The sequence below is a fragment of the Gossypium arboreum genome, chromosome 1, assembly GCF_025698485.1.
Source record: "Gossypium arboreum isolate Shixiya-1 chromosome 1, ASM2569848v2, whole genome shotgun sequence".
In the NCBI taxonomy this organism is placed as follows: Eukaryota; Viridiplantae; Streptophyta; class Magnoliopsida; order Malvales; family Malvaceae; genus Gossypium; species Gossypium arboreum.
The window spans coordinates 115214486-115323229 of NC_069070.1; the positions used below are offsets into that span (position 1 = coordinate 115214486).

The 108744-nt window shown below is 33.0% G+C and overlaps 7 protein-coding genes, 1 long non-coding RNA gene and 1 pseudogene across 13 annotated transcripts; 5 read left to right on the forward strand and 4 right to left on the reverse strand.

Moving 5' to 3' along the window:
- The first annotated feature begins 38713 nt into the window (after positions 1-38713).
- Positions 38714-43786, forward strand: LOC108481037 (uncharacterized). 5 transcript variants are annotated; one of them, XM_053030851.1, is made up of 9 exons: positions 38717-38968; positions 39392-39429; positions 40380-40442; positions 40560-40643; positions 40732-40766; positions 41778-41863; positions 42792-42857; positions 43055-43116; positions 43434-43786. In XM_053030851.1, exons 1-8 carry the CDS (start codon positions 38902-38904, stop codon positions 43087-43089), a joined length of 474 nt encoding a protein of 157 aa, XP_052886811.1. In that variant the 5' UTR covers positions 38717-38901; the 3' UTR covers positions 43090-43116; positions 43434-43786. The 5 variants fall into 5 exon arrangements, with proteins under 5 accessions (XP_017639695.1, XP_052886811.1, XP_017639692.1 ...); XM_017784203.2 differs by having other exon boundaries at positions 38718-38968; positions 43498-43786; XM_017784205.2 differs by having other exon boundaries at positions 38718-38968; positions 43501-43786.
- Positions 43787-48707: 4921 nt separating this feature from the next.
- On the forward strand, positions 48708-54297 carry LOC108483400 (probable E3 ubiquitin-protein ligase ZFP1). 2 transcript variants are annotated; one of them, XM_017786774.2, is made up of 7 exons: positions 48708-48887; positions 49044-49091; positions 49968-50802; positions 50921-51282; positions 51402-51503; positions 51592-51759; positions 51890-54297. In XM_017786774.2, exons 3-7 carry the CDS (start codon positions 50004-50006, stop codon positions 52019-52021), a joined length of 1563 nt encoding a protein of 520 aa, XP_017642263.1. In that variant the 5' UTR covers positions 48708-48887; positions 49044-49091; positions 49968-50003; the 3' UTR covers positions 52022-54297. The 2 variants fall into 2 exon arrangements, with proteins under 2 accessions (XP_017642263.1, XP_052886812.1); XM_053030852.1 differs by lacking the exon at positions 49044-49091 and having other exon boundaries at positions 51890-52250.
- LOC108483401 (UDP-glycosyltransferase 79B2-like) lies at positions 51936-53890 on the reverse strand. Its single transcript, XM_017786775.2, has one exon. The coding sequence runs from the start codon at positions 53888-53890 to the stop codon at positions 52472-52474; it is 1419 nt and encodes a 472-aa protein (XP_017642264.1). The 3' UTR covers positions 51936-52471.
- Positions 54298-69264: 14967 nt separating the features above from the next.
- LOC108481831 (UDP-glycosyltransferase 79B6-like) lies at positions 69265-70628 on the reverse strand. The gene is made up of 2 exons (XM_017784909.1): positions 69863-70628; positions 69265-69719 (listed from the first exon to the last, which is right to left on the reverse strand). Exons 1-2 carry the CDS (start codon positions 70626-70628, stop codon positions 69265-69267), a joined length of 1221 nt encoding a protein of 406 aa, XP_017640398.1.
- A 2229-nt stretch (positions 70629-72857) lies between these two features.
- Positions 72858-74114, reverse strand: LOC108482133 (UDP-glycosyltransferase 79B8-like; annotated as a pseudogene).
- Positions 74115-82382: 8268 nt separating this feature from the next.
- Positions 82383-84212, forward strand: LOC108480993 (uncharacterized). Its single transcript, XR_001870735.2, has 4 exons — positions 82383-82698; positions 83287-83345; positions 83479-83569; positions 83679-84212. It is a non-coding gene; the product is annotated as an uncharacterized LOC108480993 (long non-coding RNA).
- Positions 84213-85870: 1658 nt separating this feature from the next.
- On the reverse strand, positions 85871-88362 carry LOC108483152 (ras-related protein Rab11B). Its single transcript, XM_017786381.2, has 2 exons — positions 87927-88362; positions 85871-86609 (listed from the first exon to the last, which is right to left on the reverse strand). The coding sequence occupies exons 1-2, from the start codon at positions 88145-88147 to the stop codon at positions 86180-86182; spliced, it is 651 nt and encodes a 216-aa protein (XP_017641870.1). The 5' UTR covers positions 88148-88362; the 3' UTR covers positions 85871-86179.
- A 537-nt stretch (positions 88363-88899) lies between these two features.
- LOC108483151 (homogentisate 1,2-dioxygenase) lies at positions 88900-92402 on the forward strand. The gene is made up of 9 exons (XM_017786380.2): positions 88900-89385; positions 89593-89823; positions 90183-90262; positions 90532-90699; positions 90840-91015; positions 91116-91185; positions 91291-91445; positions 91626-91709; positions 91941-92402. Exons 1-9 carry the CDS (start codon positions 89165-89167, stop codon positions 92175-92177), a joined length of 1422 nt encoding a protein of 473 aa, XP_017641869.1. The 5' UTR covers positions 88900-89164; the 3' UTR covers positions 92178-92402.
- A 9090-nt stretch (positions 92403-101492) lies between these two features.
- Positions 101493-104443, forward strand: LOC108480530 (basic leucine zipper 61-like). Its single transcript, XM_017783561.2, has 4 exons — positions 101493-102505; positions 102588-102678; positions 102778-102904; positions 103424-104443. The coding sequence occupies exons 1-4, from the start codon at positions 101925-101927 to the stop codon at positions 103585-103587; spliced, it is 963 nt and encodes a 320-aa protein (XP_017639050.1). The 5' UTR covers positions 101493-101924; the 3' UTR covers positions 103588-104443.
- Positions 104444-108744: the final 4301 nt, after the last annotated feature.

Sequence of the window (108744 nt, forward strand, 5' to 3'; positions counted from 1 at the left end):
TATATTACATAATTATGTACCAATCATAACTATGCATGTAAAATATCATGTATATAATAAACTAGAATTTGGCTTTATAAAAATTAATCCATTAATAAACTATTGATTTAGAAGAATGAAGCAAAAGTATTGTTTCGGTCCATTAATATTTCCTTTTGCAACCATGCATTTTCATTTCATCCATCTTTTTCTTTTTTTCTTGTATGATATATAACATATATTATATAATTTTTATACAAATCATGCAAATGGTAAACCAGAATTTGGTTTCTATCGAATAAATAATAATCCAGTAGACAATCATACTTTTCATAATATAATTAATATCGGTATAATTTAACTATTAAAATTTAACTGTTGCTTTGGGTAAAATAATAAATTTAACATATATACATTTTCTCCTGATAAAGAATTCTTTTATTAACCAAAATTTAATAAGATCACCAACATCAATGTGGCTTTATTGTTGATAATCTTTCTCATGGTACCATGATAGTATTGGCATGTGAATGCACAATGAACATACACACCTTTAATTTCTCATGAATTGTGAAATAGAACATTAAAATTATTGGTATGCAAAGATAAAAATGAACTAACGAGAAATTAACAAAAGTATTAGTGAGTATATAAATGTCAATTTTTTTTTGGTTTTATTCTCTTCCATTTATATTTCGCTGTGCAAAACAAAAGTTTTTATGTTTTGGTGTACTAAACAAATGGATTTTAACTCTTATTTATAAGAGTTCCCACCTCTCTTTATAGAGACATAACTATTCAAATGGATAATCATATATTTTATTAATAGACGTAATAATTCAATAATAATTATGATATTTTATTATTAATTAAATAATATAACCTTTAATAACAAAATAAGGTAACACATCACCACAAATACTGATAACTCTTAATTAATAATAAAATGAGTACAAAATCTAAAAGAAGCTTTCATTATAACTTGGAAGAAATATTAAGATTGGGACTTTCACAAAATAGAACCTTTCAAAGTAAATGACATGTTAATTCTAATTTAATAAGTATTTCATTTTGATAAATTTACTACCAAATTAATATCAATTAACCAAATTATAAATGCAGTAAAGGTGATGCACCAATAGCTTATTTTAATATTGAAGAAAGTATTGACAAAAAGAAAACAGGAGACTTGTAATATCCTAAATTAGGGCTTAATCGGAATAGTGGTTTCGTGACCACAAATCCGAGATAGAAATAATTATTTTACAATGATTTTGATGTTTATGATATGATTGCATGATTGTGTGAAAATTTCGTGATGAAATTCTATGCCTAAAGTGCTTAAATTGAAAGTAGGGACTAAATCGAATAAGTTGCAAAACTTGCATTCTAGAAGTTTTTAGTATGAAATTGTTTTGGAATATTAATGAGGAGGTCTTAAATAGCAATTTTACCAATTTTAAGTTCATGGACAAAATTAGGACATGAAGGAATTTTTGAAAAGTTTAGTAGTAAGGGTATTTTGGTCATTTAGTTATTAAAATGAATTAAAACAAAATTAAAAGCCAATTTTGTCCATCTTCTTCATTAGGCCGAAATTTCAAGGGTTCTCCATAGCTAGGGTTTGTTTCAAGCTTCCAAGCTCCATAGTAAGTGATTCCAAGCCCGCTTTTAATGTTTTTACGTTTTGGAATCCGGTAGCTCGATTAAGCTTATGTTAGCAATAATTCAACCTAGGGTTTATATTTGGAAAAATACCCATAGGTGAAATTTGTGTATTTGATGTTAAGGAAAATTATTAAGATACTTAGTGCATAAAAACTCATAAAAGGGATGAAATTTGCCATAAACAGAATACTGCAGCAACACTGACGCGAGTTTAAAAATTTACTAAAAATCATAGAAATTGAACTTGGTGATGGACTACATATCAAATTGAAGCTTATTATGTCTAGTTTCACATGAAACAAATGAAACAGGTAAAGGAATTATATGTTACAAGATATTTGAATTTTAGTGAAACAGGGTCATAGCAGTTTCTGAATCCCCTGTTCCAACTTTAGAAATTCACCATAAATTTTAAAGATATAATTAGGTAGTGTATTTTATATTCTAAGAATCCTTATTGAGTCTAGTTTCAGTAGAAATAAACCTCATAGTCATATGGATTTTTTACAGAGAGAAATGTGGTTCGTAGTAAACAGAGGTCAGACCAGTCAAGCCCTGAAACAGGGGTAACTTTAACTAATAAACTGTACTAATTGGCCCAACCAAAAATTCTATAAAAAAATTAGTAGATAGGTATATGAGTCTAGATTTAGGGAAAATTTACGGATCTTGATTTCGAGTTTCGTAACTTGAGATATGATTTTTCTTGTGACTGTGATGCAAGTAGCTTAAAAGCTGTGAATGTAGAAATAAATAATCCAAAGTTCTAAATATGTTAAATTAAGCTTAGTAACACCTCATACTCGACTCCGGCGACGGTCTCGGGCGTGGGGGCGTTACATTTAGTGGTATCAGAGCAGGTTTAGTCGGTTCTCGGACTACGTGTTGTATGTACAGATTTTGCTATACATGCCATATGTATGAATTGTGATAGTGTGACGACTTCTGACCTTTTTAAATGAATTTTTTTTATATAGTAAATGGATCCCGATCCAGCTGTGGCAGATGAAGTAGAGAGTAATGCGCCAGCTCCGGCTGAAGGAGCAGCGCCGACTGAAAACCCACCCCCTACTGTTGGTCAGGGAGGAGGAGAAAGGGATCGGGAAGCCTTTCTCCAAATGATGAGTGCATGGTACACTGAGTTCGTTAAATGCGAACCCAAATGTACGACCTCCCCCACCTCCCCCAATTCCTCAACCTATGCCTCCAATGCCTCAAGGAGTGGATATGATAAAATTTCACAGAACCCCCGTTGATAGAATTCGTAAACAAGGGGCTGAAGAATTTAGAGCAAATATTGATGATGATGCAGAGAAAGCAGAGTTCTGGCTTGAAAATTCTATCCGGGTATTTGATGAATTATCTTGTACACCTGAAGAATGTTTGAAATGTGCTACATCTTTGTTGAGAGATTCAGCCTATAATTGGTGGAAGACTTTGATTTGATGGTACCAAAAAAGAGGGTAACACAGGAATTCTTTCAAGAAGAGTTTGGAAGAAATATATTAGTGAAAGATTTATTGATCGAAATGTAAAGAGTTTCTTAAGTGAAGCAAGGTAATATGACAGTCTCGAATATGAAAGAGAGTTTGTTCGATTAAGTAAGTATGCGGGGAATATGTTCCTCTGAAGCCAAGATGTGCCGACGATTTGAAGACGGGCTTAACGAAGACATTAAGGTATTTGTTGGGATCCTTGAACTAAAAGAAATGGTGGTACTTGTCGATCGAGCTTGCAAGGTGAAGAATTCTTGAAGGAAAAGAAAAAGGTAGAATCAAACACGAAATTGGAAGAAAAGACCAATGAGTAATGCACCCTCACAAAGAAACCGGAAAGTCAAGAAATATGAATCCTCGTTCCCAAGTTTCAATTTGGGCAATCATATGGAAATTTTAAGAAGCGAAATGTGGGTCCTAAATCTCGGACTACTTCACGGCTAGTGTGGAAATCGAGATTTGTTAAACCCGAGTGCCGTGATGTGGTAGAAATCATTTTGGTCCGTGCAGAGCAAATGAATGTTTTCGATGTGGTTCTCCGGATCATTTTATTAGAGACCCTTGAGAGAGTGAGAAAGAAAAATTTGAATGTAAAAGCTAGTGGTGCGGACTCGGGGAAGGTATCCGAGAAAAGTTGGAAGCGAAACAAGCAGTAAGAATGTAGCCAGGGATGCACCGGTTAGACCTGAAGGAAGGGCTCCGGCTAGAACTTATGCTATTAAAGCGCGTGAAGATGCTTCCTCACCTGATGTGATTACCGGTACATTTTCTCTCTATAATGTTAATGTTATTGCTTTGATTGATCCCGGTTCTACTCATTCATATGTGTGCATGAAATTGGTGTCTAGTATGAATATACCTGTTGAGAATACAGAATTTATGATTAGAGTGTCGAATTCGTTAGGCAAATGCGTGATAGTTGATAAAGTAAGAAAGAAATGCCCTTTAATGATTCGGGGTCATTACTTTCCGGCCGACTTGATGTTGTTACCGTTTGATGAATTTGATGTTATTTTGGGTATGGATTGGTTGACATTGCATGATGCTATAGTAAATTGCAAAGAAAAGGCTATAGAATTAAAGTGTGGAAATGGTGAAACTCTGCGGGTTGAATCAGATAAATCAGAGGCATTGCCTAGTGTGATTTCTTCAATGTCGGCTCAAAGATATCGAGAAAGGGTTATGAAGCTTATTTGGCGTATGTAATTAATACAAAAGAAGTTGAAAAGAAAGTTGAATCGATCTGGGTTGTGTGTGAATTTGCGGACGTATTTCGGAAGAATTGCGGGTTTGCCTCGATCGGGGAAGTAGAATTTGGTATTGATTTGATCACCGGAACACTCTCGATTTCGATTGCTCGTATAGAATGGCACCAGCAGAGTTGAAGGAATTAAAGTCGCAGATTGCAAGAGTTGGTGATAAAGGTTTTGTGAGACCGAGTTTTTCACCTTGGGGTGCTCCCGTGTTATTTGTGAAAAAGAAGGATGGTTCTATGATATTATGTGTTGATTATCGGCAGTTAAACAAGGTGACAATCAAAAACAAGTATCCGTTGCCGAGAATTGATGATTTGTTTGATCAGCTAAAAGGAGCGACATGGTTTTCAAAGATTGACTTGAGATCTGGGTATTACCAACTGCGGATAAAGGAGTCGGATGTACCTAAAACTAGGGGTGAGCAAAACTCGATTCGACTCGAAAAAATTGAAAAAAAATTCTAATTTCGAGTTAAACGAATCGAGTTATTCGAGTTAATTGAGTTATTCGAGTCAACTCAAATTTTTTTTTCGAATTTCGAGTTCGAATCGAGTTGAGTTTTCGAATTCGAATAACTCGAATAATTCGAATAATTCGAATATCAAACTATAATATTTTACATTTTTACCCCAAACTCCCAAACCTTTTTACTTTTCCCTTAAAACTTTTACTCCTTCCCACTTTCCCCCTAAAACTTTTACTCCCCTTCAATCCCAACCCCCCAATCTACCCAAAATCCATTTACCACTAAAATTTTACTCTCCCATTTACTTTTTCTCAAAATTTTATTCCCAAAAACACTCAAAACTTTTTATTTTCCCCATAATTTTACTCCTCCCATTTTCTCTTAAAATTTTTACTTCCTTTTAATCCCACCTCCCATCTACCCCAAATCCACCCCCAATTTTTTTTTAATATTTTCCTCCAAAATTTTACTCTCCCTATTTACTTTCCTTCAAAACTTTTATCTCCCAAAACTTTTTATTTGCCCCTAAATTTTTACTTCTCACCCTATACTCTCAAATAAAAATTAAAATTATCTAAAAAATCACTAAACATAAATAGTAATAATTTTATTTATATCTACTATTTATATTATTAAATTAAATTTCACATTTTATATTATTTATATTATTAGATTGTTTAGTCATATTGAATATTTATATTAAAATTAAATTATTAATTATGCTATTAAATATTCATGTTAAAATTTTATATTGGTATCAATTTCACATTTTATCTTTAAAATAATTTTTATTAAAAATCACATTTTACATCTAATATATTTTTAATTGAAAATACATAGTGACAAGAATCTGAGGATAATTGAAGCAACTAAGCAAACAAAGAAGCTAACCCGTATATAAAAGATTAATAAATAAATTATGAGGTGATGAAAGTTAATAAAAATTTAATTAAGGTGGATAAATTTTATTACGATAGGTGACAGTAGTTATAAGGACCCAAAATTATTTTTTAAAATTTAACTCGAACAAATATATTCGATTCGATTCGATTCGAATTCCATCTCACTCGACTCGATTCGAGAAAATTTCAAATAAAGTTAGGATGATAAAATAAAATTCGAAAACTCGATTAACTCGAAAATTTTCGATTCGATTCGATTCGATTCGATCGAATGCTCACCCCTACCTAAAACTGCTTTTAGAACAAGGTATGGTCATTATGAATTTTTAGTTATACCATTCGGATTGACAAATGCTCCTGCTGTGTTTATGGATTTAATGAATCGCATATTTCGCCATACTTGGACAAATTTGTTGTGGTGTTTATAGATGATATTTTAATTTATTCAAAAGATGAGACGAGCATCTTGAGCATTTGAGGATAGTTATGCAAACTTTGAGAAATAAGCATTTGTATGCTAAGTTTAGTAAAAGTGAATTTTGGCTCAGAAGTTGGATTTTTGGGTCATATTGTTTGGTGATGGTATACGGGTTGATCCTAGTAAAATTTCAGCCATTGTTGATTGGAAACCACCAAAAATGTAACGAAGTTAGAAGTTTCTTGGGGCTAGCTGGGTATTATCGGCGGTTTGTAAATGGATTTTCTATAATTGCTGCTCCTATAACTAGATTACTCGAAAGGATGTTAAATTTGAATGGACGGAAGAATGTCAACAGAGTTTTGAAGAATTGAAAAAGTTATTAACAGAGGCACCAGTGTTAGTACAGCCCGAATCAGGTAAAGAATTTGTGGTGTATAGTGATGCTTCTCTAAATGGTTTGGGGTGTGTGCTCATGCAAGAAGGAAAATGTGACAGCCCAAAATTGACCCTAGTCGGGATGTGGTTTCGGGACCACAAAACCGAGGCATAAAAATAATTTAAAATTTATTTTGATGCCTATGATATGTGTTAATTTGTGTGTGACATTTTTGATGTTTCGATTTAATTTTATAAATGCGAATTTCACTAGAAAGGACCTAGTAGTGAACTTTGAAAGTATGATGGGGAAATGTGTGATGACTAGTTGCTCATGCATGCAAAAATAAGGGATTTGCATGTCAAATTTCCCCCCCCAACATGAAGTGGCCGGCCATGGCAAGAGAGGATGGGCAAAACATGTCATGAAACATGTTTTGTTGGTGCATTAGGGAGAAATAATAAACAAAGGTGTATGGGTAAGAAAAGAATGAAAAAAAAATGTGTGTGAGTGAGGTATTCCCCCCATTGCCGTGAGTTGTAGAGAAGGAAAGAAAAATTTTGTTCATCCTTTCTTTGAGCCAAAACTAAGGAAGAAGGAGGATTTTTGCTTCATGCTTGGTTTAGAAGAGATCTAGAAGGAGATTTGGCTAAGTTTGCATCAAGATTAAGGTATGTATGAGGTTGTGTTAGGAGTTTCATGCATGTTTTGGTTGCTAACTTGATGTGCATGTTAGCCATGGCTCAAATCTTTGTTAAGCCATGGAAATGGTATTTGGCCAAAGTTGTTATGGTGATAAAGCCATTGCATGCTAAGTGTGAAGCTTGATGATGATGCATGCAATGATGGATTGTCTACTCTTGAGTAAGATTTTGAGCTTTCTTTTTGTTTTATCATGATTGAAGTTGAAAAGGAGCATGATTGTCATATTCGGCCATGATGCATTCATGAGCATGGTTCATGCTTCTTGCATGTTAGTTAAAATTTGTGTTTTGGATGGCTATGGACACCTTGAAATTTGGCCATGCTCATATATGTATATATATGTTTACACATGATGTTTTGGTTATGAAGGAAGTGATGAATAAGTTTGTTTAAAGAAGAAGATGCTGAAGAATAATTGTGAAATTTGCAAGCACAATTCGGCCTAGCACACATATAAGTGCTTGATGCTATATTATAAGTTTTGAGCCACAATATGCAAAGCATTAACTAGTAAAATGCATGCTGTTTTTGTGAGGTATTAAGTGCATAATTGGCCTCAACATGTACATGAATATTCGCCTTGGGTAGCCTATTGAAGGCCTTAGCATTTCCTTGATGCTCGAATAAATTGTATTGAATTGCTTGATGTAGTATAAAATGTGCATGACCATTGTGTATTCAAGCTAAAGGGTGGCCATATGACCATTTAAACTCCTTGTCATATTCGCCATAAGCTAGCACAATGAGGTTTTAATAAATTGAATTTGTTTGAATTAGCTCAAGAGCTTAGAGGGCCACAATTGGACAAGGGGAAGGAGAAAGTGATCGAATAGCCGAAAAAGCCGTTCGACAACATCCGAGGTAAGTCCTCAAGAAGTGACCCTACTTGAATTATGTGAAATAAAGTATGGATGTGTATTGATTATTGATTATGTGTGCATGAGTATTTGAATTCTACCCGGGCTAAGTCCCGAAGGCGAATATGCTTGTGACTATAATTGCGTTTGAGCCTTAGTAACGAAAATGAAATATGTATGTCCAATGATAATTGATGTATGTGTTCATGGGAAATTGAATGATATCCGGGCTAAATCTCGAAGACAATTATGCTGGAAATTATATCCGGGTTAAGACCCGAAGGCAATTGTGCTAGTGGCTACATCCGGGCTAAGACCCAAAGGCATTCGTGCGAGACATTCTATCCGGGCTAAGACCCGAAGGCATTTGTGCACATGGTTATATCCGGTTATATTCCGAAGAATCTTGGGCTGGAGGTGAGTGTTGGTTGCTGTAATAAATTCAATGAGTACACTCAAAAGCCCAAAGAATGAGGTGCGTTTATATGTGCATTGGAAAGTCGACATGTTTGAGCAACATTCGCTCAATCGACTAATGAATTTCAGTTATTGAATTGATTGACACTTTGTGAAATTATATAATGATGAAGTGTGAAGTAAGAATGTGTATTAATGAAATGATGCATTTGGCTATGTGAATGTATTGCTGTAATTAGAGTTGATTATATTCCTTGAGACTTACTAAGCATAAAAATGCTTACCCGTTGCTTTGGCTCTCGGTTTTCTAGATTTAGCTCAAGCAATCGGATTTGGGATCGTTGAAGTCGAAGTCATCCACACTATCAAGCCTCCATTTTGGTATAAATTTTTGGTTGAACTTGAGATGGCATGTATAGGACTACCCTTGTTGGTTAAATATGTTGTGATGTATATATGTACAGCCATGCGAAAATGGCTCGAAAAGGAAGCATGAACTTAGACTATTTGTGGTTTGTATGTATATATTTGGTGTCATGATGTGGCTATGGATTGGAAATGGGAATGTTGGTCACATGATCAGCCATTGGCATGGTTAAAATGATCATATATGAACCTATGTATGGCAAGACTAGTTGGTTCATGGAGACTACCAAATAGGTAAGACCTACCTTAAAAACAGATGCTGCCAGCCGCAGTGACGTGAATGTGAAAAATCACCAAAATTTTTAGGAATGGTATTAAATAGTGAATAAGCTATGTAAATGAACCTTGATGAGTCTATTTTCATATGGAAGAAACGAAATGGTCATAGGAGTTACATGTTAAGAGATATTAAGGCTATTGTGAGACAGGGCCAGAACGGTTTCTGGGTCTCCTGTCGCAACTTTAAAAATTTACTATAAATTATCCAGAAATAATTAGGAGTCATGCCTTATATGTACAGATTCCATTTTGAGTCTAGTTTCATTAGGAACAAACGACACCAGTGTTAAAGCCCTGTACAGAGAGATATTCAAGTTATAACGCGCGAAGGTCAGAGCAGTCGATCCCTGTAACATGGGTGACTTTAACTAATAAACTGTACCAATTGGCCCGACCAAAATTCTAGAAATAAATCCATGGATGGATATATGAGTCTAAATTCAGGAAAATTTATGAAACCAGTTTCCGAGTTTTGAAACTCGAGATATGATTTTTAAGGCGACAGTGATGCAGTTTTCCAGCCTGACTGGAAATGTCAAATTAGTGGGCAAAACATGTGAACTTGGCTTGTTAACCCCTCGTGTCCGACACCGGCGATGGTCTCGGGTTCGGGGTGTTACAATTTTATTGGTATCAGAGCCACGGTTTAGTCGATTCTAGGACCACCGTGATGTGTTTGGGGTCTAGCTATACATGCTATTAAATGATGAATCGATAGTGTGGTGATTTACGACAATTTGACTTTGTGTTTGTTTATAGCAATGGATCCGATCCCAACCGGCGATAGCTGATGATGTGGAGAGTGTGGCGCTGCTCCGCACAAGGGACAGCGCCGGGACTCTCAACCTATGGCCAGCAATCCGAATGACGAGGCTAGGCAAGCCTTTTATAGTGTGATGAGCGAATGGTTTAATCAATACATTCGAATTAACACGGCATTCCACAACCTCCATTCCCGACAAATGCAACCCCGCACCTACAATACCTCCGGTGACTGACCAAATAAGGTCAAGTAAGCCCCGGTCGATAGGATTCGAAAACATGAGGCCACTGAATTTAAGGCTACGGATGATGATGATGCGAAGCGAGCTGAATTTTGGTTGGATAACACTATCCGGTGCTCGATGAGCTATCCTGTACACCGATGAGTGCTTAAAGTGTACCATCTCCTTGCTACGTGAGTCCGCCTACTATTGGTGGAGTACTCGACTTCTGTGGTGCCTAGAGAGCAAGTGACTTGGGAATTCTTTCAAACCAAGTTCGAAAAAGTATATCGATCGAGATTCATCGACCAAAAGCGGAGGAATTTCTTGATCTTAAGCAAGGTTCTATGTCCGTTACCGACTCTGAACGAAAGTTTGTGAGGCTTAGCCGATGCTGCGAGAATGCATTTCGTCCGAAGCTATTATGTAAACGCAGCGAGGATGGGCTGAATGATGATATAAGGATGTTTGTTGGCATTCTCGAGATCGAGTTCGTAGTACTTGTTGAGCGAGCTTGTAAAGCCAAGAGCTTAGAAAGGAGAAACAAAAAGCTGATGTGGGAACTGGAGAATTCGAAAGAGGTCCTCGGAAAGTCTCTTCAACAAGCATCGAGAGATTTCGAGATGATGCGAGCCAGTCTAGAGGCGTTTGGGCTTTTCTAGACGAGGACGCGATCGACCCCTGTGACCACACGAGTCACTTGATCGCCCGATGGTGGAAGTGATCGCCTAGAGAGGCGGAGTGTCCACATTGTGGCAAATGGCATTCGGGAGCTGTTGGTTTCGTGATCGCTCTGCTATAAGTGTGGATCGGCCGACCACTTTATGAAGGATTGCCCGAGGATGCTTGAGCAGAATGTGAGTCGAGTGGAAACCGGGTGCTACCATTGCTCGAGGTAGGCCACCTAGAAATATGGGCAATGTCGATGGCGGTCGGAGAGGATCTAGAGATGCTACCATCGATCTGAGGCTCGTGCTCCTGCAAGGACTTATGCCATCTGGCCGTGAGGATCTTGCCTCTCCGGATGTCATTACGGTACTTTCACTCTTTTCAATACAAATGTGATTGCTTTGATTGACCTGGTTCTACTCATTCATATATATGTGAAACCTTAGCATCCATAAGACTTTGCCTATTGAGTCTCTGAGTTTGTAATTCGGTGTCAAACCCCTTGGGTCATTACGTGCTTGTCAACAAAGTGTGTAAGAAAAGTCCCCTAGTGTTAGAGGTTCTTGTTTTCGGCGGACTTGATGCTTTTGCCATTCGATGAGTTCGACGTTATTCTTGGTTTAGATTGGTTGACCATGCACGATCGGTTGTAAATTGCAAGAGCAAGACTATCGATTTGAGGTGCGAATAATGAAATAATTCGGGTTGAGTCTACGGACTTAAAGGGTTGCCACCGTAATATCGGCGATGTTGGCCCGAAATATGTAAGAAAAGGGTGTGAAGCGTACCTTGCGTATGTGCTCGATGACAAGGAATCGAAAAGAAACCGAATCTGTGCGTGGTTTGTGAATACCGGATGTTTTCCAAGAATTGCGGGTTTACCACTGTTCGGAAATAGAATTTGGCATCGAATTGGTACCGGTACCACTCAATTTCGATAGCTCCGTATCGTATGGCACTAACGAATTAAAGGAGTTGAAAGCTCGGTTGCAAGAATTGGTGGATAGAGGTTTTGCTCACCGAGTTTTTCGCCTTGGGTGCGCCGGTGTTGTTCGTGAAGAAGAAGGATGGAACCATGCGGTGTGCATCGACTATCGTCGACTTAATAAGCGACGATAAAGAACAAGTATCCGTTGCCACGTATTGATGACTTGTTCGATCAACTGAAGAACCTCGGTGTTCTCGAAAATAGATTTGAGATCGGGCTATTATCAATTGCGAATCCGAGATTGGACGTGCCCAAGACGCCTTGAGCGAGATATGGTCACTATGAGTTCCTAGTTATGCCGTTTGGGCTCACTAATGCCCTGCGGTATTTATGGATTTGATGAATCGGATCTTTAGACTATATTTGGATCGATTAAGTAGTCGTGTTTATTGATGACATCTTGGTCTATTCAAGAAATGAGACCGAACATCTTGAACACTGCGGTTAGTCTTTGCAAATTTTACGGGATAAGCAATTATATGCTAAGTTCAGCAAGTGTGAGTTACGGTTAGAGAGGTTAGCTTCTTGGGTCATGTGGTATCTGCGTCGGTATTCGAGTCGACGAATAAAATTTCAGCCATACTTAATTGGAAGCCTCAGAAATATTCTTGAGGTTCGAGCTTTTGGGGCTTCTTAGTTATTACAAACGATTTGTAAAAGGATTCTCAACGATAGCCACGCCGATGACGAAGCTACTCCAAAAGGATGTTAAGTTCGAATGGACGGAGAAATGTCAAAAAGTTTGATCAATGAAAACTTATCATTGAAGCCCCAATTCTAGTGCAACCCGAGTCCGAGCAAAGAGTTTGTCATCTATAGCGACGCCTCCTACTTGGATTAGGTTGTGTATTGATGCAAGAGGGTCGAGTTGTGGCCTATCGTCGAGGCAATTAAAGCCACATGATAAAATTATCCGACTCATGATCTCGAATTGGCGCCATCGTGTTCGCCTTAAAGATATGGCGACATTACTTATTTGGTGAAAGGTGCCATGTGTACTCGGATCACAAGAGTCTCAAATATCGATGACCCAAAGAGACTTAAATCTGCGACAAAGACGTTGGCTCGGTGTTAAAGGATTATGAGCTGATCATTGACTATCACCGGGAAAGGCGAATGTGGTTGCGGATGCCTTGAGTCGTAAATCATTATTAAGCTTCTGACGATGAGCGTGCACTTGTCATCCAATCCGATAGTGTGTTAGTAGCTGAATTGAAAGCCAAACCACTATTGATACATCAAATTCGAGAAGCTCGAGAAAGTCGACGACGAGTTGGTCGCAAAAGCGGGTTTGAGTGTGTTCGAACAAGGACTCGAATTTCAAATCGACGATGACGATTGTTTGAGGTTCAAAAGTCGTCGTGTGTTCCAAAGAATTGAACTCATTTCGATAATTCGAATGAAGCCCATTGTAGCGAATGGCAATCCACCCGGGGAGTACGAAGATGTACAATGATTTGAAACGTCGGTTTTGGTGGCATGGTATGAAGCGAGACATCTCCGACTTTGTTTGAGATGTTTAATATGTCAACAAGTGAAAGCGGAACATCGGTGCCTTGAGATTACTTGACCAATCACGATACCCGAGTGGAAATGGGATCGAGTCACAATGGACTTTGTATCCGGACCGCCATTGTCGATGAAGTAAGAAGGATGCGGTTTGGGTCGTGGTTGATAGATTGACTAAGTCGGCTCACTTTGTCCCGTCGTCGGATTTTTCAATGGACAAATTAGCCGAATTGTACGTTCTCAGTTGTGAGATTACACGGGTGCCTATTTCCATCGTGTCGGATAGAGATCCGAGATTTACCTCACGATTTTGGAAAAAGTTGCAAGAAGCTTTGGGTACCAAGTTGCATTTCAGCACCGCCTTTCACCCCCAAACCGATGGTCAATCCGGCGGATAATTCAGATACTTGAGGATATGTTAAGATGTTGCATCCTCGAGTTTAGTGGTTCATGGGAGCGGTATTTGCCGTTGATTGAATTCGCTTATAACAACGACTTTCAATCAAGTATTAAGATGGCACCTACGAGGCTTTGTACGGTCGTAAATGCCGTACACCATTGTTTTGGATGAGCTTGGTGAAAACAAGATTTTCGGTGGATTTGATTAGAGATCTTTGAGCGAGAAAGTGAAAGTAATCCGTGAAAGTCGAAGATAGCCTCCGATCGTCGAGAAGTCGACGCGAATCTGAAGCGTAAGGATATCGAGTATCGTGGGTGATAAAGTGTTTCTCAAGGTATCGCCTTGGAAAAAGATACTCGATTCGGTAGTAAGGGCAAGGCGAGCCGAGGTTCATTGGGCCATATGAGATATCCGAAGCGAGTCGGTCCGATGGCATATCGTTTGATTTTGCCCCCGAACTCAAAAGGTTCACGATGTCTTTCACGTTTCGATGCTTGACGCTATAGATCCGATCCATCGCACGTGATTAGTCCATCGAAATTGAAATTCAAGCTAATATGAGTTATGAGGAAGAACCGATTCGTATCCTATCACGAGAAGTGAAAGAGTTGCGAAACAAGCGGGTTCCATTGGTGAAAGTGTTATGGCTCAAGCACGGGATAGAAGAAGCTACTTGGGAGACCGAGAACTCTATGAAAGAGCGATATCCAAACCTATTTACGGTAAGATTTTCGGGACGAAAATTTCTTAAGTGGGGAGAGTTGTGACACCCAAAATTGACCCTAGTCGGGATATGGTTTGGGACCACAAAACCGAGGCATAAAAATAATTTAAAATTTATTTTGATGCCTATGATATGTGTTAATTTGTGTGTGACATTTTTGATGTTTCGATTTAATGTTATAAATGCGAATTTCACTAGAAAGGACCTAGTAGTGAACTTTGAAAGTATGATGGGGAAATGTGTGATGACTAGTTGCTCATGCATGCAAAAATAAGGATTTGCATGTCAAATTTCCCCCAACATGAAGTGGCCGGCCATGGCAAGAGAGGATGGGCAAAACATGTCATGAAACATGTTTTGTTGGTGCATTAGGGAGAAATAATAAACAAAGGTGTATGGGTAAGAAAAGAATGAAAAAAAAATGTGTGTGAGTGAGGTATTCCCCCCCCCCATTGCCGTAAGTTGTAGAGAAGGAAAGAAAAAAATTTTGTTCATCCTTTCTTTGAGCCAAAACTAAGGAAGAAGGAGGATTTTTGCTTCATGCTTGGTTTGGAAGAGATCTAGAAGGAGATTTGGCTAAGTTTGCATCAAGATTAAGGTATGTATGAGGTTGTGTTAGGAGTTTCATGCATGTTTTGGTTGCTAACTTGATGTGCATGTTAGCCATGGCTCAAATCTTTGTTAAGCCATGGAAATAGTATTTGGCCAAAGTTGTTATGGTGATAAAGCCATTGCATGCTAAGTGTGAAGCTTGATGATGATGCATGCAATGATGGATTGTCTACTCTTGAGTAAGATTTTGAGCTTTCTTTTGTTTTATCATGATTGAAGTTGAAAAGGAGCATGATTGTCATATTCGCCATGATGCATTCATGAGCATGGTTCATGCTTCTTGCATGTTAGTTAAAATTTGTGTTTTGGATGGCTATGGACACCTTGAAATTGACCATGCTCATATATGTATATATATGTTTGCACATGATGTTTTGGTTATGAAGGAAGTGATGAATAAGTTTGTTTAAAGAAGAAGATGTTGAAGAATAATTGTGAAATTTGCAAGCACAATTGACCTAGCACACATATAAGTGCTTGATGCTATATTATAAGTTTTGAGCCACAATATGCAAAGCATTAACTAGTAAAATGCATGCTATTTTTGTGAGGTATTAAGTGCATAATTGGCCTCAACATGTACATGAATATTCGGCCTTGGGTAGCCTATTGAAGGCCTTAGCATTTCCTTGATGCTCGAATAAATTGTATTGAATTGCTTGATGTAGTATAAAATGTGCATGACCATTGTGTATTCAAGCTAAAGGGTGGCCATATGACCATTTAAACTCCTTGTCATATTCGCCATAAGCTAGCACAATGAGGTTTTAATAAATTGAATTTGTTTGAATTAGCTCAAGAGCTTAGAGGGCCACAATTGGACAAGGGAAGGAGAAAGTGATCGAATAGCCGAAAAAGCCGTTCGACAACATCCGAGGTAAGTCCTCAAGAAGTGACCCTACTTGAATTATGTGAAATAAAGTATGGATGTGTATTGATTATTGATTATGTGTGCATGAGTATTTGAATTCTACCCGGGCTAAGTCCCAAGGCGAATATGCTTGTGACTATAATTGCGTTTGAGCCTTAGTAACGAAAATGAAATATGTATGTCCAATGATAATTGATGTATGTGTTCATGGAAATTGAATGATATCCGGGCTAAATCTAAAGACAATTATGCTGGAAATTATATCCGGTTAAGACCAAGGCAATTGTGCTAGTGGCTACATCCGGGCTAAGACCAAGGCATTCGTGCGAGACATTCTATCCGGCTAAGACCAAGGCATTTGTGCACATGGTTATATCCGGTTATATTCAAGAATCTTGGGCTGGAGGTGAGTGTTGGTTGCTGTAATAAATTCAATGAGTACACTCAAAAAGCCCAAAGAATGAGGTACGTTTATATGTGCATTGGAAAGTCGACATGTTTGAGCAACATCCGCTCAATCGACTAATGAATTTCAGTTATTGAATTGATTGATGCTTTGTGAAATTATATAATGATGAAGTGTGAAGTAAGAATGTGTATTAATGAAATGATGCATTTGGCTATGTGAATGTATTGCTGTAATTAGAGTTGATTATATTCCTTGAGACTTACTAAGCATAAAATGCTTACCCCGTTGCTTTGGCTCTCAGTTTTCTAGATTTCGCTCGAAGCAATCGGATTTGGGATCGTTGAAGTCGAAGTCATCCACACTATCAAGCCTCCATTTTGGTATAAATTTTTGGTTGAACTTGAGATGGCATGTATAGGACTACCCTTGTTGGTTAAATATGTTGTGATGTATATATGTACGGCCATGCGAAAATGGCTCGAAAAAGGAAGCATGAACTTAGACTATTTGTGGTTTGTATGTATATATTTGGTGTCATGATGTGGCTATGGATTGGAAATGGGAATGTTGGTCACATGATCAGCCATTGGCATGGTTAAAATGATCATATATGAACCTATGTATGGCAAGACTAGTTGGTTCATGGAGACTACCAAATAGGTAAGACCTACCTTAAAAGCAGATCTTGCCATCCGCATTGGCGTGAATGTGAAAAATCACCAAAATTTGTAGGAATGGTATTAAATAGTGAATAAGCTATGTAAATGAACCTTGATGAGTCTATTTTCATATGGAAGAAACGAAATGGTCATAGGAGTTACATGTTAAGAGATATTAAGGCTATTGTGAGACAGGGCGAGCGGTTTCGGGTCTCTGTCATAACTTTAAAATTTACTATAAATTATCCGAAATAATTAGGAGTCATGCCTTATATGTACAGATTCCATTTTGAGTCTAGTAGGAACAAACGACACCAGTGTTAAAGCCTGCAGAGAGATATTCAAGTTATAACGCGAAGTTCGAAGCGATCGATCCTGTAACATGGGTGACTTTAACTAATAAACTGTACCAATTGGCCCGACCAAAAATTCTAGAAATAAATCCATGGATGGATATATGAGTCTAAATTCAGGAAAATTTATGAAACCAGTTTCGAGTTTTGAAACTCGAGATATGATTTTAAGGCGACAGTGATGCGAGTTTTCCGCACCGACCGAATGTCAAATTAGTGGGCAAAACATGTGAACTTGGCTTGTTAACCCTCGTGTCCGACACGGCGATGGTCTCGGGTTGGGTGTTACTGAAAAGTGGTGGCATATGCTTGAGGCGTTAAAACCTCATGAGAGGAATTATCCTACTCACGATTTGGAATTGGTGCGGTGGTGTTTGCTTTGAAAATTTGGCGACATTATTTGTATGGTGAAAAATGTCGGGTATATACCGACCACAAAAGTCTTAAGTACTTGATGTCACAAAAAGACTTGAATTTGAGACAACGAAGATGGTTGGAGTTGTTGAAAGATTACGAGCTTGTTATTGATTATCATCCGGAAAAGCGAATGTGGTTCTTGATGCTTTGAGCGAAAGTTGTTGTTTGCTTTGAGAGTTATGAACACTCAGTTGAACGTGTCAGATGATAGCTCGATTCTAGCAGAGTTAAGAGCAAAACCAATGTTTTTACAAGAGATTTCTAAAACTCAGAAAGATGATCAAGATTTGCAAGCCAAGAGAAAGCGATTGTGAAGTAGAATCTGAGTCGATTTCAAAATTGGTTCGATGGGTGCTTAATGTTTAAAGATCGGTTGTGTACCAAAGAATGAGGAATTGATTCAAAAGATCCTCTGAGGAAGCACATAGTGGTTATTTCTCGATTCATCCGGGTAGTACAAAATGTATAATGACTTGAAGAAAATGTATTGGTGGAATGGAATGAAAAGAGATATATCGAGTTTGTGTCCAAATGCTTAATTTGTCAACGGTGAAAGTTGAACACCAAGTACCTTGAGGATTACTCCACCTATTATGGTTCTGAATGGAAATGGGATCGGATTACTATGGATTTTGTTTCAGGATTGCCATTGACTCAGGAAAGAAAGATGCCATCTGGGTAATAGTTGATGATTAACTAAGTCGGCTCATTTTATCCCGATGCGTCTGAATTATTCTCTTAACAAGTTGGCTGAATCTGTATATTAAAGAAATTGTTAGATTACGGAATACCATTATCGATTATTTGAGATAGAGATCCAAGGTTTACCTCGCGGTTTTGGCAAAAGTTGCAAGACGCGTTAGGTGCAGTTAAATTTCGATCTTGCTTTTCATCCACAAACCGATGGACAATCGGAGAGTAATTGATTCTTGAAGACATGCTCGGATGTTGTGTATTGGAATTTCAAGGAAGTTGGGAAAGATATTTGCCGTTGGTAGAATTTGCTTACAACAATAGCTATCAGACGAGCTTGAAAATGGCACCTTATGAAGCATTGTATGGTCGCAAGTGTCGAACGCCTTTGTATTGGACTGAACTCAAGGAAAATCAGATTTATGGAGTTGATTTAATAAAAGAAATTGAAGAAAAAGTGAAGATAATTCGAGATTGTTTGAAAGCTGCTTCAGATAGACAGAAATCTTATGCAGACCTAAAGCGAAAAGACATTGAGTTTCAAGTTGGTGATAAGGTATTTTTGAAAGTGTCTGCATGGAAGAAAGTCCTTAGATTTGGACGAAAGGGCAAGTTAAGTCCGCGTTTTATTGGACCGTATGAAATAATTGAAAAAGTTGGACCGGTAGCATATCGGCTAGCTTTACCACCCGAATTAGAAAAGATTCATGATGTGTTTCACGTATCTATGTTACGTCGGTATCGTTCAGATCCTTCACATATAATTTCACCGACAGAAATTGAACTGCGACCTGATATGACTTATGAAGAAGAACCGATTAAGATTTTAGCTCGAGAAGTCAAACAACTAAGAAATAAAAGTGTTGCACTTGTGAAAGTGTTGTGGCAAAAGCATGGGGTAGAAGAGACTACATGGGAAACTGAAGAAACTATGAGAAACCAATACCCACACACATTTACGGTAAGATTTTCGAGGACGAAAATCTTTAAAAGGGGAGAGTTGTAATATCCTAAATTAGGGCTTAATCGGAATAGTGGTTTCGTGACCACAAATCCGAGATAGAAATAATTATTTTACAATGATTTTGATGTTTATGATATGATTGCATGATTGTGTGAAAATTTCGTGATGAAATTCTATGCCTAAAGTGCTTAAATTGAAAGTAGGGACTAAATCGAATAAGTTGCAAAACTTGCATTCTAGAAGTTTTAGTATGAAATTGTTTTGGAATATTAATGAGGAGGTCTTAAATAGCAATTTTACCAATTTTAAGTTCATGGACAAAATTAGGACATGGAAGGAATTTTTGGAAAGTTTAGTAGTAAGGGTATTTTGGTCATTTAGTTATTAAAATGAATTAAAAACAAAATTAAAAGCCAATTTTTGTCCATCTTCTTCATTAGGCCGAAATTTCAAGGGTTCTCCATAGCTAGGGTTTGTTTCAAGCTTCCAAGCTCCATAGTAAGTGATTCCAAGCCCCGTTTTTAATGTTCTTTACGTTTTTGGAATCCCGATAGCTCGATTAAGCTTATGTTAGCAATAATTCAACCTAGGGTTTATATTTGGAAAAATACCCATAGGTGAAATTTGTGTATTTGATGTTAAGGAAAATTATTAAGATACTTAGTGCATAAAAACTCATAAAAGGGATGAAATTTGCCATAAATAGAATACTGCAGCAACACTGACGCGAATTTAAAAATTTACTAAAAATCATAGAAATTGAACTTGGTGATGGACTACATATCAAATTGAAGCTTATTATGTCTAGTTTCACATGAAACAAATGAAACAGGTAAAGGAATTATATGTTACAAGATATTTGAATTTTAGTGAAACAGGGTCATAGCAGTTTCTGAATCCCCTGTTCCAACTTTAGAAATTCACCATAAATTTTAAAGATATAATTAGGTAGTGTATTTTATATTCTCAGAATCCTTATTGAGTCTAGTTTCAGTAGAAATAAACCTCATAGTCATATGGATTTTTTACAGAGAGAAATGTGGTTCGTAGTAAACAGAGGTCAGACCAGTCAAGCCCTGAAACAGGGGTAACTTTAACTAATAAACTGTACTAATTGGCCCAACCAAAAATTCTATAAAAAAATTAGTAGATAGGTATATGAGTCTAGATTTAGGGAAAATTTACGGATCCTGATTTCGAGTTTCGTAACTTGAGATATGATTTTTCTTGTGACTGTGATGCAAGTAGCTTAAAAGCTGTGAATGTAGAAATAAATAATCCAAAGTTCTAAATATGTTAAATTAAGCTTAGTAACACCTCATACTCGACTCCGGCGACGGTCTCGGGCGTGGGGGCGTTACAAGACTTTTCTCAAACTTGGAAGTTGATAGGGAGCATTTGAAACAGAGTGAGATTCTGAAAGCTGAGAATTCCAATTGGCATTTTCTAGGAATTGGAATATTTATGGCCAAAGGAGTCCTTTCCTTTCAAATCATATCTCTATATTATTCCTCCACTGCTATTTCATTATATTATTCTTTCATATATGCTATTTAGATTTTCAAAGATTATGAATTTAAAGTGGGTTTTTAAAACCAAATAACTAATTTATATTTCATATAGTTAATTCACATTAATAATCTCCCATTTAAACAAAAATTATAATTTATATTGAAATAAAATGTTAATATAATTTTTTCCCAAAGAAGACATTATTTAAAAACAAAAACAAATTTTTCCTTAAAAATTTAGTAACATGATTAAAGGATAAATATAATTACATATTTATTAAGAACTAAAACTAATTAAAATGTAACCCCATGCCTCTTTTAGAAGATATTATGTTGCCATTCGAACTTAAAACGAGATGCTCTAGCGTTGCTTTCTAAGAGCAGCGTGTCAACCGTTTTCACCATAACGGCTTGATCGAAATCATAATAACCAATATTTTAGTCAATCGTTGAGATTGAAGGTGAAGGGGTCAATTCAATGTAAAATGTCAAATTTGTTAGGAAGCATTTACTGATTAGGGTGTTCACTGCCTTAAGTGTGGTCTAGGTTTGATTCACGTTATCACAAAAAAAAAATTAAAATGAACTACAATTTGGTCATAACAACCACAAATAAGGTACATAGACTACAATAATAATCTAACAAAAATATTAATATAAAAATGTGGTCTAAATTTGATTCACGTTATCACAAAAAAACAATTAAAATGAACTACAATTTAATCATAACAATCACAAATAAGATACTTCGACTACAACAGTAATCTAACTAAAATATTGATATAAAGATGTGGTCCAGGTTTGATTCACGTTATCACAAAAAATTATCAAAATGAACTATAATTTAATTATAACAACCACAAATAAAGTACTTAGACTACAATAATGGCCATTTTACCCAAAAAGGCCCATTTCCAAAATTATTTATAGAAATGGGCCAATTTTCAGATTGTTTACCAAAAAGGGCCGAATTCTGCGAAAACGTGCCTACGTCAATGCGTTCTCAGGTGATGTGTCATCAAAACGCGTCACTGGGGGAGCGTTTTATCCACGTCAGCACAAAACGCTTCCTTGAAGGAGTGCTTTGTTGACATGGACAAAACGCTCCCTTAGGGACACGTTTTGCCCCTTTTTTTAGGGTTAGGTTTTTTGCTTGGTTTAAGGTTTTAGTACTAAGGTTTAATGTTTAGGGTTTTAAAGGTTTAGTATTTTAAGATTTTTAAGGAAAAATTAATTAAATTAGGGTTTATGGTTTAGGGTTAATTAATTAAATTAACTATTAATTAAAAAAATTAATTAAGTTAGGGTTTAAGGTTTCAGGGTTAATTAATTAAATTATGTTTTAGTTTTTTAAAATAATTTTGTGTTTAGAGTTTTGGAAAAAATATATTAGCAATATAAAAACTTTTTATTTTTTTTCTATAGTAGTATATGAAAAAATAATTTTAAGAAGACGTTTCTGAACAAATAGTGTCAAAATGCTTCAAGTAAGATGCATTGTCAGCAAAATTACTGAAAAAATCTCCCACATGGACGCTTTTTTTCTACAATAGTTCCTATTTGGCCTTAGACTATAAATGAGCTAAATTTCATTCTCAGGTTGCATAAAATACAGCAAGAGAAATTGAGGCTAAAGTAGAATAGAAACTGAAGATGAGTGAACGTATTAGTGATGTTATTTACTATGATGGTGATGTCCGTTACGCCGAGAACGACGTTATTTTTTCATCAGAGAACACAGCGCGATTGGTTTTTAACCAGAACATGGATTTGACAGAACTTCGTAAAAGAATTAGGCGTAAAATCTTAGGAACGACGCCAATGAAAGTTTTGTCTATTAAGTATCGATTTTGTACTTCGGTTGATCCCGTGAGATATGACTCATTCGACATCAAATGTCCTCGTAGCTTGGAGGCAATGGTGCAGACTCATCTTACTAGTGGATCACCCTATCTTGAGTTATATGTACAATTTTCATCGCCAAATGATGCATTTGCGAATTCAACATCTACTGCTGTTCGAGAGGAATACACGACCTCTGCCCGACACTCCATTAGTAGGTGGCAAAACACAGAAGTGCCCATATTTGGTAGAAGTATGGAATACACAACCCCTGCATGACACTCCGTTAGTGGATTGGACATGCACCTTGGTGGGTCGATGTTTGATACTGGAAATACGTACTGGGGAATGACATCAACTTCTAATGGTTGGCAATCCACATCTGATTAGGGACGTTATGAAACATCCACAAGAAGGGATGATGTACTCCCTACGACGTCCACCGGTGAGAGGACCTCGTTCGTTGGAGATGATAGTGGGTTGGATAATGAGTCCGATATGGATCCATCTTGAAAGCCTGGCCCTGATGGTGCAGAAGTTACACTATTTTTCTGAACTGAAGCCTATTTCAACCATACCTGAAGATGTTGAAGGGGGTTCAGATGAAGAAGAAAAAGATCCGCGATTCAGGGCGTACTCGCCTCCAACCCACATGCATAATTAGGGGTGAGCAAAATCCGACTCGATTCAAAAAATTTGATAAAAAATTTAAATTTTGAATTAAATAGTTTGAGTTATTCGAGTTATTCGGATCGACTCAAAAAAATTCAAATTTTTCTGTTTAACTCAGATATGAATTTCACAATTCGAGTTATTCGAATATCCGAATAAGAAATAACAAAACTACGTCGTTTTGATAATTTTTATTTTTTAAATTAATTTTTTTTCAATAGCTTTACAAGCTACAGTTTATTTTCTTTCTGTCGTTCCACATTCCCACCCCCACATTTTTCCTTTCTTCTTTACTCAAAGATTTATTTCCTTCCCCACACCTGACAACCCTCTTCCAATTGTTTACTCTTTTTTGATTTCTTGTTTTGTGCCACGAGGCCACAACCACCGTTCCACAGGCCACAACCACCATCAATTGTTTACTGTGAGACTGTATTTTTTTTTTTTTGCTTTGTGCGAGTGAGTGAGTGAGTGTTTTCAGTTTTTATCTTTACATTCTAAAAACAATTACTGTGCTCTTTTTGAATCTTCTTCTAGAATTAAAATGGAAGGACACCATTTCTAGAGTTATTAGTTTGTTTTTTGCTTTGTTTTGAGTGCTGGTTTTTTTCCCCGGGAAAATTGTGATTTCTTTCTTTTTGGTTTAAAGATTGATATTTATGTTTCAATAAAAATATTCAGAAATGAAAATCCCTTTCTCTTTAACTGTATCACTTTTTGGCATGGTATTAGACATTCAATTTATTGTTCCTGGAGATTGATAGTGGTGGAAAGGCTTAAAGCCAATAGATGCTTCACTTTGATGGAATGCTGTCAAAAAGGCGTTAACAAGCCATGATGGTGGAGACCTCTAAGTATGATCCACGTATACCATAACTTAGTCGCTTTTTTTTCCATTAACGCCACTTTCGTTTCAACATCATTGCTGTGGTCCATTATCTGTTAACACTATCAAGTTTTCTAGAATGCCTAGTTAACAGCTACTAGCAATGTTTGATTTGAAAGTCTGCAATATGTGTAAAGATTTCCACCATTACAATGCAATGTTCCAGTAGCTGTTTTGCGACATATGGTCTTTTTATCATTGATGTTTCACTATAATTGTCCATGTTTAACACATAAGAGCATGTGGATGGTTTTTATTTAATAGTACAATCGCAAGTCTAAAAGTAATCATAATTCTTCAAATAGTGTGTTTGAAAAATAGACAAAGACACAGTGTATCAAGTGTGCCAACATGAAAGAAAAAAATGTTTTACGCTAACTTGTCACTCAGGTCTTAAACTTAATCCAATTTGTTATATTGTAACAAAGTATATATTGGCCAAAACTAGAAATTACAGACCTTTAACTTGTTGATGCCTAATATTGTTATGTTTATTACATTTATTTAAATAGTTTGTGACAAACTTGATGGAATTTTAGTTCGTTCAAATTCTATTCCTAAACATGTGGATGAGAATGATTTGCAGGCTAAAATAATTTTTTAATCTCTATCCATTATAATTTATAAATATTAGTTGAAATGATTGGAAATCTCACTATCCAATCTCCCAAAATAAGTGTTCTGGACTTATTGCTTCTTTCATCTATGACTATTGATTTATTTTATATTATTTATTGTAAATTTATTTCTTTTATTATTATTTATGTGGACCACAACTCTTTAAATAAGAGTTTTAAAATTTTGACTTTTTATTCTCATTTTTAAAAACTTTTGTTACGTTTACTCAATTATAAGTTTAGTTAATATATTCAATAAGCTAAATTAGTATATTTTATAAGTAAGTTACTTCATTGTTTTTGTTTTAAGTTAATTTTGAAGGCTTTAATTTGAATTGTTGATGGATACTTTTGTAGAACATACCTATTAGTATAAAACTTTGATAAAATTATGGCCCTTGACCATTTTGTAATTTTAATTGATTATATTTATTTTTGTAGATGAATGACTCAATATCATCCCAAAAGTCCCAAAGTAAAAAATCATTATAAGAAGCTACACCTACTTCTCCTACTAAAGTTGTTCACATAATAAATAAGGGAAATACTCAAAGAAAGACCAAACCAAGGGCACCTTGTTGGTAACATTTCAGCAAATACTCAACAGAAGATGGAGAGAATAGGGCAAAGTGTAATTATTGCGATGTCACTTACACAATGAAAACCAGGTTTAACACCCTAAAATTTATAAAATTATTTCCGTAAATTTTTAACATAAATCTGTATTTGCTTTAGTGGCTGTGTGTTTTGAGAGTGTTTGAGAAGTCCTGAGTTCAAGACTTAGATTGGATAAAATTTTGGTTTTTATTTGAATAAAGTCTTATCTTAGGATAATATGCTTATAGGAATTAATTTGTAAAAGGCTTATCAGAATGGGTCTGCTGGTCTAGTGGTTAAGCAAAGTGTCAATCTACCAGAGGTTCTGGGTTTGAATCTCTGCATAAGCATATAAATATATTTTTTTTGTAACACCCCAAACCCGGCCCAGACGTTATGGCCGGATCCGACATGCCACATCGAAGCGTTCAAAACATTTTATATTGTTGATCCAGAAAAAACCTACTTAGTGTTTTAAAAGATAATTTCATTATAGGTTAAAGTGAATGGAAGCTGTGCACCAGGTAGGAAACCGGAAAAGAGGAGGTGAGTCTATCGGACTACTTAAGTACCAAGCTTCCTTCAGATCCAATTCTAGACATGCACACCGCCATTGCCACACCTTAACGTCATGTATATTTCTAAGAAATCGATTTGATTAAGTCATTTTTAGGAAAAGTGATTAATTTTGGAAAATACTTTCATTGCGGAAGCTTTGCTTGTTGTCGTGTTATTTTGAAATCAATTGTTGTTTTTTTTTTGAAAGCGCGCCCTAAAGCTATCCAATTTCAACAGTTAAAATAAGTAATACCTATCTTAGTAATACATATTAAAACCATCAAAAATAATTAAGCGGCCTTATTACATTTAAAAACCCAAAACTTCAAACGTAAATAAAAGGATGTCCAGTTCACCAGAAGAAAATCAAACTTTCAGAACTGATGGCCACTCCGAATTCCCTCACAGCTCCAAGCCCACTATGGTTGGGGATTACCTGCGTGGATGAAAATAAAAATGGTGAGTTTGGGGAAACTCAGTGTGTAAGGAAAACCCATTCAAAGCCCAAGTCAGCTCAAGCCTATTGGGCCTAAGCCCATTCAGGTAACAGTGGTACTGGACCAGAGCCCTTTTTAGATTACAATAAAATGGGCCTTAGCCCTTTATTCAGATAACAGTATGGCTCATAGGCCCATTTCAAAATACATGCAACATCAATAACATATGCAAGCCCATTTGGGGAGACTACTCAACCCACCAACCACTACACTCCACCCTACCAGCCCTACACTCCATGTGGGGAATAGCTCAACCCACCCAGCCCAACACTCCACGATTGCAACCTTGTGCTTTCGATTAACGATAAATTGAGGCAAAGCCTCCAAGACATGGACAAGCCACTTTCAAGTACTTCCTCCGTCAATATCCCAATCCCATGCATCGATAATAACAACATGGCATGCAGATAAATAACAACGATCAAACATGCATTTAGGTCAATTTAACCCTAGGGGTATTTGGTAATTTATCTACTAGGGGTAAAGCGTAAATTTTCCACTTTTAAAGGTATTTCAGTAATTTATCTATTTTAGGGTTTTTCATGCATATTCCTACTTTTCACGTACTAACGAATCACGTCATCGAGAGTTCTTACGAATTGGGCAGTTGGCCCATCATTCCAATTTTGGCCCATTAAGCCCAAAAATATCGAGGGCACAGAAATCATGCATTTTGCAGTCCAAATTTTGCAGCTTACCAAAAACATTAATCGATTTACCTCACGAGCATTTGCACACTCGCAAATCTACAAAATCTTGGTTTTCGGCATTTGACTTTTCGACTTTTGCCGATCCGGACTAAGAAAGAGGTGTTAGTTACACACTTGTTTGCGACGATATGCTGACAAGATCCACACACGAACCGCCTACAATTGGATTACTAACACGTTAATCTAACTATTCAAATACAAACTACGTATTAACCCCTTACAATATTCGGCCAACCACACCTACAGATCATAGTAAGCTTATAAGAAATCAATAAGCAACTCTTTAACAATTTTTTGTCAATGTTTACCACATAATCATAATTTCACCGCAAGCTGTCTTTCTGAGCAACAGTCACTAAATCATTTATAACTGGAGCTACGAAACTCCAAATCAAGTGCCGTTAATTTTCCCTGAAAATAGACTCATATATCTTATATCCTTAAAATTTTTAGAATTTTTGGTTTGGCCAATCAATACCAGATTTTTCTCAAAGTTTCGCATGTTTCACTGTTTGACTAATCTAACCACTCTTCATTATGAATCAAATTTCTCATTGTACAGAATTCAAAATATGTTCTAGTTTATTTCATTTGAAACTAGACTCAACAAGATTTAATTACATAATTTATTCAGCTTCTAATTCATCTCCCACAATTTATGGTGATTTTCCAAAGTCACATTACTGCTGCTGTCCCAAGCAGATTTATTACCAAATTCACTCTTTCACACATAACTTGCATGCATGTTATTTAAACATGTATATCACCAATCAATCATCACATATCTATGATTTTACTTAAGTATAATCTCCATTTTATCATTTTAAAGCACAACATGTTAGCCAATTTTTCCCCTTAGCATCTAAGGCACATGCATGCTCATTTGTTTGGCTCAACTTCACCTATCTTCCATTTTTCATCAAAAGAACATGAAACAACAACCATTTCCTTCATTTTAATTTATGACTAAATGCTCACAACACAACTAAAAACCAAAATATGCTTCAAGAGTTAAGGTAGAATCAAGAAGAACTCATGAACCTCAAAATAAAAGCAAACTACCATGAACTTACCTTCAATTTTTCTTCCCTAAGTGACCGAACATTCAAGAGCTTTCTCCTCTCCTTTCTCTTCTCTAACTTTAGGCTATGATGAACAAAGATGGACAAAACTTTATTCTTTTCACCCCTTTTTTTTAATAAAATTTCATATTTCATTCATTTAATTCTTTAATACAAAAGACATGAAATTCCCATTATGGAACATTTACCTAACCCATTATCATGGAACATTCATGAAACATTTACCTAACCATTATCATGGAACATTTACCTAACCTATTATCAATTTGTATCAATTTGTACCATAAATTATGGATATCAAGTGCACATTTTGTCTACAACAACATGATGACCAGCCACTACATGTAAAATGGGAGGTTTGTCATGCAAATCCTCCTATTTTGCACTCCTATTTATTTGGCCACTTCAATTTAGCCTATAGCACTTTCAAACATTTTCACATAGGTCCTATTTCATAATTTCACCCCCTTTTTCTTATGGAACAAAAATTAACTAAAATTGTCGGGTTCTATCTTAAGCTTGGGCCTTCTAAAGGCCCACTAACATAATTAAACCTATACCAACATTCACAGAATTCCTGAAAATTGGGGCGTTACATTTTTGCTCGGTGAGGTGGCTTAGGGTTTGAGTTGTACTGGAAATCTGAGTAGTGGGTGGTTGAGATAGAGTAGGTAGTGGGATTTAGGTGATTAGTTTTCCAAATTCCCTCTGCAGAGAAAACTGTTCATATGCCCTCCATTTTTCCCGTACTTTTCTTTTACTCTTCTGCTTAAAATCCATTGCTCCTTCCCTATTGTTTCGTTTTCGATCTAGTTTTCCTGTTGTTTCGTAACGTGGTGTGTACATGTGCGGGTTGGTAAGTGCCTCTCTTCTTTTTGTCATGGTATTATAACGAATGATTGGTAACTTGTTTTTTTTTCTGTATCTGATGACGTTTAGAAGAAGGTTGAAAGGCTGGGGATCACTTGTTGTCGATTTAATTCGATGTTGCATTCATTTTGGGTAGCGGTAAGCCGACTCTACATTTTGAGAATTAATCGATTTAGATCGTTTTAGTTCTAAAGAAATGAGGTATTCTGATTTTAGGTCTTGGGAAGCTCGAGAGGGGTTTCGCATCGAATAGATATCAGGTGTGTACTCCGAACGCACTGAAAACGAGATTCGACGAAAGTTAAAAAGCATTTTTTCGATGCCATATAACAGTACACGGGCGTGTGGTCGACGACGAACTAGGCTTGCGCACGCGACATTGGGGCGACAGACACGGCCGTGTGATAGCTGGTAGGCCATGTGCGAGACACGGGCTCAGTCAATTGGGCCATGTGAGCCACACAGGTGAATCACACGGGTGTGTAGAAATTTAGGCCAAGCTATGTGATCCACACGGCCAAGGCCAATTTGGGCTGTGTGGGCCACATGAGCGTGTGAGCTCATTTTTCTAAAATGTACTGTAAGGTTGCACGGGTCACCCAAGACGACTGTGACCTGTCATAGGGTCAGTAGGTATTACTTAGACCCTTATTCTATGATAAGATATTGTGATGTGTGAGATAACATGTTATACTTGGTATTTATATGTATGTTCTGTTATGATTATCAGTATATGTCTATTAATTTGCATTATAGCATGTCATTCTTGTATGATGCATTGCATTGGGGTGAGTTTGATGAAGTAAAGAAAGAACTGAAGGGCTTCATAAGCCCGTTATTTAGCAGCTAAGTTGCGTATTTATGATATGTACCGTATTACGGTACTCTATAGTGTGTAGGGTTGGATGGGTTGATTTTATCCCCATATTTGGTGTATAGGGATGGGTGGGTCGATTTTATCCCCACATGGTGTGTTGTGTTGGACGGAGTGGGTGCGCAAGGTTGGTGGGCATGTTTCTGTTATTCTGATCTGATATGTATGCTACGTCTGAGATGGGCTAAGGCCCTAAGTTGTAACTATTTCTGTTTCTGAGTGGGCTAAGGCCCACACTGATTCTGTAAAGGGCTCATGCCCGAATTATGACTGTATTCTGTGATCTGATTATATGCATGCTGAACTGTGGAGATGTACACACTGAGTTTGAGAAAACTCACCCTTTATTTGTTTAATCTGTTCAGGTAATCCCCAGCAGTAGGCGGATCGGTGCAGCGAGGGACTCGACGGAGGCCATGGCTATCTACTCATGAGTTTTATCTTTATAACGTTTTACCACGCTATTTTAATTTTTTTGGGATAATTGTTGATTATGGACTTGGACTTTTGGTTTTAATTTGAGTTTTTGAACTGTGTTTTTGGAATATGAACTGCAACTCCAAAGCATGTTTTTAAACTTAACTAAGGTTTTCGTAAGTAAAATGGTAATAAGAGTTATGTGGATTTTAAAGCTTCTGCGTGTTAAGAAATGTATTCAAGCAAATTAATAAGCTTACGATTTCTTTCGAACTAAGTATCAGATAATATTAGGAATGATTTTTTATGTGTTGAAAGGTTTGCCAAAACACTCTCATCTGACATTGCTGGATTCGGCCATAACGTCTAAGTCGGGTTTGGGGTATTACACTGGTGCTTCTACCACCAATCTAAATAACCATTTGAAGACTTGCTCAAGAAAACCCCGAGGTAATACCTCTGATCTTAAGCAAGCAGAACTTGCATTTACAAAATCTAGCCAAGAAAATGTAGATTTGTTAACTTGAGTGTTTAATCAAGATGATATTAGAAATGCATTGATTCACATGATCATTGTGGATGAATTACCTTTTAAATTTGTGGAAGGAGAGGGTTTTAAGTTCTTTATTTCTATAGCATGCCCAAGGTTTCATCTTCTATCTCGTTGGGCAATTAGAAAAGGTTGTCTTGATTTGTTTAATTCCATGAAGAATACATTAAAGCAATCTTTTCAAAAAGAGACAAGTAGAATTTGTTTGACGACAGACACTTGGGCGTCATTGCAAAAGGATATCCTACATGGTTCTAACAGCTCATTGGATAGATGATGAGTGGAAGTTAAAAAAGAGAATTATAAACTTTTGCCCAATTTCTACTCATAGAGGTGAGTGCATTGGTCAAGCCCTTGAGAAATGTCTTCGAAATTGGAGGATTGAGAAAGTCTTTGCAATTACTGTTGATAACGCATCTTCTAACAATGTTGCTATTGATTATTTAAGAAATAAGTTGGTTCATCGAAAAGCTTGTGTTGTGAATGGTAAATATATACATATGAGATAGGTAGTACACAATATTAATCTCATTGTTCAAGAAGAGGTTAAAGACGCTTCTATATCTGTGGATCGAGTTAGAGGAGCTATAAGATATATTAGAGCATCACCATTAAGGTTATCAAAATTCAACCATCGGGCAGAAGAAGAAATGGTAGGTACTAAGGCTCATTTATGTCTAGATGTGCCTATTAGATGGAATTCAACTTATAGGATGTTAAATGTGGCTGAAAAATATGAATGTGTGTTTGAAGCTTATGTTCATGATAATCATAACTTTTTTCTAGACCTTAGTGCTGGATTTGGAGTCCCGACATGTGATGATTGGAAAAATGTTCGAAGAGTTACGAAAGTACTTGAGCTTTTTCATGAACTTACATTGAAGGTGTCTGAATCATTACATGTCACCTCTAATACTTTTTTTGAAGTAGTCACAGTATGTGAATTGTCTTCTCGATGGGTGGAAACATTGTGGGGATTTAGACATAGTGTCTATGGCTTCAAAAATGAATGAAAAGTACAATAAGTACTTGGGTGATTCAAATGTGATGAACTTGCTTATTTATTTAGCAGTTATCTTTGACCCACAGCGCAAATTTGATTTTCTTGCATTTGGAGTCAACTTGTTTTTTCCTACTACTGTAGATGACATTAAAAGGATGGTCAATAGAGAATTGCATTATTTGTTTGATGAATATTCTATAATTTTTTAGGGAAATCATCACATGAACGTTGAAGTTGAATGTAATTTTCCTAATAGAGCTCCAAGTTCAAGTGAAAATGAAATCGATTACGTAAAACCGAAGATAGGCTTAGTCATGCAATAATATATGAAGAAAAAGCAACGTGTTGGCTTGGAAAGTAAATCTGAGTTGGATAGATATTTAGGAGAAGATTGTGAAAATAATTCCGATTCATTTGATTTGTTATTGTGGTGAAAAGTTAATAGTCCAAAATTCTCAATTGTTACGTAAATGGCTCGAGATGTGTTATCCGTTCCTATCTCAACCGTTGCATCCGAAAGTGCTTTTAGCACGAGTGGATGTGTTCTAGATAATTTTAGAAGTTCTTTGACTCCTTCTATGGTTAAGGCTTTGGTTTGCACACAATATTGCTTCGAAAGTCAAAAGATCCTATCAACTTGAGGAGTATGTGGAGGAACTTCAAAATATATATGATGGTAAGGGACTAAATTTAATCCAAAAGGTTAATTGCTTATTTTAGTTATTTTTATAAATATCCTGACAATTTAACTAACATTTTTCTCTTTTGATATTTATTAGAATTGTCAAAGTTATCGGAACATGAAGATGGTAACATACTTAACTACAACTTACAAAATTGAATGTTTATTTTTAATAGTTCTAGTGAAGATTTTCATAATTTAAGAATACATTTTTATTTTTATTACAGAATTGATGATACTATCTACAGTGTTCGAAAAAGATGAAGCTTGAAGATAGTTTGATTTTAACTTTTTGGAATAGATATTTTGTTAATCCTTATGAAAACTTCAACCTTGCATTAGCTTTGATTTGGTCAAAACAATTGATTAAACTTTGGATTTTGTTGTGTAGGAAGTTTGAATTATTTTGTTGAATTCGAGTCTTGGAGCGTCACACCATGACCATCTATATCATACTTTTGGTGTATCATTTTGTTATATCATATTTTGTGTAGTAGTGACATGTATCCCTATATCATGCTTTTGGAATATCATTTTGTTACCTAGTATATAAGATAGTTTTTTACGCATAATTATGCACTATGTAAATATAATTAAGGGTGTGGTGTAATAGCTTATGTAGTTGACTCAAATTATGGCCACAATGATCATCTTGCAACGTTATATATAGTTATTTTGCATGCCTAAAATAATTCTTTACATATAATTATTTAGTAAATTAAATTGTTTATGTAGTTAAATAATATTATTCTTCATTTATTAGTTAAATAATCATCCATGTAAACACAATATTGAGTATATATAATAGGATTCGTTAACTCGACTCGACTCAAAATTTTTTGACTCGATTCGACTCGATTTGAAAAATTTCAAATTGAGTTCGGTTGCTAAAATAGGATTTGTCAACTCGGCTAACTCAAAATTTTTTGACTCGATTCGGCTAGACTCAATCGAATACTCACCCATTTGCATATTGTCGATCTATTTCAAGATGTGGGTTGGAGTTTCCAGATCTACCACACAGAAGGCGTGATCGTACAATTTCATCATTGGATTCGAGTGAATTGAAAGTTGGTAAGGAGTTTTCCAATAAGGACAATTTTCTTGGCACATTGAAACAACATAACATCATTAACAGAGTTAACTACAATGTGGTTAAATCCAAATCTGATAAGTTTGAGGCCAAGTATGCAGTGCAAGATGGTACATGTTCATAGAAAATCAGGGCCTGGTTGAGGAAAAGGACAGGCTTGTAGGAGATAAAAAAGTACAAAGGTCCACATACATGTGCTGGGGGTACAATATCACTAGGTGTTTACGGTTTTTGAATAATACTATTATTACATAATGTTGCATTATTTAACGTACTTCATTGACAGGTGTTTCACAAGATCATCCCAAGATAGATTCAGATATGTTAGCTAGCTTAATACTACCGATAGTGAAGGCAGATCCCAGGGCTTCAATGTCGGTCTTAATTGCCAATATTCGAAGCCAATTAAGGTACACGCCCACTTACCACAAGGCTTGGATAGCTAAGCAGAAGGCGTTGGAAAAGATGCATGGTGGGTGGGATGTTTCATATAATGAAGTGTGGCAGTAATGTCAGGTGCTGGAAAGATATTTCCCAGGTTGCATAACAGACCTTGAAACGGCACCTACATACTACAATGACCGATTGCTCCGTGGATGCCAAGTGTTCAAGCGTTTGCTCTGGAGCTTTAAGCAATGCCGAGACGTATTTCTATACTGTAAGCTATTGGTATAAATTGATAGTACCTTTATGTATGGTAGATATAACCATCGGCTATTGCTAGCTGTGGCATAGGATGACAGTGGGAGAATCCTTCCAATTGCGTTTGCAATAACACTGGTGGAGTCAGCGGATGACTGAGATTTCTTTCTTTCTAGGTTAAGGAGGCATGTCTGCCCCCAACCTGATATCTGCATTATATCAGATCGGGGCACTGGAATACTAGCCGCAATTGAGCGACAGGGAAGCCTATGGCATCGCACACACTGTCGGTATTACCTAAGGCACGTTGCGTCCAACTACTATGGGCAATATCGATCTACAACTGAACGACGACAAGTGAACAACATCGGTATTTAATCTCTATTAATATAATTTCGTTTGTAATATTCAATTTATTCTGAATGGAAGAGTGGTATGTAATTTTCGCTATCAACTTATATTGGCAGGATATGAGATAAGTAAGGACCATTTTCATGAGATGTTGGCGGTTTTGCGTTCAGTTAACGAAGAAGGCGCAGACTGCCTCTGTAACAAACCTTTCGAACAGTGGACACAAGCATACGATGGCGGCCTACGATATGGTCATATGACCTCAAACCTGGTTGAATGCATAAATTCTGTTTTAAAAGGAACGGGTCATTTGCTGATAATATCGGTTGTGTAAGAGACATATTTTTGTTTAATGCTACTATTTCCAAAGTGAGCAACGAGTTATAAAGGCCAAATGCAGGGAGGCCATGTATGGTGCGCAAAGGTGTTGCAAGAAATTAACAAGACGAAGGCACGGGCCAACACCATGCACACAGTGTGTCACGATCGCGACAACCTATGGTTTCATGTAACGGAGTTTGACAGACCAAACTAAGGTATTATTGGCGGGCAATATCGTGTACACTTGAGAAATAGGACCTGCGACTGTGGGAGGTTTGACGCACTTCGTTATTCGTGCGCTCATGTAATTGCAGCTTGTCAGAATCTCTATCTAGATCCCATGAGCTATGTCGACGAAGTGTACAAAATAGAATACATGTACAACCTGTGAAGACACATATTCCAACCAGTCCCAAATGAACGTAAGTGGCCGTCTATATCGCTTGCTTCGTTTAAGCTGTTACCGGATAGAGAATTGCATCGCAAACCAAAGGGTCGACCTTGCTCGACTAGAATACGTAATAATATGGATATTCGAGAAATAACCAACCAACAGAAGATGTGCAGATGGTGTAAAAACCCAGGCCATACAACTCGATCATGTCCAAATCGGAATAGTTGATAGTTGTTATAATAAAATTATGTTGCATTATTTATATTTTATTAAAAATATAAAAATATTAAAAATACTGCCTTATTCAAAAGAAATTTTATTTTATTAAAAATATAAAAAGTAAATTACAATTAAAATATTAAAAACAACTTTTATTTTATTAAATGAAACAATATAAAAAAGTTTATACAAATATATTAAAAAAATCAATGTTGGTACCGGTCGGAATCAATGCCACATGGGGGTCGTCGACGATTACGCGTTGGATTCCTCCTTGGTTCAGCTTCCGGTGGGGGGTTGTGGTTACTTCGGCGAGGATTGTGGTTCCTCCAACAGGGGATCTGGTTGTGGGTATTGGGAGGATGACCTACCTTGATAGAATAATGACTGCGGAGGTGTTTGCATCACTCATGACGAAGGTGTTTGAATCTCATAAGGCGATGGGGATTAGTAAAAAGAATAGCTCCTCGACAGCGCCTCGTGCGATCCCTCATGCAACAGTGGCCTATAGATCGGCGGTTGACTCGGAGTAATCGGGAATGGAGATGAACTAGGCCAAGCATTCCAACCTGCCATAGGACTGAGAAAAGGAAACATGTAAGGGTTAGGATACATATAAGGGCTAGGATACACACTTAGCATAATCTGAAAAGGCTATGATATGGGTATCGTCGGTTGAAGTGTTGGGCCCGTGACTGTGTGAGTGCTGTTGATGGGCCCGGTGATTGTGTGGGCACTATTGATGGGCCTGCATCATCATCCCTTCTTCTTGGATTTAAAGGGCACCGTTGTTCCCTTTGGACACGAATTTACCGTCGCCTCTCATCTTCCAACAGTAAATATGGCTTGCCATGGATCCTAAACCATGGCATGTATTCCGACACGCACGCTAACTCAGGAACGATGATCGATTCCCGAATAGGTATATAATCATACCAATTTTCGCACATTTCGATATATTCTGAACAGTATCTCGGCCAATCCGTATTTAATTACCGTAAGTCAACTCTGTGCTCATCATTGAGCACCTCAAGTGTAACGGAAATCGGTTGCAGAATCCAAATTGCCACAATACTCTATCTGACTAGTGAATCTCGACGGTAGCATAGTTGACCAGTGAGACCTTCACATGCCAAATGTTCGGATTTTGAAAGAATTCATCCAGAATTACTGCCCGAATTGCCGGATCCTCGAATGGTGTCCATTGAAACTAAATGAACATGATAAAAATATTAGTTATATACATAATACTAAATACTAAATACTAAATACTAAATACTAAATACGAAACGACAATTTTATTATGTATATATTTTATTTAATACTTACTTATGCTTTGCCAAATGGTTTCACCTAATTAAATAAATTTTTAGCATACAATTATATTTTAAATCTAAGTAATAATTGTAAAATCTAATATAAAATTTACTTCGTTATGAGTGGGAATATATATGGGTGGTCCACTCGAAGACGTAAAAATGAAAAGCAAAATTGTACCCATGATTGCAGTAGTAATAGGCAACCTCCGATTTTGGCTTTATTTGGTCGCGTTGCCCCGCACATCTCCTTGTACAATGTTGCTAACACGGCAGATCCCCAACTAAATTCACCAGCTGATCTAAAATCAACGAGTTTCAGCAGCCATCTCAAATGTACGAGGTTTTGTGAAAAGTCCGACATCAGATAACTTTAAATCATCTCAAGAATGTATGCCCGAGCATATTGTGTTCTTTCTAGTTCAGTCGAATCATTATCCGGCTCCGGAAATGTGTCTCGTAACCAGTCCATCTCAATTCGACCTCTGTTAATATTATCTAGAATAGCACCCAAAAGCTCGTAGCATACGGCTTCCTAATCAGCAGATTGAGCGAACCCAGTGACTGCGTACCCATCCACCGTCAATCTCAATTGCAACTGCATGTCTTCTAGAGTGATAGTACACTCTCCGCATAGAAGATGAAAAGTGTGCGTCTCGGGTCTTCACCTCTCTATCAACGCACTGATTAGTTTTGGGTCCAACTTGCACCCCCGACCTATCGTGGCCACATGCCAAAAACCCGTTTCCTGCAAGTAATTCTTTATCAACGGCGATGGAGGACCAGACATATTACGGATATAACATTGCAACACCCAATCTACAAATTGTTATAAAAAATATAAAATAAAAATTAATTAAAATTGCATAAATGAAAAAAATATTAAATAGTATTGAAAAATTAATTAAAATTGCGTAAATGAAAAAAATATTAAATAGTATTGAAAAATTAAAATTACCACTTACCATTGTCATTTGATCGATGGAGATGTGTTTATTATTGTGATGAATTAATTCTTCGGCTATTGCTAACAAGATCGAATATTTTTTAACTTAAAAAAATTAATTCAAAAAAAATTTAAACAGAGCTTTTTTGCAAAAATTAAAAAGAACTTTAAGAAAATTTGAGAGAAATTTAAGAGAATTATGAGAGGACTTTTGTGTGAAAAAAATGAAAAGAGGCCTTTTATATATATATTTTGGATTGTTGGAGATAAAAAAAAGTAGTTATTGGTTTGGGGCAAAAAGTGTTTTTGAAAGAGCGTTTTGCTGACACATCACTTGAGAACATGCTAACGTAAATACATTTTCTCGAAATTCAGCCATTTTTAATAAATAATCAAAAACCAATTTTCATAAATACTTTTAAAAATAAACTTTTTTGAGTAAAATAGCCTGCAATAATAATCTAAGTAAAATATTGATATAACATTAAATTATTGTCATAATAGGAATACAATAGTTTCCTACTCTTAAGCTAAGGTATCGGCTTTCTCGAAGTGTGCAAAGGCTTGTTTGACAAAAAGGGAAAAAGTTTATATGGGTATAGATACAAAAATTGACAGTGGAAAAACAGATTCTGAAGAATCTAATTCAAAAGGCATAAACTTTTATAATAATAATAAAAATGAAATCCTCACTCTCACTTTTAGCTTCTACTTCTTCTTCCTCGTTTTCTCTGTGATCAAAAAACGACAAAATGGGAAGAGGGAAATTCAAGGGCAAGCCAACCGGGCACCGCCATTTCTCTACTCCCGAAGAGCTCCGTACGCCACTATCTCTTTTGTTCTTTTCCTTTTCTTCCTATTTATTTACTTTTTTGAAGTCCTTTGCATGATATACTTGTACGTATTTTCTATGCGGTTTCCTGGCATCGGATCTAACCAAGCTTTCAGTTGCTGGATTATTAGCTCTACCGTATTGATTTTGATTTTATTTATTTATATTGTGTGTGTGATCTTTTAGGTGCTACGTAGAGAAAAGAAAAGGGAGAAATTTATACTTTTAAATTTTAAGTTTTAGCTTCGTATAAACTTGGGAATGATTCTGCCTTTAATGCATGAATAACTTGGGAACTTTGAGTCAAATTCTTAGACAAAAATAAGAAACTATATTTTTTTCTTTTATAACTTTTATTAATTTCATCTGTTTTGTCTTTTTGTTTTCCTTAAATGTTCTAATGGTTGCAGTTGCTGGTAGCTCTGCTCGTCCCCGTACTTTTAAGAAGGTAAGATTTTTATGCTAATTTTAACAAGTTGATTCACACATGAATTTTGTTGATTCTTCTTGTAATTTGTTTGTTGTTATCATGTATTATGTATCCTTGCTGTATATTGCCTGAAAAGAAGTGTATATGTATATGTATATGTATATGTATATGTATATGTATCTCAATCTTAATAGTGATATCTGTGAAGGAGAAAATACTTAAAACTTTACTTTGACAAACCAAAATTGATGATTTGCTTGATTTTTTGTGCCAATTATGTTGGTTGTCTTTTCATGTAGGGTGGATGCAGGGGTGAAGCCAGAAAAATTGTTTAGAGCAGGCCGAAATTAAATTGTAATTTGTACGATAGTAAAAATATAATTTTTAAAAGATTAAATCAAAATTTTTTCTTTTTTAGGGGGTCAAAGTGCAATTTGCCTTCACTAATTTAAAATTTTAAAAATTTTCAAGGGCCAAAATGGAAAATTTTCCATTTGGGGGGGGGGGCGGGGCCCCTGCCACCCCCCTAGATTCGCCCCTGGGTGGATGACAGGTTTGACTGTTGTAATTTCATGAGTTTTGGCTGTTTAGGCTATTTTAAGTCACGTAATTTCATCTCTTTTGGAATGTATTCTTAAAGAGAGATTGATATGGAATTGGAATTTTTATGTGTGAAAACTTATGTTTTGGTTGTCACATTTAAATGGCTGTAATTGTCAGTAAATCTAAATTTGACATATATAGTGACAATAAATTAATATTGAATGATTGCAATAAATTTATCACCTAAGTTGATGATGTTTGTTTTGTTATCTTTTTGATGCTTCACAGTCGGTTATGTCGAGTGTTTAATTGGAAATTTTAATTTTCTTTTTGATGCTTTTCTTTCTTCCCTTTTAGGGATGGGTATCCGTTGTAGTACTTCATTTAAACTTGGTAAATGAGATAATATTTATCTTTCATTCTAGGAACAGGCTGAAGTGGAGGAAGAAGAAGAACGGTCTGAAGAGGAAGTAGAAGAAGAGCCTGAGGTCATTACATTTTGTACCTTTTTAGTATAATATAATGGGCACTGTTTCCATTTGCTATGAGTTCTTGTGTTATTTAACTTTTATACTTCCTGTTTGATGTTGGTGATATTATGGCAGAAACGAAAAGGGACCCAAGGGCTTATTGAGATTGAGAATCCAAATTTGGCCAAACCAAAGAATGTCAAAGCTAAAGATCTTGTTGTAAGTTTGACAAATGCTACTCTGCACAAAATCTGGATTTATATATGAATTTATAACTGTACTGAGTAATTGAAATTATATGTTCCAGATGGGCAGAACAACTGAACTATCAAGGCGTGAAAGGTTTGTAATTCTAGTTCTCTCTCTTTATCAAATTTGACTGATCGTTGCTTTATCGTGGGCATCTGAGTCAACTTTTGATTGCTTGAATACTTTTACTAGTTTATAATAATTGGGATTTTGCTTTAGTAATAGTTATCTGTCGTATCACAGAAAGGAAAAAAGAAATTATTATCATTGTTGATTCATATATAGTTCAATAATTCACTTTGTTGGACCAGTTTTATTTTGATGAAGCAGTGTTAACTCTTTCTGCTTTTGTTGAATCTAGAATTGATATAACATAGTAGTTCTTTTGTTGTGCTAAGTTGCATTTGTGGGATAACTTTGAGGCTGAAAAGGTAATAGACTTTTGGACATTAAATTTTAGTCTCTTTTGGTAGGGGAAAGATTTCCCACAACTAACAAATATATGATGTAGATTTGCTACACGTCTAAATCCTTCTAAGTAACTCTACCAACTGCGGGGTTTAAAATTTGTTACCTCAAAGTTGAAAACATGTCCCATATGCCTATAACTTCCTGGTGTTTACAGACTATATCTTTTATATTAGCATCATGTTGAATTATAACATCAATACTTTAAAAGATTCCTTATGTCTTTAATTAGAGACCATAGTCAACATTAGTTCTAGATTTTCCTTAAGAGTTTTTTATGCTTGTTACCTCATTGTTGTGCTTTCCTAGATAGTTTATTCTAATGATTATGTTTTTACAAATCTTAACTTCTGTTGAGATTGAATATTTTGTAAACTGGGTTACCACTTCCCAGTTGGAATGGGCTGAAGTAATGAGCAGAAGCCTTTTCATTACTTTGATTGAAACTGCTGTGGACTATTTGCTTCAAAGTTCAAAGTATGGTGGTTGATATGTTAAAGCATGTAATGACTGCAGAGGGAAATTTTGTTTGCAATGGGGGTTGATATGTTAAAGCATGTAATTATATATTTCAAATTGGTTATTTCCTTTGAGACCAGCTTGGTTGTGCTCTTATTTTAATGTCTATGACTGCAGAGAGGAAATAGAAAAGCAAAAGGCACATGAACGATATATGAAGCTGCAGGAACAAGGGAAAACTGAACAAGCAAGAAAGGATTTAGGTAACTTAAATTGAGTGGTTGTACAGTATTGTAACCTAAATTTAGTGTTTGGCAGCCCTTGCAAATATTATGATACTTTGACATGGCTTTTTCTGTGTCCTCTGTGGGACTGATTTGATTCTTTTTGGTTAACTGAATTCAGACTTGTAGCTGAGGTTGAAATTATGTTCATTGACTATAGTTCATTTGGATCTCTGGTCAAGACACCGTAGTTTTTAAACGGCGCCTCATTGCGTAGACAATGGCAATTGTCCACGGACTTAAGTGGTCAGAAATGTTATATGGAGCATTGAGGTGTTGATAAAATACTCATATTTGATTGCTGAGGTGAGTATGTAAAGGTAACATGATTTTAGTACCAGTCTTAAAGGTTGCAGGAATCTAAGGAAAGGTGTGTAAGAAGGATAAGATCTTTTCCTTGGGATTTTTTTAAAAAATAAACTGGTTTCTTCCTGCCATAAGTGCTTAAATTCTGAGGTAGTAAAGTGTGTAAAACTATTATGATCTGCTAATGGTGATGGAAAGCTGCACCAAACAAAAGCCGAGGATGGAAAGTCTCTTGTATGTTAGGTTTTCAAAACAGCTATTTTCTTTAGCAATCTAAACCGTCTCTAAGGATGCATTGGGAAGGAAGAGGTTTAAGAGATAAATATTGCTGGTTTTCATGTATAGTACAACTGAGTTGGTTTCTCCTATTTGGTAAGGGCAAACTTCCCTGCAACTGAGTATATAGTATAATATCACAGTATCACCTTGATGTCTCATAAGCGCTGTTGTGCTTTCGGCTAACAAGCTTAACTCCTTTGTTTTTTCCTTTTCCGATGACTGCAGTGATATTTTTTTCTGTTTTGAAATTTAACTAAATACACACCTCTTGTACAAATTTTGTTCTATTGTTTTACTGATTTTTACTTAATTACTATTGCAGAGCGCTTAGCCCTGATAAGGAAACAACGGGCAGAGGCTGCTAAGAAGAGAGAGGAAGAGAAGGCTGGTATGGTTCTTGCCAATTGTTGTCTCATCTTTATATTATAATACGAACTTTTGATTCCTCTTTGTTATGCTTCGTTCTGGTTAGTTATTTACTCCCCAAGTTTTCTGATATAAAAAATTGGCATCAGAATAGGCCTGCACTACATCTGTATTTGCAATATCAGTCGAAGCTGATACTATTTCTATTTGCCCTTACAGTGAGAGAACAGAAGAAAGTTGAAGCTCGCAAATAACCAAGCTGAGGAATCAATTATGACAAGGTTACCGTCAGTTTTTCTCTGTGGCTTATATATAATATTTACATTTGTATACTGAAGCATTTATCCCATAAAAAATTGTTTTGAAGCTTATACATACAATCAATCTTCTAAACTTAATTCTACCTTATTTAGTTTTGGATCATCTCAATACCTGCTTGTCGTTCATGTTTCATGTCGATAATGATCTGTTTGTGCTCAAACATTGAAACATGCTAAAACATATAAGCAAAGAGCATAGATTTGGCTTATGCTTGGTAGGAGGGTACAAAGAAAGTAGAGAAGTTCTTGATCACCTTGTTTGAATTTTGAACATCTAGATTATCACATCGGTACTGACAACTATTAGTACTTGAACAAAAAATGGTTCATCTATCCATGCAGCAGTGATTGCATTTGGTGGCTTGTAGTTGGTTACTTGGTTGCCAAGAAGGGTTTCTGGGAGAACTTTTACTTGCCCATGGGCTAGTTCAGCCAGGGCCCAGACGTGTAGTTGATTGCTGAAGACCTGATTTATTGAACTTAGGTTGTAAAAGTATCATGGAAGTCCCTGTATTAAAAGTTAGATTAAATTTTATCTTTTTACTTAAAATGAATAATTAGTTATGTACACTAGATCAAAGAATAATTTGGTCTTATTTGTTAAAAATTTATCCATCTAAACTATTAAAAATGACGTGATTGATAGAATAATTAAATAATAACATATGATTACGTGTATCTCATGTTTGCATACAATGATAAGTTTTAACTATAGAAATAAATGGAATTTTTAATAAAACGATTAGTTTATTATTTGATTTAACTTACAAAGTTTAATTTACTCATCTTTTGAGTAGAATGAATAAAATATAATATTCAACTCCTAATATAGATCTTCATGATACTTTTACTAGAATTAATTCTTTTGTTTTTGAAAATAATTGAAAAATAGAATTACTTTTTAATATATTTTATTTATTAAAATAAATTGAGATGAAATTGGACCCAAAGACTAGGTTGAAAGCAGCCCGAGGAATAATCATAACCCTTCTACGTAAGTCACCTAAACTCATTACAGCACTCGAACTGATGCCCAAGGTCATTGATCCTTACTGAATAAAGGAATACTAAAATAAATACCATAACAATGTATACATACATAAGATAAAATAAAGGATAGATGAAGGAAAGAGGAAGTTGAAGATGGGGGGTGTAGGTAGCCTTGGGAAATGGACAAAATCCAGCACAATAAATCCAGCCTTGGGGTTTTTTTATTAGGCCTTAATAAAGTGAAAGAATCTGGTCTCAACTTTAATTAGTACGAGAAGGTGGAGAAGGAAGAAAGATACCTTGCTAACTACACTTTCTAGTATTTCATTTCTTCCACTTGTATCCTCTTCTATCTCCTTTTCTTTAGCCATCTGCTTAAATGTAAAATTGTATTTTTAGCTATTTTTCAATTTAAGCCATTTTAACATAAAAATTTTAATTTTGACCTTTCAATTTTTAAAATAACAGGTTTTCATGAGTTCTTTATATCTATTAACACATGTATATATATTATATTTAATTTTTTTATTAAGGTGGTGAGTTAATTAAAACTCTTCTATTTAAAGAATAATAAATATTATTATAAATAAAATCTATAAAAATCAATTTAAACCCGAATAAATTTATAGTAATATAACTTAACACAGAACATAAAAACCTCAAATTTGTCATTTTTAACTAAAATTTCTTTTATAAAATAATATCCATAAATTTTTTCTTAATGCGTATAATTTAGATCCAACATTTGTACTGGATAAGGTTGAAATTGATGTAGGATAAAGTTGTGCAACAATAGAGATGAAATTTAATAGACTTTTTAAAAAGGTTGAATGATTATTATGAATATATATATAAATCTTTCTTGTCTTGTAGGGTTTATAATTATAAAATATATATATATAAAGAACCCATGGCCACTTCACCTTTGCTCAAAATGGCTTAGCTTTCAATCTTAAAATAATAATTAAGCAATTAATCTAGGAGTTGAAATTAATTTTATCAAATTAGTTTCTGACTGGTGGTCCAATCAGTTCCCACTCTAATTAACAAATGCATAATCCCCCATAGTTTATTTGATGTTCCCATCATTACTTCATACAAATATTAAGACCCCCCTTTCCCACCTCCTTTTTCTTTTTTTTTCCTTTAGCATGTTTTTAAATACAGTATAATCATTAAACAAAATATATCATGTTCAAACTATGAAATATATGATGATTGTTTACTTTTTTTTTTTGTTGTTGTTTTTAAACGAATTTGATAAGTATACTCTGAAAATAGGATAAATGGAAAAATTCTTCATTTGGTCTCTTCATAAAATTTAATTTAAATCTTTTTAGTCCTTCTCTCTACTAGGAATAAGGGGAAGAGTTGTCCATGTTTTGAGCTTAAGACTTGACATCACAAGGACTGAAGTAACATAAGTTTTTTTTGTCACTACATTGATGGTAGATTTGATTATGGGGTGAGACATGGCGGGTCGAGTTGAGCTAATGTAAAATTTTAAGTCTATTTTCTAAGTTCGAATTTAGTTCGGTCAGGAAAATGGGTCTAAGATTTTACTCGAGTCTAACCTAGATTAAAAATATTAAACTTGAGTTTGATCCTACACCCCAGTATTAAATTTTTTAGATTATTATTTTATATAAAAATAAATTTAAAAATATAATATATTAAACACACTAAAAACATTAAAATAAATATTTCTCAACAAACTAAAAATACATTAAAAAGTCTTTATACTAAAATAACACTAAAATAGTTATAACTTAGTAAACAAATACCTCTAAAATAACAATAAAATTAATAATAAAACAATGGTTATACAATATTCAAATAATAATAATAAAATAATAAAATGACAACAGAACAACAATGAAACAACTTATTCGGGCTTGGACCAAAAAGTCATACCTGAGGCTTAGCTCATTTGGCTTTAATTTTTTTGTCCAAACTTATAATTTTATCTAGACTCGTGACCCTCTCACTTTTCAAACGAGTCTAGACAAATGACCCGGGAGATCCTGTTTGTTTTGGTTTCTTCATAAAATTTAATTTAGATCTTTTTAGTCATTTTCTTTAGTAGGAATAGTGGAAAGATTTCTGTATATTTTGAGCGACTTCACAGCCACAAGGACTTATTTGTCATTACACTGATGGACTTTTTTAGTGATTTAATTAAATAAAAGAAAACTTGCATTTTTATCTTTTAATTAAAGTTTATTATCCCTTAGCTTAACGAAATAAAATTATTTTTAATTCCTATCGAAAATTAATAATTCAATTTAAATCTTTCTAACATAAAATATCAATTTCAAATTTTAAAATTTACAATTTTATCTCTATTTCAACTCCAAATTCTTGATTTTGTCCTTGAATAATGGGGAATAATTATTAGCATGTATAATTAATGGTATATAATTTAGTTTTTGTTTTGTGGTTTTAAAAAAGGGATAAGTAAACAAGTGAGGTTGGATTATATCTATTTTATAGGCCAAGGAGTGCCTACAAAAGTGGGATCTCCTTTCAATCTTTTCCTTTTTTTTTTTTTTTAAAGTTTATAACTAGGTATTCAATTTAATATATATATGCTCTCGGTTTAGCATTTTTCTTAAAAATATTTTTGGATTAACAAGTATTTTTGAATTCTTATTTTTGCTAAAATTTACTTTGTAAAAACATTGTTTATCTCAAAAATATTTTAAAGAAACAATACTAAATTGATCCAAAATATAATAGAATTTAGAAGAAAAAATTGAATATCTTAAGATTTAAATTAAACTAAAATAAGAAATAATTCACATAATAAATTACTTAAAATAAGAAATAAAAGTTTTAAAAATGGCAGCAAAACCTGGGTATTATTGATTCCAATTCAATTAGGCGTTAGTTGAGGGTGGACCCACATCCCAAAAGATGTGCTGAAAATTGAAAGCATAATTGCATGGGGGAATTCAAGAATATGCCTTCTAAATATGCAGCCTTTTGATAGGGGTCCCTTTTCCTCCACTCTACGCCATTTCTCCCTCCCAAAAACCCTGTCCTTTTGCCGCCATTTCTATCCCCTTTTTGTCCACTATAATTATTTCCCTATTTTTATATTTACTTCACCAACCTATTTATTTTAAATACCGCCAAAAAGTTTGATGATTTGTTTTCATTTTTAAGGTTTCAAATATCAAATAATTATAATCATAAAATAAAAATGCAATAAATTTTAAAAATTCACACGATTTTTTGGATAAAATTTAATCCTATTTTTTTATACAATACAAATTTCTAGTTATAACTTTTGACACGAACCCATAAACAAAAAAAATATTTAAATATGATTAATTCATGTTCTCTTAATTATTGTAATAACAATTATATTAATTGAGTTAATGTCAGAAGCAAAACTTAGGTGTTGACAGTGAGCCAAACTAAGCCTAAAATGAAAATATTTTTATTTAAATCTTTTAAAATTTTAAATTAATAAAAATACAATTATATTTTCCCTAAAATTATAAAAAAATTAATACTTTAAAATTTATGAAAACATATACTATTAAAATAATAAATTTATATTTCAACCCAAAATAATTTTTTGATTTTATTCCTAGTTAAAACTAAACACCCATTCAAATAAATATTTACTTCAAATGCGACACGTTTTAACTTTCTTTTATTTTACGCTACACCATTTAATCTCATGAATATCTCTATTTAAACACAGAGCCCAAAAGGAGGCTAAATCAATTAATCGGGTGACTTCACCTCAACCATAAGAGGACAAAAGTTGATGAATAATTAAATAAAATAGTAAAAAGGAAAATAAGGAGGCTTTTTAAATTTGGTCAACAACAATGCACTTGACTTATGAGTTAGACCAACTGCAATTTGGACTTGGTCATTCGGTGATTCACGAGCTCCTTTTCTTTTTCTATTACCAAAGCTTTCATGTTTAAAATCCATTGGTTCAAGTTTTTTAAAGGGAAAAAAGTTTTTATTATTTAAATAGTTTTAAAAATATTAATAATTTTTTATATCAAAATTCATAAATATTTATGAATTGTGTGCTTCTCGAAATTAGGACAAATACAATTAATTTGATGAGTTTTATTATTGTTTTGAATTAATATGAAAAATTACAAAGCCACCAACATCCCTTAACCTATTTTTATTTTTAAAATTAATATAAATAATTTAAATTATTTTAAATAATTTAATGTTTTCTAAATAAATAATATTTAATTTATTATCCAATTAAATACAATATCAATTTGCACCATAGATTTTTGTTTTTGGTTTAATATCACCTGAATTGCATTTTCTTAATAACAGAATTACCAAATAAATACGAATTTAAAGTTTTAAAAACGTTTAAAGCGTTTAAGAATATTTCTATTTGAAAAATAAATAAATTTATTATTTAATTTAAATTTCTCAGGTGATAAATTGTAATTAAAAAAACTAAATTCTGTAAATAGAAAAACACCCTAATTTAAACATGGTTATTATCATTATTACATATGTGTAATAAAAAAAGGAATTATTACACATGGTATTTTACTATGGCGGTTAAAAATAACCTTAAAAAATTTGTTTATAAAAGTGGAAAATACGTCTTTGTTCATTTCTCTCTCGCTTTTCCTCTCAAATTTCTCTCTCTTTTTTTTCTCTTTATTTTTTGTTCTCAATTATATTAAGTCTCTCAGTTCTCTCGATCTCCCGTTGTTTTTCCCAAATTTTGCTTCGATTCGGTTAGTCTCTCTGTTTTTTGTTTTTATTTTTTTTATTTTGAAGATTGTACGGAAATCATTGAATTCCTAGGGTTCTGCATTGTCTAAATTTTGATTAGTGCGGTTTTAATTAACTAAAAGGTTAACATTATTTTTCTTCCTTTGGATTATTTCAAGGTTGCTTTACTCATTCTGGGCTGTGATTTTTTGGTTCATGATTATAAGGTACGGCAAAGTAAAAAAACCCATCCTTCTTTGATTTTATTTTTTTCATTTTTTTTAAAAATTTTGCATGCTGTTAAAGAATTTGGGTTGGTAATTGTTTTCTAAATATTGGGTATTAAAAAATTTGACGAATTTGTTGAAATTAATGTGTGTGTATATGTATATATTTCTTTTGATTCGTTAGAAGTACTAATCAAAGGAGGAGCTTGGTAGGATGATTTGTGAGGTTCTCCTTAGGATTGGGATAATTGTGAACAAAAACTTGAAAATATTTTTGTTTTTGCTTTTAAATTTAATCAATAATTAGGAATTTTTATGAACAACTTCAATGTATTTGTACAGGAGGGTAAATGTTTGAAATTTCCCCATTCTCATAGCTTGATATATACGATATTACTGGTGGTAGAAAGTTTTTGATGATTGGTAATTATTTTGAGCCTATTTTGATATTGTAGATTTTCTTTTTCCAAGTTATCATTCAGGGAAAATTAAGGTTAGATCATGGTGATGATTTTTTTTTTCTTTTTTCTTTTATTATTTTTGATGATTTGAGGAAAGAGATTTATGATACCTTTAGAAGTTTGAGAGCTGGGGAGTTGTCAAAACACACACTTGTTTTAAGGGAATGCTTGTTGACATGGAATTTAATATTTTTGAGTCTCTTGGCAGTGGTGGAAAAATAGTTTTTAGATCATATTAAACTAGTGGATTTGTAATAGCTAAGAGAACAATCTAGGCTAGTTTGATTTTCTCGTCTTCCTTTTCATTATTCGAATTTTATGGATTTACTAGCATTTTCATGTCATGTACAATTACATGGTTTATCATTTTGAACCGAGCTGAGTTTTCTTTTTCTTAATTATTTTCACTCTGAAGCTGCAACAAATTACAACAACAATTTATTGAAGCAGCATGGGCCAAAGGAATATGCGAAGCCCTATTGATTTAGAAATCGATCAACAAGCCCAGGAATACCTCCAGCATGAACCTTGCATCTATTTGGGTGGGACGACGAACTACCCATCACCTGATATCCCAATGACCATCACAGCTCCAGGGAACACAACTAACCTTGATGCGCATCCCTTACCTGAGCATTATGACAACAGTATGTTTTATGGGATCCCTATGTACCCTGGTGTTCAGCATCATCATCATTCCCCAAATCTTGATCTTGGTATCGGGAGTGCCTCGAACTTTTATGTTCCCTATGTGCCTACCCCTTCATCCAGTGTTCCTATAAATCATGGAATCCCAGACCAGATGCCATCATCCAGCAACTATCGTATCCATGGAGTTTCTGCAGATGAATATGCAAGGAATTGCCACTTCATGGATAACGTTAGAGGCTTGTATAAGAGAAAGACTTCTGAAGGGATCCCAGGAAATTTTCAGCAGTTTAATGCCTCATCAAGCTCTAGCTCCTCTGTTACACCATTAAATACTAGGAACCCTGATGGGGTTGGCACGGTGGATACTGCATCCTTTACTAGGTCTCAATATAGGGGAAATGGCCTTCCACCAATTAGAGAAGCAGGACCTCAAAGAAGTGCGAGGAACAGATTAGGGGCAAATGCAGTGGATCCTGTTTTGATGCAAAGTGGCAACCCTTATTTTCAAGGAAATTACTTGGGTCAACCTTTTCAGCCAACAATAACAGATGGAGGTGCCTCAGCTTGGACTCAGGCTCCTGGTGTTCCTTATATGCATGGTAGTTTCTCCATCTAAATATGTACTTTTTATTTAAAGCAGCATTCATGTAAATGAGCTTGTGTAGGAATATGTTTTCACCTCGAAACTGATTGCCTTGGACTTGTGGTTTTGGACAGGTAGCAATATTGGTGGACCTATGGAGACTAGGCACAGAAGTTCCTCAAATTTCTCACATTCTCCCCTTGACTTTCTGAACCCAAACTTTCATCATCATGTGCCTCCTATCGAAGGAGCAAGAGGCCATGGCATTAATGTCCATCCGCAAGTAGCACCAGTTCCTTATTGCTTTCCAGCAAGTTATGCTTCACGGAGCACCATGAATCCCTCACAGGATGGTTTGGATGTGGGGCGTAGGCATTTTGGACCAGTTCCACCTACTGGTTTTAGGATATATCATTCTCGCCGGGAAAGTGGTGCTTTACCTGAGACATCTCTGAGACCCCGCAATCTTCCTCACCTGAGAGTTCTCCCACCTGATGTATGTACTGATTTGTTTTCTTTTCTGAGATAGGAGAAAGGAAATCATATGTATCCGGCTTTTTTTGGCTATTTTTACAGTTTATAAGTATGCTAATATGTTTTAATTGACTTGGGCAGGGAGTTGCCGTACTTGAGTTCCCAGAATTTTATGAAGAAGTTGGCAATCTTATTGATCATCACAGAGATATGCGCTTGGATATAGAGGATATGTCTTACGAGGTACGATGAAGTCCATCCAATTTTCTTCTGCATTAAATTTTGTCTTAATTTTTACCGACCATTTCCTCGAACTTCAAAATGACCACAGGAGTTGCTTGCTCTGGGAGAGCGGATTGGCAATGTGAACACCGGTTTATCAGAAGAAATGATTAGACGTAAATTGAAAACAAGATCATATTCGACATTTGCTACAAATATTAATCTGGAAGAGGCGGCACCCGTTGAACAGGAACCTGATTTTTGTACAATTTGCCAGGTAATTAAGAAATCTTACAGCTTAGCTCACGTTATAGCCCTTGTTCAAGTTTGAAGCAAAACTGTTGGTTCATGGCGTCAACATTCACTCCTAACATATGTTATTTTCTATTTCTCTTGTGATTTTGCAGGAGGATTATAAGAACCAAGAGAAAATCGGAACCCTTGATTGTGGACACGAGTACCATGCAAGTTGCTTAAGAAAGTGGCTGCTCCTGAAGAACGTATGCCCCATATGCAAATCAGAGGCATTAGCCACATAATCCAAGGATGTATAAAGCATGGGGTTGACTTAAATCCAACAAAAGTAATAAACTACATAAAACGGTTGATGGTCTGTTTTAAATATAAATCGATATTTGTCGAGTATTTTGTACATGAACTTGCAGATATCTAACAGACAATCATTTATTTGTTGGCTCTGTAATTATCAACAATTGTACAGACTCCCATTATGAAGTCTCATGTTATTATATTCAACTTTCAACTATATTGCCTTCACCATTATTTTTCTTTTTCATGTCGAATTTGTCGTATATATTGAATATGTGCTTGAGTATTTGCAGGTCCAGACTGCTGTGTTTCTTGATCTGTGTGTTAGTTTGGAAATTAAATTTGCTCTTAGAAAGAAGCGGCAATCTTAACATGTTTAGAATAACGGTGATGTCAGTTTTCATGGCAGAACATTACATGCAAGAACACCTCAAAACTATTTACCAAACATCATCGGGTTTAATCATTTTGTTTTGCAACTTGGACTTCATATTTGACAAATCTTGCAGAGCTTGAATGAAATTGTTGATATATCCTTCTTGAAGATCACTGTTAGATAGCATTTGCTTCAGCTTAGCATGGTTTCTCTTCATCAGATTAGCTGTTTCATTGTCCTTGTCCATCACAAACTTGATGGCTTCACTCAATGACTCCTTTGGAACCTCCCTGTTTTTACCTCTCTCCACTTCCACCCCAATCTTGAGCTCATTCGCCATCAACCTGGTGTTCAAAATTTGATCCCCAATTTCAGGTATCAACACCACTTGGCAGTCACTAAGCAAAAATTCCCACATCGTTCCATACCCACAGTGGTTAACGAAACACCCGATGTTAGGGTGGTGCAATAGCTGCTCTTGTGGAACCCAACCTCCATACACCAACCCTCTTCCTCCAACCCTATCTTGAAATCCCTCGGGCAGTGCTTCTTCAACAGTTGAGCATCCTTGGGGTGGCTTTAAAGCTACCAAAAATGGTAGCCCACATAGCTCAAACCCAAGCACCAACTCCTGGAACTCGTCCTTCTGTAACACACTCTGGCTTCCTAAAGAGCAAAACACAACAGAACCTGGCTCGAACTGGCTTAACCAACTAACCCATTTCTCATCAAGCTGTTGGGTCTTTGTTTCAGGCAAGCAAGGCCCTGACAACAAAACAGGCTTCCCATATCCTCGAGCAACATAGTCGCAAAATGGTCCCTCGGTTTCACGGCAAGTCCTGAAGGCAATGGCATCACTTCCACTCACAGCAGTCCTTATCCGTTCCCCAAACGACAGTCCACTCCCGAAATCCTCAGCCTCAAACAACAAAGCAGCAGCCTCTTCAGCTTTGAATTTCACAGTGGAAGAAGGGTAATCGGGAGGCAATTTCGTCACCTCTTCTACAGTCATTTCTTTGGTTAGCGTCCTGATGTTTGATCCTAACGACATGATCATCGAGGAAACCACTACATAGCATATGGGGTGGATCCCAAGTTGGCGAGCCAAGTCTGGGATCCAAAACCAGAAATCATAAAAAACCATATCAGGTTTTAAAGCCTCTAGGATGCCTTCAACTTGGTCCCTGGTTTGATCTACAGCAAAAGCAAGGTACTTTTGTTGGTTCAGAGTAACAACAGATGTAGTCTCAGCTCCTGGAGGGAGGCCATCGACATGGGGTATAACTAGAGGGACGAATTGAATCAAGTTGGGGTATTGGTTCCTGTTTTCCAGCTTTGGTTGCACTCCTTTAGGCAAAATGAAGGAAATTTTATGGCCTTTATGAGCCAACTTATTTGAGAGATGAAGGAAGGGGATGAAATGACCATATGCAACCCAGGGAAACATGGCGATGTGAAGCTTTGAGTAGCCTGATTTTCCCATCTTTTTTTCTTTTGCTTGCACAATGTGATCCGAGAGACTAAAGATTACAGAGATTCTTAGACTACATATGGAATGTGGATTAGTGCATGCTCCCAACGTGGCAAGTCACAGAAAACAATCCAATGGCTTTTACATGATGGCGAACTGCGCTGCATGCTGACCACGTGGTTAAAAGAAAAAGGGAAAAAGGAGAAAATTTACTCTGTAAAAACAAACTTGGAGTTCTTTATTTTGTTTCCACCATGATAGTTCAAGTCAAGCTTGAAGACGGGGATGGCTAGAGTAATTATATGATCATTTTCTCTTCTTTTCCATTGAATTTTATATCATGTCGTGTTGATTATATGCTTTACTTTGGAATAATGAGATATTTGGTCTTTTAATATGTTACTTAAATTTTTAAATAATCGAATTTTTAGTATTTGAATTTAACACCATTTATCCTATGACAACTCTAGCTAATGGTTCTAAAGTTTGACTTGTAGACATGTGAGTTCATTATAAGTAGTGATTTTGGCCCCCAACATAATAATTCTTTTTAACCTCTTTAAAATTTATAAAATTAAAAATAAGTATAATAATAAAATTATATATTTTTTCTTCTCCAAATTAATTATTCAATTTTGATCCTTTTAAATAATAATCTAAACTTTTTTCGCCTTTGTTTCACGTGGCACAATTTGCCATCACATTTGCATAGTCTACCAATTCTAAAGGACTAAAAAATAATTAGCTGAATACCTTTTATTAGCCAAAATAAAAATAATAATTAAACCATTAAAAACCCCCAAAATACTGAACGTTTTGAGTCCAAAAATTTTCTAGAAAAATTCCGTTATTATTATTATTTTTTATATTACGTTCTATCTTCTTCATCTAAACTTTTAACTTAGAATTTGCGCGCGTATACAAAATTTATTTAATAATAGATTAAAATCAAATATTATATTTTCAATACTCAATATTAGGGTGCTCAATCAGTTAATTAATCTAAATTAGTATTAATCAATTAATCGAACTTTTAAATCTTTAACCGTTAACCAAATTAAAAATTTTTAAAAAGAAATTAATCGAACCGAACTTTTTCGATTAATTCGGTCGATTAACTGAATTAACTGAAATTTATATTTTTTTTTGTTTAAACAAGTATAAAACATATCAAAACTTAACCGAATTTAATATATGTAAAATGTATATAAAAATATAAATTTTCGGTTAATTCGGTTAATTAACCGATTTCGAATCGAATTAACCGTAAATCAAACTTTCAAAAAATTATTAATTGACTCCCGACCGAATTAATTCGATTAACTGACCGATTAACCGAATTAATTTTGTTTAGTCGGTTAAATTAATTTTACCCGAAATTTGCACACCCTACTCAACATGAGTATAAGAATATTTCTAAGACTTTTACTTTTCTTTTTAAATTATTTTCTCCAAGTCAAACTATTTACAGTAGTATTTATTTTATGATTTTCATATTTTAACCTACTTTTACTTTTTTATTTATATCTCATTCATCAGAATTGATAATCAAGTTCCATTGAAAAATTTTGTAACTAGACATCTCGTCCTTAATATAAAAATTATGACAAAAAATTTAAATCAAACCAATTAATACAATTTTTTTTTCAAATCTTCCACTTTTCTCGCTATTAGGTAGCTCGATCCTTTTCCATTGAAAATTATTTATTTTTCAATACAAAATTTGTATAATGTTTTGGTTTGTTACTATTAAAATTAGACTCATTAAGATTTTTATACATATAAATTTCATCTTCTAATTATTTTTGTATAATTTTTAATGATTTTTCAAATTCGAGTAGGAGAACCTGAAATCAATTTGATCTTGTCTCACTTAAATTTACTTATCTCATAATCTACAATTCCATTGCTTACACCATTTTTTCTATAAAAAAAAACAAACTCAATAGTCTTGAGTTTCATGTTTGGATTAACCTCTAGCTAAATTTCTATAAATTTTGGTAAATTTTCAAAGTTGGAACTGGTTATTATCCAAAAAAACTGTTTAGTAAAACCTTTAACATTTACTCTCTTTTATGACTTCCATTACATACCTCTACTTATAAATTCTTTTCGTAAGAAGGATGTAGAAACATACATTTACATGTACTTATCAATTTCATGTAATTATCCTGAATAAACTTAGCATTCTTTACAATCTAATCCTTAGGTAACAAATAGAATTCAAGGGTATTTAGTTTTTTCTTACTAAATCTCACTTCTCGATCTTGCTTCTTTTTTCTTTCTTTCACATCTTTATCACTTTCTCTTTCTTTTTCCCTTCATGAACATGTTAACAACATAATACTTTATATAAGAAAACTCTACTTCAACGTCATTTTCATGCTTTTCAAACAAGATTAAGCCAAAAAAAAAAAATTTTGATGAAACCTTAAGGCTCTTATCTTGTTTTCTTGATTTTAGATCATAACTTAATTTTCTCTATCCTCCAACTTCTGTTTTCTTGAGTCCAAGATGATATTTATATTCACCATAGTCTTCTTATTACTTTTTGTTCTTGGTGGCTATGAAAATTTATTTGATTTTTGGGTCAACATGGTGAATTTTGATGGAAAGAACTAAATTGAATAACTTTCAAAACTTCTCTCTTTCATGGTGGTGGTGTGAATGATGGAGAAGATGATGATAATGTATTTTCATCTTTTCCTTTTTACTTAACCATTAATTAATAACAAAATTCTTATAATAAAATAATATTTCAACCAATAAAATCTCAACAACAAATATTCACTAAATATTATCATGATAATACATGATAATTATCTTAATTGAGAAATAACCATTTTGACTCTCTAATTCTCTACAATTCCACTATTGACCAATTTTCACTTTTGGCAAAATTATAACTTAGTCTCTTTCATTTCTCCACTTATTCCATTTAGTCCTCATATACCAATTTATTCCACATTTTGGACTTTCCACCTCTAAGGTATTTGTACTTCTGGTCCCTGAACTTTTCTATATTTATTTTTTGACCCCATAAATTTTAAATATTTATATTAGATCCACAATACTTTTCACATTTTTGTGATTTAGTCCCTAATTTAAATTAATACATCATAGTATAATTCTTTGATTCAACTAACTTTGGGATCCATCGGCTTTTTCTACTGATAAATTCTATTTCTATTTCTTTCGAAAATTCTACTATTTATGATTAAGGGAGTTTTAAAATGTTACATTAACTACTAATTTTTAATGTCAAAATTTTTCATAACTACAATTAACCAATTCCATTAATTAAAATTTAGTTCCTCAATTTAACAAAAGCACACATACTCTAAGTAAATAAAATTCAAAAAGTACTTACAACTCTAGCACTTGAATATCACACTTTCTTTTACTCTATTGCTTTCTCCTTTCATTTTTCACTTGATCCAACATCCAAGTTCCTCCTTTTTTGTCTTCACACACATATATGAATAGATTCCATAATTAATTTTGACCTTCTTTCCTTAATTTTAACATAAAGTAATTGAATGAGAATGTAATTATTGAAGGGTAGTAATTACACTCTTTTGTACCTTAGATGCGTTTAACTGACAGAGTGTAATTATATTATAATTCCCTGTGTCATATTTGGTAGTACAAATTGTAATTATCTGATTACATAATTTATATTTTTAAAAATTATAAGTATCATAAAAATAATTTCTAATCAAATAAAAAAATTAAAATCAAACCATCATATGAATTATGTTAGTCTAAAAAGTAGTTAATAATACGATTACTAACAAAAATAGCAAGAAAAATAATTATCATATGCAAATCTATCTTATTGTTCTAGTGCGTATTTGTTGAGTTATTCCTCTTTAATATTTAACATATGCTTTTTACTTTGTTGGTCCTTGACCGAGTTCATTATCATTCGAATCAGAATCTGCATAATTAAGATTTTCACGATCTCTTTTTTCCATATACTTTTCGAATTATGGATCATCTCAATTCCACTTATGATTGAAGTTATGAAATATGCAACCTGTTAGTATGATCCGATATTATTTTTTATGCTATACTAAGGTGATGTTGTTAATATGAGAAAATTATTTTTGAGAACAATAAATGTCTTCTCAACCATATTTGAAGCTTTGAATGTTTCAAATTAAAGAGTTTGAGAGTTGCCTAAGGTACTTGCGTTTAGCATCATTCTCTCAAATAGTATCATACCTCATGATATGGTGCAAGAAAATATTTTCTATTTGCATAATTAGCATTGACCTTATTGTAACACCCCTAACCCATATTCGACTCCAGATTGGAGTTACGAGGCATTATAGACCAAAACACGTCTCGGAACAAATTTTTTTCAATTTAAAATCATGTACAAACTTATAATACATAAGCAAATCATGCTTTAAATTTAAACATGCCAATATTAACTATTTAACCACATATTCGAATTAACTACTGTGCAACAAAGCCATGTTACATGTACTTAATACATATTGTAACAGCCTAAATTTTAGTGGTGTCGGAACAGTGATTCGAGATCACTAAATCCGACAAATGAGTAGAAAATATTATTAATTTAGTGAGTATAAGTTAAATGTGAAGTTAGGAAAAATTTTGAAATAGTGAATAGTGTAGTAAAAATATATATATTAAAATAATTAGAATCGAAAACGAGGTATCGAGACCTCAAAAATTTTAAATTGAGCCATAAATATTTTTATAAATATTTATGGAGTGTTAATAAGTTAGTATTAAAGTTTCGTCAAGAAATTTTAAAGTACTGATAGCTAATTGAACAAAAAGGACTAAAGAGGATTTAAAAGGCAAATATACCCAAGGTCTATTTGGGCTGGACGGCAAGGGCATGAAATAAGCAAGAAAATAAGAGGAATTAAGGGCAAAATTGGAAAATTACAAAATTTACTTAATAAAGCTAGGGCTAAAGTTGAATTATCTAGATTTCTCTTTATTTTTCTGCATTCTCATCAGCAAAAACACCATGGAAGAGTTCCTTTAAGCTGTTTTTTTTATATTTTTACTACAAGTAAGTTCAATTCTTGATTATTTCTTGAAATTTTTGTGTTTTTGTAACTTTTACAACTAGGTCCACTTGTTGAATTCATTAGTTCTTGATTCTATGAAAGAAATTGAAAGTTTCTATGAATATGTGCTGGAAGTATATGATGATTTGGCATGGAATTAGAGCTTTAAATTGTTTATATGCTGATTTTATTGAAAGAATTGAATAGAAAGTGAATGTTTGGGACTTAAATTGTAAAAGAGTTTGAAGTTAGAGTTTTATGTGGAAATTCTGAATTTCAATAGTTATGAAATAACTTATAATTTCTAGGAAAAGTATTAATTGATAAAATTAGCTTAATTGAGGGGTTAATTAAGTAAGGACTGAATTGTATGAACTGTGAAATTTGGGGCAAAATGAAAATCAACATTTTGCACTAAAACAGTTTTGGACAGCAGCAATAGTCTAAATTTGAAAAATCACCAAAAATTGTAGAAATCAAATTAGAGGATGAATAAAATATGAAATTAAATCTTATTGAGTCTAGTTTCTTATAGAAGAAACGGTGTAAGCAATGAAATTGTAAATCATGAGATATAATAAGTTTTGTGAGACAATGTCAGAATGATTTTGGGTTCCCCTGTTCTGACTTTGGAAAATCATCAAAAATTGGATAAAAATAATTAAGGGATTAAATTAATATGTTTAAAATATTTGAAGAGTATATTTTCAATAGAAATAAGCGGGAACATCATCCGAATCTCGTACGATGAGATAATTAATTCTTAGTAAAGAAGGGTCAGAACTGTCATGCAGCAGAACAGGGGTAAATTTAAAGAATAAACTGTATTTATTGGCTAAACCAAAAATTATGAAAATTTTATGGTAATAAGATATGTAAGTCTAGTTTCAAGGAAAATTAGCAGATCTTAATTTCGGTTCTGTATCTTAAGATATAAATAATTTAGTGACTATGACGCAAATGGACAGTTTTGAATATACATATAAGTAAATAGTGAAATTATTGATAATGTTACTTGTTGCATGTTATATAAATTAAGGATGTGGAATGGAGAGGAGGAGGAGGAAAATATGTATGAATATTCAGCTAGCATGGCTAATTTGCATGTTTTAGGCTCATGGATTAAATTGAATAAAAGTAAAATTTTATGGGCAATTTTGTAAAAAAAATGTTAAAAATGACCAATTTGCATGAAATGGATTATTTTATTATTTAAAATTACAAAATTGAATGAAATTATTAATTTAGCTCAAGATCAGGGAAAAACATGTTTTAAGGATTAAATTGAAAAGTGTTGAAATTATGGAAAATTCTGATATTTTATAGAATTCATGGGTTGTTATCAATTTGTTTGAGAATAACGGCTGGAAATAAGGATTAAATTGCAAGAATTTTATTTTATTTTAACCTAAGGATGAAATCGTCATTAATTAAAAGTTTAGGGGTAAAATGGTAATTTTGTTTAGAGCATTAGTTGAATGTATTATAACATGAAATAAATGAAAATGACGTTCAAATTTATTTATAAAGATCCGGATGACTCGAATACGAGACTTGAACGTGGAAAAGAAAAGATATCGGATTAATAAAATATCTGATAAATGAATCGGTAACTCCGGTAATGCTCTGTAACTCTATTCCGGTGACATATTTAGGTTAGGGGTGTTACACATATCCAAACATATATCTTTACATTTCATGCATCGAATATATGCCAATACATTTATTTCGTTAACTAAATGTTAATCATATCATTTTTATAAATTTCTGTACATGCACATATTAAAAACAAAATTACAACCATATTACATGGCCTAATTTTTCATTCACATATACGACATTAATTAATTTATAACATGATCAAATATACTTTTCATACCATCCATATATATATATGCGTATAGTCACCTTATTATCAATAGCTATTTCCTAGCTCAATTGTTGAACCAACATAAAAGACCTATGTACCAATCAATATGTTAATATTACACACACATAACCAAATCATTTCTTATCAAATAGGCTAGCTAGATTAATAACACGGCACATGATAAAATAACATTATGACAACAAAACATGATCATTATTAGCCATTACCTAAGTATCCAAAATGACCAACCAATTAACAAGTAAATCACATTCATTATTTATCATCACAAATCTTACCCAAATAGCCAAACCACAAATGATCATATCATAGGCATATACATTTATTTTACTTAAGATTAGTCGAATATAAACAAGCATTATATAACCTAAATTTTATCTCACAAAACAACCAAAGTAATTACATACGCTTATGAAATTAACATCTAACTAAATAATCATCTTCATGTCTATACCAAATTTTTCGAAATACAAGATTGAATGTAAACATCACTTCCATTTATCAATTCACAGAATAAGCTCATTTGCATAGCCAACTTACGTAATAAAACCACACCCAAATACACATCTATCAACCACATTAGTATCATTCAAAGCGATTTTATAAAACCAAACATCACACAAGATATACCATGAAACATACTTCACAAAATGAGCTTATACCATGATTGAAAATACACAAACATAAACATCATTAGCAAGCCATTTTTGCATGGCTACATATATACAAATCAAAATGAACATTATCGAAACTAATCTATACATGCCATAAATCATAAATACAAGTTTTCAAAGTATCGAAATAGCGATCGATAGTGTGACGAAGTTCCTTGACGATCCCCTAACTCGAGCTAGCTTTATAAATCTATAAAACAACGAATAAACACACAAAGTAAGTTTGGAAAGCTTAGTAACCCATAAGCAAATAAATCATCACAAGAACATTCATAATTCAATTCGAAATAGTTGAATCTAGTTAGTTCCATACACATATATAATCACATTTCTCATGTAGTTCATATGATCACATTAAGTACTTTACTTACCTTAACTTTCATAAACATAAAAACTTCACACGTACCTGATCCATTTAGCTCAAATTTCACATTTGGTCCCGACTTGACATTGCCCGTTGAACCATTTGGGATTGTTAAGGATACACGGAAATCATATAAGCTCATACAATGCCATATCCCAAATATGGTCTTACATGTTATCACATATCGATGCCACTGTCCCAGACAGGGTCTTACATGAATTATATACGATATCAATGTCCCAGACAGGGTCTTACACAAATTATATAAGATGTCAATGTCCCAGACATGGTCTTACACATTTTCTCACTTCGATGCCAATGTCCCAGACATGGTCTTACACGAATCACACATCGGAAATCCTAATGTCATGACATCAGTATCCTACACATTTCCTAAGGTTCATACGGGGCTTTCTATTTTGTAATTCGATCAATTCATGCTTATAACAAGTCAGCCAATACTCCATTTAATTTCGGCAACATGTGTATATATATACAATTCAATTCGGAAAGCTATTTAATATATACATTTGAATTCAAGAACACTTATTATTTATGAACTTACCTCGTACGGACCAGAACGACTATTCGATAGCTTTTGATTTCCCTCGATCCAAATCTGATTTCCTCTTTTCTTTATTTAAATAAATTCAAATTTAACTTAGTTAATTACAAATTCATTCAATTTCATCCAAAAACACATAAATGGGTAATTTTCACTTTATCCCCTAACATTTCACATTATCACAATTTAATCCCTAATTTAAAACAACACAAAATACTCAAAATTTCAATAAACCATGTTAGGCCAAATTCTCATTAGGTCCCTAGCAACCCATTTATTTCATTTATACCATATTTTGACCCCTTCAATTTGCAAATTCCACAATTTAATCCTTAATAAACATTTTTATTAAAAGTCACTTAATTAAACATAATAATCTATCAACAAATATTTATTTTTCATCATCAAACAACAAAAACATCAGGCTATCATCAATTGCAAATCATGAATACATCAAAAATTTTGAAAATTCAAGCATGGGCTAGCTAGTATTCAAAGCAACGATCTCAAAAACGTAAAAATTATCAAAAACCGAACAAAATCCATACCTTAATTGAGCAAAATGAGTACCGAACCTAAAACCACATTCAAAGCTTTCTTTTCTTCTCAACTTTCATCAATTAGAAAGATGAACATGCTAAAATTTTACTTATGTTTTATTATATTAACTTATATTACTAATTTACAAAACTAACCTTTATAATTTAATAAGAAAACCATATATTATAAACCCAAAATCATCCACTCAATTAACTAAGGGTCAAATAACCACTTAAGGGCTTCATAGTTAATTAATCATAGCAAATAAATACTTACACAATTAGTATGCCACTTTTACAATTTACGCGATTAAGTCCTTTTTATCAAATTAAGCATACAAACGGTAAAATTAATTTATGAAATTTTCACACATATCAATTAACATGCTGTAAACACCAAAAATAATATTAAAATAATTCTACGACTTTGGATTTGTGGTTCTGAAATCACTGTTCTGATTTAACTAAAACCGGGCTGTTACACTTATAATATTTGAGATCATGGTCCAAATAGTCTATAGCTTTAATTATATGAACATATATAAACTTAATTTGGAGAAAGACTTATGCTAAGTTATATATATATTTTTATAATACGTAAATTAAATAAAAATAATATATAATCTTTATAAAAAAATTTATAAATTGTCCAAAACTTTTATAACATTTCTTATAAATAATATAATTTTTGACATAACTTTAGAAAGTTATTTTTTATATAAATAAGTTACATAATAACCCAATTTTCAGTGGTTTCAAAAAGGCAATTACGAAACCTTATTTTCAGTAAATCGAGTCCATAAATATTAAATATAAATATTTACGGAGATGATACAAGAATATATTAAAGTTTGGTCTAGTAATTTTTTCAAATTAATAGTTAATTAAGACTCAAGAATTAAATTGTAAAAGTTCAATCGCTAAGAAATTTTAATTGACAAAAGGCTTGAGAACCTAAATAGCAATTAACCAAAGGCCTAATAGCCCATAAATAAATACGAGTTAGTGGATGTTCATGCCATATCCCATTAAGAATTAATAATAAGTAATTTTTAAGTTAAAAAAACTAAGTTAAAGTAATTAGTTAGATTATCTTTAGTTAATTAAAGTATATAAGGTTGAGATAATGAAAAATTCCACTATCTTCTTTTTCAAATGACCGTCCACCATAGATCAACAAAAGAGAAAAACCCTTCCAAGCATCCAAACATTCGGCCTAGGAGAGATCAAGGTATTTAGGACTTTTTCTTGAAATTTTTATGTATTTGAGTTCATGGGAATTTAATTTAGCTAACCTTGTACCAATTTGTAAATATGTTAAAGAAAAGTTGTCATTGTTGATTTCTTAAAGAATTAGTTTTGAAATTGATACACTTTAAGCTTAGATTATGAAAAAGAACTAGATTGTAAAATTAATTTAACTTAATTATTTGTTTCGAACATAAGAACCAAATTGAATAAAATACAAAATTGTTGTGAAATTTCGATATGAATAGGAAGTGGAGGGTACCTAATGAATATATGTGAAATCGATTTTTAAATTGAGGCTTAAAATTTAAAGTTATGAGTATTTCGAATTGAAAGACTAAATTGAATAAAATGTAAAATTTTAAGAGTATCGAAAAATGAGTTTGTGTAGATTCATTCATTTCATGGTGTAAAATGAGAATGTTTAATATTTATTGATTTTATGAAATAATTTTATAGATTAAGAATCGGATCAAAGCAAAGTCAACCGAGGAAAAACTAAAATTGTTAATTAGTCCCTGAAGAATCAACTTGTTTGTGTTTTGATTAGGTAAGTTCATATGGAGCTTACTATTTCATTTGGTAATATTTGTGCATATTGTATTTAATTAATATATGAATATTTGTATATAATTGAAATATCTTGGAATTTGGTATAACTAGCTAGTATCTGACTGAATTGGAATGTTGTGTAAAGTTGGTTATTACGTAATAATACAGGATACAAATGCATAAATACGAATGATTACATAATATAGAAATGTCATATGTAACCCTATTTTATAGGTTAGATATTGAAATAAGCGAAATCGATGCCCGTATGAACTTAGTAAAAGTTAGGATTTGATTGACATGCTGTTAGGATTGACCCGATTAAGCAACAAGTAAAAAAAATAGTGGAATAGATTGAGAAATTGAACACACAAATTTAACGTGAAAAAACCCCTATAAAGAGGATAAAAAATCACGGGCAAAGATAATTTTACTATAATGGCAAAAGAACGAAGAGTACAAAAGATGGAGATAAAAACTAAACCCTGAAAACCCGAAACCAAAGAACCCTCAAAACGTAAACACAAAATTCTCTAAATGTGTTATTAGTTCTAATATCTAATGGGTGTATTTTCTAAGGCTGTAAAAGAGCCTATTTATAGGCTAAATTTATAGGTCAAATACAATAAAACAATCTAAACTAATCAGTGTTTGATTGAAACAAATAAACAGAGTTTAACTGAAAGATTATTTCTCAAATTTAACTGAAAATAGGAGTCATATTTAACAAATCTCCACCTTGACTTATATTTCCACAACACCATCTTTGAGAAAGCCCGCCACGAACCTATCTTAAACTATGTAGGGAGTTAATTGAGTCAAATTTGTGCTTAGAAATTGGAAGACTTCTAGCCTTGGACTTGTACACTACCAAATCAAAACTAACTCGAGTCTAATTTTCACAAACACAGTGCCCTAACTTTTCAAAACCTGCATCCAAAATAGAACCTCTCTTCAACGAAACGGTTATACCTTTTTCCCTCCTATGACCAAGTTGCCTCTGCTCCAAATGAGTTGACTTCGACTCCATAATGGACGAGGGACGTCCGATTTCACCAGTCACTGTAGAACATTCCAGAATATAAAGACTGCCGGTTCTTTTACATTTTAACAAAATGAGAGCTCCACGAGATACTTTAATGCCGCTTGACTTGATGTTGATTCTGCATCCTTTCAAGTCTAAAATACTCAATGAGATGAGATTCTTTCGTAAATCATGTACATACCTGACATCTGAGAGTGTCATAATCGTCCCATCGTGTATCCTAATTTTAACAGTACCAATACCAATTACCTTACTAGATGAATTGTTTCCCATGAGCACAGCTCCACCTTCAACCGAACTGTATGTGTAGAACCATTCTCTATTGGGACACATGTGGAAAAAACATCCCGAATCTAGGATCCACTCGGACGTGAACTTGGAGTTATCGCTCTTTAACACTAACATGAAATCATCACCGTTTTCATCGGCCAAATTAGCACTAGTTACATCTTCCTCGTTACTCTCAGCAGCTCTTTTATTTGGTAGTTTATAACAATCTGCTTTGACGTGACCTAACTTTTTACAATAGTGACACTTTTTGTCTCGTTTCTTTGATGCTACCAAAACGGAAGCTTACTTATCTATCTTGCTATCCAAATGAAACTCATTGTCGAGTTTGTCTCTACTAAACAAGTGACCCTTCACATCTTCGAACGAGAGTTTGTCTCTGCCATAAATCAGGGTCTCTCTAAAAGACTTGTATGAAGGGGGTAAAGAGCACAATAATAGCATAGCGTGATCTTCATCGTCAATATGAAACTCAGCATTCTTTAAATTATTTAAAAGAGTAATGAATTGACTGATGTGATCTCTAAGAAGCTCACCTTCATTCATGCGAAACATAAATAGACGTTGTTTCAACACTAAACGGTTAGCCAGAGACTTAGCCATATAAAGAGTTTCTAACCTTTTCCATAAGGCGGATGAGGTTTTCTCTATCAATACCTCCTGCAATACTGTATTTGCGAGATACAACTAGATTGCAGACAAAGCCTTTTCATCAAGCTCTTCCCATTTTGTTTTATTTAGATTCTCGAGCTTTTTCCCGATAACAACCTTTTTCAAGCCGGATTGAACTAGAATTGCCATCATCCGAACTTGCCACAGATTAAAATTTTTCTCACCATCGAACTTCTCAATTTTAAACCTTGTTGTTGCCATCTCTGAATAAGCTGATCTATGAAAATTGAACTAGCTCTGATATCACTTGTTAGGATAGACTCGATTAAGCAACAAGTAAAACAAAAAATAGCGGAATAAATTGAGAAATTGTACGCACAAATTTAACATGGAAAAACCCTTCTAAAGAGGATAAAAACCCACGGGCAAAGATAATTTTACTATAATGGCAAAAGAACGAAGAGTACAAAAGATGGAGATAAAAACTAAACCCTGAAAACCTAAAAACAAAGAACCCTAAAAACGTAAACATAAAATTCTCTAAATGTGTTATGAGTTCTAATATCTAATGGGTGTATTTTCTAAGGTTGTAAAAGAGCTTATTTATAGGCTAAATTCATAGGTCAAATAATAATAAAATAATATAAACTAATCAGTGTTTGATTGAAATAGATAAATAGAGTTTAACTGAAAGATTATTTCTCAAATTTGACTGAAAGTAAGAGTCATATTTAACACATGCCAATAGGGTTTAGTGCGTGCTTGTACGAGATTTATTACAGATGTTATCGAGGTCCAGCATTTATTGCATATTCTCATGTATTATGTGACACAGGTTTAGCTCGAGTGAGTAATCTGATGTGTTGTTATAAAGGTTTAGCCCAGATGAGTGACTTGATATGTATATATTTAACTTGGACGAGTAACTGGTGTAGTATAGTTTACACATGTACTCAAGTCCGTTTACTAGGGTTCCATCAAGCGAAATAAGTTACTCAAATCTGGAAATTTAAAAAGGAAATGGAATGAAATTGATGAATCAAATGATTGTTGCATTGAAATGAATAACACGTAAATGATATGATCTTATAGATTGTTAATGGATTGTGTCATTAAAATGAGCTATGTGGATGCGGTATAAGTTGATATGTGTTGTGTTTGTTTTGATGCTTAGTTGTGTATGATTATTTGAGCTTACATTTTTGCTATCGAAAGTGCCATGTTCTAGCCAAATTATGCCAACATTATGGTATATAATTTTTAAAATTATATAAAAATGATAAATGAAAATTCAAAACAATTTATATATGTCTACTACACAAATTTATATAAATGATAAATCAACATTCAAAAAATTTATATGTATATGCTACATAAATTTATTTTTTTCTTATATCTCATTTTTAAAAAAATTTACGCACATGTTTAATCATAATAATATGTGTTGCTTGACATTGCATTCTTATATCTTGTATTAAAATTAACAGCCGATAGATAAAATGACCTTGAAAATATATCAAACACTAAAGTTACAATAAACAAATTAAATAAAAAATCAACAAGAAGAACTTCAAAATCTTATTAAAATGATATTTATCTCTCGTGAGAGAAGTAAAATCAACAAGAATAAATATCAAAATTATACATGAATCTTGACTTAATGGGTAATGCAATGCATGAATATTGACTTTATGCGATTTTATATAAGATATTTTTATTCGATTCAATTTCTTAAATCACTAACAACATTATCGAATTAGTACAATTTTATGTTTATATATTACATACACAAACCATTCTATTAATTCAATACAAAAATAAATGTATGTATTCTTTTATTTAAATGTACAACTGAATCAAAATCAAAGCTTCATGTATATATATGAATCACAATTCAAGTTTTCATGCATATGATTATATCAAATTAAAGTTCATCTATCAAATTGCACATTAGAGTAAAGTTCATGTATAAATTTAATATTTATCTCATAATTTTAGTTTTTTAAAAATTTAAAAAAATATTTTATTTAAAAAAAAATATTTTTGTTGATGTGGACTTGCCATGTTGGCATCATAATAGTCTATTCAGCTGTCATGAATAGCCACATCAACACATTAACTATCAGAGTATAATTGGTATGCTTTTATTGTTTGAGAGGTTAATTGAGACTGAATTGAACTTATTTAACCCTTAACGCAAAAAAGAAAGATAAATAAATGATGACATTTTTAAGTGTAGATTAGGAACAACATTCATTCCAAATTACATTAGCCTATTGGATGACTTTTTTGCTATTGTTCTTGAAATTGAAGATTTTCATAGCATCAGTGATGACATAAAGATGAAGAAAGGGTGGGTAATCTTCCACCCACATAGTGGCAGTATTACTATTCAGTCCATTTTTGGCTAGAAAATGAGTAGCATCATTAGATGTCGTTTAACATGGTGAAAGAACCTTGACCAAATCCTTTTGAGAGCTAACCTGCGAGGACTACTCTTCAGTTCATTCCAAATAATGAAATGGATATTTTCTTCTTGTTTTGCAACTTGGACCCTCTATTTGACAAGATCTTGTAGAGCTTTGATGAAATTGTTGATATATCCTTCTTGAAAATCCTTATTAGACAGTATTTGCTTCAGCTTTGCATGGTTTTTCTTCATCATATTAGCTGTTTCATTGTCCTTGTCCATCACAAACTTGATGGCTTCACTCAATGACTCCTTTGAAACCTCCCTGTTTTTACCTCTCTCCACTTCAACTCCAATCTTGAGTTCATTCACCATTAATCTGGTGTTCAAAATTTGATCCCCAATTTCAGGTATCAACACAATTTGGCGGTCACTAAGCAAAAACTCCCACATTATTCCATACCCACAGTGGTTAACAAAACACCCGATGTTAGGGTGGTGCAATAGTTGCTCTTGTGGAACCCAACCTCCATACACCAACCCTCTTCCTCCAACCCTATCTTGAAACCCCTCCGGCAGTGCTTCTTCAACCGTCGAGAATCCTTAGGGTGGCTTTAAAGCTACAAAAAATGGCAGCCCACATAGCTCAAACCCAAGCACCAACTCCTGGAACTCAGCCTTCTGCAACACACTCTGGCTTCCAAATGAGCAAAACACAGCAGACCCTGGCTCGAACTGGCTCAACCAACTAACCCATTTCTCATCAAGCTGTTAGGTATTCGTTTCAGGCAAACAAGGCCCTGATAACAAAACAGGCTTCCCAAATCCTTCAGCGACAAAGTCACAAATGGTCCATCGATTTCACTGCAAGTCCTGAAGGCAATGGCATCACTTCCTTTCACAGCAGTCCTTATCCGTTCCCGAAACGACAGTCCACTTCCGAAATCCTCAGCCTCAAACAACATTGCAGCAGCCTCTTCAGGTTTGAGTTTCACCGTAGAAGGAGGGCAACCAGGAGGCAATTCCATCACCTCGTCTACATTCATTTCTTTGGTTAGTGCCTTGGTGTTTAACCCCATCGACATTGAGGAAACCACTACATAGAATATGGGGAGGATCCCAAGTTGGCGAGCCAAGTCTGGGATCCAAAACCAGAAATCATAAAAAACTATATCTGGTTTTATAACCTTTAAGATTCCTTCAACTTGGTCCCTGGTTTGATCTACGGCAAAAGCAAGGTATTTTTGTTGGTTCAGAGGAACAACAGATGTAGTTTCAGCACCTGGAAGGAGGCCATCGACATGGGGTATAAGTAGAGGAAAGAACTGAATCAAGTTGAGGTATTGGTTCATGTTTTCAAGCTTTGGTTGAACTCCTTTGGGCACAAAGAAGGAAATTTGGTGGCCTTTATGAGCCAGCTTATTAGAGAGATGAAAGAAAGGGATGAAATGACCATAGGCAACCCATGGAAACATGGCGATGTGAAGCTTTGAGTGGCCTGATTTTCTCATCTTTCTTTTTTTGCTTGCACAATGTGATCTGAGAGAAAAAACCGATCTAATTATAAAGCCTTCCATTAACAATTGCACAACAAACGCCTTTTTTCTTCATCATGTTTATCCATATTGAAAGTATTTTATTATATTTATCCCAGAAGAATTCAACCATTGATTCTACTCATAATTAAGGTGAGGTTGAATCTCCAATTTCTTTTTGAAAATCTCGATTTGGATGAGAACCAAATGGCGAGAAGTTTTTGGTAGTTGTTGGAGAATTTTTTTAGTTGGTTAATTTTTTTTCCATAAAATGATGTAAATGATATCATTATATCAAAATAACAAATAAAATAAATGAAACGTTGCGTTAGAGAAGGATTATGTTTGGCCATAATTGTATTACCTCTTTTTTTCATTTTCTTCTCTAATCATTTTTTTCTCTCTCCATCCTTTTTCCTTTCAATTTGCAATTTCGTCTGTATTATCAAAGCTAAGATTTTACCATGGTAGATGTTACAACCACCCGACTACAAAAAAAGGTGAGTCAAAATCTAGAACTTGCAAGATTGCAAGAGGTCCAACAAATTGATAGACACATCGATGACTGATTCAAAAGGTTCCATGATTAAAGGAAAGTGAAAATAAATGATTAATTTTAAAGGTTCCATGGATAAAGGAAAGTGAAAATTAAAGATCTCTTTGAGATTTTATCATGAAAAATTGACAATGACATGGGTGACAGAATCTTGATGACATCTCCATTGGTGAATAAAACCCAAATGGGAAGCCATAATTAGAAAAGCCCTCAAGCCTAAAAAGGACTATGGCTCCATTCATTAGTGTTCTTAGGAGTAAGGGGAGAGATTTTTTAAGCTAGAATGCTCAAAGTGTTAAAATGAGGATTTCCAAGGGTGGTGGTGAAAAATGGTCCCTGGATGTTACGAAGATCCAAACTACCATGCTCCACTTTGAGGGTAAGTGTAACGAGTCAATAATTAATTTTCTCAGATTGTAGTTATGGTATTTGACTTGATTAATTTAATGTGACGCCAAAAAGAATATTGAATTTGAGTAAATAGTCAAATTGATGGACTAATTTGTAAAGGAGATTAAAGTAGCTAGCTAAATGTAAGAAAGAGGATTAACACATAAGTAAAAGAAAAGCCGGGCTTATAAGGAGATTTTTCCAAGGACTTTGTTATAAATAAACCATGATTGAAATTATACTAGTGGAAAGTAGTGGAAAGTATTGCTAATGGTCGTTAATCTTCACTAGTTACGCCAAGAAATCATTCACTCTGTTGGATGTCCATGTGACGAAGCCATATGATAAGCTGAGGCTATGTGTTGCTATGAGATATAGTTGTGTTGTTTCACCGTGTGTGATGATTAAAACCATGTAGGTGGAGGTACACAGCCATGTCTCCAGATCATATAAAAGACTGTGGCCATGTATACCAATTAACACTTAAATCAAATAGAACACACGACTTTGTAACATTCCAATGTAAAGTACAAAACCATGTAGTAACCCGTGTACGCTTAAAAATACCTTCAAATGTAAGTCATGTATATTCATTCATAATTAAGCCACAAATATACCATTAACAAATAATTCCATTTTATTATATCATACCAAAAACATACTAAATCATGTCATTTATCTAATTCTAACTAATATGCCACAACACACCATCACAAACAATAATCATACCTATGATTCACATTCATTTTCTAACCAATTGCTTGGATTTTGCAACTCTATTTGACAAGATCTAACAGACAATCATTTATTTGTTGGCTCTGTAATTATCAACAATTGTACAGACTCCCATTATGAAGTCTCATGCTATTATATTCAACTTTCAACAATATTGCCTTCTCCATTATTTTTCTTTTTCATGTCGAATTTGTCGTATATATTGAATATGTGCTCGAGTATTTGCAGGTCCAGAGTGCTATGTTTCTTGATCTGTGTGTTAGTTTGGAAATTAAATTTGCTCTTAGAAAGAAGCAGCAATCTTAACATGTTTAGAATAACGGTGATGTCAATTTTCATGGCAGAACATTACATGCAAGAACACCTCAAAACTATTTACCAAACATCATCGGGTTTAATCATTTTGTTTTGCGGCTTGGACTTCATATTTGACAAATCTTGCAGAGCTTGAATGAAATTGTTGATATATCCTTCTTGAAGATCCCTGTTAGATAGCATTTGCTTCAGCTTAGCATGGTTTCTCTTCATCGATTAGTTGTTTCATTGTCCTTGTCCATCACAAACTTGATGGCTTCACTCAATGACTCCTTTGGAACCTCCCTGTTTTACCTCTCTCCACTTCCACCCCAATCTTGAGCTCATTCGCCATCAACTGGTGTTCAAAATTTGATCCCCAATTTCGGTATCAACACCACTTGGCGATCACTAAGCAAAAATTCCCACATCGTTCCATACCCACAGTGGTTAACGAAACACCCGATGTTAGGGTGGTGCAATAGCCGCTCTTGTGGAACCCAACCTCCATACACCAACCCTCTTCCTCCAACCCTATCTTGAAATCCCTCGGGCGGTTTTTCTTCAGCAGTTGAGCATCCTTGGGGTGGCTTTAAAGCTACCAAAATGGTAGCCCACATAGCTCAAACCCAAGCACCAACTCCTGAACTCGTCCTTCAGAACACACTGCTTCCTAAAGAGCAAAACACAACAGAACTGGCTCGAATCGGCTTAACCAACTAACCCATTTCTCATCAAGTTGTTGGGTCTTTGTTTCGAGCAAGCAAGGCCACGACAACAAAACAAAGCTTCCCATATCCTCGAGCAACATAGTCGCAAAATGGTCCCTCGGTTTCACGGCAAGTCCTGAAGGCAATGGCATCACTTCCACTCACAAGCAGTCCTTATCCGTTCCCCAACGACAGTCCACTCCCGAAATCCTCGACCTCAAACAACAAAGCAAAGAATTTCTTCACTTTGAATTTCACAAAGGAAGAAGGGTAATCGGAGGCAATTTCGTCACCTCTTCTACAGTCATTTCTTTGGTTAGCGTCCGATGTTTGACCCTAACGACATGATCATCGAGGAAACCACTACATAGCATATGGGTGGATCCCAAGTTGGCGAGCCAAGTCCGGGATCCAAAACCGTAAATCATAAAAAACCATATCAGGTTTTAAAGCCCCTAGGATGCCTTCAACTTGGTCCCTGGTTTGATCTACTGCAAAAGCAAGGTATTTTTGTTGGTTCAGAGGAACAACAGATGTAGTTTCAGCACCTGGAGGAAGGCCATCGACATGGGGTATAACCAGAGGAACGAATTGAATCAAGTTGGGGTATTGGTTCCTGTTTTCCAGCTTTGGTTGCACTCCTTTAGGCAAAATGAAGGAAATTTTATGGCCGTTATGAGCCAACTTATTTGAGAGATGAAGGAAAGGAATGAAATGACCATATGCAACCCACGGAAACATGGCGATGTGAAGCTTTGAGCAGCCTGATTTGCTCATCTTTTTTGCTTTGGTTTGGATGAACAAAGGTTATCTGACTCGAAAATTTCTGACCTAAAAGTCCACACTGAGACTACCTACGCCATTCATTTCCTGACATGTTTATCAATACACACAAATTGTTGTCGGCCATAAAATAAATTTCACTTTATTGATCTCTTTCCAAGAAAAGCTTTCGTGTCAATCAATTCCTCCCTCTTTCAGGATATTTAAATGATAAATAATTTAAATTCAATTTTTTATTGATTTATACATCAAATATTAATCTTAAATTATTTAATAAAATTACAAAAATAATTTAATTTATTAATCATCAATATCACATATACATATATAACAAGCTTATATTGAAATAAGTGTCCCTCTTTTATTTTTTCATTTAATATATATTTTTATCTAATAATTTTTATCAATGGGGCAAATCAATATATTACAATTATTTTTTATTTATCTTAATATAATTATATATTTATTTAGGAACGTAGATACAAATTATTTATGAACGTAAATTAATTTTTATTTATATTAATATAATTTTATATTTATTTATGAACATAGATACAAATTATTTATGAACACAAATTAGTTATTATAATAATTATTATAATATTTAAAATTTAGTTATTTATGAACAATTGTTATGGACGAAAATTTATAATAATTATTATTTACAATAATTTGTAATTTACGTCCATAATAACTATTATAAATCAAAATTATCATTTGTTTGTAAAAAAAGTACTAGAAATATACAATTTAAAAAATTTGAATATTAAAAACAATTTGTATCAACGTTCATAAATTAAATTAAATTAAATTGTATCAAATTATCCTATAATTGCTATATTTTCTCAAACAAAACAAATTAATTTAAAATATATTTTAGTTCTTAAAACAAGAATTTTCCAAAAAAATTCATGTGATGATCTAATATTAAAAAAACTAAATTGAAATACTAGGTTAATCCAAAATATTACTTTTAAGTTAGATAAAATAAATAAATAAACTTGAGAAGTTAACAAATTTAAAATAACAATTAACTTGATAAATTTGAAATAAATTTAAATAAAGTGATAAATATAATATTGGTTTGATTCCTCCTAAGAAATTTTATCTTTGAAATTCATCTGAGAAAATGTTAGGATATTGTGATATCATAGTTTGTTCTGGCTCTCACGTAGCCTCTTTCATACTATGACGATGCCATAGTACTTTCACTAAAGATACTTGTTTGATAGTTGTTATTATATGCAAACTCAGCTAGTGGTAGAAATTTATCATGTTGCCCTCAAATTCAGTAATATAGCATTGCAACATATTTTCAAGTATCTAAATCACCCACTCAGATCGTCTGTCAGTCTGAGGATGAAATGTTATACTGAAATTAAGTTTCACACTCAGAGCTTCGTGTAATTTACCCTAAAATTTGGAGGTAAATTTAGGATATCAATCTAAAATAATAGGTAGTGGTATACCGCACAATCTGACAATATTTGAAATATATAGTTTAACCCACTTCTCGAATTTATTCTGTTTGGCCTTTGTGGCGTGATCTATCATGTAGGTCTGGTAAGTTGTGTATGTCTGTTTTTATGGTTAATTATGGATAAATTCTGTTGATTCTAAAATAATGTATGGCTATGATAAGGTATTCATATATGCTCAGGGTTAAGGGTTGAGTAAGGTTTGTAAAATAATTGAATAAATTTTTTAAAAGAACTGTGCATCTGTATGTTAATAAAACTATACGATATAATAGTCTGATAATGTTGGACATGGATACATTCGTAGCTGTTTGTGACTTAATAACTGGACAATGTGAGTTTGTTTCTGTTATGAAATGGGTGAATTAGAGTTATCTGGAATATGTTTTGTCTGGGTTGTCTAATGACTTCGTTTGTAACCATATGAAGGTCTGATTATTGATTGTTTGAGTGTCTAGCATTCTGGAGTAAAAAGGCATGGAAGTCATCTGATTAGTCTATGCAGTATATTATCAGAATGAGTTATGTGGTATTGGTTCAGGGTATGATTTGATTAGTAGTTCGTTGGTACTCAAATTTGCATAATACTGAATCCGTCTATGATTAATGTTATCAAAAAACTATTTTGAAATAAGGGCAAGTATTAGGATATGGTCTGAAAGAAACGGTTTCTGTATGTTAGGCTAAGAGTGTAACATCCTGCCCGGTGTAGTCCTAGTGATTCGATTACTGTTTGTTGAAGTATAGTGTTTACAGCATGTTTTGAGTGGGTAAGGTATTAATTGTGACTTAGTATATAAGTCTGTGAGTGCACCCTTGGGCGAGCTTGATAGTTTGGCGGGCTCTTTTGAAGAGTATACACCATCCCAGCTGTTAGACGAATATGTTAAGTCCTCTGTTTTATAAAATTGTTTATTATATTATTATTTTATTATTCTGGTTAAACAATTTAGTTGGAAAAATGGGAATTGGTTAGAATAGAACTAAGTTACCGTAGTCGATAAGACTCACATTTAGTCACAAGAATCGAGGAGGTTAGTGGGATAATCAGATTTATCCACTAAACCTAGCTTTTGTGTCTATCTGTATAAGGTTGGTATTAGCTTCTTGAGTAAGCTTTTACGTGTTCTCTTGTATTCACATTTTTCTTCTTAAACTTTCTCTGCACTTTTCTCTCGAAAAACCTAAGATCAAAGACTTACTTGAAAATTTGGGTTCGTTGTACTCATCCAACTATATCTTTGTTTTAGCACCTGGTAAATGTCAATGAACCTTACGTTATTTTCATAGTTACATACATGACTTTAGGGCTACATGCTTAAGCGTTAGTTTTGAGTGTAAGGAAGGAAATTTCCTGAATCTGGGTTTTGTGATTATGTTACTTGCAAATTTGTTTAGTTTTTCGGTATATAGTATGGTAAGTTTAACTATTTATGTTATAACTCAAGACAATCCTGAAAATTCTCGAGTTAAGGGCAAGAGTCCTACTGTTTAAACTTGCTGCATTTTCTGGTGAATTTCTTCTTACTTCATGTATGTGTAATGCCCTTGTTTATGGTTTGGTTTAAGGTAAGTATACATATTCTATAAAGAGGAAATATTTGTACAAAAGTGATGAATGCTTGTTGTTATCAGTCTAGTTTGGTCTATTCATGTTAAGATGTAAGAACCTTTTTTTTTTTAAGCCATTATCACTTGCTTCTAAAATGAATAACATGGTCTGGTACATGGAAATGAATTCATGGCGTTGCCTTCAATGAAATGAGTATTGAAAATGCAGATCATGATACATGAAAATGGTCGTATAGCCTCTGGTAGGGCAAGTGTTATTGTAAACTAGATTGGAAAATCATGACAAAGGAAAATGAATGAAAAATGGATATGGCTTTGTATATGGACTAGGGTTTGTGGCTAACACAAAGAAAGTAGTTTGTATGATTGCATGGGCATAGTATACACGCCAAAGGAATAGTGTCCGATGTATAGCCTATTTGTGTTTGGTATGCGCCAATTGGCAAACTGCGTGACTTTGTTGAGTTGGAAAGGCTTACTTAAATTATATGTAACTATTGCAATGTTTTCTTCTGAAAGTCACTAAGTATTTTGAACTTACTTAGTTACCTTTCATTCTCAGGCCTACTGATGAAGTAAAGGAATCTCTAAAGATTATGCCACAGGACAATCGTTACCGTGAGACTCATTGTATTTTATATTATGCATACCATGAGGGTGGTGTCAAAATGTCCTCAGTCGAATAACAAATTTTGTATCTAAACTTATGCTTATGAAACTATGATTTCAATGAAGTTTCAGTAAAATATTTATGGGTTTTCAAAGTGTATAATCTTATTTATCTTCGAATAACAAATAGTTTATGTTTCATACTAACTTAAATTGTAGTAAATTGGTATACGCTAGAAATGGTTTCCAAGAAAGTGATTTTAAGGCAGTGACACGCTATTCCTAGATCCTGCTTAGGATCGGGTATAGAGTGTTACAGAGAGGTACATATGTAACAAAAATAATTAAAAAATGTTCGGAAGAATCTTCAATTAGTTAGATAAAAAATAATTAGTATTTTAAGAGTATGATAGTCAGTGTATATGCATATAACAAAACTATAGTGGTGTCCGCTTGATATTAGTGGTTCAGAATGATAGTTGACGCGTTGATGTCTTTCAAAAAATAAGAAGTATCCGCCAAGGTAATTTATAATAATGCTCACTAATGATTTACAAGTCATCAAAGACCCATCTATTCGTAGCTTTAATTGAAGAAGTGTAGAGTTTAATGGTGTTTTGTGGGTACATTCGAATGAAAAGGGAAAGGAATGAAGGTTATTTCTTATGCAACCGTAGTACCTAATTGTTCAATTTAGATGTTTGATTTGTGAATACATTATAACTCTGAGGCTATTTTACCCATTTGTCCCAAAAAAAATAATATTTACAAAAATGACTCTAGTTTAAAAACATTTACCTAAATGACTTGAAATGAACAGTAAATTTGGGTTATGGGAACCCAATACCCAATGGTCGGCACCCCTTTGAAATTTGACCTAATGATTGCCTGATGATTGTATCAAGCTTTAAAATTTTGATTTTTTTAATTTATTTTGAGACTTCAATGGCTAGCATCAGGGTAATTTTTCCAACACCGTATCATACTAGTATACGTTTATACCAGTATTTGAAAAAAATTGGGTTTTGGCCATGTAATGGCCAACACCAAGTACAAGAAGAAATTTTTTGGGTTTTGGCCATATAGTGTATAACTGAATTTCGGAGTTGAATTATATACTGTCATGTGAACCGTAAATGTTATGCCATCAAAGGTTGGATGACTTTCTATGCCATAGATAGCTAACCGAGATGTCCAATGCAGATGGACATTATCTACGCTGCAATAGTGTTTATTCCACAACTTGTAGGTGGGGTACTAATGCAACGTAGACCTGATTCAAGCAAAAGACAACTAATTGTGAAGAAACTACTATTCAAAATTTTTGTATTATTTTTGTATCTGTAAATCAAATTTTGTCTGTATTATTTGTTGTTCGAATTTTATATTTTCGTATTAATTTTTAGAAAGTTTTTATTTTCTTGTATCTATAAATTTAATTTAGTTTGTATTATTTGTTGTTCGAATTTTATATTTTTGTGTATTAATATTCTAGAATGTTTGTATTTTCTTGTGTTTGCAAATTTAATTTGTTGCGTATTATTAATTTTCTAATTATATATTTGTTTTATTAAATATTTTGAAGTCATTTATCCAAACAAATAATTATTTTATAAAAAATAAATTTATATTGAAAAATAAAATAATTTCTTCGACGTCGGAACAGTAGTTTTAGAACCACAAATCTGATGTCAGAAAATTATGTTAATATTATTTTCGGTATTTACAGCATGTTATTTGATATGTGTGAAAATTCCTTGAGCTAATTTTATTGATTGGTTGGTTAATTTGATAAAAAAGGATTAAATTGCGTAAAATATAAAAGTTGCATTCTACTTGTTAAAGGTGTTTAATTGCTATGATTTAATAAATCAAAGGTCCTTATAATGTTATTAGTCCATGATTAGTGTAAGTTGACATTAATGGACATGAAATGGATGATATAAATGTTTTATCATTAAGGTTAATTTGGTAATTTGTCTAATAAGGTTAATTAAACAAAACAAAATGAATTTTGTGTCCATCTTTCTCCCTTTTAGCCAAATTTTGCAAGAAGAAAGCCAAGGAATTAGGTTTTCCATTCGATCACTTGAAAGCTAGATTAAGGTATGATTTTAGCTCGGTTTTTAATGATTTTTACATTTTTGAGATCGTTGCTTTGTATTCTAGCTAGCCCGTACCTTAGATTTCAATATTGTTAAAGATTTAACATGTTGCCATTGTTGAATACTTGAGTAATTTGATGGTTGATGATGGATTTTGAATAGTTGTTAATAGTTAAACTAGTTTTGTAAAGTGATTTTTGACAAAAATGTCAAAAAGGGATTAATTTGTGAAATGTACAAATTGTGTGGTTGAAATGTTAAATAAATGAAAGTTTTGGGCTGCTAGGGACCTATATATAATTCGGCCAAGCATGGATTTTGTTGAATTGTGTGAATTTTGTGTATTTGTGAAATAGGGACTAAATTGATTAAATGTGAAAGTTTAGAGGCTAATGTGTAAAAATGCTCAAATGTGTATTTTTGGATTAATTGAATGAGTAGATGAATAAATAAGTTAATTTTGAATTCATATAGATCAAGAAAGAAAGAATTCAGATTTAGATCGGGGGAAAAGCAAGGTTATCGAGTAGTCGACCCGATCCGTCAATTTAAAATACGAGGTAAGTTCGTATGTGATGATTACATTATAAATGTATGTTAAAATGCTTTAATATTGCATAAATTGTTAAACGAGATTATGGATAATGTATGAATTGTGAAAATGACTCTATGAATGCATTCGATAATAGAAACGAAAAGTGTGAAAGCCTGGTTGAACCTTAAGAATAGTTTTGGATACTATTGACATGTCAATAAGTGATTCGTTGAGTTGGCTTCGGGCCATGATATTAGCACTTCAGGTGCGTATTTTACCTATTTGGCTTCAGGCCATGCATATTGGATGATTTGGCTTTGGGCCATAATAATAATTCTTTGGATAAGTTACATTGATTTGGCTACGGGCCATGGTATAGGTACTTATCATACGAGACCCCTGAGTATCCGATTTCTATTCCAAATGGTTTAACGGGTAAACGAATGATTGTGGTTGAGAAACAGGTTAGTACGAGGCGATACAAGTATGTGCAGAACCTATTCGAGTATTAAATAGTGAAAGTTCGATGAGTTTGTATTTGATCATGTTTTGAGACATGAGAAAGGTTTGTAGTTAATGTGTATATGGTTTTTTCATGTGTAATTGGTTGATTTGCATTTATTCGATAAATTAAGTTATTCACATACGAGCTTACTAAGCTATGAAGCTTACTAAGCTATGAAGCTTACTTTGTGTTAATTTTCTATGTTTTATAATGAATCAAGGCTAGCTCGGATCCAGGAGTCGTCGGGAACATCATCGCACTATCAAACATCTAAGTTGGTACTTTTGAATTATACATTTACGGTATATGGCATGTATAAGCTAGATGTGGTATTTTGGTTGTGATTATAGCTATGAGATTTGGCTTGTAATTGATGTTAATATTGATGTGTGTTTGGTTATTAGAAATGGCTTGTAAATGTATATATTTTGGTTTGTATATATATATAGCCATGAGTGATGGCTTATTTTGGTTTGTTTTGGCATGGTCGTAACCAAGACATTATAGAAGTTAAAATGGTTATGTGAATTATGATAAATGAACCATATTGTTTGACATTGTTTTGGCATGTATTTGGCTAGGTAAATGGTAGTGATTTGAGAATTGGAATAAATGAAATTTTAATAATATGAATTGTGAATTTGGTTGCCTAATTGTATAACGAAATGGCACCATTTTGCCTTGTGTAGGTACATTGAAGTTGGGGTGGCAAATTGACCTTACAAATGGCCTATTGTTGTCCAAAGAGTAGAGACACGGGAGTGTGTCTCAGCCGTGTGCGACACACGGTCATGGTATACGGCCATGTGTCCCCTGATGATGCTTAGAAATCATGTTAGTAAGTTACACGGCCTAGACACACAGACGTGTGGTTGGCCATGTGGCCAAGTCAGTATACCCTCCAGTTTTCACACAGCCTGGCACACGAGCATGTCCTCTGCCGTGTGATACAAGTCAGTATGTATGCCCTGTTTCCACACGGCCTAAGACACGGGCGTGTCTAGAGTCGTGTGAGGCACATGGCCTGTTCACACGGGCATGTGACCCCTGTATGGTTGAAATTTTTCTAAGTTTCCAAAATTTTTCATATGTTATCGGTTTAGTTCCAAACCACTTCTAAAACATGTTTAAGGCCTCGTAGACCCTTATAAGGGACAATGTGATTATGTTGAATGATTTATGAGAATGTATACTATATGTAAATTGATTGGTAATATCTCGTAACTCCATTCTGACAACGGATACGAGTTAGAGCGTTACAGATAAAATATAACTAAGGAATATATTTTTTATCAGTAGGTTGAATCGATCATTAGAAAAAGAATTAGGCTAAAAATTAGGATAAATTCTTAGAAAATAAAACTTCTATCAAAGAGAAGCAAATGAAATACTTTCATAAAAATTCTCATAAAAATTCTCATAGAATTAAAAATGAAATTTTCATTCTTTACATGCCAGGTCATGAATTAGTGTAACAAATTAGCTTAAGCTTTCAAATTTACCCTCACCGTTATCCTTTGTTTCTCACGTCTAAAATCTTTTCCTTTTCTTTTTCATGCTTCTTCATTCCACTGTAATATCAACAAATTCCCAACTTATCAATTTAAACCTTTTTTTAATCCCTTTCCCTCCGAACCGAATCTGCATTTTCTCTTCTTCTTTAACTCTTTTTCTCTTCAATATATTGACAAAATTGGAAATTATTGATAGCTTACTCCATTGAAAAAAATAAAGTGAAACATTTTTCGGGTTATCTCGCAGGATCGAAGAACTGGTAAGTTTTAATTCGAACCCAAATTTTAAATGTCCTAGATCTGTATAGGTTTTAAGTGGAAAATGAAAGGGGGATTTCAAATAAAACTCTCTCTCGCCTTTTATACGTTCACTATCTAATTAATTTCCGGGAAGGGTTTCTATTTTGTATTTTTGGGTTTGCTTCTTTTTCTGGGTATTTTATTATTTTTGTCTGGTTTTGGTTTTAATGCCCTTTGGCTTGTTTAGAAACTCCATTTGGTGTCTGCTAACTTAAACTTACTATCATTTCGGATTCACAAGATCTTCGTTTTAGTTTTGTGTATGTTATGGTGTCGAATTATGTAATTTTAGCTGGAGTTGTTAATGCTTTAATGTTCTTTGTGTGCTTAAAACAGTAATTTGTTCGCTTTAAATTATTGATTCTGAACTCTGTTGATCTTTCTAAGGTTTGATATGTACTTTTTTTTTTTACTATATGTTTCATTTATATCATTAATTGCATCTATAGAATTGATGTTTCGTAGTATACATGTTTCCTGGTGTTGGAATCTTGGGTGTTCATTTATACCATTGATTGCATCTGATTTTTTTTTTTTCACTGGTTCAGTTAATTTCTTGTAAGAATGGTTGCAACCAAAATGCAGAGAACAAAATATTAAAACAAGGGTATTTAGTTGCTTTTATTTTACCATTAACTCTACTTAATTTCATAATATCTAACCAAGGGCATTTAGTTACTTTTATTTTAGTTTGTGTGGTCCATAGGTCTGATGTAGAGTTTTAACTTCATTTTTCCAAGGGTATTTAGTTACTATCCTTATCGAAAAGGAGTGCGGCTTGTGGAGTTTCTACATAATGTGCCTAATCTAAAGACCCTTATTCTAGATCTGGTATGAAAAGTTCTCTAAGTGCTCTTATTTATTTACCAATAATTACATAAAAAAAATTGCAGCATGCAAACCGACTAACATTTCTTTTTAATTTTGAGTGGGAGTTTAGGCTGATGGTGAAAAAGGATTGAAGTCACTACCTATACTTTCTTGTTTATCATTTCATGTCAAGGTGACCAAAATTTCTAGAGTTGATGAAATCAGATATGTGTTTAAAATGATTAGTTATTTCTTGAACCATGTAATGGTTCTGGAGAAGCTCAGAATGATTAATCTGCTTGAAAGAAGTAAATTGTGTATCTTCAAAAAGCTGTTGAGGTTACCAATGAATTCAAAGAAATGTGAAGTCCTAGTACACTAGTATTTCTTATGTTATGGTTGGAACTGTTCACCGTCTCTATAGGTTTGGTTTTGTATAGCACTTTGGAGAAATTAAATGCCATATGGTGTTATGGTTAAATTGTTCATTGTCTGCTATTTGTGTATTTGATTTATGTAACAGAGTTAGAACAGTTTGTTGAATGTAGTGGGTTTGATTTATTTTTGGTTTTTTGGTCATTTTATAATCATGGAACACCATTGATGTATAATAAGTCACATTGGAATGGTATCCCAAATCATAGAGCAGCAGCGCTTACTCTTGGATTCTTTGGTACATTGTTCATTAGCAGATTGAACATTCACATATTACCCTGTGTAATCAAATCCATTCAAATGAATGTCAATGATGCTAAAATCATTGTAATTCAGAGGAAGTTCATAACAAAGATTAATTTCTTGTCGGCTATTTGTTTGTTCTTCTTAGATTTCTTTTACTCGCAATAATCATTGATCCCAAGGTTGTTTGTATCATTTAGTATAATTTTTTTTTTTTTTTGGTGATAAGAAAACATAACATAAGAATCACATAATGCTAAACAAAAACCTTTCCTGGAGGTAGTTCAAACAATTGTAAAGCGTCCTGAACGTAAAATTTTATGTTTGGATAATCCGCTAGATAATTCGCAAGTTAATGTATGAACATTATGTTTGGATGTAAAAGATAATTCTCGAGCTATTTATTACTTTTAATCTTTTACTTTTTAATTTAAAAGATAATTAAATTATTTATTTTGCTAATGATATTTTAACACATTACATATGCATTGCGTTTTAAAATAATAAAGTAGGTTATATATTATTTTTCTAATATTATATATTATGATTTTTATTAATTCATATTTTAAAAATAATTATATTAAGAATGTTATTAAATTGTATTTAATAATAATTATGTTAAAATATGATTAAATTATTTGTTATTATTATTTTTATTAAATTATATTTAGTAATAATCTTATTAAAATTTAATAACAATAATAATAATCATCTATCAAAAAAATTATGCTAAAGGTAATTTGATCATTTAAGTTATTTTCCTTATGTTATTACAACATTTATTTTATTCAACCAAACACAAAAATATTACTACAATTTTATTTCATTCTATTGAATCAAACAATTAAATTACTGATTACAGCTCTATTTTAATGCATCTCTATTCCATTCACTCTAACCAAACATGCCCTCAAGCTTCTCTCGCTCGAAAACTATCTTCTACACTCTAGTGTAGGGTGTGTTCTTTTTTTGGCCTTTGGTTACCCAAAACTAGAAAAAAATGAGAGGAAAAAATTGGAGAGAGAGAGTGTGTGTGTGTGAGAATCGGGGAAGAAATGTGGGGAGCGATGGATTTGTGTTACGGGATAAAAAGTGTGGCTGGTTAGGGAGAGAATTTAAGTTTCTGTTATGTCTGTTGTGGAAGTAATGGGTAGGAAAGGATTGTTACGGTCAAAACGGTGGGTTTAATCAAATAGCTAAAGGGGTCTTTTTGTTCTTTAGTTATCCGGTGCGCTTTGTTTTAGTCTTCAAACGGTGAGTTTTGGCAGGTGTATTACCAGTTGCTGAAACTGTTAGCTGTTAGTTTCTTTTCATTTCAGCCAAAAAAGGGAGGTGGTTGTACACAAGAAAAACAAATCTGAATTTTGATCAATCTATTGACTTTCTCCTAGATTCTTTTCTGCTCTCTGTCTTCTCTCTTCTTTCCTTCTTTTCTATCAAATTTCTTCGAGGACAAGAAAAGGAGAAAGACAGACGAAAGAAAACAGAAGACAAAGAATGAAAAGAAACGTTAGAAAAAAAAGGGGGAAATAAACAAACGAGACAGAAGGAAAAAAGGGGAAATAAATATAATTTACACATTCATTTCAGATAGCATGCATATTAGTTATTACATTGTTAACAAAATTTTGAAGATTACGGGTCTTGGGGAAAAAATAGATAAATAATAATTAGGTAATTCAAATTTTATCATCCATAACAAATGAAAATTATTTTAAAGTACAAAACTAAACCTTGTCTGATCAAACTATTCTAAAGTGATCAAATACAACATCAGAACTATGAACTGCAACATTGCATGAGGAAATAAGATACCCTAAAAGAACCATGAAAAAGGAAATGATATCAAATCTAGTAAGGATTTTCTTTTCGTTTTTTTTTTTTTGGGGGTTAGGGGCGCTTAATGAGATAAAAATTTTGAGGGGAACTTTGACACTCAAAATCATCTGACAGTTAAGCAGAACAGCAGCCAATTTTCTTGAGGGCTGAAACATCGTCCTTGCCGACATTGATGGTTTGTCCCTTCGGCAATGCTGCGGGATCATCCCCTACTTCGAGTGCTTTTCGACTTACCACATGGTATATTTGAGTTAGTACTTCAGTGAATGCATTCTCTACATTCAGGGACTCGAGGGCAGATGTCTCCATAAAGTAGGTTTTCTCTCTCTCGGCAAAGGCCTTAGCTTCCTCAGTGGAAACGGCACGCAAGTGTCGTAGGTCTGCCTTGTTACCGACAAGCATAATCACGATATTGGAGTCTGTGTGATCCCGTAGTTCCTTCAACCATCTCTCGACATTCTCAAATGTGATGTGTCGAGTGACATCATAGACAAGCAATGCACCGACAGCTCCTCGGTAGTACGCACTTGTAATCGCCCGGTATCTTAATTTGGAAGAATATAACAAGAAAACAAGTCTCAAAAAGCATATAAAATACATCTATTTGTAGCAGAAACCGTATATTAAGCATTCACAATTTAAATGTAGGTAGAAGAACTATTTATATTTCCTTTTCACACCAATAAAACCTTACCTTTGGGCAAGCCTTGTTTAATGCCTCTCAAGCAAAGGCATCGATTTCTTATACTAGGCAATTCAGAATCTTCTATCGAGTTCATATCATCATGATCCCCCTTGACTAAGTCATGGCAATAAAAAAATTTTGATCGAGCAATTAAAATAAAAAGTTGCACAGCAACCGGAAACTCGGGCACCAAACATTATCTATGCATCTATCGTAAATCATCAAAGTATGCAACACAAGCCCCTTTTTAGACTCGTGCATGATACAGAGAGCTAAAGAATAATAGAAAACATGCCCTCTGAAGGCATGTGATGTTTTTCACATAAATCCAAGCTTCAAAGTTTACAGATATTAATTACAACAATGTCCTAAATTTATGGACATCGTAAAGAACTTCAAGACTAGAACAAGGTTAACATATAGAACTGATAACAATCATATCCTTCTAAAATGAATGACGAAAAGTAAAACGATCTATAGATCGGAGATACAGATGATATCCTCTTCAATGAACCTATATTCTAAAGATGTATATTTGATGATTCAACTAGGACTTCTATAAACAGTAGGTTTAATTCCACCTTTTCATCAGTTAAACAAGCTGTAACATTATCACTTGGACCCAAATGTACATGGTTTAAGTAGCTTATGGTATATAAGCTAACCAATCAAGACAATTGGCCTTTCGCATATGCTTAAAATTTACATCAAATACAGCAATCCAAGGAAAATAAAATATCTACTTTTCACTAAATAACCAAAAGCCAAGACCACATGCTTTAACATTAAAAGGAAATTTTCTGAAGGCACCTGGCACCCATATTTTCTTAGCAACCAAGCAATCCAAAACAAAGAAAAAGTAAATCTCATTACTTACTTCACCAAACCAAATACTGTAGTCTAGACGCAGCTTCTTTTCCTCAAATCACTAAAAAGTTACAAAAATTACCCCAAAATCCAAAAAGAAAATACAGAAACAGACAAGCAATAAGATAAGAACTACTTGAACATAATTCTACCACATTTCCTCTGCTACTAAACAGCTCCAAAAATACAAAATCCCAAATACCCATTCTACCAATCCGACCTATCAACTCAAAGAAGACTTCATTTTCATAAAATGATTAAAAAAAAAGATGATAAAATATATAATAAAAAAACTTGAAAAAACCATACCTTTCTTGTCCAGCGGTGTCCCAAATCTGGGCCTTAACGACCTTATCATCGACCCGAATACTTCGGGTAGCAAATTCTACTCCGATTGTGGATTTTGACTCCAGATTAAACTCGTTTTTCGTGAATCTCGACAACAAGTTCGATTTCCCAACCCCCGAATCTCCGATCAATACTAGCTTGAACAAATAGTCGTAGTCATCATCTGCTCTATACGCCGCCATTTCGGATCACCAGGTCGGGTTCTTCTATCGGATCTTGAAAAAGAATAAAGATTTGAATTTATGCGGAAAATTTTATCAAGTGGCAGAGATCGGTGGCATCGATTTTGAAATTGTAATAAGATATTTAAAAAAGAAAAAGAAAAAGTGGGCATAGATTTAGGAGGGGGCGTACATGTCGGATCGGGTCGGGTCAGGAAATTGGATTTGTTGTTGGGCCCCTATTTTTGTAACCCGATTTTAAATTTGTCGATATAGAAGATAAAAAGTTGGAAAAAGATCGCATCTCATATCTTAATTATTTAAAATTCATCTTCAAATTTTAAAAAATTGTATTTGAGTCCTCAAAGTACTAAGCTTGAAATATTTCATAAATTTATGTACTCTTTGAAAATATAAAAGGTAGTCATTGTATTTTATTTTAAAAATTTAATCTCTCTTTTTTCAATTCAAGTTAAACTATTAACAATGTTAATTTTTTTTGTTAAATTTATTGGTGTAACATTTTAAAATAAAAATATTCATTTGATAGTCAAAAATACTAAAATAATAATATTATAATGGGTCTAAATTTAACAAAAAAATTAAAAGTGATAACAGTTAGACTTAAAGTTTAAAAATAGACAAACTAAATACTTGAAAATAAAAAGATAAAGACAAAATTCTAATTTTTAAAAATATAAGGATTTTTGGCATATTTTAACCAATAACTAAACTAATGAAAAGATTGAATCAAAAACATTTTGAAGTCTAGGAAGTAATTGAAAATTTGAAGGATAATTTGAGATGTTAATGGAATTGACCTTTGCCAATTATATGTAATTAATTGACTAACATTCAGTTCTTGAATTATAAGACAAAAAAGGTAGCTTAGGACAGCACGACTCTCCAGCCGATGAAACTGCCACGTCGATCTCTTGATCTCAATCTCTTGCTCTTACATCATTTAGCTCATTGTCTGTCATAGATTTACCCGTACAAAATAAGGGGGGCAAAATTTAAAAAAAAAAACCGAGAAAGATGGAGAAACCGGCGGCGGAAGTTATAAAAGGCGAAGGTTGGGGGCGTTTTCCCGATGATTTGGAATATCATTCAGGATTTGGCAATCATTTTGAATCGGAAGCGATCGCAGGAGCTCTGCCACGTGGCCAAAATAGTCCTCTTATTTGCCCATTTGGACTCTATGCTGAGCAGATCTCCGGCACTTCCTTTACTTCTCCTCGGAAGCTTAATCAACGCAGGTGCTTTTCTTTTTTCAGATTTTTGAATAATTTGTTTAGTAGTGTTAAAATTTGACTAGCAGTGTATATGATAATTCGGTTGAGTTTTTAGTAAATTAAATTTTCTTTTAAATTTTGATTAAAGGAAAATTGTTTAGCGTTCATGTTATTGATTTTGTCTTCTTCTTTCTTTTTCTTTTTTTTTTTTTGAATTTTTTGTGTTAATAGTTGGTTCTATAGAATCAAACCATCGGTTACTCACGAGCCGTTTTGGCCTCGTGAACCGAGTCACAAAAAGCTTGTGAGTGAATTTGATGGGTCCAACACGGTAGCAAACCCGACTCAGCTCCGGTGGAAGCCTGTGGATATTCCCGATTCGCCGACGGATTTTATTGATGGTTTATACACACTATGTGGAGCTGGCAGCTCATTCCTTCGCCATGGATTTGCTATTCACATGTAATTGGTATTTTAGTTGTCATTTCATTTTTTACATGAATGATGAATCTGATTATAACTGCTTAATACACCTGCTATCTAAGAATTATGGGCAGGTTACTGTAGTAACTTTTTTCATTACTGAAACGAATGTAATGTGAGTTGGGTCTGTTTGCAATTTAAATTTTGGCTCGATATGTTCACCAAATTGTTCATGTGCTTGGTTGAGATGAGTTTCACCCCCATTACTATCTTGTGTCTCTTTCATGCATTCAGAAAGAACTTTTGTTGCATTGATCCTTTGCTAGGAGAGTCGGGTTGTGCTCAATTGTTTAGCTTAAAGGTATGCATGGAGGTAATAAAATTTTCCTCACATGTAGGTATACTGCCAACAAATCAATGGACAATTGTGCCTTCTGCAATGCAGATGGTGATTTTTTGGTAGTTCCCCAGCAAGGAAGTAAGTTAAAATCCTTTTATCTTTGAAAGTTAAAATCCTTTTATCTTTGAAAAAAAGTTTATTTTCTGCTTGTTTGGAGTCTTAGATTTCCTTTTGGGGCATGGTTACTCGTATAATTGAGAAAACTTGAGGTCTTTTATCAGGATATGTGTTTTCTTTAAAACTTCTTATTCATTTATGAGCAAAGATTACATGCAGTACTGGTTAACTTAAAACTCTTTTTGTCACAAAGGAATATGCATACTAAAGAACCGTGTTTCTGATTACAGGGCTATGGATCACTACTGAATGCGGAAGATTGCAGGTATCTCCTGGTGAAATTGTTGTCTTACCCCAAGGCTTCCGCTTTGTTGTAGATTTGCCTGATGGCCCATCACGTGGTTATGTTGCTGAAGTTTTTGGTACCCATTTTCAACTTCCTGATCTTGGTCCTATAGGTACCTAATCTCTTTTTCAAATGTGGCCTATGAGTGAATGAAGTATAATATTTTGTTGTCCGTGTACCGTTAACAATAAGCCACTTTATTGATCATGTTGGATAGATATGCCCTTAGCGTATGATTTTCATCTTGTGTAGGTGCTAATGGTCTTGCTGCTTCAAGGGACTTCCTTGCTCCCACAGCCTGGTTTGAGGATTGCCCCCGACCAGGGTTTACTATTATACAAAAGTTTGGAGGAGAACTTTTCAATGCAAGACAAGATTTTTCTCCTTTCAATGTGGTTGCCTGGCATGGTAATTATGTCCCATATAAGGTGGGTGCAATCAACCTTCAAACTAAAATAATTAAAAACTATAAGATTTTGACTATGATCCATTAGAGCGATCTGATTTTCTTGAAAATGTTGGATTCAGTATGATCTTAGCAAGTTCTGCCCTTACAATACTGTTTTAATCGATCATGGTGATCCATCAATAAATACAGGTAGGCTGCTAGATGATCTCTGTCTTCACATAGTACTTCTCCTAAGACTTTTGGGGGTCAATTGTACTTAAATTATCTACATTTTATTTGAGCAATATCTTGCAGTTCTGACGGCACCAACTGATAAACTGGGTGTGGCATTGCTTGATTTTGTCATTTTCCCTCCCCGATGGTTGGTTGCTGAACATACATTCAGACCTCCATATTACCATCGCAATTGCATGAGTGAATTTATGGGCCTAATATATGGTGGATATGAGGTGTGTCCTATCACAATCTGGCTATTTTCTTTTTAGTTGATAAAGTTTAAGCATGTTTCTAGTGGAACACTGGATCATATGGTTGTATCCCCATTGATATCGATGTTGGCTTCGAAAATAAAAATCAGCCTTACTTAAGTTTTCTGATTGAGAATTTTGGCTACCATGTATTGGTTTCAGGCAAAAGCTGATGGTTTTCTGCCCGGTGGTGCTAGCCTTCACAGCTGCATGACTCCTCATGGTCCTGACACCAAGACATATGAGGTAATTATCTTGAGCACAACATTGAGGTCGCAAGTCAATTTCCATTATGCCATTTTTGTTCTTTGGGTTGTCTGATCGGGTAGTCGATTACCATGAAGTTTTAGGGCTAGGAATACCCAAAGCTAATAAGACTACCCAGTCCTGTTAATTAGTTGATAATGCCCGTTTATTATTCGGAACTGCTTGCTCTTAGGATCACTAGTCTGTTCTGACAACTCTTTTGATTTGCAGGCCACTGTTGCACGTGGAAATGAGGCCGGACCTCACAAGATCACTGATACAATGGCCTTTATGTTTGAATCATGTTTAATGCCTAGAACCTGTCCATGGGCTCTTGACTCCCACTTCAGGGATCTCGATTATTACCGGTGTTGGATAGGGCTGAAATCCCATTTTTCACACGACAAAACGGATGTTAAAAGCAATGATTTGCAGAATGGAAATAAGAGTGGGTGTTTCGAACATTAACCTCGGGCCTCAGCTCTGACAGAGTTAGCAAGTACGTACATACACAGAATAAGCAAAAAAGGTATGTCATCTCACAGGGTTAGGAAAAGGGGGGAGGGGCGATATCATTGTTCCTTAGCTCTTATGAATGTGCTATGGACTATACACGAATGTACAAACTATGATTGGCATGATATGAAATAATATATGTATATATTATGTAATATAGTCTCTTGATTCTTAAAATATCCTTGTGATATCTTTGTCCAATATATCTGAGAAAATTAGAAAAGAAAATATATATAAGCTGGATGAGTTTAGATAAAGGTGTGGTTGATATTTTAGCAGGTTTAATACAACAAGACAAGTGCTATATCATCCAAAAACCGATGAAAAAGACGACACAAACAAGTGATATCTACCGGAAAATCTGATATGCATCTCTATATACATATAAAAACAAGAAAAGAATTGAAAAATATTTGAACTTGTTTGTTTCACTCTTTAGAAAAATGATTTTTCCAGAAATTGATAGCAAAATTTTCTTATATTATAGAACATTTATTACTATATATTTATAAATATTAATATAAAATTTTTAATAAAATATTAAGAATATTATTTAAAATTAAAAATTATTGTTAATTGAAATAATTTATATAAAACGAATACAAAAATGCAAAAATTAAAAACAAAATTCGTAATTCATTTTCTTAAACAAACACACCATTAATCGTTTTTCAAAACAGATTTTCAATAAGGCTCTCTTTTGATTTTTTGAGGGAAATATTTAAAAGATTTTTTTGAGAAATATAAAATATGGGATGTAAATAAATTTGGTCCAATAGTTGACTTTGACTTCACCCACTCTCTTAGACAATGCAGAGGTGGATTTGAGCCTTTTAACTCTTGCAAAGAAGCCTTGGGTCTATTCTACATCTTGAAAGACTTGCTACCAAACCATATTAACTATGCCCTAACTGTGACCCACCTCGGTCCCTTTTTTTTTTTTTTTTAATAAGAAGAGGAAAGTAAAATTTATAGCAACATCGCAATTAGTCTCTTGAATTTAGACCATACTTATTAATCTGTTTAGTTTTGATATTGTTGTTGATGCAACTTTTGAAATTAAAAATAAGGGTTAAATTACAATTTAAGCATAAACTCGGCAACAATTTTTTTAAGTAATTTTCATATTAGAGTTTAAACTTTTTTTGTGCAAGTTAGTCTTTAAACTTAATAATTATTTTTATATTAAAACCTAAACTAGGTAATTGTTCTCACGTTGAGGCTTGAAATTTTTTATCTAAGTCTTTGAACTTAATAATTATTCTTATATTGAGACTGAACTCGATAATTATTTTCATATTAAAACTTGAGCTTTAAAGTTTTCAAACAAATATTAAATGCTAACTAAAAAAAACTTTTCCTCTGACAAATAATTATGAAGTTTAAGCCCAAAAAACATTTAACAAGATTCATAATAAATGTAATACATTAAATATGTAAAATATTTCCATAGTTAAAATCATGATTTACCAACTTAATTTAAAAAAAAAAAGCCAACAAGGAAATTATTTTTTCCCAGTTTTTGCGGCTTGAAAGGTATCTTTTCAATAAAATTGGTTTTATTGTCTTATCTAATTAAATTAATTTTATTTTCAACTAATATACGGATTAATTGTATTTATTAATTATATATTTAATTATTATTATAAATTTAATTAATTTTTATAATTTTTACTAGTAATTTGGTTATAAAATTAAACCATGCTGATGTGTTAGTAATAGGTGACAACTATTTTATAATTAGTTTAGAAATAATTATTATTAAAATTATTCGAAAATTTTATTTTAGTATATATATGATATGCATATGTATGTTATCATATATATATATATATATAATAAACAAAAAATAAAACAAGATTACTTCTTTTCCTTTTTTAAATAAATGTTATATTTATATTTTATTCTTAAATCAATTTAAATGAAATTATGATATGATGTCATTAATACTGAAATATAATATGGTAATTAAATTAGTTGTTGTATAATGTGATTATATTAAATTGAAATCATAAAATTAAAATGTTGTATAATGTAATTAAATTAAGTTAAAATTGATCTCATATAAAAAATTTCGTTTTTTTCTTCCAATCGTGTTTCTCCTTGTTTTGTCTAACATCAGTGCTAGCCTTTCAGGCAGGCTATCACTCACATTTCTCTCTCTCTCTCCCATCAACCCTCTCTTTCATTTTTTTTTTCTCATTCACTCCATGTGTTTTCTCTTTCTAATTTATAAATCTATTTTGTGAATATATTTATTGTCTTCACAAGTTTTGATGGACAAATGATGGTGTCTGTTGTCGTTGAAACTCCACTAGCCACCATCAGTTTCTCTTGGAAAGTTGGTGGTATTTGTCGACTTCTTAATCTATTTTTATTTTGAAATACTTTCAAAATAATAAATGATTTCATGAGTCGATTTAAACATGTGTTGTCTTGAGTTTTATATTTTTTTATATATTTTATTAATTAATAAGTCTTCACTTTTAGAAAGTTTTTCTGTTCTTGTATCACATTTTTTAGTCTTGTTTATGCATGTAGTCTTACTTTTGCATGTCATTTTAGAGATGATTTTGTTTCGTCCTCTCTAGTTTGATGGATGCTCGATACTTTTGCCGAATTTGCTCACCCACCGTTTTGAACCTTCCAAGACTGATTTCCTTATCATAATAGTTGCTTGCAATCACTCTAGATATGTTGTACTTGAATTATGACAAAGTCGATTATCAACGTATCATAATGTTCTATTGATGTTGAGGACGAAGCATTTGTCATGGAGCTTATAACAAAGAACTTATAGCATATTTTAACATTTTAAATACTTTTAACTTAATTTTAAAATGTATTCAATACTCATAGAAAAGATTTTTTCGATTTTGTGCTATAAATTAAAAAACAAAAACAAATTTAGTTTATATCAATTTTTTAAAATTATATGTTTCACCTAGTATAAATATGCCATAATTTAATTTAATTAAACACGTACCAATACCAAATACTAGATTCATCTTTTCAACTACAATTACAACATTAATAAATACTGAAATGGTTATAGCTTTGAATCAATCGAGCCCCCTATCATAACAAAGCCTACAAGTCGTGGTCCAAGTTGGTTCCTTAGCCTGCTGCACCCTGACTAAGGATGGTTCCATATTAGGGTCGCCAGAATCCTAAAACCCCAAGGGGGACCGACCATAAAAATTGGTCAGTGGTCAAGCCCCCAAATATCCATGATGACTCAACACACACCCTGGACCATTCATAAAATAATTTGAACTGAAGTTGGATTCCAACTTTTACTGATACATTTCATAAAATCGTTACTCTTAATCTATTTGTTCTTAGATTCCGACTTTGCCGGTGGGCCTTTTTTCTTATGCCCCATTAATTAATGTGATTAAATAAATGTGATTTCAGACTTCCAAATTCCATCTTTTCATCTTTCAGCTCTCAACTCCTAATTTACCTTTGTTTTTCAGGTTCCACTCAACCATCAAATTTTGATCAAATTACTTTGTTTTTAAGAAAAATTTTGATTGACGTGAATTCATTGTTAATATGAATAAATTTGAAAATAAAATAAAATATTTATTTTATGAATTATACGTGAATTATTGTACAAGTTATCAAGTCAGTATTGTTAAAACGTTAACAATTCAACTAATTTTTTATTAAAAATAATTTAACTAGAAATTGAAGACCAAGTAATTAAAAAAATCAGGGCCAAAGTGATAAAAGAGATAAACTCTAGGGCTAAATTTCTCGTTATGTTTTTATTTTATTATTAAAATTTTTTATTGAGTTAGTGTCACAAATATACGACATAACTGAAATGACATAATCTATTTAAAGAAAATATACCCATTTCTCACAATTATTTACATTGTATTATATACTTCCAAAAAAAATACATTGTATTATATTTGTATACATATCACCTATTTTATGTTATTGTTGTCATGTTTTATTACATATCATATCACACACATTCCATGTGCCACAATTTCTAATATATTTTTAAGTAACTTATTTATACATATTACAATTTTTACAAAAAAAAAAATTATGCTTGTAATTTTTGTAGAACCGGGTATTTTAATTTTCTAACTCAGTTTGACTCTTTTTATTCCAGTTATTTGTGCTCACTTTGACAGTAAATGAATATTTATTCATTTTTAAATTACTTTTAAATCCCTCAAACCAATAATTAATGGATAAATTATAAAAATTGTCACTTTTGTTTGTTTCATATTACATTTTAGTCACTTATGTTTGAAATACTACGTTTTAGTCACTTACGTTATTGTTTTGTTACAAAGTGGTCACTCTACCATTAAGCTCCGTTATCTCCCTAACGGCGGTCCTACGTAGCAGTTCAAATGGGTTTAAAATGCCAACTTGAATGTCTTACGTGACAGTTCAAATTAAATTTATTTAGTTAAAAACATATTTTCATCTCAACTACTGGACATCCAAGTTGGCATTTAAAACCCATTTGGACTGTCAAGTAGGACTGTCGTTAGGGAGGTAATGTAGTTTAATAGTAGAGTGACCACTTCATAACAAAACAATAATATAAGTGATTAAAACGTAACATTTCAGACGTAAATGACTAAAATATAATCTGAGGTAAATAAAATTGACTATTTTTATAGTTTACCCATAATTAATTGTAGTTACACGAGAAATACATTACACACCTTATAATGCACCAAACTTACCAGGGATTAAGGGCCGAGCAAGGAAGAACCATAATATATAATAGTAGGGTGTGGCCATTAACACAATGGAGGAGAAATAAATTTTGATGAACTCCATTGGAGGTAATGTTGGCCCTGAGAAAGGAGGAAGATATTGAGATTCTTGAAATAGATGTCTTAACAAAGTGATTGGTGGAATTCTATCGATTAAATTTTGGGGAATCAAATTCATGAGTTTTACTTGATCAATTATCTAACAGTGCAATCTTGATTGATGGATTTCCTAATGGCATAAATGTATCCTAATAATGTTGTGGCACGTACCTACTTTTATAGAACCTTGTTCAGGAATAATTTTCACTCAACAATTTATTCTATATCATTATTGGTTTAAATTTAATCTATTCTTTCATAATCGGTAATTGCAGCTTGAAAGTTAAACTTTAATTGTTATAAATCGTTATTTTAAATATTCTTACATATAAATAAAATGTTGATCATGAAATATCTCTACATTTACTGTTTAACGAGGTTTAATCAAAAGTCAAACATGCTAACACAAGAACTTTTACAATTCCAAACTAATTTATTTTAATTGTTGTTTGAACATGAGATCGTACAAACAATACATGTTGTCAAAGTTTCCAACAAATACAATCGAGCTTTTATGAGGTGTGATTCAAGATACAATCGAAAATAATATGATAACTCAACTCAAAAAAGGTTGAATCTATTAAAAAATGCTTTGTAAATTAATTAATACTTTAAACTTGAAAATAATAACTTCAATAAATTTAATTTAATAATTTCCATCTTATCTGTGTATATATCATTTTAAAACTTAAATAATTTTACTCCATTCAGTATAATCTTATAGAAATATTTTTAAAAATAAACAGATTAGAACTCAACATCTATAATTTTTATTTTAAAATTACTATTACTTTTATTTTATAAATAATATAAATGGAATAAAATCACAAGGCTAAACTGGAAATGGATGTAACTGTACAAAAGTGGTCACCACCTCTGAAGTCTTAACTTTTTTTTTCCTTTTATATTTTTAATTTATTACTTTACTGCAACGTGTTTACGCGTCCCCTTTTCTAAGGCTTTTATTATTACCTGAAAAGACCAAGTAGGCCCTTACTGTATTTATGTTACACTAATTTCTAATATTACATGAAATTTATTTCATTAATTTATTTTAATAATTAAAATATTAGAAAAAATTGAATCATAATTAAAGTCAAAAAGTAAATAATAATAAATAATAATTTGAACTTTTAAATGTTGAATTTAATTTTATATTATTGAAATAGCAGTAAAATGTAACTTAAAAATAAATAATTTAAAGCTAATAAAGTGTTGGTTAGTTAAGGCTCATGTGTGATTTTATCAATTTTTTAATTTTTCGTTGAATATATATATAATTGTATTTATAATAATAATAATAATAATAATAATAATAATAATAATAAGTAATTTAAATTATAGTGAAAAGAGTAATTTAATTTAGATATATAAACTGTAATCTCAATTTTAATAAATATTTTAAATAATAAAAATAAATCTTATTTTAATTCTAATGTAGTAACATAATAAACAATAGATAATATTTATTTTATTCGTACAAAATATTATTTTTTCAAGGATTTTTCTAAACTCATGATTATGTATGGATTATTATGTGTTTAGAAAAATTTTGTATAAATTTTGATATAATATCCTATTTAAATCTAAATTTGCTCCATCCACCTACAATAATGCTTGCTTCTCCTTCTCCTTCCTCATCACCTCCATTATAGTAGTCCTCATCACCTACAATAATGCTTGCTTCTCCCTCTTCCATCCTCTTCTGTACGGCACTTGAAGAATTTCTGGGATCCGACAAATTATATCCAAAATTAATAATTTACAACCAAATATATATATATATACCATTTGCTGTTATCTTGTATTAAGTCATGGTTTGCACATGCAAATCCCTTTTTCTTTAAAAAAAAAAAATCATGGAATATTTGGTTTTTGTTCATACTTCATGATTGTTTTAAAAAAGAGCTTGAAAATGATGCCAGATTTTCCCTACCTTTAGAACCTCATATTCATCCATTCATTCTTTTTTTGCCTCTTAAAATACCTTTACTCTCTTCTTTTTTTTCTTATTTAACTCTGTATATATATATTAAAAGAATTAAATAGGACATAAAATTTAAAGTGTAATAAGAAAAGCAAACATGGTATTTAATTTTTGTAGTTGTAATAATGTGAAAAGGCATTCATTTAACTTACTCTCTCACAACACTATTCAATCATTTGATCCAAGCCAGCTGGTCCTCTACTTTTAATTATCTTAATTATTAATTAAAATAATAATAAACTAAGAATCCAGTAAATTTGAGATTCAAATATCAACCTCGATAATTGGTTTTCGTATAATTCTTTTTATATAAAAAAATAAAAATTAAAGTATGATTAAGCGATTATTAAAGTGGTTAAGTTACAAAATTATTTAAAAACAAAGAATTGGATAAAATTAAATAATTGTTAGACAAACTTTTACTTGCCAGAGGGTTTACTGAACATGCCTTATTTATTTAGATTATTATTTTTAACTAATCATGATTAGGGTTTCTTTTTTAATTTTTTTTTAAAAAAATCCCAACATAAATGCCAACATGAGATGATGGAAGCTACCAAGAAGCTATAGAAAGAGAGAGGAGTGGGGAGTTAATAAAAAAATAAAAAATAAAATGGAAAAACAAATAAGGTCACATTAGAGACCATGTGAGTCTGATTTGGGGACAAAGCAAAGCAAAGGGAAAAAGAGTGGGGGCTCTTACAAACAGTTCACATGGGGAAGAAGAAAGGACATGATTCTTACAAGTTCCCTTTCTTTCACAGCTCATCTCCCTACCCCAAATTCCCTACATCTTCCCACTACTTAAATCTTTATGTATTATTATTTTCCCATATATATAATATGCATATTGTATAATTCACTTAGGTCGGTATAAAACTGATAAAATGTTATATGTTATTTTTGTCTATTTTTATATAATGTGTATTCGTTTAAACTAATTATTGCATTTTATATTTCATGTAGGTCTATATGTATTAAAACTACCCATATTTTCAATATCCAACTCTTAAATAGGAGGAAAATATGTTTCAGCACACTCAAACATATTTTCTCTTGCATTGACAACAATACCAATACCAATCAAACTAATACTCAATTGACAACGCATAATTTTTTTTAAATCACTTATGAAATGAAAAAAAATACTACTAATACATTAAATACTAACCCGTATATAAAATTAATTTAAATTCGAAACCAACCATGTAAAATCCCTAAACGAAGAAAAAAAAGCAATGTATTAAGCAACTTACATTTATATTCATCTCTCCTCCATGAATATTCTTCTATTAGATTTTCTTCCAATGATCTGTACCCAATTTGCCATATACTTAATTATAGGCACATGCATTTACTAACGTAGAGAATATAAATGGAATAAATTAATACTTTTTTCTTGAAACCCTTTTAATTATAATAATATTTTAGTAGGCTTCTCGTTTATGTTAAATTAATTTTTTAATAAATGAATTAATTTAATTTATATATTATTAATTTAAAAAAATCGCATTTATTGTTCATAAAATGTTATTTACTATTTAATATAGTTAATATTTTAAAAGTTTTATAATACTATAAATAAAATATTTTTATATTTTTATATAGTAAATATTAAATTTATTATAAATTAATCTTATTTAATTTTTAAATAATAAATAGACTAATTTGATCGAATCCTAAATAAAGGGACTTAACAAATATTTTCACCTTTTAATTATTATTACTAGCGTGAGCTTAACATATAGGGCTCTCTCTTTTTTGTTAATTTTTTTATATAGGTATTGCTATAATGTATATATATTGAAAGGTATATTTATATGAACTTTATACATTATAAAGATGATATTTCTGTTCTTGTAACCTAAGTTTATCAGCAACTTTGAATAACAATGGTTTACCAACAATTTGGTACCATAATTCATTGAATGGTTCTGAATATGTAAAACTTTTTCCAATCAATATTTTTCCTACAAAATGGACCTATATCTAATTGTTCTTTTAACAAGGACTATATTTGTTTGCTACACTGCTAATTTAACTAAGTCACTGTGTAGGCATATTTATAAGTATGATTTATCATAATGTAGGAGAGCTCAATTGATATAAATAAAATTGAACACAAAATTTTTCATAAAAAATATTTTCAACTTAAATAAATTAGTGAATTCAATCAGAGACATAACCTGTTTATGGATTCAAAATGATGATATACAGAGATATAGAAGCAATATATATATTAAATATGTGTGCAAGTGATATATAGATATCCATCAGCAATGAAAACGAATATCAAAGAACTTGTGGATGTGTAGGGCTCATAATATATATATATATATATTTAGAAAAAGGGCATATAATACACAAATGCATATACCATATGTTGGAAAGGTTATAAGATAATGTTTGAATATAAAAATATAGAGATAGTTGAGGCCAATGAAAGGGGTCACATCGGCACGTGGTGGTGCTGATTCCACCCAGTTATTAAACTCACACTGCGACTTTCCCATCGGAAAAAAGCCCCCAGCTGTTGCTAGCTGTCCCTAATCTCCCCCCATGTGACCCACCTCTCTCTGCCCCTCCCCCTTAATAAAAAATCCCCCCATTGCAAAAAGGAAAAAGAAAGAAGTGTGTAAGATTATATCATTGGCTTCAAAGGACTTATATCATATGATGTTGGTGTTTGGGTTTGGGTTTGGGGGTTTGAGTTGATATATGTGTGTGTCGTGTAATATTTTTGTGTGTTTGGTTGTATAGTTAGTTGTTGGTTAGTTTAAGATTAGCTTTGTTTTTCGTGCTCTTTTTATTTATTTATATATATTTTTGAGTTTTTGGGGTTTGTGACATTGGTGTAGAATGGCACAATTACCTCCAAAAATACCCAACATGACCCAGAATTGGCCTTCTTTTCCACATCAAAGATTGCCTACAATGGCAAACTTCATTTCCACCACTGCCAACACCGCCACTATGAACGCCTCCCACAACCACCAGCCTTCTTGGGTCGACGAGTTCCTCGACTTCTCCTCCGCACGCCGCGGGGCTCACCGCCGTTCCATTAGCGACTCCATCGCTTTCCTCGAGCAACCATTGGTGGAGGAATGCAGGGACTCCAACACCAACCACAACAACAATGCCATGATAACGGAAACCAATGTGTTCGATCGTCTCGACGACGAACAGCTCATGTCTATGTTCTCCGACGACGTTGCCGTCACCATGGCTGCTGCACCGACGTTATCCTCGTCCAACCCTTCCACTCCGACGTCCGATCAAAACAGCAACAATGACGAGAAACCAGTGCCGTCCCTGGATCTGCAGCAGCCCAAGAACGAACCAGGAGAAGTCGAGAGCTCATGCAAACCTGAACCACAGGCTGCTCAACCTCCATCAACCTCTAATGGCGATCCCATCGTTGATCCCAAAAGGGTTAAGAGGTAAAACAAATCAAAACCCTTTACTATTCAACATTTTTTACACCATTATAAATATTTTAATTTTATTTTGGGTGATGAACAGAATTCTGGCAAACCGGCAATCTGCACAAAGATCAAGAGTTAGAAAGCTGCAATATATTTCTGAACTTGAAAGGAGCGTCACAACATTACAGGTGCAAAAATATGATAATATATATCTTCAATATGTGTATGATTTTTTTTTCTTCAAATTTGTTTTAATTTTATTTTCTTTGATATACAAAAAAATGAAGACTGAAGTATCAGCATTATCACCAAGGGTTGCATTCTTGGATCATCAAAGACTGATTCTCAATGTTGACAATAGTGCTTTGAAGCAAAGAATTGCAGCTTTGGCTCAAGACAAGATTTTCAAAGATGGTAAGACTTGGTTTTTTCTTTCTTTAAGTATAATTAACTAGTACTATAATATGTGTTCAGAATTTAGTTCAATTGGTTTAATATATTTAGGCCACACAATAAATGTTACTTACCATTTTTCTCCTCAATCATGATATATTAGTTTGCTAGTTTAAGAAATTATTAGTTAATTATCTTTAAATTATTTCAAATAAACCTTTGTTTGCTTTGATAATTAGAATCCCCCTCCCTTTAATAGAATGGTAGAATAAATTATAATATTAAGCAATATTTGTATATATGCCATAACAGTCTATGCCATATTTTATTTTCATATACGTGCCAAATTTCCTATTTTTTCTTTGTTAATTATTGTGTAGGACATTTTAATTCCTTTTTAAGTGAAATTATTTTTGGGTTTTTATATGTTTATTTTATTTTTGGGTTTTTTATATGTTTATTTTTATTATACTTTCAGTAAATGATTCTATACATTGTGAAACAGTAAAATTTACCTATTATTATAACATTTATTTTCAGCTCATCAAGAAGCACTGAAGAAGGAAATTGAAAGGCTAAGGCAAGTGTACCAGCAACAACAAAGCCTCAAGAAAATGAACAGCAACAATAGCAACAACCACCATGCACCACCACAACAACAACCATCACAGCCGCAGCCGACGAAGAAAGAAGAACAACTATAAGTTGTTCAGAGAAATGGAGAGAGCTAGAGACGGCAGTGAGAAGGTCTTGGTGCAAAAAATAAAAATAAAAATAAAAATGCAATAAAGCTATCTAACAAATGGGGGGGTTGGGGGGCTAGTTTTTTTCATGTTATGTGTTTCCCAATTGCTGTTTTTTAATAGTGTAGGGTCCCCCTTAAGACAAAAATTTGAAGGGCCAAAGAGAAGGGAACATGTGGGTTGCTAAGATTAGGAGGGTGACAATTTAATTCTTTTTTCATTTTTTTCCTCTTTTAAAAATTGATTAATTAGTATTATTGTGTGGGTTTTATTTTGGGAATTTGGTCTTTTTGAAAATAATTTAACTTTTCTTTCCTTTAAAATTTTTTGTAATTAAATTTGGAGGTCAAAAAAAAAAAGGGGGGGGTGGGGATTTTAATGTGTGGGGTTTGTGTTGGGAGGGATGAAATTGAAAAAAGAGAGAGAGTATTGTCAGAGACAATGGTAGTTATGTCTGATTTGTTTGTCAAAGAAGAAAAAAAAAAATTGTTGGTTTCTTCTTTATTTTTATTATTTTTAATCACATTCTTGGTTTAAAATATTAATTGGTGTAGAAATATGGAAATGATAAACTAGAAGCAAAAGGCAAAGGGTAATTGTCTTTTGTTTTTGTTTTTTAAACCCAACCCACTTATGATTGGCTTAATAAGTCTCTTTCCTTGAGCCCCTTTTGTCTTTATTATTAATCTTTATATTCTCTACTTAAACTATGGTTGAAGATATGTATGATGTTTAGAGGGCTTAAACTAATGGATTGTTTTTTTCAAACTTGTCTATTTATTGAGATGAATGAAACTTGTTAGAAATTTGAGATTTATGTTCACTTGAAACAAGGATTCATTTTAGAAGTAGAATAATTGAAAGCTTCAATATAAATTTTTTTATCAGATTCCTAAAAGGAAGAAAATGATTGAAAAGGAGTGATTGTCATTTTGTGTTTCATTTAGTAGAGAAGTAAATGGTATAGGTAGTGTTGTGGTGAAAGGTTGATATGTTGATTCCAATGGTGGAAATGTTGTGAGGTTTTTCTTACTATTATTACATTTGATAATTTATTTGGTAGATTAAAAACCAAGACTTGTGGTGGTTCTTGGTCTAGTAAAAATTTATTCAAGATGTATGTTTGAATTTTGAAGTTGAAATTATTAAAAATGATAATCACGAACTTTGAACATAATTTGATAATATGTATGAAGCATACCAAAAGAAAAATAATAAGCTCGAAAACCAAATCAGCATATAGAGTATTTCTTCGACATTGTTAACATTCCTTGGGCCAGCTTCTGATTTCAGCCCAATGTTCAAATGTCTTCTGTCACTGAGAATATGGCCCTAGAACCATGAGGCTCGGTCCAATAAAATTAAGGTAACGTTTAATGTTTTTTTCATAATTTAAATGGTTTGAAATATGAATTCTTAGGAATAGGAGTGAGCAAAATCCGATTCAATTCGAAAAAATCGATAAAAAATTCAAATTTTGAATTAAATAGTTCGAGTTATTTGAGTTAATCAAGTTATTTGGATCAACTCGAATAAAAAATTAAGTTTTTCGGTTTAACTCGAATATGAATTACACAATTCGAGTTATCCGAAAATTCTAATAAGAAAAGACAAATCTACGTAGTTTTGATAAATGTTTACTTTTTTAAAAGTTAAAATTCAAAATAATTAAGTTAAAAGGTAAAACTACGTCGTTTTGATAAATGTTTACTCATTAAGTTAAAAGACTAAATCATTATATTGTTCATGTATTTAAATAATCTTGTACTTCATCTACTAGTTAAATAATCGATCCATCTAAACACAACATTAAGTATAAATAATAGGATTCGTTAACTCGACTTGATTTGACTAGAAATTTTTTGACTCGATTCGATTCAATTCGAAAAAAATTCAAATTGAGTTCGGTTGCTAAAATAGAATTTGTCAACTCGACTAACTCGAAAATTTTTTACTCGATTCGACTCGACTCGATCGAATACTCACCCCTACTGAGGAATATGATTTATGGATCAAGTTGAATTCAATTTGATCTGGTCAGGCTTGATTCTTTTAATACCCTGATAGAATCTACTTACAAAATAAATACTCGATATATAAATATCAAATATACATTAAAACCCAACTATAAAAAATGTAACAAAAATAAATACTCGATATATAATTTGGTTCAGTTTAATTAATTTTTATGCTTAATTCAGTTTATTATATAAATTCAAATTGTACGAATACCGACTCTAAATAAAAATATGTAAAAAATAAAATAAAATATAATTGTTAATCTTACTAATTTTCTATTAAATTTACTGATGTAATATTTTAAAATTAAAATAAAATTATTTAATAATAATCGAGTAATAAAAAATATTTTAACCATTTTAACGGTTAAACTTACATTTTAAGTCGTAACAAAAATATAAAAATTCAATCAAAATTTAGTATATTAAAATATTAAATGAAAAAGAAAAGTACGTATCCTTCTAGTCTCATTTATTGTCAATACATGGGCTGCTATGACAATGAAATCGTGTCCGCCTACTTTAAGGTCTAAGTAGTAATGCCGCGTATCAAAATGTAGTGCCGACGCCCCCAAACTGTTCTTTTTTTTTTCCCTTAATTTGGGTGAAGTTTTTAAACCAAATCATATTAACCGTGTTTAAGTCATTTTATATACTTATATGAAATTACAGTTGAAATATTTTTAAATTATTTAAAATCTATTGTGTATAATTTATATGAAAAGGAGATTAAATAAAATTTATTGTATTTGTTGTTCAAAAGCATATTGCAAATAAATATCAAATTAATGAGTAATGTTATTCCATATATAAAATGTTTGTCAATTCTCATGTATTACTTTTTCTTTAAGGAATGGTATTGAAGTTTGAAGTGGCAGTTGGAGACTTGGAAATGTGAGGGAGCAACCCACCACTATTTCCTTCCAATGGTCGAAGCCCACAAAGTGGACATTTTTTTTTCTTTTTTAATTATTAGTTGCAATTGAAATTTTAAAAAAAATTCACCCACAATCCACACCTACCCATATTCTCTAATCCTCTTTTTTTTTTTTCCTTTTTTTAAGGATATTTGCTTGATTTGTTTTTTTTTTCCCTTTCACTTCTTTGTGAGATTAATTGACAATAAAATTTTAAATGTCTCTCTTGTCAAAAAAATTAAAAAAAAATGCTTTTTGTATCTTGTAATTTTTAAATTCTTGAACAAAATTTATAAGATAATATTTAAAATATTAAGAAAAATATAAGAAAAATACCAAAAGTAACTACAGAGTTTAGTATTTTAAATATATTCTAATCCATACTTATTATAAAATTCTCAATTGAGTTGTTGTTAGAGGTTAATCCTTTACCCTCAATTGGGAAAAAATAATATTTTATTTCTTATAAATGATATTTAATTTTATTATGATAGTATTTTAATATTTTCATACTTTTATATATTTTTAAATAAAGAACTAAAAACCACATAATTACAGTGAATATGTGTTTAATAAAATTTATTTTTAATTTTTGATGTAAATTAGCTGGCTCTCCTTATCACATTCTGTCGCGCTCTGCTTCGTCAGTTGCAAAACCAAGGTTGCTTCCCTTTATTAGATAAGTATTCTCCCCTATTCTTATTCCTTCTATAGCAAGAAGATGTGCTCAACCATTTGCTTACCTTGATGCATGTTCAAAATTACATCTATCGAACCTCTTATTCAGTTCCTTCAAATCCTTGATGTAGGCTCTTATAGTGATCTATCCTCTTATCCTATTTGCAGTTTTCGAATAATCAAGCGGGCATCCCCTACAATTACCATTCTTCAAAATCTTAGGTTGTGTCCCATTTGCACTACCTAGAGATAGCCAATGCTTCAACCGCAAAAGGGAAAAGTATTTATTTATTAAGTCTGATTCTTGAACCCAAAACCTATCCATCTGAATTCCTACATACCAAACTCGAACATGATTCTTTTGTGTAATTCTAGTAAGTTGCATCAAAATTTATTTTAATAGAATCTGGATTTGGCGGGCGCCATCTTTCCGCCATAATCTTTTGACAGGGTAAATGTCTATCAATATCATTTATTTCTTTGATATATTCCCGCATGAAATAAGTTTATTCATACGAAGATTTTCTTAATCCCCCAATACACCTTTTTTATTCCTTGTTGTCTATATGACCCAAAAAAGCACAAAACACCTTCTTACACTTGCGTGTTGAAATGGTAGAAACAATACCCATTAACCAATCTCTAAAACCAAACCATGTTCTTTCCTGATTCCATGTTTTTTCTAATCGTTGTCATATATCTTTTATAACTATTGAGTATTGGAAAACATGCTCTATCGTTTCAGTTCCATCTGAGCATCGAGGGCAGACTACTGAACTCCGAAGCCTTCTATAATGAAGATTGATATGCGTTGGAATGTAGTTATTAAAGAACCTCCATATTGTAATCTTTATTTTAGATGGCAAGTCTGTCTGCCAGAGTTTCTTATAAAATATGGTGTAATCATTATTGTAGGCCTAGGCTTAAGTGTATCCCCTCCATGTAATAAGCGTTTGTAACTACTCCTCACTATATACTCACCAGTCACCTCAGTGTGCCAAACCATCCTATCTTACTGAGGGTGCCGGGACAGCGGAAAACAAATAATGCACTTAGCCTTTTCCAGGAAGAAATATCTAGTAATAAGATCTTCCTTCCAACATCTTTGTCTTTGATCGATTAGGTTTGAAACTTCATTTAGTTAACTGTTCCAACACTATTGTGCACTTTAAAATTTACAGATCTTGGTAGCCACACATCATCCCAAATTGAGATGTTGGTCCTTGCTCCCACTTGCCAACACATACCCTCTTGCAACACTCATTTGATGGCCTAGATACTCTTTTAAGTATAAGATGGATTGTTCCCTAAAGTCAATATTATAAAGATAGTTTTTGGGTAATAATTTACCTTTAACATGCGCACTAATAGAGAATTCGGGTAATTAACCAAATGCCATCATTGCTTCGCAAGTAAAGCAACATTAAACTTCGCTAAATTCCTATAACCTAACTTCCCATCCTCTTTTAACTCACATAGGTTCTTCCATTCACACCAGTGTATGC

What these genes read in the sequence shown, in the direction of transcription:
- LOC108480530 (XM_017783561.2), top strand. Translation starts at nt 101,925, where the DNA reads ATGGCACAATTACCTCCAAAAATACCCAACATGACCCAGAATTGGCCT. An exon ending in GGAGCGTCACAACATTACAG is followed by an intron (nt 102,679 to 102,777) that starts GTGCAAAAATAT and finishes AAAAAAATGAAG; the next exon opens with ACTGAAGTATCAGCATTATC. An exon ending in AGACAAGATTTTCAAAGATG is followed by an intron (nt 102,905 to 103,423) that starts GTAAGACTTGGT and finishes ATTTATTTTCAG; the next exon opens with CTCATCAAGAAGCACTGAAG.
- LOC108481831 (XM_017784909.1), bottom strand. Translation starts at nt 70,628, where the DNA reads ATGAGAAAATCAGGCCACTCAAAGCTTCACATCGCCATGTTTCCATGG. An exon ending in GATGAGAAATGGGTTAGTTG is followed by an intron (nt 69,720 to 69,862) that starts GTTGAGCCAGTT and finishes AGCCACCCTAAG; the next exon opens with GATTCTCGACGGTTGAAGAA.
- LOC108483151 (XM_017786380.2), top strand. Translation starts at nt 89,165, where the DNA reads ATGGAGAAACCGGCGGCGGAAGTTATAAAAGGCGAAGGTTGGGGGCGT. An exon ending in CATGGATTTGCTATTCACAT is followed by an intron (nt 89,824 to 90,182) that starts GTAATTGGTATT and finishes CCTCACATGTAG; the next exon opens with GTATACTGCCAACAAATCAA. An exon ending in GGTAGTTCCCCAGCAAGGAA is followed by an intron (nt 90,263 to 90,531) that starts GTAAGTTAAAAT and finishes TTCTGATTACAG; the next exon opens with GGCTATGGATCACTACTGAA.
- LOC108483401 (XM_017786775.2), bottom strand. Translation starts at nt 53,890, where the DNA reads ATGGGAAAATCAGGCTACTCAAAGCTTCACATCGCCATGTTTCCCTGG.
- LOC108483152 (XM_017786381.2), bottom strand. Translation starts at nt 88,147, where the DNA reads ATGGCGGCGTATAGAGCAGATGATGACTACGACTATTTGTTCAAGCTA. An exon ending in GACACCGCTGGACAAGAAAG is followed by an intron (nt 86,610 to 87,926) that starts GTATGGTTTTTT and finishes TTCCAAATTAAG; the next exon opens with ATACCGGGCGATTACAAGTG.
- LOC108483400 (XM_017786774.2), top strand. Translation starts at nt 50,004, where the DNA reads ATGGGCCAAAGGAATATGCGAAGCCCTATTGATTTAGAAATCGATCAA. An exon ending in TGGTGTTCCTTATATGCATG is followed by an intron (nt 50,803 to 50,920) that starts GTAGTTTCTCCA and finishes GGTTTTGGACAG; the next exon opens with GTAGCAATATTGGTGGACCT. An exon ending in TAGAGGATATGTCTTACGAG is followed by an intron (nt 51,504 to 51,591) that starts GTACGATGAAGT and finishes AAATGACCACAG; the next exon opens with GAGTTGCTTGCTCTGGGAGA.
- LOC108481037 (XM_053030851.1), top strand. Translation starts at nt 38,902, where the DNA reads ATGGGAAGAGGGAAATTCAAGGGCAAGCCAACCGGGCACCGCCATTTC. An exon ending in CTCTACTCCCGAAGAGCTCC is followed by an intron (nt 38,969 to 39,391) that starts GTACGCCACTAT and finishes TAATGGTTGCAG; the next exon opens with TTGCTGGTAGCTCTGCTCGT. An exon ending in GAGAGAGGAAGAGAAGGCTG is followed by an intron (nt 42,858 to 43,054) that starts GTATGGTTCTTG and finishes TTGCCCTTACAG; the next exon opens with TGAGAGAACAGAAGAAAGTT.